The following is a 110,061-nucleotide window of genomic DNA, read 5'->3' on the forward strand; positions in this document are numbered from 1 at the left end:
GCTTTCCAAAGTATTTCTACTTTCAAAAGTATTAAGTCTTTTGACTTAATTTCCATACAGCAATGCAAATAAGCAACTGCTACACACAACAAAATAGACGAATCTAGAAACATGATGAGGGTCTATGGCCATACCACCTTGAACGTGCCGGGTCTCGTCTGATCTCGGAAGCTAAGTAGGGTCGGGCCTGGTTAGTACCTGGATGGGAACACAAGGAGGAATGAGAAAATCAGTCACTTATTATTCCATTAATATAAAGTTGAAAAAACAAAACAATCATAATATTAGAAGTCACCTTAAGGCTTTCCTCTGAGGCAAGTGTGAGAGAAGTGACTACAGGAGGCTCTAGAAGGGCTTTATGGAACAGTCCTACTTATAGACGTGTGGTGATTTCATGGTTTTGTTTACTTTGTATTAATTCATAGAGCTGTAAATTTATGATTTGGGTACTTTTTTGAAATACACTGTTTTATCTAAAGATGTATTTTTAAAAAAAGATGCACACTATTCAGCATTCAAGGTTAAATAAGAAAATACATTATGTGAATTTATTCTATACACTTAAAATGAATATTTTGTCTTTTTTCATGAAAACACAATGAGGTACCAAATTACAGCCATAAAATTGGCAAAAATTTTTAAAGTTGTACAATGCCAAATATCGGGGACATGATACACTGCTGGTAGATGTGTAAGTTGGTACAAATACTTTGGAAAACCACTGCACAAAACTAGTAAAACTGGAGACATGAATCCACTAAATACTTAGCAGTTTGACTCCTAGGTATGTCCCCTGGAGAAATACATGCTGAAGTGCCACAGTATATATATATAAGACGTGAATATCTGTTTTTTCTGGGTTTCAGTTAGTATGAACAATGAACCAAAACTAGAAACACTACAAATATCCATCAATATTAAAATGAATAAATAAATCATCCTATATTCATTAAATGGAATAGTAAGCCACAACAAAAACAAAATGGATAAATCTTACAAATGTATTATTGAACAAAAGAAGCAAAACAAAACAAACACTTCAATATAACTATATGAAACTAATCAAAATAGGAAAACTAAATTATAGCACCCAGGCGTTCATATATAAGTGATAAAGATATAAAGAAGAGTGAGAAAATTATTATTATAAAAATCAGGTAAATGGAGGGGGCATGCACAGTGGCTCACACCTGTAATTCCAGCACTTTGGGAAGCTGAGGTGGTTGGATCACCTGAGGTCAGGAGTTCAAGACGAGCCTGGCCAAAATAGTGAAACCCCGTCTCTACTAAAAACACAAAAATTAGCTGGGCGTGGTGGCACATGCCTGTAATCCCAGCTACTCGGGAGGCTGAGAGAGGAGAATCACTTGAACCCGGGAGGCGGAGTTGGCAGTGAGCTGAGATACCCCCACTGCACTCCTGCCTGGGTGAAAGAGCAAGACTGTGTCTCAAAAATAATAATAGTAATAGAAATATTAATAAATAAATAAAAATCAGGTAAACAGAGCTGGGCACAATGGTGCATGCCTACAGTCTCAGCACTTGAGAGGTTGAGGCAGAAGGATCACCTGAGCCCAGGAATTCAAGGCTGTTGCTGCTATGATTATACCTGTGAATGGCTACTGTACTGCAGCCTGGGCAATATAGCAAGACCCTCTTCTCTAAATAAAATAAAAATAAATAAAATAAAAAATCAGGTGAATGGTTAATTCCCAAAGAAAGTGACGGGGTTGTAAAAATCAAAAGAGAGAGAGGGTTTCTGGGATGTTGGCAATGTTTTCCTAACCTTAGTAGTGATTATATGGATTCATTTTATAAGTATTTATTTAAATCTATGTATATACCTCATAAATTTTCTGCATGTATGTTATATCTCAGTTTAAAAATGTTTAATTAGTGAACAGTAGAAAATTGATATAATCGGCCGGGCGCGGTGGCTCAAGCCTGTAATCCCAGCACTTTGGGAGGCCGAGACGGGCGGATCACAAGGTCAGGAGATCGAGACCATCCTGGCTAACATGGCGAAACCCCGTCTCTACTAAAAACACAAAAAATTAGCCGGGCGAGGTGGCAGCGCCTGTGGTCCCAGCTACTCGGGAGGCTGAGGCAGGAGAATGGCGGGAACCCGGGAGGCGGAGCTTGCAGTGAGCTGAGATCTGGCCACTGCACTCCAGCCTGGGCAACAGAGCGAGACTCTATCTCAAAAAAAAAAAAAAAAAAAAAAAATTGATATAATCATCACAAGCATACATGCATCCACAATACAATCTTGAACTACATCAAACAAATAGGAAAAAATACATAAATCAACAATTGTAGTTGGAAATGTTTTAGCATACATCTCTAAGATCACATAGACCTGAAAATTGCATGGATATGAATGAGCTAAAAAATTTTTTTTAATTTAAAAAATATAGCCGGGTGTGGTGGCTCACGCCTGTAATCCCAGCACTTTGGGAGGCCGAAGCAGGAGAATCACGAGGTCAGAAGATTGACACTATCCTGGCTAACACAGTGAAACCTAGTCTCTACTAAAACTACAAAAAATTAGCAGAACGTGGTGACACTAGGCTGAAGTCCCAGCTACTTGGGAGGCTCAGGCAGGAGAATCGCTTGAACCCAGGAGGTGGAGGGTGCAGTAAGCCAAGATTATGCCACCGCATTCCAGCTTGGGCGACTGAGCCAGACTCCGTCTCAAAAAAAAAAAAAAAAAGAACTTTGTACTAAGTGAAATAAACAAGTCACAAAAAGGCAGCTACTGTATGATTCCACTTCTATGAGATACCTAGAGTAGTCAAATTTATAGAGATGGAAAGCAGAATGGCGGTTGCCAGGGATTAGGGATAGAGGGAGGTGAAGAGTTATTAGTTAATGGGTATAGAGTTTCAGTTTTGAAAGATGAAGAGTTCTGGAGATGCAGAGTGGTGATGACTGCATAACAGTGTGAATGTACCTACCACCACTGAACTGAACACTTTAAAAAGGTTCATATGCCAAATTTTATATTCTGTATATTTTACCACAATTAAAGTTTTTTATAGAAAACAAAAACAAATGTTCTGGCTTCCAGATTCCTATAGATTCATGCCAGTTACCTAATTTTGAACCTCTCCACACATCCTATAAACAAAACTAAGGAGAACAAATAAAACCATCTATGGCTACAATATAATTTATAGGCAGAGAAAATTATAAGCTCCATTTTATACAAAAGCAAGTATATGCATCCAAAACCAGCAGATCCAGTTACAGAGCCATGCTCTAGAAGAGAAACCAAGATGGCACAGAAAGTCTAAACCACCACCAGAAAAAGAGAGTCCCATCTTGAGTGGAGAAATACTGACAATATGTCTGAGGTCTGGTAGATGAAAGAACTGAGACGTATTTTTAAAGGGGGTGAAATTGTTTGAGACTGGAAATGGCAATGTTGCAAAGGCAAGAGGAAAGGGAGGAGGAAAGAGGCGACTTGAAGGGGAGGTACCCCTTCAGGGCTTCATGGTGAAGAAAAAGGAAGCAAGCAGTGCATAGGAGTCCCAGGCTGGGCACAGTCGCTGATTCCTGTAAACCCAACACTATGGGATGCCGAGATGGGCGGATCTCTTGAGCTCAGGAACTCAAGACCAGCCTGGGCAATATGGCGAGACCCCCATCTCTACAAAAATAAAATAAAATACAAAATTTAGCCAGGCGAAGTAGTGCGCACCTGTGGTCCCAGCTACTCAGGAGGAGGCTGAGGCAGGAGGATCGCTTGAGCCCAGGAGACAGAGGTTGCAGTGTGCCGAGATGGCACCACTGCACTCCAGCCTGGGAGACAGAGTCAGACCATGTCTCAAAAAGAAAAAGAAAAAGGAAATTAAGAGTTCCACAGAAATGAAAGAGAATCAGAAAATCACAAGACATCAGCCGGTGCGCCACTCTAAAAAAGGGCTATTTCGGGGGGAAAATGCATTTTGTTCTACCAACAAAAGAGGGCACTCTTGAACTAAGAAAGCTGGTAAGGCACCCAACCTCCTGCCTCATTTGCAGTTGCTGAAACTGGAAAATAAAATATTACAAAATGCACAGAAAATTGCAGACGTATTATATAGAAAAAGTTTAAGTGAAAATCTATATTTTCTAAAAAACAAAAAACATGAAACCGGAAAACTGAAACACAATATTCCAGCCAAAATTAAATAACCTTAAACAATCATTTGGTAACATGAAAAAAACGTGATGAATCAGAAAAATAACTCAGAACAGAAGTGGACAAAGAAAAAAATAACTAAGAAAACAGTTTGTAAAAAAAAAAAAAAAAAAAAAAGGAGAAATAGAAGAATAAAAAAAAATTATAAGATGTCCAAAGAGGAAGAGCTTTTACTTAAAATATAATAACTAGTATTGAGGAAAGGTATCAACACAGCCAAAAAAATAAAAATAAAATCAAGAAAGCAAATCAGCCGAGTGCGGTGGCTCACGTCTGTAATCCCAGCACTTTGGGAGGCCAAGGCGGGTGGATCACAAGGTCAGGAGTTCAAGACCAGCCTGGCCATTATTATGAAACCTCATCTCTACTAAAAATACAAAAATTAGCCAGGCGTGGTGGCATGCTCCTGTAGTCCCAGCTACTTGGGAGGCTGAGGCAGGAGAATCGCCTGAACAAAGGAGGCTGAAATTGCAGTAAGTCGAGATCGCACCACTGCACTCCATCCTGGGCAACAGAATGAGACTCCATCAGAACAAAAAAAGAAAAAAAAGAAAGAAAGAAAGCCATTCAAAGAATCAGACAGAAAGTGGTGTGGAGGCAAAGATCCAACATACATTGCAGTCCCTGAAGAAGAATAAAATAATGGAACCGATGTAATCTTCAAAACTATAATAAAGGAAAACTTGGGTCTACATATCGAAAGGAAACCTAGGAAAATTTATATGAACGATCAAGTCTGAGGTATATCTTAGCGCATCCGTTCGATTTGAAAGAAAAACTCCTCTGGGCCTCAGGCAAAAAGGACAAGAAAATACAAATATACAGGTAACTGTTAGAACAAACACGTGAACATTACTGAACACTGAAAAAACTTTAAAAGTTAAGAGTTAGGTTGATTTTGGATTTTAAGCACTTCCTTGCTTTCTAGCACTACGAGGTGCTCTGCGTCCATTTCTATATTTCCTGCCCACTACTAAAATCAGCCATTTCTCCAAGAAACCCTGGATCCTTTTATTATGGAAAGGGAGCTGAACTTCAGCAGTAAAAAGGCTGGAGAGTGCCCGCGGGTCTCGAACAACCCAGAGAGGTGGTTTGCTGAACTGCGAAGTAACCGCTGAGCTAAAGCCAGCCCAGAGGCTGCTTCCGGATTATATTTTCTTGACTGGTGAGAAAGACCTACGTCACAAAGAGTGAGTCAAAACAACGGTGCTTTAGCATGACTCAGCGACCCAGACTGTCCAACCTGCCACCACCTCCAGACAATTGCAGAGTGTCCATCTGGGGACATACAAGAGTGACAAGTACTCAGCCTTCCTCTGACCCCTGGAGAGCTCTTCCGTGGTTGTGTTCCTGGCTTATTCTCTCCTTCTCAGCAGTCACCTGGTCCACAACTCTCGACAAGCCCCCACCTCCTTTGCCTCCAGTCTCTGAGCTCCCAAAACACCACGCAGGGTCACTTTGTGATCAAATCAACTTTTACAACTAGTGGTTGGGCCAGGGGAGTGGAGTCTTTACAAGGTGTAAATTGTATTTCAGACTTTATCTTAGAATTTCGCTGCTAAATAGATAAACTTTACAACTCCTGTCCAGGTGAAACTTCCTGTTACGCTTTTTAATTTTTTTTTGTTAGAGACAGACTCTCCCTCTGTCACCCAGGCTGCAGTGCAATGGCCCCATGTAGGCTCAACCCATACGCCCCTCTTAACCTCATGAGTAGCTAGGACTACAGGCACAGGCCACTATGCCCAACTTTTTTTTTTCTTTTTTCATTTTTTCTTTTTTGAGATGCAGTACCTACTCTGTCACCCAAGCTGGATTGCAGTGGCACCACCTCAGCTCACTGCAGCCTCCCTCCGGGGTTCAAGTGATTCTCGTGCCTCTCCCTCCCAAGTAGCTGAGACTACAGGCATGCGCTACCACACCCGGCCAATTTCTGTATTTTTTTAATAGAGACGAGGTTTCACCATGTTGGCCAGGCTGGTCTTGAACTCCTGACCTCAAGTGATCTGCTCCCCTCGGCCTTCCAAATGGCTGGGATAACAGGCTTCAGCTACTGTGCCCGGCCTTTTTTGTTGTTGTTGTCAGAGACAGAGTCTTGCTATGTTGCCAAGGTTGACCTGGAACTGGCCTCAAGAGATCCTTCTACTTCGGCCACCCAAAGTGCTAGGATTACCTGTGTGAGCCTCCATGCCTGGCCTAAAAATATTTCCATTTTTAATACCACAGGAACATCCATTCCTTTTATGTACGCTGTAAACAGCTAACCTTTCTTCCCCAAATTCCTACTTTTCTCCAATTAACCACTGTTTATATTTCAATGTGTATCCTTCCAGTCCTTTTCCTCAATCTGTATATTTAACTCTACACAGAACAAAATGTTTTTCTTGGCTTGCTGGGAATCCGGTTGTTGGATATTGTTTACTTAACAGCATGTCTTGGAGATCCTTCTGGTCACTGCATATAAATCTAATTCACTTGTATTGTAACACCTGTATTATATTCAAGTATAAATGTACTAGTTTTAAGTTTCATTATCATAAAGCTGCAGTAATACACATCTTGGTACATATATGTGCACATACACAAGTATGTTGTTAGAATATATGCTGGATTAAAGAATCTGCACACATATTTGGAGAAAGTTATGGGGGAAATACCAGAAGCCTTGAGGGTGCCTGAAGCCACAGGATCATCTTTAATAATAAGGATCATCTTTTGTTCCCCAGGTACTCTGAAGGGCAATTCCACCAGAATGTAAATTCCATGACATCTGGGACTTTGATGCATTGCCCCAGAAGATAATACCAGTACCTACAGCATGTTCACTTAAGCACTGGTCAAGCGGATTTTCCTCAACCAGAATGCAAACATTTCCATTGGTTTTAGAAAGACCTAAAAGAAGCTTCTCTTTGAGATTTCTGAGTTATCTGGGATTACTGTGGGCTCTTGAATTTCCATTCCATTTCCTTTCCCAAGACGCCAACTTGAGTACCTCCAAATACCCCATAACTTAGGTCCTTTTGAGACTCAAACCACTTATCAGTCCCAAGAGAGTTTAAAGATTCTGAAATTCAGAATTACCTTTCTGAAGTGACCAGAAGTAAGATCCCACTGTACCAAAAAGGGAAATACATCCTTTGAAGCTAAATTGAACTAGATGGTTTCCTGAAGAATGAGGCTGGGAGTGTCACTCTGTCGCCCAGGCTGGAGTGCAGTGGCATGATCTTGGCTCACTGCACCTCTGCCTCCCGGGTTCAAGCGATTCTCCTGCCTCAGCCTCCCAAGTAGCTGGGAGTACAGGCATGTGCCACCACCCCGGCTAATTTTGTATTTTTAGTAGAGACAGGGTTTCTCCATGTTGGTCAGGCTGGTCTTGAACTCCCGACCTCAGGTGATCTGCCCGCTTCAGCCTCCCAAAGTGCTGCGATTACAGGTGTGAGCCACAGCACCCAGTCAGCAACATTTTCTTTAGTGGTGATTATATGGATTATATAGTAGTGAATATATGGATTCATTTTATAAGCATTTATTTAAATCTACATATATATCTTATAAACTTTCTGCATGTATGTTATGCCTCACAGTTTTAAAATGTTTCATTAGAAAACAGTAGAAAATTGATATAATCATCATAAGCATACATGCATCCACATTACAATCACCAACTATATCAAATAAATAGGAAAAAATACATAAATCAACAAAATTTTTTGTATTTTTAGTAGAGACGGGGTTTCACTGTGTTAGCCAGGATGATCTCGATCTCCTGACCTCGTGATCTGCTCTCCTCGGCCTCCCAAAGTGCTGGGATTACAGGTGTGAGCCACTGCGTCCGGCCTGTTTTTGGTTTTCAAGCACTTCCTTACTATCTAGCACTATAAGATGCACCGTGTTTCTTGTAGTTGGAACTGTTTTAACATGTAGTTAAATCAACAATTGTAGTTGGAAATGTTTTAACATGCATCTCTAAGAACTGTAGATCACATAGACCTGAAAATAGTATGGATATGAATAAGCTAGAAAACAAATTTTAAAATATGTAGATCCAAAATAATCAGGCATCCTTTTTGAATATACATGTAACACTTACAACAATAGACCATGCCATAAAGGAATAGGCCATAAATAGGAATAGGCCATAAAGGAAGCGTCAATAAATTCCAAAGATCCAATCCCATTCAATGTCCTCTTACTACACAGTGCATCCTGGAATTAACATTTGTAAAAATGATAGCTAAAATAAAATCCCACTTGTTTGGAAACTAAATCACGTATTACTAGATCAGACTCTGCTTAAAAAATACTTAGAAGTGAATGAAACACTACATGACAGAATTTGTGTACTACAATTAAGCAATATGTAGAGGCAAACTTACAGTTTTAAATACACTAATGATTAAGAAAGATTAAAATCAAATAAGCTGCCACAGGAGATACAACCTCACACCCTTCAGGATAGCTACTATCACACACACACACACACACACACACACACACACAGAGAGAGAGAGAATAAATGTTAGTGAAGATGTGGAGAAATTGAAGCCCTTCTGAACTATTGGTGGGAATGTAAAATGATATAGCTGCTATGGGAGACCGTATGGCAGTTACTTAAATAGCTAAAAATAGAACTACCATAAAATCCAGCAATTCCACTTCTGGTATATATCCAAAAGAATTGAAAGCAGATACTAGACCAGGCGCGGTGGACCATGCCTGTAATCCCAGCACTTTGGGAGGCTGAGGTGGGCAGATCATGAGGTCAGAAGTTCGATACCAGCCTGGCTGACATGGTGAAACCCCATGTCTACTAAAAATACAAAAATTAGCTGGGTTTGGTGGTACGTGCCTGTAATCCCAGTTACTCAGGAGGCTGAGGCAGGAGAATCGCCTGAACCCGGAAGGTGGAGGTTGCAGTGAGCCAAGATGACGCCAATGTACTCCAGCCTGGACAAGAGAGCAAGATGCCATCTCAAAAAGAAAGCAGAAATTCAAACAGATATTTGTACATTTATGTTCTTAGCAGCATTGTTCATAATAGCCAAAAGGTCAAAAGAACCCAAATGTCCATTGATGGACTATGGCTAAACAAAATATTCCATTTTCATAATATTCCATTGTAGTATTCACATACAATAGAATATTATTTATCCTTTCTAAAAAGGAATAAAATTGTGGTACATGATACAATATGGATGAACCTTAATAACATTGTGCTGGCCAGGCGTGGTGGCTCATGCCTGTAATTCCAACAATTTGGGAGGCCGAGGCGAGAGGATCACCTGAGGTCAGGAGTTTGAGACCAGCCTGATCAGCATGGTGAACCCCATCTCTACTAAACATACAAAAATTAGCCAGACATGGTGGTGGATGCCTGTAATCCCAGCTACTTGGGAGGCTGAGGCAGGAGAATTGCTTGAACCTGGGAGGCGGAGGTTGCAGTGAGCTGAGATCATGCCACTGCACTCCAGCCTGGGCAACAGAGTGAGACTCCCTCTCAGAAAAAAAAAAAAAAAAAAAAAAACCTGTGCTAAGTGAAATAAACAAGTCACAAAAAGACAAATACTGCATGATTCCACTTCTATGAGATATGTAGTCAAATTTATAGACTGAGGGCAGAATGGCAGTTGCCAGGGATTAGGGATGGAGAGAGATGGAGAGTTATTAGTTAGTGGGTATAGAGTTTCAATTTTGAAATATGAAGAGTTCTGGAGATGGGCAGTGGTGACAGGTGCATAACAGTGCGAATGTACCTACCACCACTGAACTGAACACTTCCAAATGGTTCATATGGCCTGGGGACAGTGGCTCACACCTGTAATCCCAGCTCTTAGGGAGGCAGAGGTGGGAGGATAGCTTGAGCCCAGGAGTTCGAGATCTGCCTGGGCAATATAGACCCCATTCTCCACAAAAAGGAAAAAAAAAAGACCAAAAAAAAAAAAAAGGTGTAAAATGGTTAATATGCCAAATTTTATGTACTATGTATTTTACCACAATTAAAATTTTTTATGGAAAACAAAAACAAATGTTCTGGCTTCCAGATTCCTATAGAATAAAGCCAGTTACCTAAAGTTGAATCTCTTCACACATCCTATAAACAAACAAAACTAAGGAGAACAAATAAAACCATCTATGGCTACAACATAATTTACAGGCAGAGAAAATTATAAACCCCATTTTATATAAAAGCAGATATATACATCCAAAACCAGCACATCCAGTTACAGAGCCATGCTCTAGAAGAGAAGCCAAGATGGCACAGAAAGTCTAAATCACCACCAGAAAAAAAGGGTCCCGTCTTGAGTGGAGAAATACTGACAATATGTCTGAGATCTGGTAGATGAAAGAACTGAGATATATTTTAAAAGGTGGTGAAATTGTTGGAGACTGGAAATGGCAATGTTGCAAAGGCAGGAGGAAAGAGGCGACTTGAAGGGGAGGTACCCCTTCAGGGCTTCATGGTGAAGAGAAAGGAAGCAAGCAGTGAATAAGAGTACCAGGCTGGCCGCGGTGGCTCACTCCTGTAAACCCAACATTATGGGAGGCCGAGGTGGGCGGATCTTGAGCTCAGGAATTTGAGACCAGCCTGGGCAACATGGCGAGACCCCATCTCTAGTAAAATAAAATAAAATAATAAAATACAAAGCTGGGTGAGGTAGTGCACACCTGTGGTCCCAGCTACTCTGGAGGAGGCTGAGGCAGGAGGTATTGCTTGAGCTCAGGAGGCAGAGATTGCAAAGAAAAAAAAAATTAAGAGTCTCACAGATATAAAAGAAAATCACAAAATCACAAGATATCAGCCTGTGCTCCACTTTCCAAAAAAGGGCTATTTGGGGAAGAAATGCATTTTGTTCTACCAACAAAAGAGGGCACTACAGTCAGGCGCAGTGGCTCATGTCTGTAATCCCAGTACTTTGGGAGGCCGAGGTGGGTAGATCACCTGAGGTCAAGAGTTCGAAACCAGCCTGGCCAACATGGTGAAACCCTGCCTCTACTAAAAATACAAAATTAGCCAGGCATGGTAGTGCATGCCTGTAATCCCAGCTACTTGGGAGGCTTAGGCAGGAGAATCGCTTGAACCGGAGATGTGGAGGTTGCATTGAACCGAGATCACACCATTGCACTCCAGCCTGGGCAACAAGAGCGAAACTGTCTCAAAAACAAACAAACAAACAAAAACAGGGCACTCAAACTAAGAAAGCTGGTAAGGCACCCAAACTACTACTTCATTTGTAATTGCTGAAACTGGAAAATAAAACATTTCAAAATGCACAGAAAATTGCAGACACAGTATATAGCAAAATGTTAAGTGAAAATCAATATTTTTTAAAACACTAACCATGAAACTGGAAAACTGAAACACAGTACTCCAATCTAAATTAGATAACCTTAAGCAATCATTTGGTAACATGAAAAAAATGCCATGAATCAGAAAAATAACTCAGAACAGAAATGGACAAAGAACGAAATAAGAAAACAGTTTGTAAAAAAAGCAGGAGATATGGAAGAAAAAAAAATCTCTGAAAAGAACACTGAATCATAAGATGTCCAAAGAGGAAAAGCTTTTACTTAAAATATAATAACTGGTATTGAGGAAAGGTATTAAAACAGCCAATAAAATAAAAATAAAATCAAGAAAGCAATTCAAAGATCAGAGAGAAAGTGATATAGAGGCAAAGATCCAACATACATTGCAGTCCCTGAAGAAGAATAAAATAATGGAACCGATGTAATCTTCAAAACTATAATAAAAGAAAACTTGGGTCTACATATCGAAAGGAAACCTATGAAAATTTATATGGAATGATCAAGTTTGAGGTATATCTTAGAACATCCATTAGATTTGGAAGAAAAATTCCTGTGGGCCTCAGTAAAAAAAGGCAAGAAGATACAAACATACGGGTAACTGTTAGAACAAACACATGAGGCCGGGCGCGGTGGCTCAAGCCTGTAATCCCAGCACTTTGGGAGGCCGAGACGGGCGGATCACAAGGTCAGGAGATCGAGACCATCCTGGCTAACATGGTGAAACCCCGTCTCTACTAAAAATACAAAAAACTAGCCGGGCAAGGTGGCGGGCGCCTGTAGTCCCAGCTACTCGGGAGGCTGAGGCAGGAGAATGGTGTAAACCCGGGAGGCGGAGCTTGCAGTGAGCTGAGATCCGGCCACTGCACTCCAGCCTGGGCGACAGAGCGAGACTCCGTCTCAAAAAAAAAAAAAAAAAAAAAAAAAAAAAAAAAAACCCCTTGAACATACTGAACACGGAAAAAACTTTAAAAGTTGAGTTGGTTGGTTTTGGTTTTTAAGCACTTCCTTACTTTCTAGCACTACGAGATCTAGCACTGCTCCACGTCCGTTTCTATATTTCCTGCCCAGTACTAAATCAGCCATTTCTCCAAGGAGCCCTGGTTTCTTTTTCCATGGAAAGGGACCTGAACTTCAGCAGTGAAAAGGACTGCAGAGCGCCCACGGATCTCGAACCACCCAGAGAGGTAAAAGGACTGGAGAGCGCCCGCGGGTCTCGAACAACCCAGAGAGGTTGGTGTAATCCTAGGAGGTGTCGCCGAAGTAACCGCTGAGCTAAAGCCAGCCCAGAGGTTGTTTCCGGATTATATTTTCTTGACTGGTGAGAAAGACCTACGTCACAAAGCGTGAGTCAAAACAAGGGTGCTTTAGCATGACTCAGCGTCCAGGACTGTCCAACACGCCCCCCACCTCCAGACAATTCAGGAGTTGTCCGTCTGGGGACACACAGCAGTGACAAGGACGCAGCCTTTCCTTAAGCCCTGGAGAGCTCTTCCGCAGTTGTGTCTTCCCTCGGCTTATTGTCTCCTTCTCAGCAGTCACCTGCTCCACAACTCTCAAAATGCCCCCACGTCCTTCGCTTCCAGCCTTTGCGCTCCCAAAACAACCACGCAGTATCACTTTGTGATCAAATCAACTTTTACAACTAGTGCTTGGGCCAGGGCAGTGGAGTCTTCACAAGGTGTAAATTGTATTTCAGACCTTATCTTAGAACTTTGCTGCTAAACTAGTTAAACCTTACAACCCCTGCCCAGGTGAAACTTCCTGTTACGCTTTTTTTTTAAAGACACATAATCATCCTCTGTCACCCAGGCTGCAGTGCACTGGCTCCATCTAGGCTCAACCCCTACGCCCCTCTTAGCCTCGCGAGTAGCTAGGACTACAGGCACAGTTCACTATGCCCAACTAATTTTTTTTTTTTTTTTTTTTTGAGGCGGAGTCTCGATCTGTTGCCCAGGCTGGAGTGCAGTGGCACGATCTCGGTTCACTGCAACCTCCGCCTCCCGGGTTCCAGCGATTTCCGGCTAATTTTTGTGTTTTTAATAGAGACGGTTTCACCATGTTGGCCAGGCTGGTCTCAAGCTCCTGACCTCAAGTGACTCGCCCGCCTCGTCCTCCCAAAGTGCTAGGATTACAGGCGTGAGCCACGGCGTCCTGCTTTTTTTTTTTTTTTTTTTTTTCCTTCTTCTTTTGAGACAGAGTCTTGCTCTGTCGCCAGGCTGGAGAGCAGCGGCACGATCTCCGATTACTGCAACCTCCCCCTCCCGGGTTCAAGCGATTCTCCTGCCTCAGCCTCCCGAGTAGCTGGGACTATAGGCGCGCACCACCACGCCCAGCTAATTTTTGTATGTTTAGTAGAAACGGGGTTTCACCATGTTGGCCAGGATACTCTCGGTCTCTTGACCTCATGATCCACCCGCCTCGGTCTCCCAAAGTGCTGGGATAACAGACGTGAGCCACCGCACCTGGCCAATTTTTTTTTTCCTTTTTCTGTTTTGAGATGGAGTCTCCACTCTGTTGCTCAGGCTGTATTGCAGTGGCACTACCTCGGCTCGCTGCAGCCTCCGCCTCCCGGGTTCAGGCGATTGTGGTGTCTCAGCCTCCCAAGTAGCAGGGACTACAGGCATGCACACCACACCCTGCTAATTTTTGTATTTTTTAGTAGAGATGAGATTTCACCAAGTTCGCCAGACTGGTCTTGAACTCCTGACCTCAAGTGATCCGCTCCCCTCGGCCTCCCAAGGGGCTGGGATTACAGGTGTGAGCCACCGTGCCCGCCTTTTTTATTTTCTGTAGAGCCAGGATCTTGCTATGCTGCCCAAGTTGACCTGGAACTGGCCTCAAGAGATCCTTCTACCTCGGCCACCCAAAGAGCTAGGATTACCTGTGTGAGCCTCCATGCCTGGCCTAAAAATATTTCCATTTTTAATACCACAGGAACATCTATTCCTTTTATGTACTCTGTAAACAGCTAACCTTTCTTCCCCAAATTTCTACTTTTCTCCAATTAACCACTGTCTATATTTCAATGTGTATCCTTCCAGTCCTTTTCCTCAATCTGTATATTTAACTGTACACAAAACATAGTTTTTCTTGGCTTGCTGGGGAATCCAGTTGTTGGATATTGTTTACGTAACAGCATGTCTTGGAGATCCTTCCGGTCACTGCATATAAACCTAATTCCCTTGCATTGTAAACAGCTGCATTATATTCAAGTATAAATGTACTAGTTTTAAGTTTCATTATCATAAAGCTGCAGTAATACACATCTTGGTACATATATGTGCACATACACAAGTATGTTGTTAGAATATATGCTGGATTAAAGAATCTGCACACATATTTGGAGAAAGTTATGGGGGAAATACTAGAAGCCTTGAGGGTGCCTGAAGTCACAGGATCATCTTTAATAATAAGGATCATCTTTTGTTCCCCAGGTACTCTGAAGGGCAATTCCACCAGAATGTAAATTCCATGACATCTGGGACTTTGATGCATTGCCCCAGAAGATAATACCAGTACCTACAGCATGTTCACCTAAGCACTGGTCAAGCGGATTTTCCTCAACCAGAATGCAAACATTTCCATTGGTTTTAGAAAGACCTGAAAGAGGCCGGGCACGGTAGCTCATACCTGTAATCCCAGCACTTTGGGAGGCCGAGGCGGGCAGATCACGAGGTCAGGAAATCAAGACCATCCTGGCTAACATGGTGAAAACCCGTCTCTACTAAAAATACAAAAAAATTAGCCGAGGATACTGGCGGGCACCTGTAATCCCAGCTATTCGGGATGCTGAGTCAGGAGAATCACTTGAACCCAGGAGGTGGAGGTTACAGCGAGCTGAGATCATGCCACTGCACTCTAGCCTGAGTGACAGTGACACTCAAAAAAAAAAAAAAAACTGAACCATGGAAGGAACTCACTGAAACCTCCAGCCTGCCTTGAAAGGGGTAACAAAAGACCTAGTCAACAACAAGACTGTCACCCAAGGGACCTGAAGTGCACATAATCCTGCCAAGAAAAGCACCCACCAATCTGCCCCCATTGCCCAATACTTACTGTATCTAAAACTTTGAGCCAGGCCTTGAGCCCACAGGTGAAGATACATTCATGGTGTTCCCAGTGGTAAGATTCAGCATCACATGTTTACAGCAAGGGAATTTTGTACAAAAGTCCAAAGGGAGGTGTATGATGCTTTGTGGTTCAGATACTACAGAAAGGTGAAGAGCTTGATGGGGCAGAGAATGAATACCAGCTATATGGTGGCAGCCTTGTTAACCCAACGGATCCATTTTTTCAGGGTATAGAACCAGCAAGAGTTACAGGTTTCATCTGCTTGAAGTTAATGTGTTAAAGTTAATAATTCTCCATGTATGTATGACTATTTTTTTTCCTCTGCATCCCCTGGACTTGGTACAGTACTTGATCCAATGGATATCAAAGTTTTGTGAGTTTCTGTACTGAGTTTACCAGTCTGTGCCATCTAATTCTCAAATTAGACCAAGGTAGGGAAAACAGCTAGCTGCTTCTCAGTGGATTTCAATGTGGGTAGGGAGGGATTTTGCCTTTCTCAGGGGCATAGACATTTTTAGTTGTCACAATTGTGGAAGAGGGTGCTACTGGCATCTAGCAGGTAACGGCCAGGGATGAAGTTAATCCTAAATCAAAATCAAAATCATAAACACCCTACACTGCACAGCATTGGTTTCTACAACAAATGATAATCTGGCCCAAAATATCAACAGTGCCAAGATTAAGTAATCCTGTGTCTAGCAGACAGTAAGAAACACACTAAGGGCAGGGTGCAATGGCTCACGCCTATAATCCCAGCACTTTGGGAGGCTGAGGCAGGTGGATCACCTGAGCAAGGAGTTCTAGACCAGCCTAGCCAACATGGTGAAACCCCATCTCAACTAAAAATACAAAATTAGCTGCTTGAAGCCAAGAGGCGGAGGTTGCAGTGAGCCAAGACCGCGCCACTGCACTCCAGACTGGGCGATAGAGCAAGACTCTCTCAAAAAAAAAAAAAAGAAAGAAAAAGAAAAAGAAAAACACTAAGTTCAATCCTGAGCTCTACTGTTCCAAAAACAAAAGATCAAAGGAGTCTGAAATGATAGGAATAGTTTTGGTTCAGGCTCCTCTGGACACAGATCCCTTACCAGAGGAAAACATAACTCATGCTAAAAAAAAAAAAAAAAAATCCTAGGCAAAAATAAGATTTAAAATGGAAGAATAAAACACTCTATGGAAATCCTCAGCATGAGAAGGAAAAACAAATATTCACAGGCAAAATTATGGAATGTTCCCACCAAATGTAAAACAGGCCCAGTCAATGCCATTTATTATACATGTTGAACAGCTTCTAAGACCCAAGGGCTCCCATAATAAGGTTTTGGGGATTTTTTGTTTTGTTTTGTTTTTCATTTTCTTCTTTGCATCAAACAGGTTCTTCCAAAAGCCTGCTCACAAGGAAGACAAAAACAGAAATCCTCAGGAAAATGAAACAAGAGAACCTGAAACAATCTATACCTGAATGTTAAAAAACTCATCAGACACAAACCACACCAAACACTCATCCCATTTAATTTCCTGTTACATGCTCTGAGGAAGCCAAGAACATCAGGCCCCAGGGCAGCAATGCTCTAGGATTCCAGCTCAGGCCCCCTCTATGTGACAGATTCATGCACACACATCCACACACCATAGAACCAGGCAGAAATACACATGCATGCACAGGTAGCTAGAGAACCATAGGGCGGGATGGGAAAAAGGGCTGGTCAAGGATATGCAATCAACTGGAAACTGGGACCTAGAGAATTCTTCTGTTGCAGGCTGAACATGAGTTAAAATTAAAACAAAGGCATAACACAGGATAAAGGTGGGATGCTCAGACAAGAGGCTGGATAGATGGAGAGATAAAGATGCAGGGGGAGTTTTGGGAAAGCAGCCTCAGAAGGGGAGGTTTTTCTTTATTGGAAACTCAGGTGGGCAGGGGTCCTATGACTCCAGCGATATACTGAGGCTGAAGCAATATGCCACAGCATTACCTCTGCAATCTGTGCCCTCTCCCAAAGTAGAGGGAAACCATGAGCCCCACCCTCTATCCCTCCCCATTGACACTCTTAAGAACTTTCCCATCACCCAAAAAGAAATGACCCCCGACTACACACACACACACACAAAGTTAGGTCCAGCATAGGCCCAAGTTAGGCCAAGCATAGAAAGCCTCAGTAACTCTTCTTGGTGGAACCAAAGCCAGAGAAGCCCATCACAGCTGCCATCTCATCGTCCTCCTCAAATGTCAAGTCCTCCTCAGCCCTCCTTTTCTTCTCCTTCTGTTTCTCTTTCTTGTATGCTTTGGCCTTTTCTTCCTGGAGGGAAAAATCACTCAGAATCAGTTTAGACTCCTCAGCCAAATGTTACTGAAAAAGACATGAGTTTCAAGACTCCTTTCTATCTTTAGGAGAAAGTACTTAAGACAAGTAAAATCTCAAGGACAGAGTAAAAGCCAGAGTAAAAATTATAAAGGATAACAAAAAGAAATTTTAGCCTCTAGAGAGAAGTTCTCAAGCCTGCACTCTAGTTCATTTTTTTTTTTTTTTGAGAGAGTCTTGTTCTGTCGCCTAGGCTGGAGTGCAGTGGCACAATCTCGGCTCATCGCAACCTCCACCTCCTGGGTTCAAGCAATCCTCCCACCTCAGCCTCCCAAGTAGCTGGGACTATAGGCGTGTGCCACTGCACCCAGCTAATTTTTGTATTTGCAGAGACAGGGTCCCACCATGTTGCTGGGGCTGGTCTTGAACTCCTGGTCTCAAGTGATCCATCCACCTTGGCCTCCCAAAGTGTTGGGATTACACGCGTGAGCCACTGCGTCTGGCCCCATGTCATTTCTAGTTCCTGACAGGGTTATGACAGCAAAACCATATAATAGCAACTGACATTCTGGGGCATGCAGTACATGCCAGAAATTGCTCTGAGTACTTCATGCATATTATACTAAGATCTCTAATATGGGGATACTGAGGCACAAAGAGGTTATATAACTTGCCCAAGATTCACAGCCAGTAAGTGGAAGAAACAGAATTCTGACCCAGTCAGCCTGATTTCATGGGCCTCCTTAGGACTAGGTACATTTAGTTAATTCCTCTTGTAGTTAAAAAAAAAAAGTATGGAGGAAGCTATGCATGTTGTGGGGGACAGTGGGTATATGGGAAATCTTTATACCTCCCTCTCGATTTTGTTGCAAACCCAAACTGCTCTAAAAAAAGTTAAGTCTTTTTAAAAAATTAAATCAAAGAATACAGATGAGAGTCCTCAACTTACGATGCTCTGACAAGATTTTTCAGTTTTACAATGGTGCAAACTGACATGCATTTGAAACTGTACTTCAAGTATCCATATAACCATTGTTTTTCACATTCAGTACAGTATTCAATAAATTAATGAGATGAATACTTTATTATAGAATAGGTTTTGTGTTAGATAATCTGGGTCAATTGTAGGCTAATGTGTTCTGAGCACATTAAGGTAGGCTAGACTAAACTATGGTAGGTTAGGTGTATTACACATTTTTTTTTTTTTTTTTTGAGACGGAGTCTCGCTCTGTCGCCCAGGCTGGAGTGCAGTGGCGCTATCTCGGCTCACTGCAAGCTCCGCCTCCCGGGTTTATGCCATTCTCCTGCCTCAGCCTCCCGAGTAGCTGGGACTACAGGCGCCCGCCACCTCGCCCGGCTAATTTTTTTGTATTTTTAGTAGAGACGGGGTTTCATTGTGTTAGCCAGGATGGTCTCGATCTCCTGACCTCGTGATCCGCCCGTCTCGGCCTCCCAAAGTGCTGGGATTACAGGCTTGAGCCACCGCGCCCGGCCGTATTACACATTTTTGACTTAAGATATTTTTAACTTGATGATGGGTTTATCGGTAGGTAACCCTGTCAGAAGTTGAGAAATATCTGTATCGCTAAAATAAATAAATAATAAGGCCCACAGAGTCCAGGACAAAAAAGTCGTTTCAGAGCCATTTCCTTCAGATCATGAGAATCCTAAACAAAGGCAACAAATGTTTCCGCTAATATACAGAACTCAGGAGATACAACTCTGGGGCTGGGAGTAGGAGTGGGATGAGGACAGGGTCTCCCATGATTCATAACATAAAACTCAAATCTGGGGCAGAGGGGAAGACTAGGAGAGGCTTACCTCTTCTCTGAGCTCCTTCATCCTTTCCTCAAAATCATAATCCTTCTGCTTCTCTTCCATCTTCTTCTTGTTGACCTCAAAACGTTTCTTCACCTGATCCAGGGTGGAACGTTCCACACGCATAGACATGCCCAGGTTTCTCTGATCTGGATGGGGTCAACAGTGAAGAAGGCAAGCTCATTAAAACATCCTCAGCCCCTCAAAAAGTATTTTCCTGACTTCTCTGACATCTTCTCATATGACATCTCATAAAACACACAGCACAAATAATTACGGTTAAAAGAAATTCCCTTGGTCAGCTGGGCCCAGGAGCAGCACATGGTTTGGGTGCTGTTAAAAGTCTCATGGCCTCCAGAATAAGGCCTCTTACCCATTGCCTCCAGAAATATTACATAATGAAGTAAAAGATGGCCTGTGCTGAAACAACTGGAGAGTTCTAATAGGGGCATCAAAAAAGAGCCCAATAGAAACTACCTTTCTTACTCCAGCCTTCTTTTGATCAGTAAAAAGAAGAGGAAGAAAAAAAAAAAAACCTACCCTTCCATTCCACCCCACCTCCAAAACCCAATTCCAGCCCTAGTCACAAGCTACCTCCAAGCCTTACGTTTCTTTCCATTAATGTGATCCAGAAAGTTGATGGAGTCCTTCACCACACAGTCACAGACATTGCAGTAATATCTAACAGGAAGAAACAGCACTTGAGTCAAATATGGTTTTAAGGATCTTATCATTTTCAACCAAGAAACACAAATTTTTAGGTAAACTTCTTTTTAGAAGTGTTAAGCCTTCATTTCTATAAAGCCTTGGCTCTCGAGAGAATATAGCAGTCATCCTCAAAGACAGCCTCAGGATGAGCCCCACCCTCTTGGTATTCCTACTCTGTGTAGTCTCTTCCCAATTTGTACTAGAGTTGGTCTGTGTGGCCAACAGAATATGTCAAAAGTAATATCTTCCAAAATTAGGTTATTTTAAAAACCATGCCTTCTGTCTTTGTTTGGGTTACTTGCTCCGGGGAAGCCAGTTGCTCTATTGTGAGCAGTCTTATAGAAAGGTCTATGGGGCAAAGAACTTAGGCTTCCAAACAACAGGCATGTGAGAGAGCTTGGAAGCAGATCCTCCAGCCCCACTTAAGATTCAAATGAATGCAGACCTACCTTGCCAACTCCTTGATTGCAGCTTCATGAAGAGACCCTGAGCCAGAACCACCTAGGTAAGCCACTCCCACATTCCTTACCCAAAGAAACTGTGAGTGGTGTAGTTTATGCTGCTAAGCTGTGGGTTAATTTGTTAATTTACGTAACAATAGATAACTAATACAGACAGGAATGGACAACAGTGGGTTTACTAAGCAGCTCAGAGAAGTGTCACTCATTGCTGTCTGTGTTGCTCTCCTGCTAGAAAACCTAACTGGAGAGAGAAGCAGTGGGGGGCAAAAGGGTGACAAGCTGTTGTGGGACCCTTCTTCCTACAGGTTACAGTCTTGGAAGAAGGTGTACAATCAGGCATCCATAACAACTACAGCCTTTGCAGCTAGTCTGGAACCTCACACCCCGCTTCTTCACCATTAACAACTCCTAGGCTCTACCTAATTTCTCCCCTAGAAATCTCCTCAGTAGCACCTTCCTTCATTTCTTCCTCTGACAGATCAAATAATCCCTTTTAAAATATTAATAGTAAATCAGAATTGATAACAAGTATAATGGCAATAAAAAAATTTTTTTTTTTTTTTTTGAGAGAGTTTCGCTCTGTGGCTCAGGCTGGAGTGCAGTGGCGCGATCTCTGCTCACTGTAAGCTCCGCCTCCCGGGTTCACACCATTCTCCTGCCTCAGCCTCCAGAGTAGCTGGGACTACAGGCGCCCGCCACCAAGCCCAACTAATTTTTTGTATTTTTAGTAGAGACGGGGTTTCACTTGTTAGCCAGGATGGTCTCAATCTCCTGACCTCGTGATCCGCCCGCCTCGACCTCTCAAAGTGCTGGGATTACAGGCGTGGTGAGCCACCGCACCCAGCCAGCAAAAAAAAAAAATTTAAAATATGTATTAAGTAGTAGTTGTAGTGCTACTACTAGTAGTTGCAGTGCTAGTATGATTTTTGTCTTGTTTTGTTTTTTTAATTGAGACAGGGTCTCACTGTGTTGCCCAGGCTGGTCTTGAATTCCTGGGCTTAAGCAATCCTCCTGCTTTGGACTCCCAAAGTGCTGGGATTACAAGCATAAGCCACCGTGCCCAGCCAATGCTAATAATATGAAGCCCACTGAGTGACCACTCCTAGAGACACTATCATGTCAACTTGAGACCTTGGGAGACACAGAAAAACAAATATAAAGATGGAATTACAGGCAAGAAGAACATAATCCTGGGGCCAAGGACCTTCCTCAATAGTTCCTAAAACCAAAATCGGTGGCTTAATAGATGCATTCTTGGCTGCAGAGAAAAATGATAAGCAACTTACCCTCCCATCTCAGATTGAGGGGTTGTCTTGGTAATGACAATTGTCTTCCCAAGCTTGGATTCCAAGTCCACCTTGTAGTCCCTATGCCGTAAAAGCTCTCGCTTGACAGGCTGCACTGGTTTTCCTGAAACATAATGGGGAAGGAAGTCCCTTCAATATTATAGCTCCTCAACCAGAAAGAAAAAACATGCATGAAACCCAAAATTCAGGTCTACTCTCATTTCAAAATGATTCCTGAAAGAAAGGACGCAACAGACACTTAAAGTAGCAGCTGGGGAGAATCTCAACACAGGAAAAAATCATAAGCAATCCCCAATTCTCTACAGCTTTTCTCCACTTCAAAGCCAGCCAATCCAAAAGCAGTATGTTTTATATTCATTGATTAACTGAATTGTGGGGGAGAATTTCTAAAGTGTTACTAGAAGCAACTTTTTCAAAACAGAAGCAAGGATATTCAAGAATGCTTTCAGGCAGATACCCTAGGCATAACAGAAAGGAACCTTCTGAGAGCTGGGCAAATTTATAAAAGGTGACCAACATTTAGGAAATGCCTGTTACATGTCAAGCACTATTTATTTTACATGTTACATAAAAACTGAAATAGTTAGTGAATGCAAGGTGGCCTGGAGGTAAAGGGAAAGAAGAATGTACACGTTTGAAACAGATGACAAAACAAGACATTTCTTTATGCAATCTCTTAACCAGGAGAGAAGCACCAAGTCCCTGACGTCCAAGGCACAGAGAAACAGCACTGCTAAGCACTAGCTGAAACAATCACAGATCCTGGAAAGTACCCCGGTTTTTCTCAGACTATATGGGAGGGTCTTGATTGGGCCAGAATGTTCTCTCCCTTAAGAAATTTCAAGGGAAAGAGGGGAGTCACTGACAGCGGTAATGCACAGTAGCAAAATACTCCACACTTCTCTGTCACTACAAAGGATTCCGTTATCTTCTCTGTACTTCAGGAAAGCATTAAACGAGCCAAGCAAAGGGTGGGCAAGGAAGCGGAGTAAAATAGAGCTGAAGAGCATCTCAAAACTACTTACTTCAGCCCACCTCCTCGCTCTCATTTTGTAAATGTAGAAACCTAGGCCGAGGGAAGCAACACTCTGCCAGAGCTTAACCGCGTGGGAAGGCAGCGCACTTCAACTCCCACCCGCTCTCCATCATCGCATCGCCTCTGTGATACCCTTAGCCCTTGATGTAGTTGGCACCCACCATCTTTCTTTTCTCTCTCTTCCGTGAGCCTCTTCTCGGCGAGTTTCTCATATTCATCTTTGTCCCACTTTCGGCGAAAGTCCAAGTTTTTTGTCTGTGGAGGGGAAAAAGCGTCAAGATCCGTCGCCGTGTCCGGACCCCTAAAGAAGCAGGGAACCGCGCCCTCGCGGTCCAGGCAGCTACAGGACCTTTTGAAAGCGAAGCCTCTTTGGACTGCATGAGAAGGCTGGGGTAGCCTCAGGACCCCCAACCCGAGAAACCTCCATGATTCCACTGACCCTTTGCCAAGGCCTATACTGGGGAGTTCTTGAACCTGGACCCTGCGATCTCGAGGAGATATCGGAAAGCCGGTCGGGTGCAGGAGTCTGTCTCTATTCAGGTCTGAAAAACCATTCCCCACCCCGCAAAACCTCCTCTTCAGACACAACACCTACCCCGCTACCCGACGCCATCTTCACAGCGAAGTGAATGGCGAGCTGAAAAATGCCGTAAAAGGCGGCTTGGAGCCGTAAGGCAAGATGGCCCTCCAATAAGCTTGGAGTCTTGTGTTCCAAACGAGGTAAGGACTGGAGGGCTTCTAAAACAGGCTTGTTGGCCCCGCCTCTGCTCCAAGGAGACAGCGCAGGCGCAAGAGGAGTATGAAGCAACACGGAAGTAAGGGCGCCTGCAAGCGTTTTTTGCCTTGGGTTTCAAAACAAGCATTGAAGGGTCAAGATTTAGTTCAACTATTTTACAAACAAGGAAACTGAGGTTCGAAAAACTGTGGTCTCTGATCTAGTCTAACAACTTTGCGTCCACTGCCAAGAATTCGTAAACCTTTTTTAAGGCCGAAGCGCCATTAGGGGGTCTAGATGCCTCTCATTCACCTGCATGCACTAGCGATATGACCCTAAACTACACTGAAGCGTTTGCAACAGAGGTACCCTTCCCGACGCACATATAAAAAGCATGTTTTGCACTTGTGCTCTTTTCCTTGAAGCAATGCTATCACACTTTACTTCACTCATTTTTCCATCACCTGGGGAACTTTATAGAACATAATTTAATCAGCATTAATTGGATTTGGAAAGGCCAGTCATCAACAACACTCTAATACCGGCTCACTATATGTTGATTTTTAGCAATAAAACTACCTCTTGGCCAGGTGCGGTGGCTCATGCTTGTAATCCCAGCACTTTGGGAGGCTGAGGTGTGGATTATGAGGTCAGGAGTTCAAGACCAGCCTGGCCAATATGGTGAAACCCTGTCTCTGCTAAAAATACAAAAATTAGCTGGCTACTTGGGAGGCTGAGGAAGGAGAATCTCTTGAACTTGGGTGGCGCAGGTTGCAGTGAGCCGAGATCACGCCACTGCACTCTAGCCTGGGTGACAGAGCAAGACTCCATCTAAAAAAAAAAAAAAAAAAAAAAAACTACCTCTTGAGCAGACGGGGAAAGAGGGAGAAACTGGCTGCTCATCACTGAATACAGAAGCATCATCCCAGGGAGGTTACTCCTACCTCACACAATTCTCCAGTATACACTCAAGCATTTTCTACAGTCTATGCAAACCCAGCCCTTGATAACAATAACAAATTACCCAAACTACTACACTTAATATTTTATTTAACATGTTATCCAACCACTTCTAGAACAGCCTCCATGGCATGGCATGGAATAGTTAGAGCAGTGATTCTGGCACAGGAAATGGTCTCCAAAATCTCAAAATATCAGATCTCCACCTTGTCAAGTCATCTATTAAGTTCAATGTTCAAGATTATTAAGCATACAGCCCCACTCTTCTATTGTTAGCAATGCATGGGCTAGAGAGATGTCAAATCAACATGGGTACTGCCATGCCCTTAGGATAGCATCTGTCCTCAAACAAAGCTGAAAGCAGCCATTGCCCCTCTTTGCTGTCTTCCAAAAACTCCCCAGACAGGCCAATGGCTGGTTGTGGACAAATTCACCAGAATCTGGTTCCGTAGCTACAGTAGAAGGCTAAGTATCTGGCTTCTGATCTCAACGGTTCAGAATCCTCAGCCTGAGGTGACTCTCCCAGAGCCTTGCTCACAGCAACAATCTCAGTACCTCTTGACAACATTCGGTGGCACTTCAAATTTGCCTCTGCAGCTACAGCATGTCTCTTTCACATACCAGCCATCTGCACCCATGCAGAATAGCTGCTCACACTACCCAAGGAGTCCTCAGGGTCTTCTACAGTTCTGTACCCAGGAAGGATGGAGGAGGCAGAAGGTACTTGTCACCCATCCTGGCCAGTTGCTGTGAAGTCCATCACTCAATTCCAGAGGAACTCAGTTCTAGAGGAAACCTTTTCTACAAAGAGCAGCAGATGGGAATCAGGCAAGGATCAAGACTCAGACAGTCGCTTCTGAATTTCAGCCACAAGATTTTCCCGTTTAATGGCCACCTGAAACATAAGAGAATCCTCATGTGATAAACTAGAAAGTGATACTAGCTCCTTAGCCACTGTTTTTCCAGATTTGTTTTACTCTGCATTTGCTCCATTACTTACACAACCAGAAGGGAGTAGTGTGGGTTGACCTGAAGAATGTATACCCTCAAGACGAAAGGGATTCAAACACCTGATTTATGTCTATCAGGTTGATTAGTTTCAAAATACCCATTCGGATTTCATTTGTCTTTCTTCTGGCCACACAGCCAATACTCACAGGCTGCAGTGGTCATCTGGAGTGGGTGCTTGTTCATCTCTACCACTATTAACCATGAAGAAAATTTCTCAGCCAGAAGATGCATATTTCTTACAAAATCTGGGAAAGGCAGAAACAATTCGTCCCTTCTATTTCTGCTGCTGCCACTCACCTCCTCTCTGCTGGCCACCGAACGGATCTTGATGATCCCTTCTTTCAGTTCTTGCTCACCAATAATGACCACCAGTGGAATGCCTGTGCTCTCACAATAGTGCAGCTGGGTTAATAGTTTGGGGTTGTTCTTGTATAGCATCTCTGCCTGAAAAGGATCAAGACAGAGTAAAGGACTTAGAAGCGAACACAGCAACAAACCTCAGGAACATGGATATCCAAGGAAGTCAGAGATAAATGGCTAGTCCTCCCACCCTAAAAAGCCACTCTAGTAGCTAGTAGACTAAAAAGGTCTTGAGTTCCACCCTAGACATAAGGAAGACATAGCCCTGGGTCCTAAATTCCACACATACCCAGATGGCTCAGATATCAGCTCCACCATACCTTGATTCCAGCATCCCAAAGCTCTGTAATAAGTTTCAACCGTTCTTGGAGAAAGTTCTTCTGTGGTGTGGCCACAAACACTTGAGTCTCTGTAGTCCGCACCTTCTCACCTTTGGTCTAATAAGAGTGAAGAAAGTGAAACTAATAAAAACCTCCTTTCCACCAGCAATTCCAAAAATCAAGACAAAAAGAATCATCAGAAAACCACTCCAACTACACCTCCAGAAACAGGAGGGATTTTAGGCCTCCAGCCCCGTCTCACACCTACTTAGGACCTACCTTCATCCTCTGCTCCACAATGTAGAAGATGCGTTCAACCCCAATGCTGAGTCCCACACATGGCACCTTGTGGCCCTTGGGGTCAAACATGCCCACCAGCCCGTCATAGCGCCCACCAGCAGCCACACTGCCCACATTCAGGGGCTCCTCCCCAGCCTGAGTTGGGGTCTGCAGCAGCACTGCTTCATAGATCACTCCTGTATAGTAGTCTAGGCCCCGAGCCAGGCTGAGGTCAAATGAGATCTGTGGAGACAAGGCTACAGTCAGTCCCAAACTAGACTCAGGACCCTGAGAGCCCTAGAGCTCAGCAGGAGGTCCATCTGCAATTCAGCTTACCTTCTCAGCAATTCCAAATAAATTCAGGTATTCAAATAGCAGCTTCAGGTCTTCCAGGCCCTCCAGGGCCTGCTTGTTCTGGGATAGTCTGGGATCCTGAAACATTTGCTCTACCAGGGATACCCCACCTGGAGAGAAATAAAGTATCTGCTGTTCATTCAGATGTGTTTCATTTAAAATTATCCCTGATGTGCTCTAGCTAGTCTTCCTCATTTTCTTAAAAAAAAAAAAAAAGATGATCCCAGTCTCACATGACAAGATCCTCCTCCTTTAGCTCTAGCTTTGCCATCTGAAGACATAAAGTCCTTACAATAAGTAAAAGAGAAATTAAATTCAGGACAGGCCCTGGAGCTTAGCATATCTACAGAAAAGGGTTGTTTCAGAGGTAGAATTTGAGCACATGTCACCTTCAGCCTGGTTCTATCACAGCTCTGAAAACCCTGGTTCTTACCATGACATTGGACATAATCCCCAATTCGATCAGCCACCTCAGGAGCCAGGCCTTTCTTCGCCACCATCTCATGTCTCACATCTTTCCAAGCCATCTGCATAAACACCCAAACATTAGCCCAGCCCCAAGATCTTTCTTTCTCAAACTGGAAAAGAACAACTCACTTCCATTCAGTATATACATCACAAGTAGCTAACTGTATTCTCCGCAGAGTCAGAGACAGCTTAAGAAATCCAGTCACGGCCGGGCGTGGTGGCTCAAGCCTGTAATCCCAGCACTTTGGGAGGCCAAGATAGGAGAATCAGGAGGTCAGGAGATTGAGACCATCCTGGCTAACACGGTGAAACCCCGTCTCTACTAAAAAAATACAAAAAAACTAGCCGGCCGAGGTGGCGGGCGCCTGTAGTCCCAGCTACTCGGGAGGCTGAGGCAGGAGAATGGCGTAAACCCAGGAGGCGGAACTTGCAGTGAGCCAAGATCCGGCCACTGCACTCCAGCCTGGGCGACAGAGCGAGACGCCGTCTCAAAAAAAAAAAAAAAAAAAAAAAGAAATCCAGTCACAATCCCACTGTATAGCATGACTCAGATCTTCCTTCATATGCCTCCTTACCTTCCTCCCCAAAATAGCCCACTTCCAGCCACAATATCCTTATTTTTCACTAGTGGTATGGATTTGAGGGCAGGGCAGAAACTAGATAGGGTCTACAGAAGCATGTCTTCTTTGTTACCTTGTCTAGTTTATCTATGGAGGAGCAGATGGCACGGAACTTGCTTTCAGGAACACCACAGGCAGCAAACATCCCATCCACAATCCGCCGGTCATTTACCTGAGAACTCAATGTCAGTGACCCAAGTGCTTGTCATTGCCCTTCCACGCAAAACAATGACAGTACCTACTTTCCTGACATATAAAAAGGATGGAAATTTCACAGGAAGAGTACAGACATACAGGAAATACAACAGCTTTACTAGGAAAGTCCTAGAGTTGCAGGCTTAAGGGTTGGAGTCACCCAAGTTTGGGACTTGCATAAACAGTATTAGGCCAAATCCAGACTTCTCCCACAGTTCTCAGCCCTGGCCTCACCTTAATGAGAAAGTCTCCCAACTGCAATCCACTTAGGATTTCACACATGATCTTCAAACACTCTGCATCAGGGATCATAGGGTCAAACTGACCAGCAATGTCAAAATCCTACAGCAAAGAAAAAGATGGGAAAAAACTTCCATTATCCAGCCAATTTCAAGGTTGTGGCCCCTAGAACTATCAAACTGTGCTGCTTCCATCAGGTCACTTACACACTGGCAGAACTCCCTGTAGCGGCCTTGGACTATGCTTGGGCTCTCTCGCCGCCACACCTTTCCAACATGGTAACGTTTCATCTTCTTCACCTTATTCATGGCCAAATAACGAGCAAAGGGAACCTCACATAAATCGGTTAAGGAAGAGGGATACTGCATCCAAAGCTTAGGCCCAGTATACAGACATTAGGGAGGACTGGGCCTTTATCAACTGGATCTCATCCACTAGGGTGAGAACAAGGACCTTCCCTTTTTTCCAGTATCCCCAAGGTCTAGCAGTGCTTGGAATTCAATATATATTGAAATCCCAAATGAAGGAATCTCACCTAGCATAACTGTAAGTTCAGCAGAAAGCAAGGGAAGTAGAGACAGAAGTGACCTAAGAACTAACTTCAGGTCTGGGCCATTTCTGCCCATTCAGATCAATTCCGAACCATCTAAAATAGTCAAGCTTCAGAACTTGGATTTGCCTAACAACTTCTAAGCTACTGTTTCTGAAAGTGCAGGGAAAGGACTACATGCATCTTAATTACCCACGATGCTTGTTTAAAATGCAGATTGTAGGCCAGATGCGGTGGCTCACACCTGTAACCCCAGCACTTTAGGAGGCCAAGGTGGGAGGATCACTTGAAACGAGGAGTTTACAATCAGCCTGGGCAACAAAGACACCCATCTCCACAAAATCTTTTTTTTTTTTTTTGAGACAGAGTTTTGCTTTTGTTACTCAGGCTGGAGTGCAATGGCACAATCTCAGTTCACTGCAACCTCTGCCTCCTGGGTTCAAGTGATTCTCCTGCCTCAGCCTCCCTAGTAGCTGGGATTACAGGCGCCCACCACCACGCCTGGCTAACTTTTTAGGTCAAAAGAGATCTGTGGGGACAAGGCTATAGTCAGTCCCAAACTAGACTCAGAACCTGAGAGCCCCAGAGCTCAGCAGGACCTCAGTAGAGATGGGGTTTCACTATGTTGGCCAGGCTGGTCTTGAACTCCTGACCTCTGGTGATCCACCTGCCTTGGCCTCCCCAACTGCTGGGATTACAGGTGTTCGCCACCATGCCTGGCCAAAAAAACAATTTTTAAATACAAATTATTGAGCCCCATTCCAGCTACAGAATTAGCTAAGAATCTCTGAGACTGGAGCCAAATGTCTGTGCTTCTGCAAGCTCCCCCAAAGGATTATGATACACATTAGAGTTAAATGATAGGGCTCCAGGCTAGGCTCCTGTAGCAGAACTGCCTTCTGGGAGAAACTAGAAGTATAGGCTGCTGCCAATGGACCTCTAAGATCCCAAAGTCACTCTCTCTACTTTCGTCAGAGAAAGCCCTCTGGATTTGGAAAGAGATAGGTGAGTCTCCAGTATTCAAAAGGATACAGTAAGGTCATAGCGGAGGGACAACAGCTCTCCACCTTGATCCTTCAGATCATACATGAGCCCAGAGTCCTCTCCATACTTCTCAGTCAGTGTTTCCTATAGGGGTCAAACAGAATGAGCCACAGTTCAAAGGATGACTTCAAAACACAAATGAGAAGCCCTTTGGGACACTTAAGGCCAGTGAAGAAGTGAATGAGGTTGCATGTACTCTTTCTTCTCCCCTTACCTTCAGCTCAAATGCTGGGGTATCCATCCCCTTTGCTCCATGACGTTTAAAGCAGCTGATAACCAAATCAAGAATTTTCTCCCTCACAACCATATGCTGAGGACTAAGATCCCTGGTACCCTGGAAACCGAAAGCAGCCCCAGTGAAAACAAAAACAAAAAATAAGTCCATTTCAGACAAGGAGTTAAAGGACACTTATTATGTAATCTCAGGTCTGGAGCTGAAATCTACTGAGTTCAAATGACTGTGAGCCCCACCTAGTATCTCAAGAATAGTACATATTTTTAAAATGTAAAGGACATTAAAAGGGGTCAGAGAGACATGCAAGGCAGAGGTCAGTCCTCCAAGGCACTCTAATGGGATAGGGTAGGCAAAAGGTATTACCTTTGGGATCTTGATAATAAAATTTGGTTTCTCTTGATGTGCTTTCAGTTGGGATGTTAACACTGCCTCTGCAACCTGGCAGAAGAATGAATGTGAGAAGTGGCTCCTTTGGACACTGGCCAGACCTGTGGCATTTCTGACCCCATTGACCATCAACCTGCAAAGACTCTTCACCCTGAGCAACAGGAAGCCAAAGCACCATTTCATCTATCCCAATCTCAGTCCCACCCCAAAGAACCCATGTTGTATCTACAATTACACGTGTAATATATATGAGGTCCGGTCTTCACCACACAAGATTCCTCATTGTATATGGATTTTTTTTTTTTTTTTTTTTTTTTTTTTTTTTGAGACAGAGTCTCAGTCTGTTGCCCAGGCTGGAATGCAGTGGCACGATCTCGGCTCACTGCAACCTCCACATCCCGGTTCAAGCAATTCTCCTGCCTTAGCCTCCCGAATAGCTGGGACTACAGGCGTGCCACCGCCATGCCCAGCTAACTCCTGTATTTTTAGTAGAGCTGGGGTTTCACCATGTTGGCCAGGCTGATCTTGAACTCCTGACCTCGTGATCCACCCACCTCGGCCTCCCAAAGTGCTGGGATTACAGACATGAGCCACTGCGCTCAGCCGGATTTTTAATATTCTCAAATACTTTAAGAATCTGAGAATAATGAAGGCACTGAACAACCCACTACTACCACCACCAACCATTCAGGGGTAGGGATTGTGATGATCTTCTCCAGGTCACGGTTCCTACTGAAACAGCAAAAATAATTTTTTTTTTTCCAGATGGAGTCTTGCTCTGTCGCTCAGGCTGGAGTGCAGTGGCACGATCTCAACTCCTGCAACCTCTGCCTCCCGCGTTCAAGCGATTCTGTCTCAGCCTCCCGAGTACCTCGGATTACAGGCGTATGCCACCATGCCCGGATAATTTTTGTATTTTTAGTAGAGATGGGGTTTCGCCCCTGGCCAGGCTGATCTTGAACTCCTGACCTCGTGATCCACCCACCTCGGCCTCCCGAAGTGATGGGATTACATGCATGAGCCACTGCACCCGGGCAAAAAAATAAGAATTTTTAATAAGGTAACACTAGTTATCAGGTTTAGAAATAGGAAAACTAACTTGAAGACAGGGGAACCAGCTCAAGGACACAGAACAAGCCTGTGGAATGAAAAGATACGGATTTCTTGAATGAACTAAAAAACTCAGACTGGTGGCCGGGCGCGGTGGCTCAAGCCTGTAATCCCAGCACTTTGGGAGGCCGAGGCGGGTGGATCACGAGGTCAGGAGATCGAGACTATCCTGGCTAACACGGTGAAACCCCGTCTCTACTAAAAATACAAAAAACTAGCCGGGCGTGGTGGCGGGCGCCTGTAGTCTCAGCTACTTGGGAGGCTGAGGCGGGAGAATGGCATGAACCCGGGAGGCGGAGCTTGCAGTGAGCCGAGATCACGCCACTGCACTCCAGCCTGGGAGACACAGCGAGACTCCGTCTCAAAAAAAAAAAAAAAAAAAAAAACTCAGACTGGTAAGATACTGTGATTGAATATTAATAAAAGACCTGAGCCGTATTGTTCACAATAGCGCAAAGCATCTGCTGAGAGGGCATCAGAATCTTTCCGAAGTAAGGCAAAACTTAATCAGTGGCATTACCAGCAAGCTGTATGCCCTTCCAAAAATAGAGGATGTGGTGGTTCCATACTATGGCGATTATCTGTCCCAAGGGAAGTCCAAGTTCAAGTCCACAATCCCTTATCTGCAATTGAGATTCATTTTGAGGTAAATTCTAAGGCGAACTCAGTCTACTTCTGATCTTTAGTCATCTCATTTATTAGGAATATTCATACATTTTGCTTAAAAATATTACTGTTTGAGTCCAAGAGTTTCAGGAAAAATGTGGATATGAATTAAAATACTCCCTTACTACATATCCATGTATAACTCATTCATTTAATCTTGCAGCCTCCGTTTCCTCAACTGCAGAATGGAAATAAAAACTCCAACCTCTCAAGATTGCTCCAAGGATTAAATGACCAGGCATCCAAATCGCTTAGTTCAGTGTCAGTACATAGTGGGCACTCGATAAAAACCGATTGTAACACTACTGGAATACACGCTGCGAGTCTATGCTTTCAGATCTGGAGGCCCTGCTGGGACAGACCAGAGATAATTACGTCTCGCTCACCTGGCTTTGGCAACGGACCGCCCCGGTGCAAGAAGCGCAGGGCGGTCGCAGGAGCTGGCTGAGCAGCGCAGCCCAGGCCCTCCTGGGAAGAAGTCCGAGCAGGGGCATCGCGCGGCAGGACGCCAGCTTTCAGGGACAGGAACAAAAGGCCTGGGAAGGAGGCGGGTCGGACTCCAGGAAGGGTGGAGGGCACGCGAAGGCTGAACCCGGGCACCACGCAAAACTCGGGCGTTTGCGCACCTCACCAGTCACGGAGGCTGAGGTGGGATCCTCCCAAACTCCCTTAGTAGCCAGCTTCGGCACTTCCGGCAGGAGCCGGAAATAATTTTTGTGCTCGGCGGAGGCTCTCTAGGCGTGCGACCCGGCGACTCGATAGCCGGAAGTCATCCTTGCGGAGGCTGGGGCCGCCGTCGCTGGTCTAGGCAGCAGTGGGTTCAAGTGGACAGCCGGGATGGCAGAGCGTGCGGCGCTGGAGGAGCTGGTGAAACTTCAGGGAGAGCGCGTGCGAGGCCTCAAGCAGCAGAAGGCCAGCGCCGAGCTGGTAAGACTTAGGCAGCAGGGGAGGGCCAAGGCAAAGCCTGGGAGGACGTAAAGCCAGGGTGTTCGGGACATAGGATAGGGATGTGAGGGAAACGACCAGGCTTGTAGGGAGGAGAGTGGACTGCGTGGGGAGGTATCCGGGGTGGGTCCCGAGAGAAACAAAGCTAGGCCTGAGCAGAGAGATCCTGATGAGGGAGGAATATTGAATGAATGGCGGGGGAGGCAGGAGACTGACAGATGGTTAGCTCAGCGCCTTCTTTCCCTCCACAGATCGAGGAGGAGGTGGGAAAACTCCTGAAACTGAAGGCACAGCTGGGTCCTGATGAAAGCAAACAGAAGTTTGTGCTCAAAACCCCCAAGGTAATATCATTCCTGTAGGGAGCCACTGAGAAAGTCTCTAACTCTACTCACGGGGCGCTTATGTCTGACTCCTTAAACCAGGTCATTGAGGAGGATCTGAAATACTGCAGAGGAGAGGACAGTCGCTCTGGGCGCTGGGCTGGACTGGACTCTACCTGAGTCATTCTGGGATGGCAAAGTGATGGCAGAAGCTAGGCCAGCTGGGTGATCGGGGAGTCAGCCTGCTGCTGCTACTCCTTCGTTCATTCAGTAAATGTGTATTTAGCACTGTGTCTCTAGCACTATACAAAGCACTGAATATATACCATGGTGGACAATATAGCCTCCCCTCATGGAGCTTACATTCTACTGAAGGAGAGAGACTTAGAACAAATAATCCCACACAGATTTTTTTTTTTTTTTTTTTTTTAAACGGAGTATCCTGTATTGCACAGGCTGGAGTGCAGTGGCACATCTTGGCTCACTGCAGCCGCTCTCTCCTGGGTTCAAGTGATTCTCCTGCTTCAGCCTCCTGAGTAGCTGGGACTACAGGTGCCCACCACCACGCCCAGCTAATTTTTATATTTTTAGTAGAGACAGGATTTCCCCATATTGGCCAGGATGGTCTTGAACTCCTGACTTCAAGTGATCCGCCCGTCTCAGTCTCCCAAAGTGCTGGGATTACAGACGTGTGCCACCGCACCTGGCCACCACACATGGTTATGTAATTACATATTGTGAAAAATGATATAAAGACTTTAAGGTTGCTCTGAGAAAAATAAGGGAGAACTGGGGAGTCTGAGAAAGGCTAACTGAGGAAGTGATATACTAACCGATCTAGTGAATGAGTAGGAGATAGCCAGAGGACAAGTGTGACAAAGATAAGTCCAGGTAGAGTATGGAAACCCTAAAGTGGGAAAGAACTTTGGTAGTTTTGAGGAACTAGAGGATGATCTACATGGCTAGAACTAAGTAAAGGAGAGTAGAGTGGAATGAGGTTGGAGATTCTGAGCTCATCCTCCAGTTCAGTTCCACTTTCTGTAAGTTCTATAAACAGAACTGTTTACCCTTTCATCTAGGTTCTCTTGGCACTTCATACATATTTCTGTTATTGCACCAACTTTAAGTAGTTATTTTTGTGGTTTATATACCCTGAGACAGACTAGGTGCCTAAAGAGATATAGTCAGCCCTCCATATCCCAAGGTCCCACATTCACAGATTCAACCACCTGTGGAGATCAAAACCATTCAGGGGAAAAGAAACAATTAAGAAAAAAAATCTGGCTGAATGTGGTGGCTTACACCTGTAATCCCAGCACTTTGAGAGGCCACAAGGGGAGGATCATTTGAGCCCAGGAGTTTGAGACCAGCCTGAGCAACATAGTGAGTCCCTATCTCTACAAAAAAAAAAAAAAAAAAAAAAAAAAAACCTTTTAAAATCTAACAATAAAAATTTCAAATAAAAAATATAGTATAACAACTATTTACACAGCCTTTACATTGTCTAAGGTATTATAAATACTCTAGAGACTATTTAAAGTGTATAGGAGGATGTGCATATATTTTTATATCAAGGGCTTGAGCATCCATGGATTTTTGGTATCCACACGGGGCCTAGAACAAATCTCCTGCGGATACTGAGGGATGACTCTATTTAATAAATGTATTTGAAATTGAATTCCAAAGGAGAGGGGAGATGTCTGTTTTCCTTGTGTTAAGGTTAATTCTTTGGGCTCCTAAATTCATTGAGCTGTTTCTTTCTACATATAACTCATATTCGGAGGTTAAAGAGACAGTGTAAAATCCCAAAGTGGTGATGATCAGTGATTATTCAAACTATTAGATGAAAAGCTTACTGTGGAATTTATGATGGATCAGTCTGTCCTCACCAGTGATGAGTTTTAACATCACTAAAGTAGGACAACTAGACATGTTCCTGCTGATGTGATGCAACAAGAAGTACACAGCACCACCTGTGAAGTACTCTTGCCAAGTAAATTGAATTTGAATCTTTGGACTAACTATCAGTTTACAGGAAATACTAGAGATGGAGGAACATGTTAAATGACACATTAAGCATATTGTTTACCAAATCTAGAATGTGAAAAAATTTTTTAGGACAAATGAACCAATTTTCCTAGTTAATAAATGACCTTTTTAAAATAAAAAAAAAAGTGGGGGAGGGAAGGAAACTATTGTAGATTAAATAGACATATCAGCTGATTACAACGCATAGACTTCATTTTGAAGTTGATTCAAATAAATCAACCATAAAAAGATATTATCGAGGCAACAGGGAAAAACTGACCATGGCTTAGCATTAGATAATATTAAGGAGTTGCTGTTAGTTTTGTTAGTTATAATAAAGATAGAGTCTTTGGGGTTTTTTAAATGTCCTTATGTGTTAGAGATTCATATTGAAGTATTTATGGATGAAATGATATGACGTCTGGGATTTATTTTAAAATATTTAAGAAAAACATGTAAGGGCTTAAATAAGAATAGCAGATATTAATGGTTGTTGGAGCTGGGTAATGGATAAATGGTGACCTGTAATACTATTCTCTATATTGTGTCTTTGAAATTTTTCATATTATAGCATTAAAATAAGGTTATGCTAGAGAGTTAATACCCATTTTAGTATTAACAATAGAAAACTCAGTATTGTAAGACAAGACTCTTTCAAGGGATCTTCATGGTCAAAACTATTTCTATAGTAATTCATTTGTTTGGTTTGAGACGGAGTCTTGCTGTGTTGCCCAGGCTGGAGTGCAGTGGCGTGATCCTAGCTCACTGCAACCTCTGCCTCCTGGGTTCAAGCGATTGTCCTGCCTCAGCCTTCCGAGTAGCTGGGACTACAGGCATGTGCCACTGCACCCAGCTAACTTTTGTATTTTTAGTAGAGACGGGGTTTCACCGTGTTGGCCATGCTGGTCTTGAACTCCTGGCCTCAAGTGATCCACCCACCTTGGCCTCCTAAAGTGCTGGGATTACAGGCATGAACCACTGTGCCTAGCCCTTCTATAATAATTCTAAGATGTTATCTGCCTTTTCTATTGTGTTAACATTTGCACCAAAGGCACAAAAGCACTGATGAGTAGAACTGCTGGTGCCTTAGCATAAATTAAGACAGTGACACTAAACTGTACTAATAGCCAGTATGTTCTTCACTGCCATGCACTCACAGCAAGTAAATAAATAAATAAAGTTTAGTTTGGGCCGGGCGCGGTGGCTCACGCCTGTAATCCCAGCACTTTGGGAGGCCGAGGCGGGCGGATCACGAGGTCAGGAGATCGAGACCATCCTGGCTAACACGGTGAAACCCCGTCTCTACTAAAAATACAAAAAATTAGCGGGGTGTGGTGGCGGGCGCCTGTAGTCCCAGCTACTGGGAGGCTGAGGCAGGAGAATAGCGTGAACCCGGGAGGCGGAGCTTGCAGTGAGCCGAGATCGCGCCACTGCGCTCCAGCCTGGGCGACAGAGCGAGACTCCGTCTCAAAAAAAATAAAATAAAATAAAAATAAAAAAAAAATAAAATAAAGTTTAGTTTTACTTAACAATGTCATTGATAAAATGGTAAAACTTTGTTCATTTGTTTGTTTTGGGGTTTTTTGTAGACAGAATCTCACTCTGTTGCCCAGGCTGGAGTTCAGTGTCACGATCTTGGCTCACTGCAGCCTCCACTTCCCGGGTTCAAGCAATTCTTGTGCCTCAGCCTCCTGAGTATCTGGGATTACAGGCGGGTACCACCACACCCAGCTAATTTCTTGTATTTTACAAAAAACACAAGAAATCTACAACATGTTTCACCATGTTGCCCAGGCTGGTTTTGAACTCTTGAACTCAGGCAATCTGTCCACCTTGGCCTCCCAAAGTGCTAGGCGTGAGCCACCATGCCTGGCCAAAAAACTTACTAATTTTATTGAATCTTGACCCTTGAGGACCCTATTTTTAAATATTTGCTATGACAAAATGGGAAGCACATATAAAGCACTTCTGCACCCCAAGGTAGGGAAAATGCTTATGCCATTGTTCAAGTTGCAAGCTGATCTAGCTACTTTTTTCATAGAACATCTTGTTTTATTTGAATTAACAACTGAAAGATAAATTATGGTTTTTCAAATTTAAATATTTGGCAGACATTTTTACAACAATGAACGAAGTGAGCCTTGTCACCTCAAGGAAGACATCTGACAGTGCCTGTAGGCAGTGATAAAATTCAAATATTCAGGTGAAAGTTAGAATTTTAGAAAACTTGGGCTGGTGGTGACTCATGCCTATAATCCCAATGCTCTGGGAGGCCAAGGCGGGCGGATCACCTGAGGTTGGGAGTTTGAGACCAGCCTGACCAACACAGAGAAACGCCATCTCTACTAAAAATTAGCCGGGCGTGGTGGCGCGTGCCTGTAATGCCAGCTACTAGGGAGGCTGAGGTACAAGAATCGCTTGAACCCGAGAAGTGGAGGTTGCCGTGAGCCGAGATCGTGCCATTGCACTCCAGCCTAGGCAACAAGAAACTCCATCTCAAAAAAAAAGAATTTTAGAAAACTTGTATCTTCCATCATAAGCTTGACAGCTTCCCAATAATTAAAGAGTTTTCTGCTGGGTGTGGTGGCTTACGCCTGTAATCCCAGCACTTTGGGAGACCAAGGTGGGCAGATCACTGAGGTCGGGAGTTTCAGACCAGCCTAGCCAACATGGTGAAACCCCGTCTCTACTAAAAATACAGAAATTAGCCAGGTATGGTAGCGCATGTCTGTAATCCCAGCTCCCTGGGAGGCTGAGGCAGAAGAATCGTTTGAACCTGGGAGGTGGAGGTTGCAGTGAGCCAAGAACATGCCACTGTACTCCAGTCTGGGTGACAGAGCGAGACTCTGTGTCAAAAACAAACAAAAAACCAGGCTGGGCAAGGTGGCTTACACCTATAATCCCAGCACTTTGGGAAGCTGAGGCAAGCGGATCATGAGGTCACGAGATCGAGACCATCCTGGCTAACATGGTGAAACTCCATCTGTACTAAATATACAAAAAATTAACCAGGCATGGTGGCACACACCTGTATGTAGTCCCAGCTACTCAGGAGGCTGAGGCTGAGGCAGGAGAATCATTTGAACCCGGGAGGCAGAGGTTGCAGTGAGCCAAGATCGCGCCACTGCACTCTAGCCTGGGTGACAGAGTGAGACTCCATCTCAAAAAAAAAAAAAAAAAAAAAAGACTTTCTTGATGAGATCTGAGGTGATGTAAATAAATAAGGCTTCCTGATATTGTATAATGAAATGTATCAACATTTGAAAGACCTGTTATAAAGTTTCACAGGGTTCGCCAGGATGGTCTTGATCTCCTGACCTTGTGATCTGCCCACCTCGGCCTCCCAAAGTGCTGGGATTACAGGCGTGAGCCACCATGCCCGACTGGTTGGTTTTTTTTTTTGTTTTTTGTTTTTTTGTTTTGAGATGGAGTCTTGCTCTGTCGCTCAGTCTGGAGTGCAGTGGCGCAATCTCAGCTCACTGTAACCTCCGCCTCCCGGGTTCAAGTAATTCTCCCTGCCTTCAGCCTCCCGAGTAGCTGGGATTACAGGCACCCGCCACCACTATTTGTTTGTTTTTTTTGAGACAGAGTCTCACTCTGTTGCCCAGGCTGGAGTGCAATGGCACGATCTCGGCTCACTGCAACCACCTCCACCTCCCAGGTTCAAGGATTCTCGTGCATCAGCTTCCCAAGTAGCTGGGACTACAAGGGGCGAGGCGTCACACCCGGCTAATTTCTGTATTGTTTAGTAGAGATGGGGTTTCACCATGTTGGCCAGGCTGGTCTCGAACCCCTGACCTCAGGCAATCCATCTGCCTCGGCCTCCCAAAGTGCTGGAATTACAGGCATGAGCCACTGTGCCCGGCCTCAGGTTGGTGTTTGTTATTAGGCCAGGAAATGTTCTGTTATCCCAGAAAGAGTTTTTAGGAAAATGACTTAAAGAAAAGAGTTCTAAGAATTTTAGAAAATAGACCCCAAGCTTAAAAGGGAATGGAGTTTGTAAGGCAGATAGCAAATGGTGTGGGAATTAATAGGGAATTATTTGTACTTGTTTTAAAACTCAGTGGCCTGTAGGAAAATCTGTTTAGAGCAGGATTTGCTTTTTCATTATTGAAGTCATCCTTTTATATTTTCAAAATGTATTGTTCTTGGTTTTCAAACCTCATTTCTGGTTCTCTGGCTGATTTCAACTCCAAGGGCACAAGAGACTATAGTCCCCGGCAGATGGCTGTTCGTGAGAAGGTGTTTGACGTAATCATCCGTTGCTTCAAGCGCCATGGTGCAGAAGTCATTGATACACCTGTATTTGAACTAAAGGTGAGGAAAGGGCAAGAAGAAACTACAATTGTAGATGAGTGGGCATTTGAATAACAAAGAAGATGACAACAAGAGAGTGAGGGTCCAAAGGGCCCACTCCTGTTGTGGACACAGACCAGTCTTCTCCAATAACAAGCGGGACAAGAATGGCTTGGAGGGAGAGGCCCTGTCTTTTATTATGTTGGTTGTGGCCAGCAGCTTCCAAAAGAGAGCCATTCTTTGGAGTGGTCTGGGTCCTGTCTACATTGTATTGCAGGGCGTTTGTACTTGGGATGTTTTCTAGATTCGTCCAAACCATACATACATAAATATGCAACCACTCTCCTATTGATGGACTCTGAGGTTGTTACTAGTTCTTTGCTATTAAAAACCAGATTGCAACTGGGCACACCTGTAGTTCCAGCTTTTCAGGAGGCTGAAGCAGAAAGATCACTGGATCCCAGGAGTTCAAGCCTGTAGTGTGCTATGGTGGTGCCTGTGAATAGCCACCATACTCCAGTCTGGGCAATGTAGCAAGACCCTGTCTCTAAAACCAACCAACCAACCAAGATTGCATTACTACCTGCTTCAAACCCAGTGATTCCCACTGCACTTATAGTACAACCCAAACTCTTTACTCAGGTTTACAGAGCCCTAGGTGATCTGGCCACTGCCTCTCCTACCTCATCTCATGCTAATGCTATTTTTCCTCTTGCCCACTATGCTACTCTGGTCTTCTTCCAACTGTTGGAACATAGTCAGTGTGTTTGTACCTCTGGACCTTTGTTCTTGCTCTTCCCTTTTCCTGAACTCCCTTTCCTTAGCTCTTTGCATGATTTATTTCAGATTATACTAGAGACTGCAGATTTTAATTCCTTTTTTCAAAAAACATAAATACAAATAGAGACAGAGGTCTTGCTATGTTGCCCGGGCTGCTTGCAAACCCCTGGCCTCAAGTGGTCCTCCTTCCTCAGCCTCCCAAAGTGCTGACATTACAGGCATGAGCCACCATGTCCAGCCAGCCAGATTTTAATTTCAGAGCTCAGCTAAAATGCCACTCCTCAAGTAGTCTTCTCCAACCACCTATTTAAAGTAGCTGTTCTCCCTCTATCACAATGAGCTGGTTTATTGCCTTTAGTCTATAAACCTGTCTGAAATTATCTGTTGTTTCCTTCATCAATGTAGTACCTGTCTCTTTTTATTGATATATAATTGTACATATTTATGAGACTGTTTTTACCTATTGTATTAGTTTGCTAGGGCTACCATAACAAAGTACCATAGACTGGGTAGCCTAAACAACAGAAATGTATTTTCTCACAGTTCCAGAGGTTGGACGTTGACATAACATGCTGGCAGGCCTAGTTCTTTCAGAGGCCCATAAAGGAAGGATCTGTTCCAGGCCTCTCTTCATGGCTTGTAGATGGCCATCGTCTCCCTTTGTCTTTTTCTTTTTTTTTTTTTAAATTGAGACACAGTCTCGCTCTGTTGCCTAGGCTGGAGTGCAGTGGCACGACCTTATCTCACTGCAACCTGCACCTCCCAGGTTCAAGCGATTCTCCTGCCTCAGTCTCCTAAGTAGCTGGGATTACACGCGTGCGCCACCACGCCTGGCTAATTTTTCTATTTTTAGTAGAGACGGGGTTTCACCATGTTGGCCAGGCTGGTCTTGAACTCCTGGCCTCAAGTGATTCACCCACCCCAGCCTCCCAAAGTGTTGGAATTACAGGCATAAGCCACCGCGCCCAGCCTCCCTTTGTCTTTACATCGTCTTTCCTCTGTCCCTGTCTAAATTTTATCTTCTTACAACAACATATTAGATTAGAGCCCAACTTGGAGACCTCGTGTTAGCTTAATCATCTCTTTAAAGATCCTATCACCAAATGTAGTCATGTTCAGAGGTTACTGGGATTTAGGACTTAAACAAATGAATTGGGGAGGGTCGGACAGGGGGATACAGTTCAGCCCATAACACTAGTGTGTGACTGTTTCTGATACTACGTACTGGGAAGTTTCAGGCTTTTTAATCTTTGCCAACCTGGTGAGCAAAATATGCTATTACCAATTATAGACATCACAGGGCAAGGACTGCTGTAATGCCCTTAAGACATTCCTCAGTTTTTACTTTTGACATTATTCGAATCTCAGGCATCATAAAAACATTTATGTTTGTTGGTCTGATAACCCATTCCTAGTAGTTTATCATCAAGAAAAACACTTTTTTTAAAAAAAGAGCTATATACCTAAATATTATATATTGAAATGTTATGGGGCTTTTTTTTTTTTTTTTTTTTTTGAGATGGAGTTTCATTCTTGTCACCCAGCCTGCAGTGCAATGGTGCAATCTCTGCTCACTGCATCCTCTGCCTCCCAGGTTCAAGTGATTCTCCTGCCTAAGCCTCCAAATAGCTGGGATTACAGATGCCCACCACCTCCCCCAGCTAATTGTTGTGTTTTTAGTAGAGACAGGGTTTCACCAGGTTGGCCAAGCTGGTCACGAACTCCTGACCTCAGGTGATCCATCCGCCTCCGCCTCCCAAAGTGCTGGGATTACAGGTGTGAGCCACCATGCCTGGCCTAAAACATTTTTTTCTAAAATTAGAATAACCTAAACATCTAACAGTATAACATTAGGGAGGAAGTAAGTACAGAGCTTCTTCTCACTGGAATTTGTGCATCTTTTAAAAATACTTCAGGCCGGGCGCTGTGGTTCACGCCTGTAATCCCAGCACTTTGGGATGCTGAGGCGGGCAGATCACGAGGTCAAGAGATCGAGACCATCCTGGCCAACATAGTGAAACCTTGTCTCTACTAAAAATACAAAACTTAGCTGGGCATGGTGGCACCTGCCCGTAGTCTCAGCCACTCGGGAGGCTGAGGCAGGAGAATCGCTTGAACCCGGGATGCAGAGGTTGCAGTGAGCCGAGATCACGCCACTGCACTCCAGCCTGGCGACAGAGTGAGACACCATCTCAAAAAAAAAAAAAAAAAAAAAAAAAAAAAAAAAAAAATTCATGCTGAGAAGTGGAGTCTGAAGAAAAAAAGATTTTTAAGAGAAAAATATGTAACAAAAATTCTACAGCTCTGTTACAAAATCAAAATACAAAAAACACAAAATTGATGTTTCCTTTCAATGATAACTACATCAGACACCTAAGAATTGGGATAAAGAGCAGAGGGAAATGTAGACAAGTTGGAATCAGTCATGTTTGTTTTTAAAATTTCCTTTTAAATTGTTATATTTATTACTATGACCACATTTATTTATGTTTTCTCTAGGAAACACTGACGGGAAAGTATGGGGAAGATTCCAAGCTTATCTATGACCTGAAGGACCAGGGCGGGGAGCTCCTGTCCCTTCGCTATGACCTCACTGTATCTTTCTAAACTTGGGCACTTGAGACTTTGGATGGATTGGCACTCACTTGGCTCAGGTTTAAGAATGGTAGGGTAGGTAGGATCAAATATGAGGCCTCTGGCGATTAGGGGAATTATTTCTCTAAACCAGGAGTGGGACTTTGGCTAAACAGAGCATACACACCCTTAGAAATCTTCTGAATCCTGAGTGAGACCTCAGCTTGATGTCAGGGCCCAGTTCCAACTCTACAGTCATCCCCTGGCTCCAGAATACCTCTCGCCTGCCCTGTCCAGTGGACAAAATTCGCCTTAATGGACCACCAACACATTTCCCTTGTCTCCAAGCTACACAGAGAATCATCTGCTTAGAAATCCCATATGGGGGCCTTTTTCTGGTCTGTGGCCAACCTGCCCAGCCCCTTGCCATGCTCAGAAAAGTCCAGTCGGCCGGGCGCGGTGGCTCAAGCCTGTAATCCCAGCACTTTGGGAGGCCGAGACGGGCGGATCACGAGGTCAGGAGATCGAGACCATCCTGGCTAACACGGTGAAACCCCGTCTCTACTAAAAATACAAAAAAAAACTAGCCGGGCGAGGTGGCGGGCGCCTGTAGTCCCAGCTACTCGGGAGGCTGAGGCAGGAGAATGGCGTGAACCCGGGAGGCGGAGCTTGCAGTGAGCTGAGATCGGGCCACTGCACTCCAGCCTGGGCGACAGAGCAAGACTCCGTCTCAAAAAAAAAAAAAAAAAAAAAAGAAAAGTCCAGTCAACACTACAAAAGAGAAAGGTGCCTTAATCTTTTTTGAGCCTTCAGCTGCCTCATGTGGTAGCACAGCTGGTGCTTTCTGATGTTTGTAAGTGCTATTAATCTTATGGGTGGCAGTTTTACCCACATAGGGAGGGGTTAGACCCCAACTTCTGTTGGTGATGATAATCAACTTGCAGACAGTGATAGGAGGGGCTTTCTCCTTAACTCTTTGTCATCAGGTTCCTTTTGCTCGGTATTTGGCAATGAATAAACTGACCAACATTAAACGCTACCACATAGCAAAGGTATATCGGCGGGATAACCCAGCCATGACCCGCGGCCGATACCGGGAATTCTACCAGTGTGTGAGTGTCGGGAAACTGTGGGGCAGGATGGGTTACTTGGGGCTTTCTCAAGCCAGCAGAATCTATTGAGTACTCAACAGTGTCCTGAGCAAATTGGATGACCCAGATAATGCTCTTAGGTTTCTATGGTGGTTTTTTTGTTTGTTTTTTGTTTTTTTGAGGAGTCTCGCTCTGTTGCCCAAGCTGGAGTGCAGTGGTGCAGTCTCGGCTCACTGTAACCTCTGCCTCCTGGGTTCAAATGATTCTCCTGCCTCAGCCTCCTGAGTAGCTGGGATTACAGGCACCTGCCACCACGCCCAGTTAATTTTTTGTATTTTGAGTAGAGACAGGGTTTCACCATGTTGGCCAGGCTGGTCTCAAACTCCTGATCTCGTGATCCGCCTGCCTCGGCCTCCCAAAGTGCAGGGATTACAGGTGTTAGCCGCCGCGCCCAGCCTCTTCTATGGTGTTTTCATGCAGATTTCACAATGTCCCTGTGGTGGAGAAGGAGAATAAAGTCTCTCCATTTTACATATGAGTCAACTTGATACCCGCAGATGAAGAGATCATAGGGGTAAGAAAGGCAAAGTCAGGACTAGAACTCTTGGTCCAGTGCTCTTTATTTTAAACCACAGTGATAGGATCACAGCAGAGAATAAGGAAATTAGCTTTGATACATCAAATCATCCAGACTGATGCCAGGGCTTCTGGATGAATAGGGAAAATGGCTAAGCACTAAAGCCATATAATCACCCCACCCAGTAGGAGGAGTTAAGATGATGAAGTAGAAAATGAAGGAATAGCCCAGTAGATAGAAAGGAAACCAAAACTGGTGAGAAGCCCAAGGATGCTGGGGTTTACCTCTGGGCTGATGATAAGAAAATGAAAGAGAAAGTCTATGCTTGAGTGCAACCAGGCCTTCCTAGAGGACAGAGCTCCCAGAGTCCCCCCTTCAGAAAGGTGAATCCCTGAAGACCTCTGGCTAACCCTCTCCCTGCAGGATTTTGACATTGCTGGGAACTTTGATCCCATGATCCCTGATGCAGAGTGCCTGAAGATCATGTGCGAGATCCTGAGTTCACTTCAGATAGGCGACTTCCTGGTCAAGGTCAGTGCTGACAAGGCTGGGAGGGCAAAGTTGGGCCTGGCCTCTCACAAGATCCTTGTGCAGAGGGACCAGTAGCCCAAGTGACCATGACTATCGCAGGTCATGTAAGAAAAGAGATTCCCTCCGCACTATGCATTGATTCCTTGCAGGTAAATGATCGACGTATTCTAGATGGGATGTTTGCCATCTGTGGTGTTTCTGACAGCAAGTTCCGTACCATCTGCTCCTCAGTAGACAAGCTGGACAAGGTAACAACCCAAGTACTTGACTTCTTTTCCCAGATCCCACCCTGCCTTGGGAAATGGAAATCAAGATTGAGAGAGAGAGGTGCATGCCTTTATACCCACCAGAGGAAGGTTAGCCCTAGGATGTAGGCTCATGGGCAGCTACTGCTCCAAGACTGTTCCCTGAGGACAGTACATACCTGCTCTGTGGTGCAGAAGCTGCCCAGAGGTCCCTGACTGGTGTCTGTCTGCCTAGGTGTCCTGGGAAGAGGTGAAGAATGAGATGGTGGGAGAGAAGGGCCTTGCACCCGAGGTGGCTGACCGCATTGGGGACTATGTCCAGCAGCATGGTGAGGAACAGAACCAAGCCTCCTCAGCAGCCATCCAACTGCCCTCAGTCCTAAAGTTGAAACTCTTCTGTGTATGTACGTAGGAGAGTGAGTGTGTGTATGTATATGTACACACACATGTATGGGCAACTAGAGTCCAGGCAAGAAGATCAACCCCCCTTACCTTTTTTGTTTGCTTGTCAGCCTCACTCACAAGTCTGTCTCCCCAGGTGGGGTATCCCTAGTGGAACAGCTGCTCCAGGATCCTAAACTATCCCAAAACAAGCAGGCCTTGGAGGGCCTGGGAGACCTGAAACTGCTCTTTGAGTATCTGACCCTATTTGGCATTGATGACAAAGTGAGTCAAGTTGGGGATGGGATCCCTTCTGAGCTCTGGGGCTTCAGATCCCTCATCTTAATCTGGCACTGACCATGTTCTTATCTCCACAGATCTCCTTTGACCTTAGCCTTGCTCGAGGGCTGGATTACTACACTGGGGTGATCTATGAGGCAGTGCTGCTACAGACCCCAGCCCAGGCAGGGGAAGAGCCCCTGGGTGTGGGCAGTGTGGCTGCTGGAGGGCGCTATGATGGGCTAGTGGGCATGTTCGACCCCAAAGGGCGCAAGGTGCCATGTGTGGGGCTCAGCATTGGGGTGGAGCGGATTTTCTCCATCGTGGAACAGAGACTAGAGGTAGGTCCTACGGGGTGGGTAGAAGACAGTCTGAGCAGGTGGTGGCACCTAAGCTATCTGATCTCCAAGGGAGTGAGTGGTGCTGCTTTGGGTAGGGAACATCTCACAGAAATGGAGAAAAGATTATTGCTCTTTTTCACAGATTTCTTTTTTTTTTTTTTTTTTTTTTGAGGCGGAGTCTCGCTCTGTTGCCCAGGCTGGAGTGCAGTGGCGCGATCTCGGCTCACTGCAAGCTCCGCCTCCCGGGTTCCCGCCATTCTCCTGCCTCAGCCTCCCGAGTAGCTGGGACTACAGGCGCCGCCACCACGCCCGGCTAATTTTTTTGTATTTTTAGTGGAGACGGGGTTTCATTGTGTTAGCCAGGATGGTCTCGATCTCCTGACCTCGTGATCCGCCCGTCTCGGCCTCCCAAAGTGCTGGGATTACAGGCTTGAGCCACCGCGCCCGGCCTTTTTCACAGATTTCTACCCCATTATAGGTCAGTTTTATGGATCTTTAATCCATCTTTCTCCACTAAATCCTCTGCTCTGGGTCTCTGCTTCCTTCAGGGCTGTCACAAACATGGGCTGCTGTATCCAAGACTTAGATCTTCCTCATGATACAGAATACTTAACATTTTAGTGCCTTGTGCCAGGCACTGTGCTTGGTGCTTTTCATGCATTATCAAAATATAATTCTTACCACAGCCCTGTGAGAGTAGCTAATTTTATTAATTGCATTTTCCAGATGAGAAAACTGAAGCATTATAGATCAAATAATTTGCTTAAGGCCATGAAACTTGTAAGTGGTAGAGTCAGAATTTGAATCCACGCGGTCTGACTCCAAAGTCTTGCCACTAACCACATTGCAATATTGTCTCTAAATGGGAAGCATGTGTCTGAGGCCCTGGGATCCCTCACATGGCTACCGTGACTCTCTAACACCTAGAGTAACACCAAGGGAGCCTCTCGTGGCCTCAAGCCCTCCTTTGTTGCTGCTGGTCTTAAGTGGCTGGTTGCATTTCATCCTCTGGGAAATGCTCTGGCAACCTCCCCACGGTCTATGCCTTTTCTCTAGGGTGGAAACCACCCGTTTCCCAGTTGAGATCATTCTTCCAGTAGGCATCTTACATTGTAAGAACTATGAAAATAGTTTTCCTGAAAAAGACAAGGGAAGCAGCAGCAGCATTCTCCTTTCCCCATACCCATATACACGCCTGTGCCCTGTAACTGAAGTGCGAGAGGCACAGTGTCATAAATGGGTAGATAGTAAGTGGGGACTAAAACTGCCAAGGGTGATCTAGTTGGGGTAGGCTCATAGTAGTACTTCTGTGTGAATGCTTTGATGGACCCTTAAGGTACTACATGGACCAGTCTGGGCAACATGGTGAGATCCTATCTCTACAGATTAAAAAAAAAAAAAAAAAAAAGCTGCAGTGATCATGCCACTGCACTTCAGCCTGGGTGACAGAGACCCTGTCTCAAAAAAAAAAAAAAAGTACTACATGGAGATAAGCTTGAAGTTACTGTAAAAAAGCTACCTTTACTCTTACCCTAAGTTAGTTATTCTGACACATCCTATGTACAAGTTAGTTCAGTCCTCATATCTACTAAAAGCTACCTTATGCCCAAGGTGCTAGATGAGAAGACAGGGCCCCTGCCCTGGTAGAGCTGAGTTGGGCCTGGTCTCAAAATCCTGACTAGAGCCTGCTTTGTTTGCTCCTTGAAGGTGTTAGCCCAGCTCTCTGACTCTTATCTGCCCCTTCCCCAGGCTTTGGAGGAGAAAGTACGGACCACGGAGACACAGGTACTTGTGGCATCTGCACAGAAGAAGCTGCTAGAAGAAAGACTAAAGCTTGTCTCAGAACTGTGGGATGCTGGGGTCAAGGTATGGGAGGCAAGCCCCAGGGTGGCAGCAAACTTGGGTGTGCTGGGCACAAACTGAATAAAAGCTCACCCATAATGGATCCTGCCATTACTTCTCAAAAGTGGAGCTAAGAACAAGGTGCCAGCTTGGACACCCTCTGTCCCTGAGGACAGCAGAAGCCAGCCTTCCTTTTCTGCTCTTGTCCCCTGCAGGCTGAGCTGCTGTACAAGAAGAACCCAAAGCTTTTGAACCAGTTGCAGTACTGTGAGGAGGCAGGCATCCCACTGGTGGCTATCATTGGCGAGCAGGAACTCAAGGATGGGGTCATCAAGCTCCGTTCAGTGACTAGCAGAGAAGAGGTAAGGGAAGCGGGCAGGAAGGCTAAGGGACAGAGAATGTATGCCATTTTGGCAGGCCCATGCCCATTCAAGACCTGAGAAAAAGCCTGGCATTGATATTAATACAACCATAAAAGACTTGAGAGCTTAACCTGTTACTGTAGTCTTAGTAGGGTGAGATCTCCGTCCCTGCATATACCCTATGTTTTGTTGGCTCCCCCAAGAGGCACACTCTAGCCTGAGGTGTTTAATTAGGTTCCTGCTCCCAGCTGAGACTGATGCCTAGAGGGCTAGAGGAAACTAGGCACTCGGGCAGCAGTGGAATGGAAGATGCTTATACCACCTTCTTCTCCCATCCTGGCCAGGTGAATGTCCGAAGAGAAGACCTTGTGGAGGAAATCAAAAGGAGAACAGGCCAGCCCCTCCGCATCTGCTGAACTGAGCAATCTATCAGAGGAAAGGAACTGGGACTGGTACTATTTGAGGTTAAGACAAACTGCATATGTACTTCAACTGCTTTGCACTTTTCCGTTTCAGCAGGAAGACCTGAAGACTGGTCAGAACAGAGACTTTAATTTTTATTATGGTTATTTTATTGATTATTACTGGCAAAAATGGCCAGATACTACACCTTTTTCATACAAGGCCCTGGGGGCTTAGTCCAGTCTGTGCTCCTGGGCTACAAGGACCCAGCCTGAGATGGTCTCATCTACAGGGCCTCGCACCAGTTGGAGCAGATGCCTCCCTACCAATTGCCAAAGGTCCAATAAAATGCCTCAACCTCAACCAGAGCCTGCGTGTCACTGATGCCTAGCCCCACCTTCCCCGGCAGACCAATGTAGGGATGGAAAAGGGAGAAAGACAGTAAACTTGTGACCCTGAGGTTCTTGTCTCCAGCGTCCACCCTGCGGCTTGGGAGCTCCTCCTCCTCGGGAGGCAGTCCCCGTAGGTACTCACCCACTAATTTGCAGCTTTCACCTGAGGGTCTGAGCGAAGCCCGGGCGGCGCACGTGCAGTGGATACCTCCACCCCCTTGGGAGGCGGGGTCGCGCTCAGAGCCAATGAGAGCTTGCGGGGTGGAGGGGTAGGGAAGCTTCCAGAGGCTGGTGGGGAGGAAGTTATAAAGAGGGTAGGAGGGGGCCAGCGGGAGGGCCATGCAGTCCAAGCGGGATTGTGAGGTAAGCGGCTGGCGACTTGGGGGCCGGCGCCGGAGCGGGGGTCGGCTTTAGTGACCCCAGTACCCACAGAAGAGGTGGGGGGCGGACTTGGCGATCCGCCATTCCAACCTTCCTTTCCCTCTCAGCTGTGGTGTGAGAGGGTGAATCCAGAGAACAAGGCGGCGCTGGAGGCGTGGGTCAGGGAGACAGGCATCCGCCTGGTGCAGGTGAACGGGCAGAGGAAGTATGGCGGGCCACCCCCAGGTACGGTAGTCCCAGCCCCTCTGCCTGTCCGGCTACACCAACCCCCTTTGGGGGAGGGGCTGCCCCAGCCTTCACTGTCAGGAACTGCAAACTACCCGGATTTATATCCCCCAGCAAAGGAGGAACTGTGGCTCCACGCCCACCCGCCCCGTCGAGGGAGGGGGCCAATCTCAAGGTGTACCTACTCTGCGCCAGCCCCTTCGTTAGCGCAGTCACCTAATTATGCCAACCACCCAGGGTACGGGTGTAAGCCCATTTCACAAACCTTGGTTCACATCGCTTCCCACCCTCGCGCGCTGGGTCCGTGGGCTCAGAATTCGAAAGCGTCGCCTGACGGTGGCCTTGCATACCCCCTTCCCACAGGCTGGGTGGGCAGCCCGCCGCCAGCTGGGTCAGAGGTATTCATCGGGCGGCTGCCTCAGGACGTGTACGAGCACCAGCTTATCCCGCTGTTCCAGCGCGTGGGCCGCCTCTACGAGTTCCGCCTGATGATGACCTTCAGCGGCCTGAACCGCGGCTTCGCCTATGCCCGCTATAGCTCGCGGCGCGGCGCGCAGGCCGCCATCGCCACGCTGCACAACCATCCGCTGCGGCCGTCCTGCCCGCTGCTCGTGTGCCGCAGCACCGAGAAGTGTGAGCTGAGCGTTGACGGCCTGCCGCTGAATCTGACCCGCAGCGCGCTGCTGCTCGCGCTGCAGCCGCTGGGTCCCGGCCTGCAGGAGGCGCGGCTGCTGCCCAGCCCCGGACCGGCGCCTGGGCAGATCGCTCTGCTCAAATTCAGCTCTCACCGGGCCGCTGCCATGGCCAAAAAGGCCCTGGTGGAAGGTAGGCTGTGGCCGGGGGCTGGTTGGGGCCAAACGCGTTCTGCCAGGCACTTTACACTGAGCATAGCTGTTAAAGTTACAAGATCTTAGAGTCAAACATGCCAGAATTTGCAACCCTTTACTATTTGATCTCAGAGTTTTAAAACTTCCAATGGTGCTACCACCACCACTTACCTAAATTGGTAACACTTCCCGAGCATTATCTCCTGACTTAATCCTCAACATTCCCCTACACCCACACCGCATAATAGGCACAGGACCCTCGAGCTGTGAGGAAACTGTTAGAGAAATTGATTTGCTCAAGGGAACCCAACTGAGCCATTTACTATAGTATTTGTTTCCTCAGACGGTTGTGAGAATTAAGTAACATAATGGGTGTATGGTATTTAGCATACTGACTGACTTACAGCAACTTTTGGCAGTAAAGATTAGCCATTATGATGGTTATGAGGCAGACAAAGCCTGCATTAACCAGTACTTCTCCAAGGAAACTTGTAAGGTAGCAGTTGTGTTATACTCCTTTTGCAAATAGTGGAGCCTGAAGGCTTGTCTTTTCTTACCCATGGTCACACTACCAGGAAATGCGAAGGCTACACATTACAGGACTGTGAGCTCCAAAGGGCTCACAACCTGGAGGCTTGGGCCCAGGGTTTGGACCTGCCCTTATCTTTACCTTTTTCCTGCAGGGCAGTCACACCTCTGTGGAGAGCAGGTGGCTGTGGAGTGGCTCAAGCCAGACCTGAAGCAGCGACTCCGCCAGCAGCTTGTGGGTCCCTCCTTGCGGCCCCCACAACCAGAGGGCAGCCAGTTGGCCTTGGCAAGGGACAAGTTAGGGTCCCAAGGGGCTCGGGCTACCCTGCAGTTGCTGTGCCAACGAATGAAGCTGGGCAGCCCTGTGTTCCTCACTAAGTGTTTGGGCATAGGACCTGCTGGCTGGCACCGCTTCTGGTATCAGGTGGTGATTCCTGGGCATCCGGTGCCTTTCAGTGGCCTCATCTGGGTTGTGCTGACCCTAGATGGCCAGGATGGGCATGAGGTGGCCAAGGATGCTGTGTCTGTTCGGCTGCTGCAGGCACTCAGTGAGTCTGGGGCCAGCCTCCTGTGGTCTGCTGGGGCTGAGGCAGGTACCATGGTTAAACAGTGACTCCATTCTCTCTCCACAGGCAGCCTGAATGGGCAGGCAGAGCCTGTGTCAGGCCCCAGCCCAGCAGGCCTGGGTGGCCACTATCTGACTCCCAAAGGTGGGGAGAGGCATGGGCCCAGGCCATCAGCCTCCCTGCTGGGACAGGGACCTACGGCACCTGGGGCAGCTTAGGTTTGGCTTAAGTTGTGGTGAGGGGCCTTGCTCTCCCCCTCCCAGCCCAGGGTCCAAGCTACCCTGTGGTCTTCCATGGCCATTCCTTGTCCCACACCCACCCGATCATACCTTCCCCCCTCTGCCACAGCTTAGCATGAATCTTCTTTATTGTCCTGATTTGTCTTCTTTGTTGGTTTTTATTTGCGGGGAGGGGCAGCTGAGCCACAGGGGTCAGAAATTCTGCCCTTTGGCTCCACCACATGGCATTCTGGTTTTGGTTTCTGTGTAGTTTTGGGTCTTTCTATGCTGGTTGTATTTATATTAAACCCCTGGTTAGTATATACTTGTGTCTGTGCTATCTTGCCCTAGCTTAGAGTTTGTCTTATACTGATAGAGTGAATAGCTGCTACGGGGCAAGTACTTCCTCATATCAGCGCTTTGAATGCATCTTCTTGTGCTACACTGTAGGGTATTATAAATATATATCCAGTCCAGGCATGTTGGCTTTTGCCTGTAGTCCTAGCACTTTGGGAGGCTGAGACGGGTGGATCACCTGAGGTCAGGAGTTCGAGACCAGCCTGGCCAGCATGGAGAAACCCTGTCTCTACTAAAAATACAAAAATTAGCCTGGCATGGTGACGGACACCTGTAATCCCAGCTACTTGGGAGGCTGAGGCAGGAGAATCACTTGAAACCCAGGAGGTGGAGGTTGCAGTGAGCCGAGATCATGCCATTGCACTCAAGCCTGGGCAACAGGAGCGAAACCCTGTCTCAAAAAAAAAAAAAAAAAATTCATATCCAGCCAGGCACGGTGGCTCATGCCTGTAATCCCAGCATTTTGGGAGGCCAAGGCAGGAGGATCACTTGAGTCCAGGAGTTCAAGACCAGCTTGGTCAACATAGTGAAACTCCTAGTCTCTACCAAAAAAAAAAAAAAAAATCACAAAAATTAGTCGAGCATGGTGGCACATGCCAAGTCTCAGCTACCAGGCAGGCTGAGGTGGATCACTTGAGCCGGGGAGGTCAAGGATGCAGTGAGCCATGATCAACCCACTGCACTCCAGCCTGGGTGACAGAGTGAGATCCTATCTCAAAAAAATGTTTTTTGGCAGGTGTGGTGGCTCGTGCCTGTAATCCCAGCACTTTGGGAAGCAGAGGCAGGTGGATCATTTGAGTCCAGGAGTTGTAGACCAGCCTGGACAACACAGACCCCTGTTTCTACCAAAAAAATTTAAAAATTAGCCTGGTGTGGTAGTGCACACCTGTAGTCCCAGCTATTCCAGAGGCTGAGGTGGAAGGACACCCTGAGCCTGGGCACATTGAGGCTGCAGTGAGCCATGATCAAGCCAGTGCACTCCAGCCTGGATGACAGCAAAACCCTGTCTTTTAAAAAAAAAAAGTATCTTCTCTGGGGATGCAGCTCAATAAGCAAGACTCTTGCCTGGTGAGGACCTGTCTTGAGATTCAATTCATTCCCTCAGTCACTGTCATCCCCAGTCTCCTCCTCTTCTTCCTGAGCCATGGAGTCTTCTCCCTCTTCCCTCAGTCCTGCGAAGAAGTCATCAGTGCTCCAAGTCTTGCTGCTCAGAGCCCGCAGTGGTCCTCCCTTTTTTTTGCGCCGACGGTAGTCATCTACCACCACAGCTCGCAGCTGGGCCATGTCCCAAAACTTGAGGCGCTGGTCATGGCCGCTACTGGCCAGGAAGCGGCCACAGTGGGAAAGGGCCAGCTCCTCCACAGGCTCCCCAGGGTGCTGGCCCACACTGCCCACCACTCGGTTCGGTAGGATGTTCACAGCCCTGGGCAGGGAAACAACAGTGTTGAGTACTGGCTAACTGGGTCTGCCCTTCCTGTGACCTAAGGGCTGTCCAGGCTTCCCTCACCTGATGACTCCATCGGTGGAGCCAGTACACAGCAGACTCTCAGTGACTGGAACCATGCAGTCGATAGATTCAGCTCTCACGGCAAAGCGGTCACTTGTGGCCCCAAAGCCATTCCAGTTGAAGAGGTAGATGGTACCTTCACTGGAGCCACAGGCCACCTTCTTCCCACACTGCAGGGAAATAGGGAAAATGATGTGGAAGCTGCCTTAGACTAAGCCCCCAGCATACACCCCTCCATCCCACCATACCCAGCTATACTTTCATAAGGGTGACAGAGGTCAGATCCCCAGACTGAGGCTCTGAGAGCAGCTCAAATCGACGCCTCTTAACATTGAAGATTCCAAGGCAGCCATCCCCACTGTAGAGAGTAGAGCAATAGGCTTAGACACAAGGTCCATGTGAGGAAGACATTTCACAGGGAGAGGAGGGGAGGCAAGGCAGATTTGAGGTTGTACCTGGCTGTCAGCAGCAGCTTCTTGGCTGGATCCAGAGCCATGTCTGCGATGTACTCTTCATGTTGCCTCATATCCATTAAGGGGCCTTCCTTCCGCTGGTCCCAGAGACGGATACCACCCGTGTCATCCCCAGTGGCCAGAACATTCTCATCCACCAGCAGAAGACTGTTGATGGGGGCACTAGAGACACAGATGTAGAACTTCTTGGAGCATCTCTGTCCCAGTGGGGACCTCCTGGTCCTTACCCTTCACCTCCATGCACATACACAGAATTGGCTGTTCTCCTTACCCATGAGCCTTGGAAACACGTCTTTCTAGTTGGCCCTGCTCCACATCTAGAACATGGATGGCTTTGTCCTTGGAGACAGTAACAAGCTCTGGGGAAAAGGTGCCCAGGTCATGGTGCTGCTCACTGCTCCCTTCCACCACATTGCTGGTTGTCTTCCCCAGTACTCACTCTGCCCATCTTCAGAGAAGGCCACAGCTCGGCAAGCCTTGAGATGGTGACCCGATGACCATAGCTCCTTGGTTTCTCCCTCTTGGCAAGAGTAGGAAAAGCTGGGGAGAGGGGAAGGAGAGTAAATGACTCCAGACCCATCCTGGGTTGCACTGAGTGCAGAGACCAACTAGACAGAGCAGCCTTCCCACCTACCTAGGAGTTCCTGCTTCTACACCTCCAAGCCCAAAGTTTACCATCTCATTTCTCCATTTTCAGTGAGTTTGAAATGTTAGGTCTTGCTTTTTCCAATATATATTAATTCAAGGTATATTTGCTCAACATTTCTTTGTGATTCCACCCAACCCCTCTTTATCATCTTTGAAAGCCCCAGCCTGGACAACGATTGGGTCTGGACCACTGTGAAGGAAATATTTCTTACATCAATGACAAAAAACCAGCCCCAGAAGTTAGAAATGTAAAAATCAGTACGGTAGAGCAGGCTCTTGCACTTCAGGTCTGCAGGAGCTACAGAAAGCCACAATTACAGTACATTGAGAGTACATGCTAAAAAAGAGGCAGGATCAAAATGGAGGTGGGGAAGAGGCACCAGCCTGTAAACAACTTTGAGGTGAGTACTGTTTACAGAATACTCCCAGTGCCTGCCTCAGAGCAGATCCTCAAAAAGGGCAGAATGAATACATGCTTAATTGCCAGTGAGTTCCAGGTGGGCAGAACTGAGCCTGCTCATTTTCTCCGTCCCAGTGCCGAACATGAAAAAGTAGCTTAATAAACATTCACAGATTGAATGAATACTTGGGAAGGGAGAAGAGAGCCCTGGAAAGCTAAGGTGGTGACATGTGGGTTGGATCATACAAGAGTAGAGTTCACCTGGCCGAGAGCAAGGGCCAGATACTGGAGGCAGCAGAGATAAGGAATGAGGAGGGTTCCTTGTAGCAGGAGAGTAGCATGACTGAATCTGGAAAGATGGGCTGGGGTGGGCATGAGACCACGTGAGCCAAGTAGAAGTTTGAATTTAATCCTCTGAAAAGGAACCTCTTCACAATAGTCATGGCTGAGGGTGGGGAAGGGAAGAACCAAGAATTTTCCTCCAGAACCTTTTTTAAGACAAGGGAAGCAACAAAGTTGTGTGGAATGTGAAGAAAGGTGGATGTCTAGGGCAACTCCCAAGTGCCTGGCACCATAAATATGGATAGTAGTAGAAGGGAACTGTAAAATTGCACTGTACTGCAAATTTGTCCCCTCTGCAAGAGTAGGTATAATTCCCCTTCAAAGATGAAAATACAGAAGTTAACACGCTCAAGGCCATTACAGCTAACGGGGGGGTTGAGGTTTAAGTTCATTAAGTAAATCTGATAAGCACAGCATCTTCAAGTTTTCCACTGCCTCTAACTTGTATCTTTTGTTCAAAGTCAAACACGTATTGAGCACCTACCCTAAACTAGAGGCTGGAGATAAAATGGAGAACAAAACCGACGACAGATTACACTCCAGAACAGTGTTTTTTCACATTCTAGTCATATAACAGACTGGAAAGCTACAATCAGCATTTTGTGTACATGCACACAATAATAGAATAAAATCAGAAATTGTATCAGCATATATAATGTAAAAGGTATTTCTCTGAGAGGCAAGGTCAAAGACATTTGAAAAACATTAGTGAAGGAGACAGCATTCAAATAATTACACAAACGGATATATGGTTACCAACCATTCATTACTAAGGGAAAGGTACCATGTCACCTGGTGTCATGGCAGCATCTAATAGGTAACCAATTTTAGTCTGGGGATAGAGGAAGAGGGAAGAGATCCTGGGAACTCAGAGATAGTAGGTAAAAGTGAGGAGAAAGGAGTTTTCCGGACAGAATAGCATGTGCAAAGGGGCTGAGGTTTCGAGATTTTTTTATTTTTATTTTTCTGAGACGGAGTTCTGCTCTTGTTGCCCGCTGGAGTGCAATGGCACCATCTCGGCTCACTGCCTCGCAGGTTCAAGCGATTCTCCTGCCTCAGCCTCCCGAGAAACTGGGATTACATGCGCCCGCCACCACACCCAGCTAATTTTTGTATTTTTAGTAGAGACGGGATTTCACCATGTTGGCCAGGCTGTTCTCCAACTCCTGACCTCAGGTGATACCCCACCTGGTCTCCCAAAGTGCTGGGATTACAGGTGTGAGCCACCACGCCTGCCCCAAGATATATTTTTAAAAGGTATGGATGAATGAGCACAGATGGTCAGGGCGTTGAAAGCGGGATTGAGAAATTTGTACTAAATCCTAAAAGCAGACCATTGAAGGGTTTTAATCAAGGGAGTGTCTGCTCAGATTTATGTTGTTTTCTTTTTTGTTTTTTTTGTTTTTAAATGGAGTCTCTGTCGCCAGCCTGGACTGCAGTGGCGCGATCTCAGCTCACTGCAACCTCTGCCTCCTGCATTCAAGTGATTCTCCTGCCTCAGCCTCCCAAGTAGCTGGGACTACAGGCGTGTGCCACCACGCCCAGCTAATTTTTGTATTTTTAGTAGAGACGGGGTTTCACCATGTTGGCCAGGCTGGCCTCGATCTCTTGACCTCATGGTCAGCCCGCCTCAGCCTCCCAAAGTGCTGGGATTACAGGCGTGAGCCACCGCACCTGGCCTATGTTGTTTTCTTTTTGAGTCTCACTCTGTCGTCCAAGCTGGAGTGCAGTGGCGCGATCTTGGCTCACTGCAACCTTCACTGCCCGAGTTCTCCTGCCTCAGCCTCCCGCGTAGCTGGGATTACAGGCCCGCGCCATCACACCCGGCTAATTTTTGTATTTTTAGTAGAGACGGGGTTTCACCATGTTGGACAGGCTGGTCTCGAGCTCCAGCCTCTCAGGTGACCCGCCCACCTCGGCCTCCTAAAGTGCTGGGATTACAGGCGTGAGCCAAGATTTGTGGTTTGAAAAATCAATTAAAGGAGTCTGCTGAGCCTATTTCAGGCACAATATAATAATCCGGTAGGAGGCTGGGCGCAGTGGTTTACGCCTGTAATCCCAGCACTCTGGGTGGCCGAGGCAGGTGGATCACGAGGTCAGAAGTTCAAGACCAGTCTGGCCAATGGTTAAACCCCGTCTCTACTACAAATACAAAATAAATTAGCCGGGCATGGTGGCGGGCGCCTGTAATCCCAGCTACTCAGGAGGCTGAGGCAGAGATTTGCTTCAATCTGGGTTGCAGTGAGCCCAGATCGCGCCACTGCACTTCAGCCTGGGCAACAGAGCGAGACTCCGTCTCGAAAATAAATAGGTAAGTAAATAAATAATAATCCGCTGGGAAATAACAAGGCCTTAAAGGGCTTTTTGTCCTACTACGGTCTCTGGGCTCTGTCACGACATTCCAGTTCTTTCAACAGATTGGTGTGATATAAGAGCTGAATGTTACTGAATGAATCGGACCCAATCAATCACGCAAAATTTGTCTCCCTGCAACTTTCTCTCCTCTCTCCTGTTCCCAGCTCCATCCCCGGGGAGCTTCCAGATCCAGCGCCCCCGGCCCTGCCTCGCACTCACACGAACACGTCCCCGTCCACGTCCCCTGCAGCCAGTAGGTCACGGGCCGGATGGAACGCCAGCCCACTGGCCGGAGCTTCCAGCACGATGTCTTCCGGAGTGTCCCGGATCCGGGTAGGGGCTTCTATGGAGTCTGGGTCGTCCTCGTCGCTCCCATCCTCAGCGGGCCTCTCCTCACAAGTGCGGTCCATGCTGACGACTGCGAGCCACGCCGCCGCAGGGCAGTCAGCCTCGGAACCACCCTCGGAACCAGTCCCAGGCACCGGAGGAGCAGCCTGGGACTCTGCTTCCGCCTCAGGAGGCGGGGCCGGAAGTGTCGCCGGGACGTTCTCCCTCTTACAGGAGAGGTCGGTTGGCCGGTGCTGGTGTGGGTGGAGCGCAGCGAAGGAACCGCGCTTGAGAGATCTGCTACTTCCTTGTCCGGCTGTGGCCCAGTTTGGCCTAGGTAAACTGTGCGACCGTCAATTCCCTCCCTAGTCACAACACGTAAAGTTGGGAACTGCGTGTAAGTTTTTACTCTCCTACTTCAGACAGGCTTAATGCCCTTGGGATAGGAGAGAGGGACGCTAGTCCTTCGTGGCTTGGTGAAACTCAAGATCAAGTCAAGCGACAGCCAGGGCTGTCAGGAAGCCGCAAAATCCCACGCTGCGCGATGACATACAGGAGTCTCGGACTGCAGGCAGCTCAAGCAGCTGCTATCCACGCCCCTAACATCTCTGTGGCCAGTTTGCTGTGCCAGTTCCTACAATTTGTCTACAGAAACTCAATGAGCTGGACAAGCAGTGCTCAGTTCCCAATAATTTTTTTTTGTTTTGTTTTGCTTTGTTTTAAGACAGGGTCTTGCTCTGTCGCGCAGGCTGGAGTGCAGTGGCACGATCACCTCTGGGCTCAAGCGATCCTCTGGAGTAGCTGAAACTACAGGCATGTGGTACCACGCTTTTTTTTTTTTTTTTTTTTTTTTTTTTTTGAGACAGAGTCTCGCCCTAGCTGGAGTGCAAATGACTCGATCTCGGCTCAGTGCAACCTCCTTCTCCCAGGTTCAAGCGATTTTCCTGCCTCAGCCTACCAAGTAGATGGGACTACAGGTGCATGCCACCACGCCCAGCTAATTTTTTGTATCTTTAGTAGAGATAGGGTTTCACCATGTTGGCCAGGGTGGTCTCAAACTCCTAACCTTGTGATTCGCCCGCCTCGGCCTCCCAAAGTGCTGGGACTACAGGTGTGAGCCACCGCGCCTGGCCAATTTTTGTATATTTTATAGAAACTTAACTCTCACTGTGTTGCCCAGCCTGGCCTTGAAGTCTTGACCTGTCTTCCCGCCTCAGCCTCCCAAAGTGCTAGGATTATAGGCGTGAGCCACTGCACCCAGCCTCTTCTTTTTTTAAATCAAGGTTTTGCTGTCACCCAGGCTGGGAATGCAGTGGTGTGATCATAGCTCACCACAGCCTTGAACTCTTCGGTTCGATCCTCCTGCATAGCTATAGGCTCACGAACTCCTGGCCTCAAGCGACTCTCCTGCTTTGGCCTCCCAAAGCACTGAGACTGTGGACATGAGTCATCGAGCCTGGCCTCAGAAACTGAATTTTAAACCAACAGTCAACCCCCAGGTCTTGCTTTTAGTGACTCTCCAGATGTCGTCTTCTGTGCCATGTCTCTGTGACCATTTTTAATAATTGGGACTGCTGCCTACATCCATGGAACCATGGTGTCATTTGTCTGAAATTAGCCATTCTAGGTGCTAGTGCAGCAAGGCCCAATTTCAGCCTCTTATGTGCAATGCACAATGCTGGCTTCCTCAAAAATACCTGTCCTACCAAGGTGAATACAGTCAAAGACAAGGCAATGGCTAAGGTGACTTTCTAGCTTTCTTGGATGTGGTGAGGCCACAAATCTTGGGCTCAGGGTAGACAGTGGCAGCCTGGCATCCAGCCAGGAAGCAGTAGTGACACCTAATGATGCGCACCAGACCAAAGTGCTGGTAAGGAGCAGAAAGGAAGAACAGGGAAAGGAATGGTGTGATTCAAAGGCCAACAGACTATTCTGGGGCTTGGCAAATGTTTCAGGGTGATGAAGGGCACCAAACCCTTCTGGCCTAGGATAGGAATTCCTGTACCTGCAGGGCCACACTATATCAGCTCTAAACCCGAAGCACTTCCCTAAGGTTACACCTTTAGCCAAGGAGGCAGTGATTTGTACTCAACATTAATAAAGCTCATAGGAAGACATAAACTCATAAAAGGTTTTGGTTCTCACCCATAAGTGATTTTCATTGGATGCCTTCATCCAGAGCCCAGTCCTTCACAGCCTGGGGATCAGATTAGCAGCCCATTAGGCTGACTGCAGGATCCAGGAAATCTTTGTCCAGGGACTAGGCCTGAAGATGGGCCTGAATGAGTCTTACATTTGAAACCAATCATCCTTACATTCCTCTATCCACCTCTTGCCCATCAGTGAGGATCATTATTCCCTTCTCTACTGGGCACACTGGCTAGAAAGCATCCTTCATGTCTAGCAATCTAGAACCACAGCTCAGGAAAGGACTGATGGCTTTCTGCATGTGATTCTATGTAACCAGTGGAATTAGTGTTCTTGGTGTTTCAAGGGCACTGGAGGGGGCATGCTCAACAGAGAAGGTAGCAAGTTAACCAATTTTAATGGAACCAAGTAATTACACAATAAAATTTTATATTCATCCACCAAAAAACATCTTGCAACCTTTGGAAATTGTATAAAGAAAACAGTGGGAAGCATATCCTTGTGGAGGGTCTCCGGTTGTAACTGGTGATTAGTATTTTGGTCTTTTGACTTCAACCCTGCAATGGAAGGAGAAATGGGTCAGCATAAGATCAATACACTAAGCAATTCCCACCAGTCCCCCAGAGGAAGAATAATGCCGCTCACCCATCAGCTTCCATCTTCTTCCTCTTCTCAATGATCTGCAAAAGGAACAGGATAGTCTATCACCAAGCTGCCCATCTAAGCTCACCTGAGGCCCAAGGCTGACCTCTCATTTCCATGGCTCTCCAGCCCCTTGCCTGTTCCTGAATCTGTAGGCTAATGTCTTCTCCCAGCTGAAACCCTCCCACCCAAGGGACCATCCTACTTACTGCACTAATCTTCTTCCACTGGCGATCAAGCTCTGCTTTGTCATTGGTTTCCTTGAAGCGCCTGGTTTTCCGCCCTTCAGACATTTTGATACCATACTGGAATGCAGCCCTGAAAAAAAGCACAGTTGGCAAAGAATGCTTCAGAGACTGCATAGCAGTGGCGAGGTTTTCCCAGGGTCCTGTGGGCAAAGAACTTAATTGGGAATATCTCAGCCAGACCATACCCTCTAACCTTATGTGCACTATTCCACCAAATCCCCACACCCCTCCTCACACCTTGCCCATATTCAGTACCGACTCACTTGGGCAAAGCCTCTTTGTTGTTCATATACTCGCTGTATTCTTCCTGGGTATCAAAGTCCCAACGGCCTAAGGGCCCCTTCTTGTTACCCTGTTGCAGGACAGAATGGGGGGACGGGGAAGGAAGAGATGTCAGGGGAAATGGAATTTCAGCCCTTGATTGAAGCCAGACTCTCCCATAATCCCAGGTTCCACAATTCATAAATCATACCCTGATATGTAATAATAAATGCCTATTACATACTATGTGACAGGCATTATTCTGTACACTAAATGCATTATCTCATTTAATTCTCATTAAAAAATCTATGAAGAGGGAACTACACTTCTCTCCATTTCCTGATGAGGAAATTGAGGCATAAACAGTAAAAGAACTTGGCAAGTTCACAAAACTAATAAATGGTAGAGGCAGGATTAAACAAGGCTCCAAGATTAAACTATGCTATTTCAATACAAAGAACTCAGGGGACGAATAGAGATTTCTTCACTATTAGTGGCATTAGTGGTTTTTTCTTTTTAATTTTGCTTAAGACTTAGAGGAAAACTTCAATCCCGGCTAGAATAAAATTTAGTTATTTTCCAAAGACTGCAAGTTTTTCTGCCCTTTCTACTTATGCATTGATGCTTGCTTACTGCCTACCATGGGAATCAAAGCGTGGCACTTTGCTATAGGAAATAAAAAATAGATTTTTGACCCTATGTCATTTGATCTTGTGCAAAGACTCTGAAATAGTTAAGCTGCTCATGACCCTCAATGCTGCTGTTTCTACTGCTGCAACTGGAGGAGGGTGGAGCCCAGTAAATGAGACAGATTTTTTAGGAGTGGGGAAGGAGATATATGTAAAAAAATATAATAATAATAACTACCCAGGCCGGGCGCGGTGGCTCAAGCCTGTAATCCCAGCACTTTGGGAGGCCGAGATGGGCGGATCACGAGGTCAGGAGATCAAGACCATCCTGGCTAACACGGTGAAACCCCGTCTCTACTAAGAAATACAAAAAATAGCCGGGCGAGGTGGCAGCGCCTGTAGTCCCAGCTACTCGGGAGGCTGAGGCCGGAGAATGGCGTGAACCCGGGAGGTGGAGCTTGCAGTGAGCTGAGATCCGGCCACTGCAATCCAGCCTGGGCTACAGAGCGAGACTCCGTCTCAAAAAAAATAATAATAATAATAATAATAATAATAACAACTACCCAAAGGTGCCCACCATCCTTCTAACTACATACCTGGTCCATTTTGCTATAATCCACCTCCTCATCACTGTCCACAGCCATGTCATCCATCCTAAGGAGAAGCAAGAGTTAAACAGTTAAACACCCTGACCCTATGCTTCATCTGGAAACCTACCCAACTAAGAGGCTATCTGCATAGGAATGACCACCCCCTTGACCTCCCACTCAAAGCCTAATAAAATAGTTCATCCAAGTAAGAAGTAGCCTTGGGCCGGGCGCGGTGGCTCACGCCTGTAATCCCAGCACTTTGGGAGGCCAAGGCGGGCGGATCACGAGGTCAGGAGATCGAGACCATCCTGGCTAACACGGTGAAACCCCGTCTCTACTAAAAATGCAAAAAATTAGCCGGGCGAGGCGGCGGGCGCCTGTAGTCCCAGCTACTCGGGAGGCTGAGGCAGGAGAATGGCGTGAACCCGGGAGGCGGAGCTTGCAGTGAGCCGAGATCGCGCCATTGCACTCCAGCCTGGGCGACTAAGCGAGACTCTGTCTCAAAAAAAAAAAAAAAAAAAAAAGTAGCCTTGGGCCAGGTGCAGTGGCTCACTCCTGTAATCCCCACACTTTCAGAGGCTGAGGCAGGCAGATTACTTGAGGTCAGGAGTTCAAGACCAGCCTGGCCAACATGGTGAAACTGCATCTCTACTAAAAATACAAAAACTAGCCAGGTGTGGTGATGCATGCCTATAATCCCAGCTACTTGGGAGGATGCAGCAGGAGAACTGCTTGAACCCGGGAGGTGGTGGTTGCAGTGAGCCGAGATTACGCCATTGCATTCCAGCCTGGGCAACAGAGTGAGACTCTGTCTCAAAAAAAAAGAAAAAAAAAAAAAAGTAGCCCTGGAACTTAGCAAATCAAATTTCCATTTCACCCCCAACTTGTTCCCCAATCATCCAGCCTCCTTCCTTAACCAGGTTTCACATACGTGGCTGGGTAGCACTCTGCATAACTGTTGGACATGCCAAAGAAATCTCCCAGCTGCTTTTTGTCTTCTGGTTTCTTCAGCATATGCTATGTTAAAGAAAACACTAGACAGGATTCCACCTATTGCTGCAAAGCTTCAGCGAGGAGGGACCAAGGGCTAGAAGCCCCAACATGAAAATTCTGAGAGGGCTGTGAGCTGTTACGGGTGCTCTAGGAAGGAACAAGGGATGGTTTCATTCTGTCAAAATTCAGCATAAAAGGGAAGGAGTGGGGCGGGGTAGGAGGGAGCAGGCAGGCAGAGGGGGTTGGAGTAAACAGATCAGTTCTCTGGAACCCAGGAACACATTAAAATAAAGGATATGATTCTGTGCCTTCCCAGCCAGTAGACCCAGCAAACTTTTCATTGATGGACTTGATCAACTCCTTGGCAGACCCAGGTCCTAGGAGAAAAAGAGAACTCTGCCCAGACCTTGAACTGAGGCTCTCACAACCTCCTCCCCACAACACACTTAAGAAACTTTTTTTTTTTTTTTGAGACAGAGTCTCGCTCTGTCGCCCAGGCTGGAGTGCAGTGGTACGATCTTCACTGACTGCAAGCTCCGCCTCCTGGGTTTACGCCATTCTCCTGCCTCATCCTTCCGTGTAGCTGGGACTACAGGCGTCCGCCACCACGCCCGGCTAATTTTTGTATTTTTAGTAGAGACGGGGTTTCACCGTGTTAGCCAAGATGGTCTTGATCTCCTGACCTCGTGATCCGCCCGTCTCGGCCCCCCCGTGCTGGGATTACAGGCGTGAGCCACCGCGCCCGGCCTAAGAAACATTTTTTAAGGCATAGAACCCGTTTGTCTGACAAAGTCTTAAACAAACTCCAATAAATAATGAGTTACTCTGGTTGAGATTAGGGTAGGGTATCCAGAACATTCCATACTTGACCTCTACCTCACCTCCTCAGAACCCCAGGGCCACAGGAATTATATCTAAGACCAAATATGCCCTGCCATGGCCCAGGAAGGTGGAGGGAACTCCACCTATTCCATAAAGCAAGACACGGTTCTTAGGAGAACCCAGAACCAGTAAGTCCCCAAATCCTACCGTTGCCAGCTCTGAGCCCTAGGTCAGACTCTCAGCCCAGGGGAAAGCAGGACTGCTAGAGCAACTGTGAGATGCTGTGGATACAACTCACCTTTGTCAACATCCATGGGCTGGAAAGAACACAAAATGTAAGGTTAGTGTTACCATGAGAGATTCGTACTCATCCCTCCCTCAAGTTTGAATCAATTCCTTACCCAACCTTGCTCACATTTCCAGAGAGGGGCAACTCCATCATCTGGTACTAAGGGCCCACATCTCACCTCATCATCTACTTTTGGCTTCTCAAAGTAGCTGTGTCTCTTCTTTTCCTCTTCTCTCTCCCGGTCCCGCTCTCGCTCTCGTTCTCGATCTCGTTCTCTCTCTCGCTCTCGGTCACGGTCTCTGTCTCTCTCCCGATCACGCTCCCGTTCCCGATATCTCTCCCGCTCCTTGTCCCGAGGTGTCTTGGTTGTGGAGGGTACGTAATCCCCAATGTCTTCAAAAATACTGGGAAAATGGAGATCACTAGCTGGCCAAATTCACACACACAGCTTCGCTTCCCCTGACCATTTCTCCAGATTCTCATGTCAATGCCTCCCTAAAACGCCAGATGCAAGAAATGCAGAGACCCCCTCCCTCTGATCAGATGCCAGGGGCTAGGATACATACTTCATGTCAGCCTCAGGAGGTTTCTTCTCTTCTAGCTTCCCTGAAATTTAAAGAGGGCAGTCAGGAACATACTCCTCAGTTAATTTCCACTGAACTTCACCATCCTCTCCAGCTCTTAATGCCCTTTTAAACATCTTCTGTTTAAAATGTGGGTCAAGACTGAGTGCGCTGGCTCACGCCTGTAATCCCAGCACTTCGGGAGGCTGAGGCGAATCTTCAACTTGGGGTCAGGAGTTCAAGACCAGCCTGGCTAATATGGTGAAACCCCATCTCTAATAAAAGTACAAAAAAATTAGCCAGGTGTGATGGCAGGCACCTGTAATCCCAGCTACTCAAGAGGCTGAGGCAAGAGAATTGCTTAAACCCAGGAGGCAGAGGTTGCAGCAAGTCAAGATGGCATCACTGCACTCCAGCCTAGGCAACAGAACGAGACTCATCTCAAAATAAATAAATAAATATAATAAAAATAAGGCCAGGAGCAGTGGCTCATGCCTGTAATCCCAGGACTCTGGGAGGCCGATGTGGGCAGATCACGAGGTCAGGAGTTCGAGGCCAGCCAGGCCAATATGGTGAAACCCCATCTCTACTAAAAATAAAAAAATTAGCCAGGCATGGCGACGCGTGCTTATAGTCCCAGCTACTTGGGAGGCTGAGGCAGAAGAGTCACTTGAACCCAGGAGGCAGAGGTTGCAGTGAGCCGAGATTACACCACTGTACTCCAGCCTGGGTGACAGAGCGAGACTCTGTCTCAAAAATAAATAAATAAAATAAAATAAAATGTGGGTCAAGTGTTAGAGCCTTTTTAGAATTTGTCTAGGTTTTCTGGTTTTCACCAAAATATATCTTTAAAAAAATAAATAAATAAATGGGACATAAGCTACCCACTCTCCATCCCTCATGCTTCAGACCTGACCATTGCTTCTTAGGTAGATTAAGGAGACAGAATCTGGCTGTAACTGTCTCCTTGCCAATGCTCCAGTACTCCCATTTTTCTCTGCTTCCCAGGAGCCTCTCAATATTCTGGAGATAGAAAGCTCCAGGAGACCTTGGTTTTACCACCAAATGCCCTCTGTAGGTAAGGTTTCTCTCTCTAACCCTCCAGGTACCTTTATCCTTCTTCTTAAGCTTCTTGTTACGGGTTCCCTGCCTCAGGTATGAAAGGATCTGGGTAAGCTTGCTAATGACAATGTCATTTGTGGTCAGTGTGGTCTGGGCCTGAAAATAGCAAGAAACAAGAATGTTAAACCACTGAGCAGGAATCTCTTCATTTATTCATTCATTCACTTAACAAACTAAAGACTGAATTACAATACAGTAGGTGAAGGGACAGAAAGGAAGTGCTGTGAAAGGATATTTCAGAGAGATAAAACAGCCCTGCACAAAAGTCCTGCATCAAAAGTGAATCAAGAACATTCAAGAAAGGAGTCTAGAACATTCTAGAAAGGCCAGATGTTGCAGAGGCTCACAGGTACGGTAAAGATTTTGCTCTTTATCCTAAGAATGAGATACCACTAAAAGCTGCTAAACTGTAGTGAGACAAAAATTTACATTTTATTTATTTATTTGGAGACAGTCTTACTCTGTCACCCAGGCTAGAATGCAGTGGCACAATCTTGGCTCACTGCAACCTCTACCTTCTGGGTTCAAGCAATTCTCATGCCTCAGCCTTCCGAGTAACCGGGATGACAGGCACATGCCCCCAGGCCTGGCTAATTTGTAGTAGAGATGGGGTTTTAGAATGTTGGCCCGGCTGGTCTTGAACTCCTAACCTCAAATGATCCTCACGCCTCAGCCTCCCAAAGTGCTGGGATTACAGGCGTGAGCCACTGCACCCAGCCAAACTGTATATTTTAGAAGGGTAGGGGAGGTAGGGGTAGTTAATAGGTAACAAAAAAGAATGAATGAATAAGGCCTACTATATGATAGCACAACAGGGTGACTATAGGCAGGAATAATTACACATTATAAAACAACTGAAAGAGTATAAATGGACTGTTTGTAACAAAAAAGATAAAATGTTTAAGGGGATGGATACCCCATTTTCCATGATATGATTATTATGCATTATATGCCTGTATCAAAACATCTCGTGTACCTCATAAATAAATATACCTACAATATACCCACAAAAATGTTTTTAAAAAATTCTTTTTAAAAGATGAATTATATGGCATGTGAAGAACACCTCAATAAAAAGATAAAATAACAAATCAGAGTGGAAGTGCAGAAACCAATTAAAGTGGAAGTGAAGTGCGGAAACCAATTAGAAGCCTTCCTAATAGTTCCAGAGGCCTGGTGCAGTGGCTCATGCCTGTAATCCCAGCACTTTGGGAGGCCAAAACGGATGGATCACTTACGGTGAGGAACCGCCTACTCAACATGGTAAAACCCAGTCTCTACTAAAAATAAAATTAGCCAGGTGTGGTGATGAATGCCTGTAGTCTCAGCTACTTGGAAGGCTGCGGCAGAATTGCTTGAACCTGGGAAGCAGAGGTTGCAGTGAGCCGAGATAGCACCACTGCACTCCATCCTGGGTGACAGAGTGAGAACTGGTCTCAAAAAAAAAAAATAGTAATAGTTCTAGCAAATGATTATAGCTTAGACTGGAATGTTATTGGTGAAGAAGTAGAAAAGTGAATGGATTCAGCTGAGATTTAAGAGGTAAAAGTGAACAGGACTTGGTGACACGGTGGGTGAGGGACATGGGGCAGAGGCCAGGCTGATTCCCAGGCTTGAGGCTCACACGATAGGCTCTTAGGATTCCATTCACTCACCTCCATGGTGGGGCAATCAGCCTTGCTGCGGATAAGAGTGGTGGGGATATCTGTGTCAGCATATTCATCATCCAGGTCTACCACATAGGCCATGCGGCCTGGCAGGAACAACTCATTCCGCTCATATGCTTTGCTCTTAAAAAGCATTCGGTAAACATTGCGGCCTACAATAAGAAGAGCAGCAAGTAGCCAAGATCTACAAGAACAGCTGTCACTTATGTGCTTACTCTGTGCTAGCCACCATGCCAAGTGCTATGCAAGCTTTGTTTCACTTAATCTTTACAACAGCCCTGTGAAGCGGACATCATTATCCTTTTTACCAATAAGAATACTATGGCTGAGATTTAAGTAATTTACCTAAAGTCATGTATCTACTAAGTAATGGAGCAAAGAATGGAACCAGGCAGTGTAACTCCAAAGCCTGGGCTCTTGTCCATTCTTCTACATTGCCTCTTCAAGGGCACTATGCACCTATATTGTATTAAGTCTTGAGGAAGAAGGATGAAGTTTAAGGTAATATTGATGATGATGGAAAAAACAGCTATACTACCTGCTCAATATGATAGGCATGTTATAGATTTCATTTTTCTTCATCCCTACAATAGTCATGTGGTAAATAATAACCCGAGTTGATGAACAAACAGAAAGCAAAGTCAGTTGCCTAACATCATACACTTAATGCGGTTTCATCATCAAGGTTTAAACTCAGGTCTCTCCGATTCCAAATTTTGAACTTTTAATCACTAACCATGTTACTTCTTTTAATTCATAAGCCCCAAACTGAAAAATCTTTCAATGTACCTGAGGAGACATAAATGACATATGAAATAATTAAGTCTATGTCTGAGTCCTATTAGAGTATTTTATGGGAGTTAGTTGTTTTGGGGCCAAGAAAGACTCCTACAGCTCTTTGGAAGGTCAAGGCAGGAGGATCACTTGAGCCCAGGAGTTTGAGACCGGCCTGGGCAATATACAGAGAGCCCCATCTCTGCAAAAAATAAAAATTAGCTAGGTATGGTGGCACATGCCTGTGGTGCCAGCTACACAAGAGGCTGAGTCCAGGAGGTCAAGGCTGCAGAGAGCCATGATCACACCACTGCACTCCAGCCTGGGCAATTAAGTGAAACCCTGTCTCAAAAAGAAAGAGAAAAGGAGCTTGGGGGAAAGGAGAAGCATATCCTTCCCAGAGCATTAAATTCCCTACATTTCACCTACAATGCAGAGTCACTAGTATAGAAACTGTACTCACCCAAACGTGTTTTAAATTCAATTTTATTTTCAGGATCCTCATCTTTCCTGAAAAGACAAAAAAGTTTTATTTTTGCCAAATGTGCTCCAACTTTAAGTCCCACCTTTCTAAACTCTCAACCCTTCTGTAATATTTACTTACTTGGTTTCTTTCTGGGGCTTTTCCATCAGTTCCTCTTCCTCTTTCTCTTTACTGGCAATCTCAGCTCGTACCTAACAGGAAAGCAAGCAGCGTTAGGACATTCAATCACTTTATATATTTATTGAACATCCACTACACCACACTGTACCAGGAACTAAGAATATATTAAACATGACAGATATTGTTCTTACCCTAATGGAGCTTACCGCGGATGAGACAGACAAATTAAACAATTTCAACAAAGTGCAATAATTGCTGTGGTAAGTGAAACAGAAGGGCTATGCAAAGGTACAGGAAGTGGGAGGTGAAGGGAGGCACTTAACCACACCTGGGTGATCAGGGAAGGCTTCTCCAAGGAAATAAAATTTGGCCTGATACTTGAAGGATAAGTAGCAATCAGCTTTTCAGAGGGCCCACCTTTAGCCCTTCTTCTACTCAGTCTGAACTCTCAGGAATCTCCCTCCTCATCTTGCCAGACCCATACAAGAGCATTCAGCACGATAGTATGACTCCCCACCTGACCACCAGAACTCACCTTTTGAAGCAGAGCAAAATCCAAGCCTTTTACCAAATGGGTGTGTTCCATGTCACCACCCAAGAATTTGGACTCCTGGATCAACTGTCTTCTCTTCTCTGCAGCTGATTTGTCCCTGTATAATGAAAGAGGCCACATAAGAACAGTATTGGCCAGGCATGGTGGCTCACGCCTGTAATCCCAGCACTTTGGGAGGTCAAGGCGGGCAGATCACAAGGTCAGGAGTTTGAGACCAGCCTGGCCGAAATGGTGAAACCCTGTCTCTACTAAAAATACAAAACTTAGCCGGGCATGGTGGTGGGCGTCTGTAGTCCAGCCGGCTACTTGGGTGGCTGAGGCAAGAGAATCGCCTGAACGTGGGAGGTGGAAGCTGCAGTGAGTTGAGATCGCGCCACTGCACTCCAGCCTGGGCAACAAGAGCAAGACTCCATCTCCCAAAAATAAAAATAAAAAAGTGAGGGGGGGCAGGTGCAGAGGCTCACACCTGGAATCCCAGCACTTTGGGAGGCCGAAGCGGGGGGATCACAAGGTCAGGAGATCGAGACCAGCCTGGCTAATACGGTGAAACCTTGTCTCTACTAAAAATACAAAAAATTAGCCAGGCGTGGTGGCAGGCGCCTGTAGTCCCACCTACTCGGAAGACTGAGGCAGGAGAATGGCATGAACCTGGGAGGCGGAGCTTGCAGTGAGCCGAGATCGCATCACTGCACTCCAGCCTGGGTGACAAAGCAAGACTCCACCTCAAAAAAAAAAAAAAAAAAAAAGAACAGTCATTTGTGGGTAGCAAGTGCTTCCAAAATCGCTTATTGTAGGCTACAGGGCAGGAAAGTAAGAGGAAGAGTTCACATTGTATTTGCATACTCTGGCATGCTGAGGGAACCATGCCCTGGTCCCTCAGTACTCACGCCTCAGCAGTGGGGCCAACAGCCCTGTAGTTAGCTGTGGTGCTGATAAGCTCGGTTTCTTCATAATCTTTGTTCACTCCATCTCTACGTTCCTTGGCACGATCCCGGTACTTCTCTGCTAGCTCTCTCTCTCTCTCAATTTCTTGTTGGCGTAGCTTGGCATAATAACTGTGACCAGAGAAAGGCAAATGTGTAAGGTTCATCAGCTGCTACCTCAAGGTCAACAGAACTGTTCCTGCTTGCTTCCCTACATCTCCATCCTACTCTCTATGGAGAAAAGCTCATGTCTGTCCTGATAGAACTGCTGGCCACCTCTTCATAGTTACTCAAAAATCAGAACTATGCCTTCTTCCAGTTTATATACTTTTCCAGTGGCAACTTGGGACACCCCATCTGTCACTTCAGAACTTTTTAATACCACCCAACTCTACTAATTCTCTACAGATATAAGACTTTTCCACACAAAAATCGAAAATCTTCTGAATTTTTACCACCTTCTAATTTCAGCTGAAAAGAACGCATTATTTGCTGGTCCACCCTCAGAATAAAGGAAAAGCCAAGTACCAAGTCCAGAAACTTTTGTATCACGTAAATAACGATGATGATATAATAATGATGATGGCAGTCAAGATTTATTGGGTGGTTACCATATGCCAGGCATTGGTGCTAAATGCCTACATGTACTTTCACAGCTGATCCTCATGACATCCTGATAAAAGTTATTATTGCTACTATATCTCCATTCTATCCATGGATTAGAGAGGCTAAGCAAATGCCTAGGTTATCCACCAAGAAACTAGTGAAGATGAGATTAAAATATAGATAGGCCTATTCCAAAGCCCTCTATTGCCCTCTAAGTATCACTATGCTTCATTAAGAAAATAGAGAGCCTCAAGACAAAATCTTAGTTTCTGGCCTCACAATTAGCCCCTACTTCTTTCCCCTAAACACTGTCTATCCTAAAATCTAAAACCTTTCACCCTTCCTTCACCTTTTCTTTTTCCTCCTTCGTGCAGCTGGGTCTTCATCCTCATTGTACTCCCTTGGCATCCTAGAACAGACGAGAAATTCACTGATAGCAAAATATTGCCACAGCCCCAGAAACCCCAAGAAGTCTCCTTGAGGATTTTTAGAAAGACTTAGAATACTGACCAAAGTAACAGTTTCAATCAAGCAGAAATCCATATCAGTATTTGTAGGTGGGCAGTTCTCAAACTTTAGAGAGCAGCATAAATACCTGAGGGACTATTAAAAGTCATTCTACTTCAGTAGAAATAAATAGGAAGGAGCAAGAAAAAAGCTGGGAGACAGGCTGGATCACGGAAAGACTTACTCATGGTGACGTGACTTAGAAGGTGGTGCAGAGGTAGGTGCAGCCCTGGGGGTCATGAGAAGTTTCCTGAAGTCTTCATTGGTGAGTTTTGATCTAGAAGGAAAGGCAAAGATTTTAAATATTAGGACTCAGTAAGAAATGAAAAAGGAACACGTAAAAATCATGATTAAATTAACAGAAATCAGGGAAATACAAATCAAAACAAAGATAGGACACTTTTTTTTTTTTGAGATGGAGTCTCGCTCTGTCACCCATATTGGCCAGGCTGGTCTTGAACTCCTGACCTTATGATCCGCCCACCTTGGCCTCCCAAAGTGCTGGGATTATAGGGATGAGCCACAGCACCCAGCTTTTTTTTTTTTTTTTTTTTTTTTTTTAAAGACAGAGTCTCCCTCTGCTGCCCTGGCTGGAGTGCAGTGGCATGATCTCAGCCCACTACAACCTCTGCCTTCTGGTTCAAGTGATTCTCCTGCCTCAGCCTCACAAGTAGCTGGGATTACAGGTGCCTGCCAACACACCCAGCTAATTTTTGTATTTTTATTAGAGGTGGGGTTTCACCATGTTGGCCAGGCTGGTCTCAAACTCCTGACCTCAGGTGATCTGCCCACCTCGGCCTCCCAAAGTGCTGGGATTATAGGTGTGAGCCATCGCGCCTGACCAGATATGCCACTTTTAATGCATCAGAGTGTTAACTACTAAAAAGTTTGATAAATCAAGTGTGAGTGAGAATTTGGGAGGGGGATACTCTCATATAATGCTGATGAGAATGTAAACCAGTATAACCAATTTGGAGGGCAATTTCGCAGTATTTGTTAAAATTTAAGAATATATCTCCTACAAGTCAGCAACTCCATTTATTTATATTTAGCCAGGCCAATTACTGACATATGTATATAAGAAGGCCTGTAAAGGAAATTCAACTATAGCCTTGAAAATAATCAGTCTGGCCGGGTGCAGTGGCTCACGCCTATAATCCCCGCACTTTGGGAGGCTGAGGTGAGAGGATCACCTGAGGTCAGGAGTTCGAGACCAGCATGGCCAATATGGTGAAATCCCGTCTCTACTAAAAATACAAAAAAATTAGCTGGGCATGGTGGTGGGCGCCTGTAATCCTAGCTACAAGGAGAATCGCTTGAACCTGGGAGGCGGAGGTTGCAGTGAGCCAAGATCAAGGTATTACACTCCAGCCTGGGCAAAAACAGCAAGACTCTGTCTCAAAAAAATAAAAAAAAGAAAAGAATCAGTCTGAAACAGACTAAGTGTTTATTAGCTGGAGACTAACTAAACCATGATGGTGTTTCCCAAAGAGGGAAAGACAGCACTAATGGTACAAGAGATTATTTTAATTGGTACACTGACAAAGACTGACTCCTCTCTTGATCAAATTAAAGTCAGACTCCTTTGAAGCTCTCTTCTGACTAGGGCTCTTCCTTGGCCTGCTGACCTCGGTTTTAAAAAGGAATTCTAAGTCAGTTCACAGAAAGTTTTCCCACTTTTGATATCCAACTCAGCTCCTCTTCTCCCACCCTTGATATCTAAGCAAGTTCCTCTTCCCCTCAAGGAAGACTTTATTGAAGACTATTGTAACAGGAGTCAAGATCATTGTAATAGAGACTGAACTTAATTCCAAATACAACAGGGATAAGTGAGAATTTATAGAAAATTACTAAAAGCAACTTGGTTAGGTATGGGGGTGGAGCAGGGGTTTATTTCCTTGCTAAAACTGTGCTCAGCAGGCCAAGGATGAATCCCGCTGAAAAATAGGACTCTTTGGGGAACCTGACTAAAGTTTAGCCAAGACGGAATGCTTGTCACTGCTATGAAAGATAATCTCAGAAACACTGAGCAGGGTTTAAAAAGAAGCAAGTTGCAAAAATGATATATACAGCCTAGTATCATTTAACTCAAATATTTTAAGTCACAAAGCAATGTTGTGTTTTCCTCAGATATGCATGTATGCATATAAATGCATTTAAAAAAAGAGTAGGAGGGTCAGGCGCGGTGGCTCACGCCTGTAATCCCAGCACTTTGGGCGGCTGAGGCAGGCAGATCATTTGAGGTCAGGAGTTCGAGACCAGCCTGGCCAACATGGCGAAACCCTGTCTCTACTAATAAGACAAAAATTAGGCAAGCATGGTGGTGCACACCTGTAATCCCAGCTTCTGGGGAAACTGAGGCAGAACTGCTTGAGCCCGGGAGGCAAAGGTTGCAGTGAGCAGAAATAGTGCCATTGAACTCCAGTCTGGGCAACAGGAGGAAAAGATACACAAAAAAAGGTAACTGTGGTTACTTCTAAGAAAAGGACTGAGGCTGGGCATGGTGGCTCATGCCTGCAATCCCAGCACTTTGGGAGACCGAGGCGGGTGGATCACTTCAGGCCAGGAGTTCAAGACCAGCCTGACAAACATAGTGAAACCCTGTCTCTACTAAAAATACAAAAAAAAAAAAAGAAGAATCAGTGTGTGGTGGCATATGCCTGTAGTCCCAGCTACTTGGGAGGCTGAGGCAGGAGAATCACTTGAACTCAGAAGGCGGAGGTTGCAGTGAGCCGAGACTGCATCACTCCACTCCAGCCTGGGCAATAGAGTGAGACTCCGTCTCAAAAAAAAAAAAAAAAATGGACTGGAATGGGGGACATTATCAAAGATGATTTTACCAAACATGAATTGGGGATGTTATCAAAGATGGGCCGGGCACGGTGGCTCATGCCTGTAATCCCACCACTTTGGGAGGCAGAGGCAGATGGATCACCTGAGGTCGGGATTTCAAGACCAGCCTGATCAACATGGAGAAACCCCATCTCTACTAAAAATACAAAATTAGCCGGGCGTGGTGGAACATGCCTGTAATCCCAGCTACTCGGGAGGCTAAGGCAGGAGAATTGCTTGAACCCGGGAGGCGGAGGTTGTGGTGAGCTGAGATCGCGCCATTGCATTCCAGCCTGAGCAACAAGAGCGAAACTCAGTCTCAAAAAAAAAACAAAAAAAGATTTTACCCTTATTTCCTATGTTTTAATTTTCTATCGGAAGAAGTAATTCCTATATAATGTGTAATTACACAACACGTATTTTTTAAAAAAACAAAAAATTTAACACCTTTCCTGCAGGAATTTCCCTTCTAATACCCTTATGCACTTGGCCTGATCCAATTAAGGCTCACAGAGATAAAGGGCCAGCGGGTATAATTTTTGACCATCCTTGATGACAAGACATTCAGAATTCTTTGACCATCACCACCACCTCTCTATTCATCGCCCAACTCATTTCCATGGTCCTAGCACAAAATACTCACTGGTGGAAGGAGTGAGGATCATCCACATCGTGGCCATCGGGCGCCAAAGGGTTGGAGAACGGCTCACCTGACAAAAAGAATTGACGTTAATCTAATCAGGCTCTTATGTGTCAGTTCCTATGCAAAAATTTGAGATATAGTAGTGAACAATACAGAACAAAAGAAAGAACAGCGGCAGTGTCAACACAATGTAATAAGTGCTGAAATGGGAAACTACAAGAAGCTGTGGGAGAACAAAGCAAAGGACCCTAATCCTGTGCTGGAAGATCAGAGAAGACTTCCGGAAAATCACGTCTAAAATACTACATAAAAGATGAATACGCGCAACCCAGATTAAGTATGGGGACAATACTGGGGGAAAGCGATCCACAGACAAAAGCTGCCCATCATCACTTGGAGTAGGAATGAGGACTGGGGCCGGAGTTTGGAGCTGTCGGCTTCATCTACGACCCTACCGCTTCGCCGGGCTCAAGCGTCACACATACACACACACACCCGGCTTAAGTTCAGAAGCTACAATAATGCGCCAAATGCCCCAAGTGCCATGGGGAAGAAATAAAGGATGGCCTCAGCCTTACTATCTCGCTCTGGCATTTTGTTATCGTTGTTTCGCTGTCACCAAAAATCAAGTCTCCAACAGCAACACCACAGCGACAAGCCCTTTCCCACAGTGCACCTCAGAATCAACCCATACTGCTTTGCGTTCGTAGCCTTTCCGCTTCCTGTTTTTCCCTCTGACCAACCCCGAGCGCAAAGAAATTGACCTCGCAGCGGTCCTACAATACTTTTATATCATTGGCCAAGCTTTACCCCGCCCCTGCGTCATCTGGCCTAAGGCCTAGGCTGAAGGGTCCGCGATTGGTCAGACCGAAGAACTTAGCCCGAAGACCTGGAACTGGGGACTTCGGTATTAGCCAAGATGGCGGCGGCCGCAGCGAGTCGAGGAATCGGGGCAAAGCTGGGCCTGCGTGAGATTCGCATCCACTTATGTCAGCGCTCGCCCGGCAGCCAGGGCGTCAGGTGAGGCAAGGCGTGGTGAGGCAGGCGGGCTTCGGGACGCCGGGGTCACGACCTCGACCTCCCTGAAGTTGAGGGAAGCCGGCGCCCACAGCACGCGCGGCGCTCTCTCCGGCCCCGCAGGGACTTCATTGAGAAACGCTATGTGGAGCTAAAGAAGGCGAATCCCGACCTACCCATCCTAATCCGCGAATGCTCCGATGTGCAGCCCAAGCTCTGGGCCCGCTACGGTAAGTGCGGGACGCCAGGAGCCTGGGGCTCCGGTAGGGGAACAAGGGTTTGAGAAGGGACTGCCCAAGGTCATGCAGAAACCCGTGGAGAAACTGGAACTCGGACTTTAGCCTTGCTATTGATCTTGTTTCCATGAATAAATTTATATTCGCAGGGTTATATGATGCGTTGTAATTCGGGCAACGTAAGTATGGAGGCTGACCGAATTCTGCGTAGGGATCAGGAACTGACGTTTTTGTAGTTAAAAATGGGCTTCAGATAGGAGAGAAGCTAGTCAGTATAGTTTCTCCAAATAACGTGTAGCCAGTGTCAGTCCAGGTAGTATGTGAGGATCTCAGTAATTTGGAGCACGCAGAGCTGGGTCCTGTGCCGAGTGCTTCCCTGCCTAACTCATTTAACCTTCATTAGTTAGGAGGAAGCGTGTTCTTCTTTTCTCATTGTAGAGATTAGAAAATGGAATCAAAACTTTGTGGAACATATCTAAAGTGTTGCAACTAGGGTATAACAGGCTTGGGCCTTTACATTTGTTCCCCTTTCCTAGAATGCACTTACCCCTCTAAGACTGGCATGGCAGTGTATTGCAAAATGAAATTTTCCTATTATGTTGCCTAACACATTGTAGGTATACAATAAATATTTATACATACTGAATAACAGGATTTTAATCACAGCTTTTAACTATATGGTGCCCTGGGAATGTCAGGAGGAGGTGGAGGAGAGTGACCACCTTAAGCAGATTGGTTCTCACAGTAGACATCTGTGAGACACAGTAGACATTAGACATGCACTAATCATTGGAGGAGGAAAAAAGCTTCTCCTTCCAAAAGCCAGTAGACTACAGGAGGAGAGAGACACGAGTAACTTTGGTGTATTGTGCTGGGTATTATGTTAGATAGCCTATGGGAGCCTAGAGAATGGGTACCCAGCCGGGTGCGGTGGCTCATGCCTGTAATCCCAGCACTCTGGGAGGCTGAAGCAGGTGAATCACCTGAGGTCAGGAGTTCGAGACCAGCCTGGCCAATATGGTAAAACCCCGTCTCTATTAAAAATACAAAAATTAGCCGGGTGTGGTGGTGGGTGCCTGTAATCCCAGCTACTCAGGAGGCTGAGGCAGGAGAATTGCTTGAACCCAGGAGGTGGAGGTTGCAGTGAGTGGAGATCGCGCCCCTACACTCCTGCCTGAGTGACAGAGCGAGACTCCATCTCAAAAAAAAAAAAAAAAAAAAAAAGGGCACCTAGCCAAGGTATTGCATCAATACATTGCTCACAGTAGTTAGTAATAAATGCCTACAGTATCCCTGAAACAACCCATTGTGGCCATCCAGAATCAGCCAAAATTCTATTTGGACTTGGGCTTCCTAGATGTGTTTGAGACCTATTGTATTAATTCTAGGCATACCAAATATATTTTGATCATATCTCTTTAATACTCTTCCCATCTTAACAAAACTGTAAGATAAAGACAAGATCTTTTATTTTACTTCAGTGGCCTCCACAGTGTAGAATAAATAAAGACACCTCGCTCTTTCTCCTCAGCATTTGGCCAAGAGAAGAATGTCCCTTTGAACAACTTCAGTGCTGATCAGGTAACCAGAGCCCTGGAGAACGTGCTAAGTGGTAAAGCCTGAAGCCTCCACTGAGGATTAAGAGCAACAGCCCCAGAGCCTGGGCTCTGCTGGACTTAGTATAATGTGAAAAAAATGTGTTCCCTATTCCTCATAAAGCTTGTGCTGTAAAATACTTTCTCAGGGTGTTCTTGTCCTCATCTACCCTCTACCCCTTACTGTGTAACCACTGAGGCAAAGTAGCTTAATATAAAAATAAAACTTTATTCTGTCTCATCAAAAGCTACCAGCTGCTGAAGCAAAAATGAAGGGTGGGGGGCAGGGATTCTAGGGCCCCAGAATAAGTAGACCAAACTGAGTCCCTTTTGGTCCTTCTGCCTAGATAGTGCTGAGTGAAAGAGGAGGAGCTGGGACCCAAAGGTCTTGGCTTAGGTATGGGAGCAGAGAACATGAGACATCATTATGGTCCTAAATCTCCAAAGGCTCTGCTGTCTCCAAAGGCTCTACTGGACAAAGAAGCTTGATGTTAAGAGAGAGGGGAATGAGTGACATTGAGAAACGAGATCACCCTTGAAGAGCTGTCTGCCGGAGAGCATACACACGATCCTGGAGCTGGGCCTCTTCCTGATGCCTTTCCAGGGCCTGCAGCCCTGACTGCTGCAGGAAGACTTGAACAGCCTAGGGGCAGGGAAGAAAATTCAGCATACCTCATCTGTGTCCTAAGACTCAATTCCCACAGCCTCATGGGTCAGCCCACTTTAGAGGGTGCATTCCCCCACAAAAGGATGAAGGTTCTGACATGGAACCTATATAGGTTAGCCAGGCCCAGAGAACTATAGTTAGGACTGGACTGGAAGGGAGCTACTGTGTGGCTTCAGAACAGGGGTGACTGAGGATGTGGGCCAGAAACCTATACCTCTGGCTGATACAGGAACAGCAGATGCAGCAGCTCCAAACTCTGGCCTACTACTTCAGTGTCAGAAAAGGCTAGTGTGTGCAGTAAGGTGGGAAGCAGGGGCCCTGGCCACAGCCGCTGGCAGTAAGCAGGACCCTTCTCTGCAACATTGCACAAAACTGTGAGCACCTGCAGATAGATACATATATAGTCTACAAAGAATGAAACAAAGATCATAACAATAGCTAAAATATATGACATGGTGGCCACATGCCCAGGCACCATGCCAAGCTCTTCTACATGCATGTTCTCATACTCCTACAACTACCCTATGATGCAAGATTATCCCCAATTATAAGTGAGGAGGCTGAAGCTTAAGGTGGTTAGGTGATTTGTCCAAGGATAAATAATCCAGTTTAAGGGACACATACCTAGACTGGTTGGGCCCTGAGGCCACACACCACCACCTGCTGGCTCTCAACTAAGGGTACATCTGAGGGCTCAGAACTGCTGTCCCATACAATCCGACTACCATATCTTGGATTCAAGTGACCCCAATACATACCATTATGCTCACCACATTAGATACTGGCAACAGCTGCAAGAGGGGCTCAATCAGATCCAGGGAGAGCAAGGAGGTACAGAAACTAGGACTGTTTGCTGGAAGAGAAGTACCAGGGTGAAAAACTGCTTTCCCCCACCACCCCTGCCAATACTACCCACCTCAGCCTAGGCCATGGGGAAATATCCCCATTATCCAAATGTCCAGGCCTGGGCAGACTATGGTGCGTACCAGTGAGGTTGTTGAGGAGCCAGAGGCCCTCAGGGAGTAGACTGGGCTGTTTCTGGAAAAAGAACTGCAGAAGGATAAATAAGGCTGCCACAACACGCTCATCTCTGAGCTGCATTTGCCCTCCCACAGTCTCCACTGCTGCCTCAGTTAGCAGGTTGCTTAGACATCGAAGCACGGGGCATGCCAGCTGCAAAGACATATTGGGGGGTCAGGTGTAAGAAGGAAGAGGTTACCTGCATTCTGGAGTATCAGGAAACATCTCCCAGAATTTCACCTGACCTCTTCACCTACCAGCTCCAGTCCTGCATCCTCAGTTCTCTGGACAGCCCCAGCCAAGTCCAACAGCAGCAACCCCAGAGTAGACAGAGCCCCATGGCCAATGAGCAGAGGATTGCTGATCTGGCTGGGAAACAGGAAGCAAGCAGTCACTATGTATATAGTCAATTCCACCTTTAAGAAGTGAAGCGGTTCGGCGTTGTGGCTCATGCCTGTAAATCCCAGCACTTTGGGAGGCCGAGGCGGATCATCTGAGGTCAGGAGTTCGAGACCAGCCTGGCCAACATGGCGAAACCCTGTCTCTATTAGAAATACAAAAATTAGCCAGGCATGGTGGCACGCATCTATAGTCCCAGCTACTCAGGAGGCTGAGGCAGGAGAATCGCTTGAACCCGGGAGGCAGAGGTTGCGGTGAGCTGAGATTGCACCACTGCACTCCATCCAGCCTGGGTGACAGAGCAAGACTCTGTCTCAAAAAAAAAAAAAGAAACAGCTAAGGTCTGTGGGTCTCCTGGGCTCCAAAAAGAGAGGAGAGTGGAGGGAGGAAAACTCACTGTAGCAATTCCAGACCCAAGTTCAAAGAGTTGAATGTCATGAAAGGGAGCCCCAGGGAAGATCTGTGGTACTTTCCCAATTGCCCCATGTTACCTGCAGATGATGTAATGAAGGCACCAGGCAAACTCCACAGCGACCCCAGGGTTCAGCTTTGGGCCAGGTTGCAACATTTGTAGCATGTGCTGAGGGAGAGTGGAGGCCAAGATGGAGCTGCTGGCAGAAGCAGGGCTGTGAGTAGGAACCACGAAGATGCCAGTGGCTCTTACCAAACCCTGATAGCAGGTAGGAAAGTGTCCAGACCCAAAGCCCTGCCCATATGGGAAAGTGTCCAAACCCAAAGCCCTTCCTAGCCAGACATATGAAGTTAAAATATGCAACAGCTTTGGAAATCATTCAGGCATCCAGGAGCTATACTACTACTGAGTGGGTCACCTCTGGCTGCACATCTAAAGACAATTTTACTCACGGAATGATCTTCTCTGGAGCTTCCTTAGCCTGTAGAAGCTGGGACAAGGCATATCCAAGAGCTTCCAGCACAGCCACATGGGGGGACTGAAAGTAGACAGGGTAAGGATCTGACTGGAAGCTGGGTCATAAGGTCTTCAGAGACTTTCAGCCCCTTGGCACAGAGCAGAAGCTGCAGCTACCTAACCAAAGTAGATGGAGCATGTGGGAAGGAGCAAAGGAAGGGTTGCCCAGGGAGGAAGAAAGGAGTCACCTGAATGCAGGCAGCCAAGGCTGGAACAATGCCCTGTGGCAGGAGCTGCCTTCTCACAGCCTCACTCTCCACGATCAGGTTACCCAGTGTATACAGACACAGCTCCTGAGAACAGGCAACAAAAGCACTGGGCTTGGCCTGTTTCATGCCAGGCTGAGTGTGGGGAGATGGGGAGGGGAGGTGATGGGGACACTGGAGCAGCTATCCTTGATGCTCACAAGAGGGTGGGGAGATGATGGGTGTAGGCATGGCTGTAGGCATAAGGGCAAATATGTTTTCTTCCTCCTACTTGCCAGCTCAAACTGGTCCCCAAAGCACAATTTTAAAATCTAAACCAAGAACAAGATAGGAAGGGACAGGGCTTACTATGAAGTCTGAGCTGTGACCGGAGAGGTAGGTGAGGAGGTAGGAAGTAGCTGGCAGGCAGGCCTCAGCAATGGTGGACTGCTCAGAGTGAGAAAGCTCATGCAGGCACCGAGCCGCCTCAAGCTGCAGCAGAGCCTGGTTGCTGGTCAGGAGCCCGACCAGGGTCCGCATGCTGCCCTCCAGCCTACGTGAATGAGTACCAGAGCCCTGCTTAGCTTGTGGCCCATCCCTCAGAGCCCCAGCTCCCCCCTCCCCCACACCACCCACACTGACTGGATGAAGGTTTGCTGCGTTTCAGGGTGCTGCAAGCCTCGACGAAGGCTAACCAGAGCCCCCTCTCTCTCCTTTTCTTCTGTACCCCGCTGGGCTTGCCGCAGGAACTGCTGCACCTGGAGTTCAGGGCAGGGAAAGGAGAACACATAGTTCCCAGAAAGCAAGTTCTAAGTTTCTCTCTGCCCACTTCACCTGTGAGCCTTCCAATATCATACCACCTCCAGAACTTGTCATTCACACTAATGCAACTAATAAGCATCTACCTTGCAGTGGAGTGGACAGAGAATCAGAACTGAGTTCTAATACCATACCTGCCACTCACTCCACATGGGACCTGAACCTAAGTTTCCTCACCTGAAAATGAGAATAACAATATCTACCCTGCCTTCATACAAGGTTCTTTCAAGGATATTTAAACCTCTCAGCCTGGCAAAACCTACTCCTCCAGCCATTCTCCCCATGCAACCTACACTCTAACAACAACTAGCACAACATTAGCCTTTTTTTTTTTTTTTTTTTTTTTTAACACTTCCGAGCTTTTGCACATGCTATTCCTTCTGCCTGGATACCCTCTCCAGCTTCCCACTCTTTTCAGATTTCTGCTCCTCATTCCCTCTGGGAAGTTAGCTCTTTTTGAGAGACTTAGGAGTTTCTTTTGTTCCTCATGTTTCCTTCCCTTATGACATGTCTTCTTCACTGGGCTGTGAGCACCTCAAAGAAAGGGACTTCATCTTTATGTACCTCAGTGACCAGCACAGTGTCCTGGCATAAAGTAAGCACACAATGGAATAGTACAACCTAGAAATAAGTTGACAAAATATATGTCAACATAGTATGTACGATAAACTATGTATGTAAACATAATACAAATATAGGGGATACTCAATGCTTGCTGAATAAATCCTTTCATTCACTCATTCAATAAATACTAAGCACTTAACTATATGCCAGATAATGTGCAGGCAACCGGGTTTTCAATGATAACAAATAACACAGGATCTAGGTTTTCCTGCAATTAAAGTCTAGTTGGAGAAAGAACAATAAACAAGCCATTAGATAATGATTAATATTTTACAAGAAACAAGTAGGTGGCCGGGCACAGTGGCTCACGCCTGTAATCCCAGCACTTTGGGAGGCCGAAGCGGGTGGATCACGAGTTCAGGTGTTCGAGACCAGCCTGACAAACATGGTGAAACCCCGCCTCTACTAAAAATACAAAAATTAGCCGGGCATGGTGGCGCACGCCTGTAATCCCAGCTACTCAGGAGGCTGAGGCAGGAGAATCGCTTGGACCCGGGAGGCGGATGTTGCAGTGAGCCGAGATCATGCCACTGCACTCCAGCCTGGCGACACAGCGAGACTCTGTCTCAAAAAAACAAAACAAAACAAAAAAAAGGTTCTCAAGACAGAATACCAAAAGAAACCCACATCAGACGTAGCGAATGCCAAGGGCTTGAGACACAAGGGTCCGATATATCGTTGCAGGAACTGAAAAGGGGACAGTGGCTAGGATGAGAAAACTGATAAAATTAGAGTTAGGAAGAGGCTAGACCATGCTATGATTTGCAGGACACAGGAAAGATTTTGGTCTCCATGTGTTTTTAAAGGACGTATTGACGGCGACAAGCATAGATGCAGGGTGACCTTTTAGGAGACTGCAGTAGTATCCAGAGAGGTAGTGGTGGCAGCTTCGATGGTGAAGCATGTAAAGACTCCAAAGCTCTTCAGGAGGTAAACAACTAGGACTTGATGATGGACTGATATGGGGTTGAGGGTCAAAGAGTTGTGCAGGATGATTCCCCTGTTTCTGGCTTGACCCACTGGATGCATGGAAGTGTAGAGTGGATTGCGTTCAGGTTTGGGGCAGACCTCGAGTACTCCCGGGAGTCTGGCGCCAGTGGCGTGGACTCCAGCGCACCCTGCCTTGCCCCCTCACCTCGGCCTCCCCGAGGATCGCAGCCACACATCCCTCTCCAGCTTCCTCTGGGGCGTCTTCTCTCAGCAGCCTCTTGCTGACCAGCTGCTGCTCCCTCCGCGCCTTCCGCAGTGCTGGGGGCAGAGGAGCGGGCTGAGCGTGGGAAGGACGACCGGAACCCAGATCCCGCGGCTCCAAGCCTGAAGTCTCAACCTATCTCCGATCGCTATATGCCCCCGCGCTCCCTCGGCCGCCCACACCTGCCTCCTGCTCCCGCCGGCGGCGCCGTAGCTCCTCCACCCCGCAGACTGTGGGCCTAAGGTGGCCCCGCCGTCGGCTCCACATGGTAGAGCAGGAGGAGGAACGCCGCAGGAAACAGCCGCCACAACGCTCCCAGGGGCGTAGACGATAGCACCGACTGCGCAGACTCAGCACAGGGAAGGACCAGGCGGGGAAGGCGCCAGGAGCGGGGTGGGTGCTGGGTGAGGGCGGGGCTCGGCGAGCGGACGCTGCGCGGGGACGGTGGGCGGGGTGAGGGCTAGAGACGCTGCACCACCAGACCAGAGCCAGAGGCGGCGCTCCGCCTCTGATTGATTTGTCTTATCAATTTTAGGAAAAGAAGTCACTCATCCCTTACCTCAAGTGCCCCAAGCCAGCGGTGTCACAATCTACTCAGCAAACACAACTTCCCCACCCACAATGCGCTCTAGATGAACGTTCAAAACAACCCTGAACTCCGGGAAGCGCCACCATGCCATTTCACCATTAATGCGGATCCCACTGATAAGAGCTGCCAGAAACGCTTGAAGCGTCATTGAACTGTCAACGAAGAGTCAAACTCTGTAAAATATTTGAAGAGACTTATTCTGAGCCAAATATGAGTGACCATGGCCCGTGACACAGCCCTCGGGAGGTCCTGAGAACATGTGCCCAAGGTGGTCCAGTACAGCTTGGTTTTACATATTTTAGGGAGATATGAGACTTCAATCCAAATCATTCAAGAAATACACTGGTTGGGCCGCGCGTTGTGGCTCACGCCTGTAATCCTAGCACTTTGGGAGGCCGAGGCGGATGGATCAATTTAGGTCAGGAGTTTGAGACCGGCCTGGCCAGAATGGTGAAACCCCATCTCTACTAAAAATACAAAAATTAGCCGTAGTGGTGGGTACCTGTAATCCCAGCTACTCCGGAGCCTGAGACAGGAGAATGGTTTGAATCCGTGAGGCGGAGGTTGCAGTGGGCCGAGATCGCGCCATTGCACGCCAGCCTGGGCTACAAGAGCGAAACTCCGTCTCAAAAAAAAGAAAAAGAAAGAAAGAAATGTGGGATATGATGAGGTTTCTCTTCAAATAATTAGATCAGTCTTTTATTCTTTAATTCATAGTACCCCCCCCACACACCTTTTTTCCCCTTTTTCTCCTTTTTTTTTTCCTTTTTGCCTTCGTTAGATGCCCAGGCACGCCACAGTACCAGGCGTTATCTGTACCAGCTCACATTCCTTTCTTTATTTGGAAAGAGGACTAACTTTGTAGTTCATTACAGGCACCCCTTCCCCTTCCTCTCCACTTTCTTTTAAGTGTCCATCTTATCTAAAAAATTCAAGTGTTTAGCCAACCGGGATTAGTTTAGATTGTATGACCCGCAGGACTTGCGTCAGGAATAAAGGCTCTCGTGCCCCTTTGTTCAGGTGTGCTCTCATGGCGACTGGCCAAACAGACACCCCTCTGCACAGAAGTAAAATTGCTTTGCTAAGAATCCTTTGTTCGAGTGTTCAATTTCCCTTAGGATTTTGGGTGTTGTTCCTAACAGAAAGAAGGAAAGAAAGAAGGAAAAGAGGAAAGAAGGAAGGGAAGGGAGGGGATGGGAGGGAGAGAAAGAAAGAAAGACATTGGTTTGTGGGACAACACAAAGGCGGGACAACTCAAAGTGAGGCGGTGGGGGGGCTTCCAGCTTATAGGTAGGTTTTAAATTTTTCTGGTTGACAATTGGTTGAGTTTCTCTAAAGACCTGAGATCAATAGAAAGGAATGTCTGGGTTAAGATGAAGGATTGTGGAGACCCAAGTTCCTATTTGCAGAGGAAACCTTCAAATCCTAGGCTTCAGAGAGAGTGGGTTGTAAAATGTTTCTTATCAAATTTAAAGTCTGTGTTGATGTTAACGCTGGAGAGGTATAATGAGGCATGTTCAACTCCCACTTCCCGTCATGCCTTGAAACAGTCACTCTGTTAAATTTTAAAAGAGCCCTGGCTGAAGAGGAAGTCCATTCAGACGGTGGGGGTTGGAGGGGGGCTTAGAATTTTATTTTTGTTTTACAGAATGTTTACCACAATGACCGTTATTCTCATTTTATATATGATGAAAATGAGAAAAATATCATTATTTCACTTCTCTGCATAAAACTGAGTTCCCATAATTTTTAGGATAAAATCTTTCACCAAATGTTGAGCGCCACTAGTCTACTAGGCACTAAGGAAACACTAGTGAATAAAAAACCATGTTCCTCACACTCAAAATTGGAATTGTGGCCAACTTAGCTCTACATGGTCTAACCCCTGCATACCTCTCCAATCTGGACTCACCTCTTCTGGGACCTTCTCTTTGTTAACAAGCCCTGCTCTTTTTCTCCTCCACCCACTCCCACTCTTGGGGGAGGCTCTTGCACAAGTTGTTTTCTCTGCCTGCACCCTTACCTCTTCTCTCTACCAGCATCCTTCCCTTAACAACATTCTCAACATCTCAAGTCCAGTGTCACATACTCAGAACCATTGTACCAATGACCCAGCTTCTTCATAACCCTTTTCACAGCTATCATTAAGTTATAGTGTAATTATTTGATGTTGTCTCCTCCCAGACCCCCTTGGCAGCTCCAGATTAGGGTCCTGGTGGCACCTAAGAATTTTTACAGGAAACCTCTAATTTTTAAAAAGCTATATAACTTAGGCAAAGGTTCAATTAAGCACAAATCTAGGAAAAAAGTTATTCTTAAAACCAACTTCTTTCCCTTGACCTTAATTCTACCCCTTGGAATTAATCAATGAAGTCTGCAATCTCTTCCACAAAACAGCACGTTAAAATATCTACAGACCATCATTCTATCCTTAATATCTTCTCTCCCAGTATCCATCCATCCATCCCCTGGACAGCTATTTATTGAGCACCTGCTGTGCACCATGCTCTGGCCAGGGACAGGGCCTAGATCTTGACCCCTTCCTCATGCAACTGTCTGGCTTCTTTTTTTAATTTTTCAATTTTTAAAAAAATTTAATTAAAAAATTTTTATTTTCTTATTTCTCCAAGAAAAACTTTTTATTTATTTATTTATTTATTTATTTATTTATTTATTTATTATTTTGAGCCAGGGTCTTGCTCTGTTGCCCAGGCTGCAGTGCAGTGGTGCAATCATGGCTTATCACAACCTGGAGCTCAGCCTTAAATGATCCTTTCAGCTTGGCCTCCCAAAGTGCTAGAATTACAGGCATGAGCCACTGCACTTAACCCAGGCTGGCTTCTAAAACCCACACTTGGCCGGGCAAGGTGGCTCATGCCTATAATCCCAGCACTTTGGGAGACGGAGGCGGGTGGATCACCTGAGGTCAGGAGTTCGAGACCAACCTGACCAACATGGTGAAACCCCGTCTCTACTAAAAATGCAAAATTAACCAGGTGTGGTGGCACATGCTTGTAATCCCAGCTACTCGGGAGACTGAGGCAGGAGAATCGCTTGAACCAAGGAGGTGGAGGTTGCGGTGAGCTAAGATTGCGTCATTGCACTCCAGCCTGGGCAACAAGAGTGAAACTCCATCTCAAAAAAAAAAAAAAAGAAAAGAAAACAACAACAACAACTACAACTAAACCCACACTTACTCCAGGTGGGGAAGATGAAACAAGTTCCCAGCCAAAAGCTATATTCTGCCCAGTGTCTGCTCAGACAGCTACAGCTGCCCAAACTGCCTTTCTGTATCTACCTGTCTGGCAACACTGTTAACCCTGTAAGAACCAGCCCCAGGTCCTGTCTTGTACAGGACTGGCTGTTCCTTTCTCCAGACCATGTTCCTCCCCACCTCCGCCCTCCTCCCCCAACAACACAAGCCTTCTGTAAGAGCCCTCTCCACTATGGACTGAAGTTCTGGGTTCATGTTTGCTCTACCCACCTCCTGGAGCACTTCAGGGATTGTCTTTGTTATGTCTGCATCCCAGGGCTTTCTACCAACCCTAGTACTCGGTAGACAAATGGTAGATATTTGTAGAATCAAGCTGTGAGTTGGAGATCTTTGCAGAACCATCACTGCTCCTCTTAACTTGCACCTCCCCACCCCTAAGATGATGAGGTGTCAGACTTCAGGGGCCTGAGTTCTCTGAATGCAGACTCTGAGAAAGAAGACTAGTCATCAAGACTACACCGAAAAGATGTGGTTCTGTGCCAAAGACTTTACTCACAAACAGGTAATACTATCATCTCCGTTTCACAAAAGGGAGGCCCAAGTCTCACAACCTCAGTGGTAAAGCTGGGATTCCAAGACTGGCTGACTTCAAGTCAGATATACTCACATCTTGGTCTTCAGGGATATCACAGAGGCCTGGCATGGCACCAGGGCATGGCCCAGTGCATTGGGGTATGCCCAACAGGACCCACAGGGGGCAGTGATGAGCCTTCTTGTTTGGACTGGGGACAAATCTGCAGCTACTTCTCAATTAAAGAGGAAGTGGGAATTTAAAAAAGACTTTCGGTCAGGCACGGTGGCTCACACCTGTAATCCCAGCACTTTGAGAGGCTGAGGCGGGTGGATCACTTGAGGTCGGGAGTTCGAGACCAGCCTGACCAACATGGAGAAACCCCATCTCTATTAAAAATACAAAATTAGCCAGGGGTAGTGGCGCATCCCTGTAATTCCAGCTGCTCAGGAAGCTGAGGCAGGAGAATTGCTGGAACCCGGGAGGTGGAGATTGCAGTGAGCCGAGATTGTGCCATTGCACTCCAGCCTGGGCAACAAGAGCGAAACTCCGTCTCAAAAATTAAAAATAAATTAAAAATAAATAAATAATAAGAATACAAATACAAATAAAATAAAAATAAAAAAGACATTCAGGCCAAATGTAGTGGCTGTAATCCCAGCACTTTGAGAGGCCAAGGTGGGCAAATCACCTGAGGTCAGGAGTGCCTGGCCAACAGAGTGAAACCCTGTCTCTCCTAAAACTACAATAATTAGTTGGGCATGGTGGTGGGCTCCTGTAATCCCAGCTACTTGGGAATCTGAGGCAAGAGAATCGCTTGAACCTGGGAGGCAGAGGTTGCAGTGAAACAAGATCACACCACTGCACTCCAGCCTGGGCAACACAGCAAAACTCGGTCTGAAAAAAAAAAAAAAAGACTTTCATATAGTTCTTTCCCCAGAGGTCTAGGGGTGTGGACCTGTGAGGGCTGTTGTAACTGCATAGCTCCTTATCCTCTGGGACATTTGCTGTTTTTTCATTTTGTTTTGTTTTCTGTTTTTGTTTGTTTTTTGCAAAACTGGTGAGTTACTAATTAATCCTCATTCAACATAGTCCCATCCCTTCCTTCCTAGGGCACAGAGATTGTACTGAGAGGAGGGCAGGAGAGAGCAAGGTGCAAGTGGGAAAACTGGTTCAAAATACCTTGCTTCACAATTCAGGACAGAAAATGGATACTATAAGTGACCGAGCGACTTGGCCAATGTGTCTCTGTTAAACATCTCCACTTTTAAGAAAGTTATTACTTAATCAAAGGAGCAAGGAAAAAAAAAGGAAGGGGGAATTTGTCTTCAGTGCAACTTCCTTTTCTTGAACCTAATTCCATCCCTTGGTGCCAACAGATGAGGTTCACAATCTCTTCCACAAAACATCCAGTTAAATATCTGAGGATAATCAGGGACTTGGATTTGGGTGGCGGGAGATCAACATAAACCAAGACAAGGAAGAAGTCAAAGAAACGAATCAAGTAGAGTCTCTGGGATATAACGTGGTGGTTTGGGGGTTTGCATAGTGCAGAGTATGGTACTGGCCTAAGGCACTGAGGATCATCTTTTTCCCATACCCACCAGAGACGCCTTAGGCGCCTAAGTCATCAGGGCATTCACCGCCTGGGGCGCTTGAGTCATCAGGACACTGCCAGGAGACACAGAACCCTAGATGCCCTGCAGAATCCTTCCTGTTAGGGCTCCCCTCCCTGAAACATCCTTCACTGCTATATTTCCAAGAAAGGAAGGGGGCTGGCTGGGAGGAAGAGAGGTGGGGAGGTGATCAGGGTTCACAGAGGAGGGAACTGAATGACATCCCAGGATTACGTAAACTCTTAGAGACAGTTCACAAGTATTCACAAGTTCACAAGTGTGAAGCCTGGAAGCTGGCGGGTGCCGCTGTTTAGGAAAGAAGCTAGAGCCCTTCCAGAGCCTGTCCGGAGCTCAGAGGCTGGGAAGACTTATCGACCATGGTGAGTGTAGGGTCTTGGGGTCGAACGTGTGCCACTCGGGAGCCACAGGGGGCGGATGGGGCCTCCTAGACCTGTGCTCTCTCCCCAGGAGCGCGCATCCTGCTTGTTGCTGCTGCTCCTGCCGCTGGTGCACGTCTCTGCGACCACGCCAGAACCTTGTGAGCTGGACGATGAAGATTTCCGCTGCGTCTGCAACTTCTCCGAACCTCATCCCGACTGGTCCGAAGCCTTCCAGTGTGTTTCTGCAGTCGAGGTGGAGATCCGTGTCGGCGGTCTCAGCCTAGAGCCGTTTCTAACGCGCGTCAATCCCGACGCCGACCCGCGGCAGTATGCTGACACGGTCAAGGCTCTCCGCGTGCGGCGGCTCACAGTAGGAGCCGCACAGGTTCCTGCTCAGCTACTGGTAGGCGCCTTGCGTGTACTAGCGTACTCCCGCCTCCAGGAACTGACGCTCGAGGACCTAGAGATAACCGGCACCATGCCTCCCTTGCCTCTGGAAGCCACAGGGCTTGCACTCTCCAGCTTGCGCCTACGCAACGTGTCGTGGGCGACAGGGCGTTCCTGGCTCGCCGAGCTGCAGCAGTGGCTCAAGCCAGGCCTCAAGGTACTGAGCATTGCCCAAGCACACTCGCCTGCCTTTTCCTGCGAACAGGTTCGCGCTTTCCCGGCCCTCACCAGCCTAGACCTGTCTGACAATCCTGGACTGGGCGAACGCGGACTGATCGCGGCTCTCTGTCCCCACAAGTTCCCGGCCCTCCAGAATCTAGCGCTGCGCAACACAGGAATGGAGACGCCCACAGGCGTGTGCGCTGCACTGGCGGCGGCAGGTGTGCAGCCCCACAGCCTAGACCTCAGCCACAACTCGCTGCGCGCCACCGCAAACCCTAGCGCTCCGAGATGTATGTGGTCCAGCGCCCTAAACTCCCTCAATCTGTCGTTCGCTGGGCTGGAACAGGTGCCTAAAGGACTGCCGGCCAAGCTCAGAGTGCTCGATCTCAGCTGCAACAGACTGAACAGGAGGCCGCGGCCTGACGAGCTGCCCCAGGTGGATAACCTGGCACTGGACGGAAATCCCTTCCTGGTCCCTGGAACTGCCCTCCCCCAAGAGGGCTCAATGAACTCCGGCGTGGTCCCAGCCTGTGCACGTTCGACCCTGTCGGTGGGGGTGTCGGGAACCCTGGTGCTGCTCCAAGGGGCCCGGGGCTTTGCCTAAGATCCAGGAGAGAATAATGAATGGGCTCAAACTGCCTTGGCTTCAGGGGCGTCCCGTCAGGACGTTGAGGACTTTTCGACCAGCTCAACCCTTTGCCCCATCTTTATTAAAATCTTAAACAATGGGTCCTTGTCATTCATTTAACAGACCTTTATTGGATGTCTGCTATGTGCTGGGCACAGTGCTGGATGGGGAATTCATCACACTTAGGCTTTCTTCATCCTAACTCCCTAAGAAACCCTACCTGTCCTCCCCAAGAAAAGAACTGCGGGGATAGAAGGAGCCAGGAAAGGACTCCTGGCTAGGGCTACATGGGAGAAACAATGAGTGTGCAGTCAGGGCTTTCTGAGCAGATTATCGGCATCTGGATTAAAAGATATTTGAATGATATTTGGAAGATACAAAATATTTCCTCTCCTATGCACTTCCCAAGAGCCAACTGCTCCCTTTCAAAGGTAATAAAACCCACAACCATTTGCTTATTTCCTTGTTCTCTCTCTCTGTCTCTCTCTCTCTCTCTCTCTCACACACACACACACACACCCTCCCTCTCCCTCTCTGTTTGTCTCCCTTACCACTCAAGGAAGAGGGACAGCCTCCTATCCTGCACAAGCTCTGAGTTTCATAATATTAGGGTTCCTCTCTTGTAAACCTCTCTACACCCAGAGGCTTTCACTGTGTCACTCCCCGACATAATGGGGAATTTGGGCCTGGGGAACTGACGCAAGATGCAGTCGGTCTCTGAATTAGAGATCCTGTGTTCTGTTAGTACATATGTAGATAACCTTTTCAGGCTGACTCTGATTGGCAAGTAGGATAGCATCTCAGACTCTTCAAAACTTCAGAATAAACAGGATGTGTCCTCTAGTCCACATTAGCTCAGAGACCTAGGGTATCAGCCATCAAGAGGTGCTGTTTCTTCTGAGTCCCTTCTTCATTTCAATAAGGAGGCAGCCACATCCATTAGAAAGCTAGATGCCTGCCTCTCAGGTAACATGGGAGAGAGGTGGGAGGAGGTATATAGGCCCAGCACTTGCCTCTGGCCAATGTCCAGAGCTACACAGATCTGAATGGGGAATGGAAATTAACATTGATAAAAGAGTTACAGACATTACCAGAACCAGACTCAAACTGTGTCAGAAAACAGTTCAATTAGCTGGACACTCACTGGAATGTCCCCAAGGGGCCTTCAACCAGCCAGTTGGGAGATTTCAAGTATCAGATAATTAATCATCTCAAGGCAGTTTCTTTCCCCCCCTTGAATAGCTCTGATTACACTTCATCAAATGGTTACAGAACCCCATTTCACCTCAGGCCTTGTGCTAAAGCCTGGAATACAAAGATGAATCAGAAACATCCATGCCCTTAGGGAATTCCAATCCAGTGGCTGGGGGAGGGAGGTGAAAACACTAAAAGATAGTTTTTTATGTGTGAGAAATAACTGTGAGAATATATATAAATTTCTGTTGGTTAAGCCACCAGTCTATGATATTTTGTTATGGTAGCCTGAGCTGACTAAGGCAGTAGTGGAGATGTAAAATATCCCATTGCAAAAAAAAAAAAAAATTAAGAGTAATAACCATCCTGGCTAACACGGTAAAACCCCGTCTCTACTAAAAAAAAAATACAAAAAATGAGCCGGGTGTGGTGGCGGACGCCTGTAGTCCCAGCTAATCGGGAGGCTGAGGCAGGAGAATGGCGTGAACCCGGGGGGCGGAGCTTGCAGTGAGCCCAGATCGCGCGACTGCACTCCAGCCTGCCACAGAGCGAGACTCTGCCTCAAAAAAAAAGAAAAAAAAGGAAAAAAAGAGTAATATTATCTGGGCCAGGTGCGGTGGCTCACGCCTGTAATCCCAGCACTTTGGGAGGCTGAGGTGGGCGGATCATGAGGTCAAGAGATTGAGACCATCCTGGCCAACATGGTGAAACCTTGTCTCTACTAAAAATACAAAAATTAGCTGGGTGTGGTGGCATGTGCCTGTAATTCCAGCTACTCAGGACGCTGAGGCAGGAGAACCGCTCACTCAAACCTGGGAGGCAGAGGTTGCAGTAAGCCAAAATGGTGCCACTGCACTCCAGCCTGGGCTACAGAGCCAGACTCTGTCTCAGAAAAAAAAAAAAAAGGGAGCAGATATTGTTGAGGATTGATATGTTATACAGGTTGACTATCCTTTTTTTTTTTTTCTTAAGACAGAGTTTCACTCTTGTTGCCCAGGCTGGAGTGCAATGGCACAATCTCAGCTCATTGCAACCTCCGCCTCCCAGGTTTAAGCGATTCTCCTGCCTCAGCCTCCTGAGTAGCTGGGATTACAGGTGCCTGCCACAAGGCCCAGCTAATTTTGTGTATTTTTACTAGAGACAGGGTTTCGCCATGTTGGCCAGGCTGGTCTCAAACTCCTGACCTCGTGATCCACCTGCCTCAGCCTCCCAAAGTGCTGGTATTGCACACGTGAGCCACCGTGCCCGGCCTTATGTTTTCTTCTAAGAGTTTTATAATTTTTGCTCTTGTAGCAACTTGATCAATTTTTAATTTTTATATAAGGTATAAAGTAAAGATCCAACTTCATTCTTTTGCATGTGAATATCCATTTTCCCCAGTGCCATTGTATGAAAAGACCTCCTTTTATCTATTGAATAGCCTTGGCACCTTTGTCAAAATCATTTGACCATATACGTGAGGGCTTATTTCTGAGCTTTCTATTCTATTCCTTGGTCTATGTGTCTGTCTTTATGCTAGTACCACACTGTTTTGATTACTGCAACTTAGTAATAAGTTTTGAAATCAGGATGCATGAGATCTCCAACTTCGTTCTTTTTTTCCCCAAGATTATTTTGGTCATTCAGGATCCCTTGAGGGTCCATATTTTGAAGTGAATTTTTCCATTTCTGAAAAAAAAAAAAAGCCATTGCATTTTGCTAAGAAATGCATTATATCTGTAGATCACTTTAGAAAGTGTTGCTATCATAAAAATATTAAGACTACCAATGAGGCCGGGCGCGGTGGCTCAAGCCTGTAATCCCAGCACTTTGGGAGGCCGAGACGGGTGAATCACGAGGTCAGGAGATCGAGACCGGCCTGGCTAACACGGTGAAACCCCATCTCTACTAAAAATACAAAAAACTAGCCGGGCGAGGTGGCGGGCACCTGTAGTCCCAGCTACTCGGGAGGCTGAGGCAGGAGAATGGCGTAGACCCGGGAGGCGGAGTTTGCAGTGAGCTGTGATCCAGCCACTGCACTCCAGCCTGGGCGACAGAGCAAGATTCCATCTCAAAAAAAAAAAGACTACCAATGAACATGGATTAATTTTCTATTTATTTGTATCTTTAATTTCTCTGAGAATTTTGTAGTTTTCATTGTACAAGTCTTTTGCCTCCTTGGTGAAGTTTATTCCCAAGTATTTTATTATTCTTTTTCATGCTATTGTAAGTGAAACTGTTTTCTTAATATACTTTTCAGATTGTTCATGGTTAGTATATAGAAACAGTGATTTTTCTGTGTTGATTTTGTATCCTGCTACTTTACTAAATTTGTTTATTAGTTATAACAGGCTTTTTGGAATGTTTAGGGGTTTCTACATATAAGATCATGTCATTTACGACTGGAGATAATTTTACTTCTTCTTTTTCAATTTGGATGCCTTTTATTTCTTTTTCCTGCCCAATTGCTCTGGCTAGGACTTACAGTGCTATGCTAAATAGAAGTATTGAAAGTACTTCCCAGTGGGCGAGGTGGCTCACGCCTGTAATCCCAGCACTTTGGGAGGCTGAGGTGGGCAGGAGTTCAAGACCATCCTGGCTAACACGGTGAAACCCTGTCTCTACAAAAATACAAAACATTAGCCGGGAGTGGTGGCAGGTACCTGTAATCCCAGCTACTCGGGAGGCTGAGGCAGGAGAATGGTGTGAACCTAGGAGACTGAGCTGCAGTGAGCCAAGATCGTGCAACTGCACTCCAACCTGGGCGACAGAGTGAGACTCTGTTGAAAGAAAGAAAGAAAGAGAGAGAGAGAAAGGAAAGAGGGAAGAAAGGAAGGAAGGAAGGAAGGAAGGAAGGAAGGAAGGAAGGAAGGAAGGAAGGAAGGAAGGAAGGAAGGAAGGCAGGCTGACGGAAAGAAGGAAGGAAGGAAGACTGATGGAAAAAAGGAAGGAAGGAAGGAAGAAGGAAGGAAGGAAGGAAGGAACTTCCCTTGCTCATGATCTTAGAGGGAAAGCTTTCAGTTTCTCACCAGTGAGTATGCTGTTACGTTTGTTGTTGTTGTTGTTTTTTAAGACGGAGTTTCGCTCTTGTTGCCCACCCAGGCTGGAGTACAATGGTTTGATCTCGGCTCACTGCAACTTCTGCCTCCTGGGTTCAAGCAATTCTCCTGCCTCAGCCTCCCAAGTAGCTGGGATTACAGGCACCTACCACCACGCCCAGCTAATTTTGTATTTTTAGTAGAGATGGAGTTTCTCCATGTTGGTCAGGCTGGTCTCGAACTCCTGACCTCAGGTGATCTGCCCGCCTCAACCTCCCAAAGTGCTAGGATTACAGGCATGAGCTACTGTGCCTGACCGCATTTGTTGTTTTTTAAGATGAGAGATGGCCGGACGTGGTGGCTCACACCTGTAATCCCAGCACTTTGGGAGGCCAAGGCGGGCGGATCACAAGGTCAGGAGATCGAGACCATCCTGGCTAACATGGTGAAACCCTGTCACTACTAAAAATACAAAAAATTAGCTGGGCGTGGTGGTGGGCGCCTGTAGTCCCAGATACTCAGGAGGCTGAGGCCGGAGAATGGCATGAACCCAGGAGGTGGAGGTTGCAGTGAGCCGAGACCATGCCACTGCACTCCAGCCTGGTCAACAAAGCAAGATTCCATCTCAAAAAAAAAAAAAAAAGAGAGAGAGATGAGCCTGGTGCAGTGGCTCATGCCTGTAATCCCTGTGCTTTGGGAGGCTGAGATGGGAGGATTGCTTAAGGCCAGGAATTTGACGTTACAATGAGCAATGAACTATGACTGCACCACTGTGCTCCAGCTGGGCACATTTGTATTTAAAAATAATAATAATAAGAGAAATAGCATGATTGTGTGAAGATAGAAACAGTAGAGGGAAAATTTGATGAGACAGGAGAAAAGGGAGTCCTGCTGGAGCAATGTTCTTGAGTAGATAAAAGGCACTGGTACCTAGTTCACCAGTGGAGGGATTGGCTTTAGCGTAAAAACCGAAACAGTCAATTTGTAGTCTCACTCTGCTGGAAGACAAAGTTTCTGGGCAAAGATGCTGATGGGTAGGTGTGGCTCACTGTTTAGAATTTAACTCAGATGTCACCCCATCTGAAAGGAACTCCTCCTGCCATCATTTTTTTCTTTTCTTTTCTTTTTTTTTTTAGATGGAGTCTCACTCTGTCGCCAGGCTGGAGTACAGTGGCATGATCTCGGCTCACTGCAATCTCTGTCTCTCAGGTTCAAGCAATTTTCCTGCTTCAGCCTCCCAAGTAGCTGGGACTACAGGTGCGTGCCACCACACCCAGCTAATTTTTGTATTTTTAGTAGAGACAGGGTTTCACCCTGTTGGCCAGGATGGTCTCGATCTCTTGACTTCGTGAATGGCCTGCCTCCGCCTTCCAAAGTGCTGGGATTACAGGTGTGAACCACTGTGCCTGGCCCCCTCCTGCCATCATTTCTATCCTAACATCATGCATGATTTTCTTCACAGCAGTTATCTCTATCAGAAATTGTCTTCTTTATTTGTGTCTTTATTGGGTTGAAAGTTCCATGAGACCAGAGATTGTGTTGCTCTTGTTCAGTTTTGTATCTCCAGCCTCTAAAGCAGTGCCTGGCACATGGCAAGTGTTCCATAAATCTTCACCGATTTGACTGATTGAAGAGTGGGCTGAGGAGTGGACCGAAAGGAAAGTGAGGAAACAGTGAATAGTATTTTACTTCACTAAAGTCAAGTAAAAATATTTGCTCAACTGAGTTTGAAGACCACAAACTATGTGTCATGGTCCCAGTCTCAAGTTTGTTTCCAACTTTGTCCAGCAGTCTGGGAACAGAATTCATTCAACCAAGATCAGAGGTCGGGGTGCAGGGCATTCTCAGAGAGGCCCAAAGGTTGGGCAAGTTGTGTTAATAAAGCAAGGCTGAATAATGTGCCCTAAACAGGGAAGGAAGTGAGGCAAACAGGGGGAAATGGACTGAGAGATGCAAGGGCTCCACTCCTACATGGCACTTTGTGGTTGGATATTTGGTGTGAGGTGACAGACTTTATGCTGAAACAGTGGAATGTTTTGGTTGCAGGACTTCCTTTTCTGATCCCAAATCAGTTTCCCTATAAACTTCCTCTTTTGCTCCTGCTTTGTCATCTGGAACCAAACAGACATTAGTGTGTTTTTTCGTTGTTGTTGTTCTACACTAAGTCAAGAGTTTTGCTCTCAAGAAAAAACTTGCTCTCTCCCATCCAGTCTTCTTTTCTTCAACACAAACCTCACTTCTTCTAATGCTCAGAGCCCCTCGTTTACCAGATCGTGGGAGGCTCATTATAAAACATTTAAAATCACATGTAGTGGAAGAAATTGAACACTGACTTGAATCTTTTAGGCTATCTAAAAATTGCTTATTCTTTTTTACATATGATATTGTGTATGATAGGTCTGATCTTTGGTTAAGTTTAATAAAGAGTGGTTGAAAAGACATCACAAGGAGAGAAAACTACAGACCAATATGTCTTATTAGTATGGATACAAGAATCATCAACAAAACACTAATAAACCAAATCCAGCAACATATAAAAATAATTATGCACCATGACCAATCAGGATTTATGCCAGGAGTGCAAGGATGGTTTTTACAGAGCAGGAGCACTGTCATCTTGGACAAACACTGCCACTTTAAGTTCCAACTCCTTTTCTAACCTCATGCACTTCAAGGAAATCATTTCTATTCTAACAACAACCAGCCACAAAGTGCAGACAGTAAAACACAGACAAGACAGCTCAGGCACAGAGGGAGGGGGAAAATCTCTTGGGTAACCACCAAACTTCACACTCATACAATAGGTCCCAGTAAAACAGTGGACCCTAATAAGCACACTCCTTTCCCTTTAGGTGCACTAAGGTAGGGAAACTAAAAGCAGACTGGGGGTGGTGGGAGCGAAGGGAAGCATGCCTGTAACTGCAGGAAGATGCATGGGAACAGACACAAAAGTCTCTCTCCCAGATAAGCAAGACAAAGAGACACAGAAACATTCCGAGCCTGTGATAAACTCTCCTGCCTCAAACCCTTAAAAGCTCTAAGTCTGTAAGAGAGAGTGACTCTGACCTAACTTGGTCAGAAGCCCCTCTCAGGTTTATTCTCTAAAATAAATCTGTCTTTGTTGAGCTGACTTTCGTGTTTCTTTCCTCTTTCTTTAATTCTTACAGGTTTAACATCTGAAAATTAATGTAATACATCAGAAAAATAGAATTAGAAATAAAAAAAACACGTGATTATTTAAAAAAATGCAGAAGAAGCATTTGACAAAATTCAACACCTCTCATGAAAAAACACTCAACAAAAGGAAGGAAGGGAACTTTCTTGCATGGTAAAGGACATCTGCAAAAAAAAAAAAAAAAAATCAGTTTATTTCATACTTAATAGTAAAAGACTGCTTTTGCCTTAAGATCAGCAACAAAACAAGGATGTATATTCTCACCACCTCTATTCAACATTGTACTAGAAGTTCTTGCCATGAAAATTAGCCAAGTAAAAGAAATAAATGGCATCCAGGTTGAAAAGCAGGAAGTAAAATTATGTCAATTCACAGATTATATAATCACATATATTAAAAACTCCTAGTGATTCACTAAAATACATGAAAACTAATCAGCAAGTTCAGCAAGATTGCAAAATACAAAATCCATATACAAAAATCTATTGTATGTCAATACACTCAGAATGCACATTCTGAAAATTAAATTAAGTAAACAATTCTGGGCAGGTGTGGTAGCTCATGCCTGTAATCCCACATTTTGGGTGGCTGAGGCAGGAGAAGTGCTTGAGCCTTGAAGTTCATGACCAGCCTAGGCAACATAAGGAGACCATTGTTCCTACTAAAACTTTTTGTTTGCTTGTTTGAGACAGAGTCTCACTCTATCACCAGGCTGGAGGGGAGTAGCGTGATCTCATCTCACTGCAACCTCCACCTCCTGGGTTCAAGCAATTCTCCTGCCTCAGCCTCCTGAGTAGCTAGGACTACAGGCACAAGCTGCCACACCTGGCTTTTTTTTTTTTTTTTTTTTTTTTTTTTGGATTTTAGTAGAAACGGGATTTCACCATGTTCCCCAGGTTGGTCTCAAACTCCTGAGCTCAGGCAATCCGCCCACCTCGGCCTCCCAAAGTGCTAGGATTACAGGTGTGAGCCACCACTCCCAGCCTGTTCCTACCAAAACTTGAAAAAAAAATTAGCCAGGCATGGTAGCTTACACCTGTAGTCCCAGTTACTTGGGAGGCTGAGGTGGGAGGCTCACTTGAGCCCTGGGGCTTGAGGTTGCAGTGAGCTATGATATTACTACTGCATTCCAGCCTGGGTGACAGTGAGACCCTGTCTCAAAAACAGAAAAAAGAAAAAAATTTCACTTGCAATAGCAGCAAAAATAATAAAATGTTTAGGAATAAACATAACAAAACAAGAGCAGAGCTGACTTACACTCTTAAAACTACAAAATGTTGAAAGGAATTGAAGATTTAAGTAAATGGAATAATATCCCATGCTCATAGATCTTATGATTGTCAAGATGACAATTCTCCCCTAATTCACTAATTACAGATTCAATGAAATTCTTTTTTTTTTTTTTTCTGGTGTGTATGAGATATTTGATTGTGATTAGAAATCATTTCCAGTACTTGCTTCTATGCCTGTTGCCCCATGCCCCAGGTAGGGGCTTGGATGCAGGACAGGGTGTGGTGCTGCCTGGGGGTGGGTCCCAAACAGATGGACAGACTGGACGTCCCCTCCCTCCCAATGCCAGGGAGGCTGCTGAGGAGGACCACAAGTTCCATAAAAAAAATAAAGCTGGCCGGGCGCGGTGGCTCAAGCCTGTAATCCCAGCACTTTGGGAGGCCGAGGTGGGCGGATCACAAGGTCAGGAGATCGAGACCACAGTGAAACCCCGTCTCTACTAAAAATACAAAAAATTAGCCGGGCGCGGTGGTGGGCGCCTGTAGTCCCAGCTACTCAGGAGGCTGAGGCAGGAGAATGGCGTGAACCCAGGAGGCGGAGCTTGCAGTGAGCCGAGATCGCGCCACTGCACTCCAGCCTGGGCAACAGCGTGAGACTCCGTCTCAAAAAAAAAAAAAAAAGAAAAAAAAGAAAGCTTTTATTATGCTCAAAGGGGAGGGTGGCTCATTCCTTGTGGGCGGGTGCTTTCCTCATGGCGGCCAGGATGTTGCTCAGCTTCTTTTGCTTCCTGTTGGCACAGATGTGTGTCCCTACCCTTTTCCTGATGAACTTGAGGGCCTATTTGTCCTTAGAAACCTCAAGCAACTCCATGGCATGCCACTTGTTTGGGGCAAAGCCATACCCCTCTCAGGCCAGGTCCACACAAATTCAGTGTGCTTGATGAGGTGCCCATTGTGGTGGCGACTGAGCCTGGGCTTTCTCCTTACCCTGTCATTACCTGGGCCCTTGCTGAGACCCTAGTCATGGGGTGGCACAGAACCGTGGCTGCTACTTTAAAATCTCGATGAAAGTCTTATAAGAATCCTAGCTGGTTTCTTTATAGAAATTGACAAGCTAATTGTAAAGTTTATATAGAAGTTCAGTGGGTGCAGAATAGACAAAACAACTTTGTAAAAGAAGGGCAAAGTTGGAGGATTCGCTTTTCCTGATTTCAAAACATTATTGCAAAGCAACAGTAACTAAGACAGTGTGGTAGTAGCATAAGGATAAGCAGAGAGATCAATGGAATAGAAGTGAGAGTTCAGAAATAAACTCATGTGTCTATGGGAAACTGATTTTGACAAGGGTGTCAAGAACATCCAACAAGGAAACACTAGTTTCAACTAATGGCAAAGGGACACCTGGATATCCATATGCAGATGCATGAAGTTGGACCCTTACCTCAAATCATATACAAAAATTAATTCCACATTAATTGATTACCTAAGTGTAAGAACCAAAACCATAAAGCTCTTAGAAGAAAACACAGGAATTAATCTTTGTGGCCTCTGATTTAGCAGTGGATTATTAGATATGACTCCAAAAGCCTGAGCAACAAAATAAATAATAAAATAATAATAAACTGGACTTCAACAAAATTAAAAGCTTTTGTGCATCAAAAAGCATTACCAAATAAAGTGAAAAGACAACCTACAAAATGGGAGAAAGTGTTGCAAAGTATATGCCTGGTAATGGTTTACTACCCAGAGTATATATAGGATTCTTACAACTCAGCAACAAAAAGGCAACCAAATCAAGTAAAAAAAAGGGAAAAGGTACACAAATACCTGAAAGTACACGAAAAGATGCTTAATATTATTATTCACTAGTAAAATGCCAAAAACAAACAGCCACATTAAAACCTGGGCAAAGAACTTGACTAAACATTGCCACAAAGAAATTATAGAAATGGCTAGCAAACATAAGAAAAGATGGTCAAAATCATTGGCCATTAAGGTAATGCAAACCAAAATACAACAAGAGCCTGGGGGCAGTGGCTCACGTATGTAATCCCAGCACTTTGGGAGGCTGAGGCGGGCAGATCATTTGAGGTCAGGAGTTCGAGACCAACCTGGCCAACATAGCGAAACCCTGTATTTACTAAAAATACAAAAATTAGTCGGGCCTGTTGGTGGGTGCCTGTAATCCCAGCTACTTGGGAGGATGAGGCAGGAGAATTGCTTGAACATGGGAAGCAGGGATTGCAGTGAACCAAGATTGAGAAATTGTGCCACTGTACTCCAGCCTGGGCAACAAAGCGAGACATTTTCAAACACTGTGGCAATGTTTGAAACATTTTCAAACATTGTGGCAATGTTTGAAACAGCTAGCTGTCTAAAAAAAAAAAGAAAGAAAGAAAGAAAAAAAGAAAAGCCACAATGAGATACCACTTACCACTTCACATTCACGAGTATAGTGCTAATCAACAACAACAATAACAACAAAATGTAAACAAGTGCTGGCAAGAAGATGGAGAAGGAGTATCCCTCATAAATTGTTGGTGGGGATGTGATATGGTACAGCCACTGTGGAAAACAGTTTGGCAGTTTGTCAAAAAGTTAAATATATAATTAATTTTATCATATAATCCAATAATTGTACTCCTCATTATATACCCAAAGTAATAGGAAAGGCATATCCAAACAAAATTTTGTACCAAAATGTTCATATCAACACTATACACTATAGCTAAAACATGGAAATGATTCAAGTGTCCACTAGTGGATAAATGAATACACAAAATGTGGTATACACATACAATGGAATATTATTTAGTCACAGAAAGTAATGACATCTGATACATGTTACAACATAGATAAACCTTGACAGCATTATGCTAAGTGAAATAAGCCAGACACAAAAGGACACATATTGTATGATTCCGCTTATGCTGAATATCTATAACAGGCAAATTCAGTGAGACAGTAAGTAGATTAAAGGTGAATAGGCTTTAGGGGGAGAGGAGATAGGGAGTTATTGCATAATGGGTACAGAGTTTCTGTTTAGGATGATGAACAACATTGTAAATAGTAACAATGGGGCTGGGCGCAGTGGCTCAAGCCTGTAATCCCAGCACTTTGGGAGGTCGAGGCGGGTGGATCACGAGGTCAGGAGATCGAGACCATCCTTGCTAACATGGTGAAACCCCGTCTCTACTAAAAATACCAAAATTAGCTGGGCACGGTGGCGGGCGCCTGTAGTCCCAGCTACACGGGAGGCTGAGGCAGGAGAATGGCGTGAACCTGGGAGGCGGAGCTTGCCGTGAGTGGAGCACTCCAGCCTGGGCGACAGAGCGAGCCTCCGTCTCAAAAAATAATAATAATAAAATAAAATAAAATAAAACAAAACAAAATTGGATTGTCTTTTTTGTTGTTGAGTTGTAAAATTTCTTTATATATGCTGTATACTAGACCTTTATTAGATATATAATTTTCATAATTTTCTCCTATTCAAAGGCTGTCTTTTCACTTTCTTGATAGTGTCCTTTCATGCACTGAAGTTTTTAATTTTTATGAAGTCCAATTTATCAATTTTGTTGCTCATGCTTTTCGTGTCACATCTAAGAATTCATTGCCAAATCAGAGGTCATGAAGATTAATCCCTTGGTTTTCTTCTAACAGTTTCATAGCTTTAGCTCTATTATTTAGGTTGTTAATCTATTCTGAGTTAATTTTTGTATATGGAGAGAGGTAAGGGTCCAATGTCATTTCTTTTTTTTTTGCACATTAGCTATCCAGTTGTCTCAGCATTATTTTTGAAGAGATTTCTTTTTTTCCATTGAATAATCTTGGCTTCCTTATCAAAAATCAATTGGTTATAGATGTTTGAGTTATTTCTGGGCTCTAATCCTTTACAGTTGTTCTGTGTCAATATTAAGTCTTCCAATGCATAAACATTGAAGGGATGTCTTTCCATTTATTTCAGTCTTCTTTAATTTATTTCAGCAATGTTTTCTAGTTTTCATTTTATAAGGCTTTAACCTCTTTGGTAATTGTATTCCAAGGGATTTTATTCTTTTTGAAAACATGTAAATGCAATTATTTTCTTAATTTCCTTTCTGGATTTTAAATTGCTATTGCATAGAAACAACTAATTTTTGTGTGTTGATCTTGTAGTCTGAAACTGCTTAATTTGCTTATTATCCCTAATAGTTTTTTTTTGTGAATTCTATGAGATTTTCTATTTATAGAATCATATCATATGCAAATACAGTTTTACTTCTTCCTTTCCAAATTGGATGCCTTTATTTATTTTTCTTGCTGAGTTTCTCTGGCTAAAACGTCTGGTACAGTAGTAAATAGAAGTGGTAAAAGTGGCATCCTTAGGCCAGGTGTGGTGGCTCATGCCTGTAATCCCAGCACTTTGGGAGGCCGAGGAGGATGGATCACCTGAGGTCAGGAGTTTGAGACCAGCCTGACCAACACAGTGAAACCCCATCTCTACTAAAAATACAAAAATTAGCTGGGCATGGTGCTGGGTGCCTGTAATCCCAGCTACTTGGGAGGCTGAGGCAGGAGAATCGCTTGAACCCAGGAGGCGGAGGTTGCAGTGAGCCGAGATCGTGCCATTGCACTCCAGCCTGTGTGACAGAGCAAGACTCTGTCTCAAAAAAAAAAAAAACAAAAAAACACACACATACACACACACAAACACAAAGAGTTTCCTCCTCTTCTATTTTTTGAAAGAGTTGAAGTAAGATTAGTGTTAAGTCTTTTTAATATTTGGTAGAATTCACCAGTGAAGCTATCTGGTCTTGAACTTTTTTTTGTTGTGAGATTTTTGATTATTGATTCAATCTCTTGTTATAAATATGTTGTTGAGGCAGTTTTGGCAATAAGTGTGTCCTAGGAATTTGTCTATTTCATCTAGATTATCTAATTTTTTGGCATACTGTGTTCAAAATAGTTTCTTTCAATCGTTTTAATTTCTGTAAGGTCAGTAGTAATGTTACACTTTAACCTTCCTTCTTCCCTCCTTCCCTCCTTCCCCCCTTCCCTCCTTCTCTCCTTCCCTTCCTCCCTCCCTCCCTCCTTCCCTTCCTTCCTTTCCTTCCCTTCCTTCCCTCCCTTCCTGCCTCCCTCCTTCCCTTCCTTCCGTTCCTTCCTTCCCTCCTTCCCTCCTTCCCTTCCTTCCTTTCCTTCCTTTCCTTCCCTTCCTTCTTCTCTCTCTCTCTCTCTTTCTTTCCTCTTTTTGTTGTTTTCCAGGGTCTCATTCTGTCACCCAGGCTGGAGTGCAGTGGTGTGCAGCCTTGAACTCCTGGGCTCAAGCATTCCTCCAGCCATAGCCTCCCAAGTAGTTAGGACCACAGATGTGTGCCACCAGGCCTGGCTAAATAAACAAAAAAAAGTTGTAGAGATGGGGTCTATGTTGCCCAGGCTGGTACTTTCATTTCTGATTTTAGTTATTTGTACTTTCTTTTTTTTCTCAGACTAAAAGTTTGTCAATTTTGTTGATCTTTTTAAAGAACCAACTCTTGGTTTTACGGATTTTCTATTTTTTCCATTGCTTATTTTATTTATCTATGCTCTAATTTTTATTTCCTAACTTCTGCTCACTTTGGTTTAGTTTGCTCTTCTTTCTCTAGTTCCTTAAGGTGTAGCAAAGTTATTGATTTGTGATCTTTTGCCTTAATTTTAATTCTGGCAATATATACACAGTTATGCATCACATAATAATGTTTTGGTTAAACTTAAGCAGTATAAACAAGGGTGGTTCTACTAGATTATAATGGAGCAGAAAAATCCCTATTGCCCAGCCAGGTGTGGTGGCTCATGCCTGTAGTCCTAGCACTTTGGGAGGCCGAGGCAGGCAGATTGCCCGAGCTCAGGAGTTTGAGACCAACCTGGGCAACATGGTGAAACTCTGTTTCTACTAAAATACAAAATAAATTAACTGGGCGTGGTGGCGTGCGCCTGTAGTCCCAGCTACTCGGGAGGCTGAGGCAGGAGAATTGCTTGAACCCGGAAGGTGGAGGTTACAGTGAGCCGAGATTTTGCCACTGCACTCCAGCCTGGGCAACAGAGTGAAACTCCATCTCAAAAAAACAAACAAAAAAAATTCCCTAATGCCCAGTGACATCGTAGCTGTTGTAACATCATAGTGCATGCATTACTCAGTGTTTGTGGTGATGCTGGTGTAAACAAACCTACTGCTCTGCAAGTTGTATAAAAGTACAGCACAGCACGTGCAGTTATGTACTGTACATAATACCCGACAATGGTAATACATGACTATGTTACCGGTTTATGCATTTACTCTATTTTTTTGAGACAGGGTCACACTCTGTTGCCCAGGCTAGAGTGCAGTGGCATAATCTCAGCTCACTGCAACCTCTGCCTCCCAGGCCCAATGATCCTCCCACCTCAGCCTCCCAAGTAGCTGAGACTACAGGTGCATGCCACCATGCCCAGCTAATTTTTGTATTTTTTTAGAGATGGGATTTCACCTTGTAACCCAGACTGGTCTTGGGCTCCTGGACTCAAGGGATCCACCCTCCTTGGCCTCCCAAACTGCTGGGATTATAGGTGTGAGCCACCCAGTCCAGCCTACTATACTTTTTATTGTTATTTTAGAGTGTATTCCTTTCATTTACACAGAAAAAAATGTTAACCATAAAACAGCCTCAGGTACGTCCTTCAGGGTATATTCCAGAAGATGGCATTGTTATCATGAAGATGACAGCTCCATGCTTGTTAATGGCCCCTGAAGACCTTCTAGTGGGACAAGATGTGGAGGTGGTACACAACGATGTTGATGAGCTTGACTCTGTGTAGGCCGAGGCTAATGTGTGTGTTTGTGTCTTCGTTTTTAACAAAAACGTTAAAAAAAAAAATTAATAGAAAAAACCTTATAGACTACTGTTTAAAATAGAAGTTGCTATTTTGGCCATTTTTAAGTGTATAATAAATACAGTGGTATTAATTGCATTCACAATATTGTGCAACCATTGTTACTTTTTTTTGAGACAGAGTCTTGCTGTGTCGCCCAGGCTGGGGTGCAGTGGCACGATCTCGGCTCACTGCAAGCTCCGCCTCCCAGGTTCACACCATTCTCCCGCCTCAGCCTCCGAGTAGCTGGGACTATAGGCGCCCGCCACCATGCCCGGCTAGTTTTTTGTATTTTTAGTAGAGATGGGGTTTCACCATGTTAGCCAGGATGGTCTCGATCTCCTGACCTCGTGATCCACCCGCCTCGACCTCCCAAAGTGCTGGGATTACAGGCTTGAGCCACTGCGCCCAGCCCCATTGTTACTATTTACAATGTTGTTCATCATCCTAAACAGAAACTCTGTACCCATTATGCAATAACTCCCTATCTCCTCTCCATGTAAAATGGTGCAACTACTTTGGAAACAGCTAGCAGTTCCTCAAAAAGTTAAACATATAATTACCATATGACCCATCAATTCTACTCCTTAGTATATACTCAAGAAAAATGAAAACATGTATCTACACACAAACTTGCACACAAATGTTTATGGCAGCAGTATTCATAATAACCAAAATGTGAAAATAACCCAAATGTTCATCAACAGACGATGGATAAATAAATTGTGAAATGTACATTTAATGGAATATTATTCAGCAAAGAAAAAAAAAACCCCGAATACTGATATATGCCACAACTTGGATGAACCTTAAACTAATGCTAAGTAAAAGAAGTCAGGGCCGGGCGCATTGGCTCAAGCCTGTAATCCCAGCACTTTGGGAGGCCGAGACAGGCGGATCACAAGGTCAGGAGATCAAGACTATCCTGGCTAACATGGTGAAACGCTGTCTCTACTAAAAAATACAAAAAACTAGCTGGGCGAGGTGGTGGGCGCCTGTAGTCCCAGCTACTCGGGAGGCTGAGGCAGGAGAATGGTGTAAACCCGGGAGGCGGAGCTTGTAGTGAGCTGAGATCTGGCCACTGCACTCCAGCCTGGGCGACAGAGTGAGACTCCGTCTCAAAAAAAAAAAAAAAAAAAAAAAAGAAGTCAGACACTGGCCGGGCACAGTGGCTCACACTTGCAATCCCAGCACTTTGGGAGGCCGAGGAGGGCAGATCACCTGAGGTCAAGAGTTTGAGACCAGACTGGCCAACATTGTATAATCCTGTCTCTACTAAAAATACAAAAATTAGCTGAGTGTGGTGATGGGCACCTGTAATCCCAACTACTTGGAAGGCTGAGGCAGGAAAATCGCTTGAACCCGTCAGGTGGAGGTTGCAGTGAGCCGAGATCACATCACTGCACTCCAGCCTGGGCGATAGAGTGAGGCTCTGTCTCAAAAAAAATAAAAATAAAATAGGCCGGGTGCAGTGGCTCAAGCCTGTAATCCCAGCACTTTGGGAGGCCGAGACGGGCGGATCACGAGGTCAGGAGATCGAGACCATCCTGGCTAACACGGTGAAACCCCGTCTCTACTAAAAAATACAAAAAACTAGCCGGGCGAGGTGGCGGGCGCCTGTAGTC

At 45.8% G+C, this 110,061-nt stretch overlaps 9 protein-coding genes across 16 annotated transcripts; 4 read left to right on the forward strand and 5 right to left on the reverse strand.

Moving 5' to 3' along the window:
* Nucleotides 1–16,806: 16,806 nt before the first annotated feature.
* Nucleotides 16,807–23,930, reverse strand: LOC105467022 (zinc finger matrin-type 2). Its single transcript, XM_011716294.2, has 6 exons — nucleotides 23,791–23,930; nucleotides 23,357–23,450; nucleotides 22,139–22,262; nucleotides 20,291–20,364; nucleotides 19,687–19,832; nucleotides 16,807–17,862 (listed from the first exon to the last, which is right to left on the reverse strand). The coding sequence occupies exons 1-6, from the start codon at nucleotides 23,806–23,808 to the stop codon at nucleotides 17,719–17,721; spliced, it is 600 nt and encodes a 199-aa protein (XP_011714596.1). The 5' UTR covers nucleotides 23,809–23,930; the 3' UTR covers nucleotides 16,807–17,718.
* A 1,013-nt stretch (nucleotides 23,931–24,943) lies between these two features.
* LOC105467030 (histidyl-tRNA synthetase 2, mitochondrial) lies at nucleotides 24,944–33,397 on the reverse strand. Of its 3 annotated transcripts, none has more exons than XM_011716309.2 (13): nucleotides 33,096–33,397; nucleotides 30,910–30,984; nucleotides 30,526–30,645; nucleotides 30,300–30,395; nucleotides 28,924–29,049; nucleotides 28,712–28,819; nucleotides 28,356–28,454; nucleotides 27,628–27,721; nucleotides 27,177–27,304; nucleotides 26,841–27,083; nucleotides 26,562–26,678; nucleotides 26,179–26,325; nucleotides 24,944–25,765 (listed from the first exon to the last, which is right to left on the reverse strand). In XM_011716309.2, exons 1-13 carry the CDS (start codon nucleotides 33,201–33,203, stop codon nucleotides 25,706–25,708), a joined length of 1,521 nt encoding a protein of 506 aa, XP_011714611.2. In that variant the 5' UTR covers nucleotides 33,204–33,397; the 3' UTR covers nucleotides 24,944–25,705. The 3 variants fall into 3 exon arrangements, with proteins under 3 accessions (XP_011714611.2, XP_011714610.2, XP_024644051.2); XM_011716308.2 differs by having other exon boundaries at nucleotides 28,924–29,079; nucleotides 33,096–33,371; XM_024788283.2 differs by lacking the exon at nucleotides 33,096–33,397 and having other exon boundaries at nucleotides 30,910–31,200.
* A 70-nt stretch (nucleotides 33,398–33,467) lies between these two features.
* HARS1 (histidyl-tRNA synthetase 1) lies at nucleotides 33,468–50,066 on the forward strand. The gene is made up of 13 exons (XM_011716307.2): nucleotides 33,468–33,636; nucleotides 33,906–33,995; nucleotides 40,200–40,319; nucleotides 43,578–43,673; nucleotides 44,639–44,764; nucleotides 45,744–45,851; nucleotides 46,001–46,099; nucleotides 46,332–46,425; nucleotides 46,635–46,762; nucleotides 46,855–47,097; nucleotides 48,847–48,963; nucleotides 49,155–49,301; nucleotides 49,646–50,066. Exons 1-13 carry the CDS (start codon nucleotides 33,547–33,549, stop codon nucleotides 49,715–49,717), a joined length of 1,530 nt encoding a protein of 509 aa, XP_011714609.2. The 5' UTR covers nucleotides 33,468–33,546; the 3' UTR covers nucleotides 49,718–50,066.
* LOC105467027 (WD repeat domain 55) lies at nucleotides 46,332–59,457 on the reverse strand. The gene is made up of 7 exons (XM_011716304.3): nucleotides 59,142–59,457; nucleotides 55,617–55,717; nucleotides 55,449–55,536; nucleotides 55,160–55,339; nucleotides 54,963–55,062; nucleotides 54,705–54,874; nucleotides 46,332–54,620 (listed from the first exon to the last, which is right to left on the reverse strand). Exons 1-7 carry the CDS (start codon nucleotides 59,330–59,332, stop codon nucleotides 54,299–54,301), a joined length of 1,152 nt encoding a protein of 383 aa, XP_011714606.1. The 5' UTR covers nucleotides 59,333–59,457; the 3' UTR covers nucleotides 46,332–54,298.
* On the forward strand, nucleotides 50,406–52,999 carry LOC105467028 (DND microRNA-mediated repression inhibitor 1). Of its 2 annotated transcripts, XM_071098310.1 has the most exons (5): nucleotides 50,406–50,458; nucleotides 50,584–50,701; nucleotides 51,065–51,526; nucleotides 52,212–52,604; nucleotides 52,689–52,999. In XM_071098310.1, exons 1-5 carry the CDS (start codon nucleotides 50,435–50,437, stop codon nucleotides 52,838–52,840), a joined length of 1,149 nt encoding a protein of 382 aa, XP_070954411.1. In that variant the 5' UTR covers nucleotides 50,406–50,434; the 3' UTR covers nucleotides 52,841–52,999. The 2 variants fall into 2 exon arrangements, with proteins under 2 accessions (XP_070954411.1, XP_011714608.1); XM_011716306.3 differs by lacking the exon at nucleotides 52,689–52,999 and having other exon boundaries at nucleotides 52,212–52,669.
* Nucleotides 59,458–61,777: 2,320 nt separating the features above from the next.
* LOC105467026 (IK cytokine) lies at nucleotides 61,778–77,396 on the reverse strand. Its single transcript, XM_011716303.2, has 20 exons — nucleotides 77,244–77,396; nucleotides 76,666–76,732; nucleotides 73,375–73,467; nucleotides 73,033–73,092; nucleotides 72,042–72,209; nucleotides 71,137–71,251; nucleotides 70,602–70,672; nucleotides 70,461–70,507; nucleotides 69,212–69,375; nucleotides 67,544–67,652; nucleotides 66,438–66,477; nucleotides 66,050–66,275; nucleotides 65,881–65,899; nucleotides 65,059–65,137; nucleotides 64,699–64,779; nucleotides 63,774–63,831; nucleotides 62,551–62,639; nucleotides 62,249–62,357; nucleotides 62,043–62,077; nucleotides 61,778–61,954 (listed from the first exon to the last, which is right to left on the reverse strand). The coding sequence occupies exons 1-20, from the start codon at nucleotides 77,257–77,259 to the stop codon at nucleotides 61,927–61,929; spliced, it is 1,674 nt and encodes a 557-aa protein (XP_011714605.1). The 5' UTR covers nucleotides 77,260–77,396; the 3' UTR covers nucleotides 61,778–61,926.
* A 21-nt stretch (nucleotides 77,397–77,417) lies between these two features.
* On the forward strand, nucleotides 77,418–79,653 carry LOC105467025 (NADH:ubiquinone oxidoreductase subunit A2). The gene is made up of 3 exons (XM_011716302.3): nucleotides 77,418–77,685; nucleotides 77,806–77,912; nucleotides 79,450–79,653. Exons 1-3 carry the CDS (start codon nucleotides 77,585–77,587, stop codon nucleotides 79,539–79,541), a joined length of 300 nt encoding a protein of 99 aa, XP_011714604.2. The 5' UTR covers nucleotides 77,418–77,584; the 3' UTR covers nucleotides 79,542–79,653.
* A 69-nt stretch (nucleotides 79,654–79,722) lies between these two features.
* LOC105467023 (transmembrane and coiled-coil domains 6) lies at nucleotides 79,723–85,697 on the reverse strand. 5 transcript variants are annotated; one of them, XM_011716295.2, is made up of 12 exons: nucleotides 85,530–85,696; nucleotides 85,291–85,403; nucleotides 83,355–83,470; nucleotides 83,082–83,265; nucleotides 82,716–82,820; nucleotides 82,464–82,549; nucleotides 82,091–82,210; nucleotides 81,458–81,569; nucleotides 81,167–81,353; nucleotides 80,939–81,033; nucleotides 80,395–80,562; nucleotides 79,723–80,156 (listed from the first exon to the last, which is right to left on the reverse strand). In XM_011716295.2, the coding sequence occupies exons 1-12, from the start codon at nucleotides 85,612–85,614 to the stop codon at nucleotides 80,043–80,045; spliced, it is 1,485 nt and encodes a 494-aa protein (XP_011714597.2). In that variant the 5' UTR covers nucleotides 85,615–85,696; the 3' UTR covers nucleotides 79,723–80,042. The 5 variants fall into 5 exon arrangements, with proteins under 5 accessions (XP_011714597.2, XP_011714598.2, XP_011714599.2 ...); XM_011716296.3 differs by having other exon boundaries at nucleotides 82,091–82,207; nucleotides 85,530–85,695; XM_011716297.2 differs by lacking the exon at nucleotides 80,395–80,562 and having other exon boundaries at nucleotides 85,530–85,697.
* A 5,408-nt stretch (nucleotides 85,698–91,105) lies between these two features.
* On the forward strand, nucleotides 91,106–93,054 carry LOC105467032 (CD14 molecule). Its single transcript, XM_011716311.3, has 2 exons — nucleotides 91,106–91,717; nucleotides 91,806–93,054. The coding sequence occupies exons 1-2, from the start codon at nucleotides 91,715–91,717 to the stop codon at nucleotides 92,928–92,930; spliced, it is 1,128 nt and encodes a 375-aa protein (XP_011714613.1). The 5' UTR covers nucleotides 91,106–91,714; the 3' UTR covers nucleotides 92,931–93,054.
* Nucleotides 93,055–110,061: the final 17,007 nt, after the last annotated feature.

Source organism: Macaca nemestrina, chromosome 6, assembly GCF_043159975.1.
Source record: "Macaca nemestrina isolate mMacNem1 chromosome 6, mMacNem.hap1, whole genome shotgun sequence".
NCBI lineage: Eukaryota > Metazoa > Chordata > Mammalia > Primates > Cercopithecidae > Macaca > Macaca nemestrina.

What these genes read in the sequence shown, in the direction of transcription:
- LOC105467023 (XM_011716295.2), bottom strand. Translation starts at nt 85,614, where the DNA reads ATGTGGAGCCGACGGCGGGGCCACCTTAGGCCCACAGTCTGCGGGGTG. An exon ending in ACGCAGCAAACCTTCATCCA is followed by an intron (nt 83,266 to 83,354) that starts GTCAGTGTGGGT and finishes TCATTCACGTAG; the next exon opens with GCTGGAGGGCAGCATGCGGA. An exon ending in GCTCCAGAGAAGATCATTCC is followed by an intron (nt 82,211 to 82,463) that starts GTGAGTAAAATT and finishes TGCTTCTGCCAG; the next exon opens with CAGCTCCATCTTGGCCTCCA.
- LOC105467026 (XM_011716303.2), bottom strand. An exon ending in ATTATAGCAAAATGGACCAG is followed by an intron (nt 62,640 to 63,773) that starts GTATGTAGTTAG and finishes GTCCTGCAACAG; the next exon opens with GGTAACAAGAAGGGGCCCTT. An exon ending in AGTGGAAGAAGATTAGTGCA is followed by an intron (nt 62,078 to 62,248) that starts GTAAGTAGGATG and finishes TTCCTTTTGCAG; the next exon opens with ATCATTGAGAAGAGGAAGAA.
- LOC105467027 (XM_011716304.3), bottom strand. Translation starts at nt 59,332, where the DNA reads ATGGACCGCACTTGTGAGGAGAGGCCCGCTGAGGATGGGAGCGACGAG. An exon ending in CCTCTGTCACCCTTATGAAA is followed by an intron (nt 54,875 to 54,962) that starts GTATAGCTGGGT and finishes ATTTCCCTGCAG; the next exon opens with TGTGGGAAGAAGGTGGCCTG. An exon ending in TCCACCGATGGAGTCATCAG is followed by an intron (nt 54,621 to 54,704) that starts GTGAGGGAAGCC and finishes TTCCCTGCCCAG; the next exon opens with GGCTGTGAACATCCTACCGA.
- HARS1 (XM_011716307.2), top strand. Translation starts at nt 33,547, where the DNA reads ATGGCAGAGCGTGCGGCGCTGGAGGAGCTGGTGAAACTTCAGGGAGAG. An exon ending in TTGTGCTCAAAACCCCCAAG is followed by an intron (nt 33,996 to 40,199) that starts GTAATATCATTC and finishes TTCAACTCCAAG; the next exon opens with GGCACAAGAGACTATAGTCC. An exon ending in TAGGCGACTTCCTGGTCAAG is followed by an intron (nt 45,852 to 46,000) that starts GTCAGTGCTGAC and finishes GATTCCTTGCAG; the next exon opens with GTAAATGATCGACGTATTCT.
- LOC105467030 (XM_011716308.2), bottom strand. Translation starts at nt 33,203, where the DNA reads ATGCCCCTGCTCGGACTTCTTCCCAGGAGGGCCTGGGCTGCGCTGCTC. An exon ending in CGGTCCGTTGCCAAAGCCAG is followed by an intron (nt 30,985 to 33,095) that starts GTGAGCGAGACG and finishes TTCTTCTGCCAG; the next exon opens with GTTGCAGAGGCAGTGTTAAC. An exon ending in CGGTGGCCAGCAGAGAGGAG is followed by an intron (nt 25,766 to 26,178) that starts GTGAGTGGCAGC and finishes CTTATGTTTCAG; the next exon opens with GTGGCCATTAAACGGGAAAA.
- LOC105467028 (XM_071098310.1), top strand. Translation starts at nt 50,435, where the DNA reads ATGCAGTCCAAGCGGGATTGTGAG. An exon ending in AGTCCAAGCGGGATTGTGAG is followed by an intron (nt 50,459 to 50,583) that starts GTAAGCGGCTGG and finishes TTTCCCTCTCAG; the next exon opens with CTGTGGTGTGAGAGGGTGAA. An exon ending in GTATGGCGGGCCACCCCCAG is followed by an intron (nt 50,702 to 51,064) that starts GTACGGTAGTCC and finishes CCCTTCCCACAG; the next exon opens with GCTGGGTGGGCAGCCCGCCG.
- LOC105467022 (XM_011716294.2), bottom strand. An exon ending in TCACATTAATGGAAAGAAAC is followed by an intron (nt 19,833 to 20,290) that starts GTAAGGCTTGGA and finishes GACCCCATCCAG; the next exon opens with ATCAGAGAAACCTGGGCATG. An exon ending in TGAAGGAGCTCAGAGAAGAG is followed by an intron (nt 17,863 to 19,686) that starts GTAAGCCTCTCC and finishes TTTTCCCTCCAG; the next exon opens with GAAGAAAAGGCCAAAGCATA.
- LOC105467025 (XM_011716302.3), top strand. Translation starts at nt 77,585, where the DNA reads ATGGCGGCGGCCGCAGCGAGTCGAGGAATCGGGGCAAAGCTGGGCCTG. An exon ending in CCCGGCAGCCAGGGCGTCAG is followed by an intron (nt 77,686 to 77,805) that starts GTGAGGCAAGGC and finishes CCGGCCCCGCAG; the next exon opens with GGACTTCATTGAGAAACGCT. An exon ending in CAAGCTCTGGGCCCGCTACG is followed by an intron (nt 77,913 to 79,449) that starts GTAAGTGCGGGA and finishes CTTTCTCCTCAG; the next exon opens with CATTTGGCCAAGAGAAGAAT.